Source organism: Mercenaria mercenaria, chromosome 2, assembly GCF_021730395.1.
Source record: "Mercenaria mercenaria strain notata chromosome 2, MADL_Memer_1, whole genome shotgun sequence".
Lineage (NCBI taxonomy): Eukaryota > Metazoa > Mollusca > Bivalvia > Venerida > Veneridae > Mercenaria > Mercenaria mercenaria.
The window spans coordinates 115,201,060-115,345,238 of record NC_069362.1 but is presented as its reverse complement, the minus strand read 5'-3'; the positions used below and the strand labels follow the sequence as shown (position 1 = coordinate 115,345,238).

General features: G+C 35.1%; 5 protein-coding genes across 8 annotated transcripts; 2 read left to right on the top strand and 3 right to left on the bottom strand.

Annotated features, from left to right (window-relative positions):
• Nucleotides 1-21,537: 21,537 nt before the first annotated feature.
• Nucleotides 21,538-23,187, top strand: LOC123564983 (uncharacterized). The gene has a single exon (XM_045358951.2). The coding sequence runs from the start codon at nucleotides 21,565-21,567 to the stop codon at nucleotides 23,185-23,187; it is 1,623 nt and encodes a 540-aa protein (XP_045214886.2). The 5' UTR covers nucleotides 21,538-21,564.
• A 396-nt stretch (nucleotides 23,188-23,583) lies between these two features.
• On the bottom strand, nucleotides 23,584-32,036 carry LOC123564984 (uncharacterized). Of its 4 annotated transcripts, none has more exons than XM_053537614.1 (3): nucleotides 31,468-31,722; nucleotides 29,956-30,149; nucleotides 23,584-27,894 (listed from the first exon to the last, which is right to left on the bottom strand). In XM_053537614.1, exons 2-3 carry the CDS (start codon nucleotides 30,060-30,062, stop codon nucleotides 27,444-27,446), a joined length of 558 nt encoding a protein of 185 aa, XP_053393589.1. In that variant the 5' UTR covers nucleotides 30,063-30,149; nucleotides 31,468-31,722; the 3' UTR covers nucleotides 23,584-27,443. The 4 variants fall into 4 exon arrangements, 3 of the variants coding, with proteins under 3 accessions (XP_053393589.1, XP_053393590.1, XP_045214890.2); XM_053537615.1 differs by having other exon boundaries at nucleotides 29,973-30,149; nucleotides 31,468-31,720; XR_006689069.2 differs by lacking the exon at nucleotides 29,956-30,149 and having other exon boundaries at nucleotides 31,468-32,036.
• Nucleotides 32,037-70,054: 38,018 nt separating this feature from the next.
• Nucleotides 70,055-99,885, top strand: LOC123562478 (eukaryotic elongation factor 2 kinase-like). The gene is made up of 10 exons (XM_053537613.1): nucleotides 70,055-70,252; nucleotides 71,800-71,946; nucleotides 72,984-73,244; nucleotides 77,383-77,658; nucleotides 80,923-80,952; nucleotides 85,790-85,915; nucleotides 86,710-86,904; nucleotides 87,142-87,266; nucleotides 87,736-87,917; nucleotides 92,933-99,885. Exons 1-10 carry the CDS (start codon nucleotides 70,070-70,072, stop codon nucleotides 93,046-93,048), a joined length of 1,641 nt encoding a protein of 546 aa, XP_053393588.1. The 5' UTR covers nucleotides 70,055-70,069; the 3' UTR covers nucleotides 93,049-99,885.
• Nucleotides 99,886-103,305: 3,420 nt separating this feature from the next.
• LOC123564985 (uncharacterized) lies at nucleotides 103,306-110,385 on the bottom strand. The gene is made up of 8 exons (XM_045358956.2): nucleotides 109,152-110,385; nucleotides 108,280-108,393; nucleotides 107,792-107,944; nucleotides 107,120-107,347; nucleotides 106,300-106,412; nucleotides 105,940-106,082; nucleotides 105,643-105,746; nucleotides 103,306-105,190 (listed from the first exon to the last, which is right to left on the bottom strand). The coding sequence occupies exons 1-8, from the start codon at nucleotides 109,666-109,668 to the stop codon at nucleotides 104,682-104,684; spliced, it is 1,881 nt and encodes a 626-aa protein (XP_045214891.2). The 5' UTR covers nucleotides 109,669-110,385; the 3' UTR covers nucleotides 103,306-104,681.
• A 3,079-nt stretch (nucleotides 110,386-113,464) lies between these two features.
• Nucleotides 113,465-138,113, bottom strand: LOC123564986 (actin-related protein 2/3 complex subunit 1A-like). Its single transcript, XM_045358957.2, has 13 exons — nucleotides 137,951-138,113; nucleotides 126,750-126,835; nucleotides 126,027-126,178; nucleotides 124,232-124,337; nucleotides 121,718-121,835; nucleotides 120,605-120,664; nucleotides 120,075-120,181; nucleotides 118,904-119,006; nucleotides 117,183-117,258; nucleotides 116,493-116,596; nucleotides 116,142-116,234; nucleotides 115,425-115,515; nucleotides 113,465-114,303 (listed from the first exon to the last, which is right to left on the bottom strand). Exons 2-13 carry the CDS (start codon nucleotides 126,814-126,816, stop codon nucleotides 114,265-114,267), a joined length of 1,116 nt encoding a protein of 371 aa, XP_045214892.1. The 5' UTR covers nucleotides 126,817-126,835; nucleotides 137,951-138,113; the 3' UTR covers nucleotides 113,465-114,264.
• Nucleotides 138,114-144,179: the final 6,066 nt, after the last annotated feature.

Below are 144,179 nucleotides of genomic sequence, written 5' to 3'. Positions count from 1 at the left end.
AAATATCCCATTGTGTTTTTGTTTTGACTCGGCAGTGATCTCATTGTGCCTTTGCCTTTGCAGTGATCTCATTGTGTTTTTGTCGTGGCTGTGATCCCACTGTGCTTTTGTCGCGGGTGTGATCTCATTGTGCATTTGTCGCAACAGTGATCCCATTGTGCATTTGTCGCGGCAGTGATCCCACTGTGCCTTTGTCGCGACAGTGATCCCATTGTGCATTTGTCGCGACAGTGACCCCATTGTGCTTTTGTCTTGTCGATAATCTCATTGTGCTTCTGTCTTGGCAGTGACCTTATTGTGCCCATGCCTTTGCAGTGATCCCATTATGCCTTTGTCTTGACAGTGATCGCGTTGTGTCTTCGCCTTGGCAGTAGTCCCATAGTGATTATTGTCTTGGCAGTGATCTCTTTGTGCCTTTATCTTAACAGTCATCTCTTTATGTTTTTGTCTTGGCAGTGATCTCATTTTGCCCTTGCATTGGCAGTGACCCCATTGTGCCTAGAGCTTAGCAGTGATCTCACTGTGCTGTTGTCTTGACAGTGATCTCATTGTACTTTTGCCATTGCAATAATGTCATTGTGCCTTTATCTTAACAGTCATCTCTTTATGTTTTTGTCTTGGCAGTGACCCCACTGTGCCTAGATCGTAGCAGTGATCTCACTGTGCTGTTATCTTTACAGTGATCTCATTGTACTTTTGCCATTGCAATAATGTCATTGTGCCTTTGCCATGGCAGTGATCCCATTGTGCCTTTATCTAAGCAGTCATCTCATTATGTTTTTGTCTTGGCAGTGATCTCATTTTGCCGTTGCATTGGCAGTGACCCCATTGAGTCTTGATCTTAGCAGTGATCTCACTGTGCTGTTTTCTTGCCAGTGATCACATTGTGCTTTGATCTAAGTAGTGATCTCACTGTGCTGTTGTCTTGCAAGTGATCACATTGTGCTTTGATTTAAGTAGTGATCTCACTGTGCTGTTGTCTTGTCAGTTATCTCATTTTGCTTTTACCTTGGCAATGGCCTCATTATGTCTTTGTCTTGACAGTGATTTCATTGCAGTGATCTCACTATGACGTTGTCTTGCCAGTTATCTCATTTTGCTTTTACCTTGGCAATGATCTCACTATGTCTTTGTCTTGACAGTGATCTCATTCTGCTTTTGCCTTGTTGTGATACAGTTACAGTTTCCTTGCTTCATACTGGTAATTGTGTACAGCGCACTCCTGTTCTGTAACTCTAGGGTATTATTTACAGCCATTTATTGTCATATTTTATCATTGTATAAAGTGACCATGACGACGTAATACCATTTGTTTCTGAGATATAATGAAATATTTTATGCGCAATTTTCCAAAAGTGGATTGTAATAAAAAAAGGAATTGTCGCAATTTGCTAATAAATCGAAGAAATAAAGTTATTGAAAAGCTGTATATTCCATTTTTGGATTTATGACAATTTAATAAGATGATTGTCTTTGAGATATCGACAAAATGTCTTAAGGCTTGGTAGTATGATAGGGTGAATACCTGTTATTAGTTGGTAGCTATTTTTTTCCCCAATGTTCATTGCGGATCAGCTATCAATACAGAACGATGCACTTCAATATTTGTCTGTCAGTGTACCTTGAATTTTGCTACTTAGTATATTGCTAACTTATAAAATTGAACACTGCATGTGTTCAGTGTTACCGAGCTCGAAAAACCAGTGTGTGGTAGGATAATATGAGGTTATTTAACAGTTGTGAATACAATAATGAATTCTGTTGGACGAGTACATAGCATTAATAACCCATATTTGGTCAAGGCGAATGTCGAGTCCAAATATGGGTTTATATTTCTGCTGTGCAGGGGCGTCGGAAGTGGGGCCGCAGGGGCCAAGGTCGCGGCCCAAATAATTTGCCCAAAAACGATTGTTTGTAAACAATACACGCTGTCCATAGCAATGTGTTACCGTGGTGACGGTGACACGATCGGGGGGTGTTAATTGGAGTCATACACACGTGTCCATAATTGGACTTAATTACGCATGAACAAATCAGCATGTTTTTAATTGGCATGTCTTTAGTTAATGGTACGTTTAAGCTATACCCGCCGCAAAGATCTAAGGTGTTAACTTATAAAATTCAGAAAAATAATTGTCATGTTTTTATTTAATGAAAGAGGTAAATGTTAAGATTTATCACAACGCTAAGATGTAAGGTATTAATTTCATAAATTGTTTTTACTCGAAAAATTATTGTTCAGTACATTAAATACAAAAAGAAAAAACATACATGCATTCTTTGTATTGGATTACACATTATTAATTCTGATAAGAGTTTATTAAACTTTATTTTGCTTATACTCATGTAAATAGTAAGAAAATACTAGAGACTTGAGATGCGATTCAATACCCCTAAAATGCACCAGATCTCGCCATTTATGATCCTGTTTTTTTTTTTAATTTCTGGAGGATATCCCCCATACCCCCCTTGTCCGCCTCCCGTACCTACCCCCTCGCGGCCCCAATATCAATCACCTTCCGACGCCCCTGCTGTGTACGAGTCCAACTGAATTCAGTATTGGGACATAACGCTGTTAAATAACCTTTTATTTCATACTATAATAAAAAGAATTGACAGAACAACAAATATTCAAACATTTTTAAAGACGAATGGAAATATTCCAAAGAGTTTACAACGAACATTAGTTTTTAATATTCTTCTCTCATAATATGTATGTTAATGTAAGATGTGAGTGTTATCATGCTTTAACTAACAACGCCAAAAACATTGAAAACATTCTTTTCATCAAATTTTCAAGCAAAACCATGATCATCGCATAAGAAATGTTCTAACTAAGAAATTGACTTATACAAGGGAAGTAATCCCGAACAACTCTTTGCATAAGAAATCGGAAGAGTTGTCCCGTCCAATGCTTTTCTGGACTGTAGGTTTCGGATACTGTTGTTTATTATATATAAATGAATATTCTTTAACAATACGTGTTTCTGTGTTTCAGTGACAAGAATCAAAATCCGTATTGAACTACCCAACAAATCCAATATGCAATTCCACCTTTATCCGTATATTGAAATCTATAAATTTCAGTGTCACTAAAAAATGGGGAACACAGAGCAAGGTAAAACAGGTCAACAGACAGGACTTGAACACCGGAAATGAAGATTGGCATATTCACGTGACTATGCACGTATATTCTGGACGCCCGGATCCTACATGGATTATCCCATACTCCCATCCATCATACAAAGTAATCATGTGGAATTTTGGGGTTATTCCCACTAAACCACTGCCTAGCAGTAAGAACTGTTTAATCATTTTATTGGTTTATTTTTGAAATAATTTGATAGCGTTTTTTTCTGATTCAGCCCATGAGGCATATTACGTGTTATACTGATTTCTTAAAACATTAATTTTATATAATAAAAATGAAAGAAAGTGTAAGGATTGTGGAATCGAGTATATTTTAGTGTTCAGATAGGGTGACAGTGTTGCACGTGTTCAGATATCTAAGGTGGTGCGAAATATATCATACAAGCACATTTTTTTAAATTCCGTGGAGTAACAAAAAGTTCCATTTAAAACGATCAAAATGATAAATAACTGACTTTTTTTCTCAAATCACAGAGCTAGGTTATAAAGGGTTTTCGTTGGTCCACATACCGTTTGGAGGACGTCTTGCCACTGGAGGACATTTTAACAAAACTGTGACGTCATATCCGGATTGGGAAATGTATCTTCTGCAAACAGCAGATGGTAGTATAGCAGATGAGCTCAGGCTGCACGCGAAACATACCATACTCGAAACTAAGGTAATACAAAGTAGAATAGAAGCTTGTATATATCACGGTAAATTTTGGAAGCATTCATTTGGCATCTTCAGGTCAGAGTCTTTTAATTTCATTTTGCATCATCTGGTCCGGCAGAAGTTTATTTTAAAAAATCAACTAGTCAGGTACAGCTAAATCTATTTAAGAAGTTAGATCTACCATCTGGACAGGTACTTTTGAAATCGTATGGTCACCATGTGGTCAGATATTGAAAAGATAGTTGCTGATGACTGCTTTTAGATAAATGGTCTTTATGCAAGAACTGTACACGATGACAACAAGGAATACTGTCGTCTGTTTCCGTTCAATATGAAAGGAACCTTACACCAAGAAGCTGCTTCATTAAAAAGTATTGCTCTGAACGTCCTGGTCAAATGAATAGATTTCAGTATCTTCCAAACATCCAAATGTTTTCATAACCTCTTTAAGAAGATCTTTTAGAAGCACAGAATGCGATCAAGGCAAAATTATAACAGGCTCGGCTGAAATGAGTGGTAACAATCCTCGCGGACCAGAGAACCAGACAATATAACAACACAGGGGTCACAAGTTATTCTGTGCATTTTGTTGCAAGTTATAGCATGACAAGTTATTTCGTTTGTTGTATGCATTAAGTATATATAGTTTGAAATACAGTCTATAAGTTGTTATCTTGTTTTATCATGCTGTTCTTTGCATTCTACATGTTGTCCAGTGATTTACAGTTGACATACGAGTTGCAAACTACAACCTTTTATGTTACTATTTTCTTTCTAATATGCTGCTCTTTGCATTTTATATGTTGTTCTATGAGATTAAAAGTTGTACTAAGTTGTAAAATACAGTCTCATATGTGGTTATTTTCCTTTTGCCTGTTTTTTTTTCTTTTGCGTTTTATATGTTGTTCCATGTTATTTGTTTTAGTCTGATTTTCTTTGCGTTTTACATGTTGTCCCATGATTTACAGTTTTTTTTTTTGTCATACAAGTTGTAACCTACAGTCTTATATGTTTTTTTCTTTTATATGCTGTTCTGTGCATTTCATATGGGTTTCAGTGATTTTAAGTTGTTCTATGTTATTTTCTTTCAAATGCTGTTCTTTGCAATTGGCATGTTGTCTGTTGATTACTATAGTTGTTCTTTGCCATACAATCTGTAAACTATAATCTGATATATTGTGGGTTTTTTCTTTTATATATTCTTCTTTGCATTTAAGATGTGGTTCTATGATCTACAGTTGTTCTAAGCCATACAAGTTGTCAACTATCGTCTGATACGTTTTACCCATTTTATATGCTGTTCATTGCATTTGATGATGTTCAGTGATTTACATTTTCTTTTATATGCTGTTCATTGCATTTGATGATGTTCAGTGATTTACATTTTCTTTTATATGCTGTTCATTGCATTTGATGATGTTCAGGGATTTACATTTTCTTTTATATGCTGTTCTTTGCATTTTACATCTTGTTCAGTGATTATAGTTGTTCTATGCCATACAAATTGTACACTTTAGTTTGCTATGTTGCTTTTTAGCAAGCTGTTCTTTGCATTTTATATGCTGTTCTCTGATTTACAAATGCTCTATGCCATACAAATGGTAAACTATGGTCTTTATTTTTATATGATGTTCATTGCATTTTATATGTTCTTCTATATTTTGTAGTTGTCCTATGCCATACAAGTTGTAAACGACAGTCTTACATATTGTTCTATTATATTATATGATGTTCTTTGCATTTTGCACGTTGTTCTGTGCATGTTGCTCTGTACATTCAAGAAGTTGTTATGTGCACGTGTTAAGTTGATACGTATATTTTTGCACGTTGTTGTCGAATCGCCTTTTCAAAATGGAAATATTATGGTAACCCCGTATATGTATACGCGTCACTGGGCGATGGGGATCATGACGTATATACAATTTACAGATTCGAAATCAATTTGCCCTGTTACAACCACATTTGTAATAAAAACCAGATTTGTAATAATTATAACAATTCTCGTTTTTATTACAAAAGTGGTTGCAAAGGTTCAACCACATTTGTAATAACCAGATTTGTAATAAAAGTCGCAAACTTTTCTTTTCGGGAGATGTGTTTTCCCACGTGATATTCAAGCTTATGCATGCGTTATTAAGCACGTGCAGGTCGAATTGAACTGTCCTGGGTCATTTAAGACTCCAAATAATTTACCTGAAATACTTGTTCATAGACATATTTTACTTTAGAAAATTATTACATATCTCGTTTTTATTACAAAAGTGGTTGCAAAGGTTCAACCATATTTGTAATAACCAGATTTGTAATAAAAATCGCAAACACTTTTTTTCGGGAGATGTGTTTTCCCACGTGATATTCAAGCTTAGGCATGCGTTATTAAGCACGTGCAGGTCGAATTAAACTGTCCTGGGTCATTTAAGGCTCCAAATGTTTTACCAGAAATCCTTGTTCAGGGACATATTTTACTTTAGAAAATTATTACATTTCTCGTTTTTATTACAAAAGTGGTTGCAAAGGTTCAACCACATTTGTAGTAACCAGAATTGTAATAAAAAACGCAAACTTTTTTTTTCGGAAGATGTGCTTTCCCAAGTGATATTCAAGCTTAGGCATGCGTTATTAGGCACGTGCAGGTCGAATTAAACTGTCCTGGGTCATTTAAGACTCCAGTTGTTTTACCCGAAATCCTTGTTCATGGATATATTTTACTTTAAAAAGTTATTACATTTCTCGTTTTTATTACAAAAGTGGTTGCAAAGGTTCAACCACATTTGTAATAACCAGATTTGTAATAAAAATCGCCAACACTTTTTCCGGGAGATGTGTTTTCCCACGTGATATTCAAGCTGATGCATGCGTTATTAAGCACGTGCAGGTCGAATTAGACTGTCCCGGGTCATTTAAGACTCCAATTGTTTTACCCGATATCCTTGTTCATGGACATATTTTACTTTAAAAAATTATTACATTTCTCGTTTTTATTACAAAAGTGGTTGCAAAGGTTCAACCACATTTGTAATAACCAGATTTGTAATAAAAATCGCAAACACTTTTCTTCGGGATATGTGTTTTCCCACGTGATATTCAAGCTTAGGCATGCTTTATTAAGCACGTGCAGGTCGAATTAAACTGTCATGGGTCATTTAAGACTCCAATTGTTTTACCCGAAATCCTTGTTCATGGACATATTTTACTTTAGAAAATTATTACATTTCTCGTTTTTATTACAAAAGTGGTTGCAAAGGTTCAACCACATTTGTAATAACCAGATTTGTAATAAAAATCGCAAATTGTTTTTTCTAGAGATGTGTTTCCCCACGTGATTTTCAAGCTAATGCATGCGTTATTAAGCACGTGCAGGTGGAATTAAACTGTCCTGGGTCATTTAAGACTCCAAATGTTTTACCTGAAATCCTTGTTCATGGACATATTGTACTTTAAAAAAGTATTACATTTCTCGTCGGTTACTAGCATAAAGATACTGTTGTACTGATTTTAATATCATTGACATTTTTATCATCATTATAAACATTATCATAATAATAATAGTAATAATAATAATCCTCATCATCTTGGGCTGGTCCGTTCTAGGATCAATGGTAAGATTAATTGCCTTAAACTGTATTACCTAAATACTGTTGAAAGCAGGTTCTCTGAATCCAACAAACAAATATAATATTCATCAAAACCATTATACAGATTGCCAAAATTCGAGACGTTTGCAGTAGTAGGTGTAATATGACCACTACAGATTGTCAATAAATGGTGGTTATTTGTACCAAAGTATTTGGAAATCTGACTAAAGCGAGTTATGATTCGGGCACAAACATTATATATTACACAAAATAACAAAACAAATCAAAGTTCAAAGCTGTGACCTTGATCTTGGAAATAGCAACAAGGATCATGATCGCAACACACCTTCTATCATGCTGGTTATTTGTACCAAATAATTTGAAATTTCTGACTATGCATGAGCAAGTTATACCAAGGACAAAAACTTATACATGTATATATAACTGCACGAACACACAAACTCCGCTGTTTCACGGCGGGATTATAATAAAAGAAGGCCTGTTAACTCATAGGCGGGCTCGATGAGGTGAGGGTAATTAGAAAATAAGGTGTATTTTCTTAGAATCTCATAGACATTATTTCGCAGCACAAGATCGGGCCCTTGGGAAAACACATCTCCCGAAAAAAAGTGTTGGCGATTTTTATTACAAATCTGGTTATTACAAATGTGGTTGAACCTTTGCAACCTCTTTTGTAATAAAAACGAGAAATGTGATAACTTTTTAAAGTAAAATATATCCATGATCAAGGATTTCGGGTAAAACAATTGGAGTCTTAAATGACCAAGGACAGTTTAATTCGACCTGCACGTGCCTAATAACGCATGCCTAAGCTTGAATGTCACGTGGGAAAGCACATCTCCCGAAAAAAACTGTTTGCGTTTTTTATTACAATTCTGGTTATTACAAATGTGGTTGAACCTTTGCAACCACTTTTGTAATAAAAACGAGAAATGTAATAATTTTCTAAAGTAAAATATGTCCATGAACAAGGATTTCTGGTAAAACATTTGGAGTCTTAAATGACCCGGGACAGTTTAATTCGACCTGCACGTGCTTAATAAAGCATGCCTAAGCTTGAATATCACGTGGGAAAACAGATCTCCCGAAAACAAGTGTTTGCGATTTTTATTACAAATCTGGTTATTACAAATGTGGTTGAACCTTTGCAACCACTTTTGTAATAAAAACGAGAAATGTAATAACTTTTTAAAGTAAAATGTATCCATGAACAAGGATTTCGGGTAAAACAATTGGAGTCTTAAATGACCCAGGACAGTTTAATTCGACCTGCACGTGCCTAATAACGCATGCCTAAGCTTGAATATCACTTGGGAAAACACACCTCCCGAAAAAAAGTGTTTGCGATTTTTATTACAAATCTGGTTATTACAAATGTGGTTGAACCTTTGCAACCACTTTTGTAATAAAATCGAGAAATGTAATAACTTTTTAAAGTAAAATATATCCATGAACAAGGATTTCAGGTAAAACAATTGGAGTCTTAAATGACCCAGGACAGTTTAATTCGACCTGCACGTGCTAAATAACGCAAACATAAGCTTGAATATCACGTTGGAAAACAGATCTCCCGAAAAAAAGTGTTTGCGATATTTATTACAAATCTGGTTATTACAAATGCGGTTGAACCTTTGCAACCACTTTTGTAATAAAAACGAGAAATGTAATAATTTTTTAAAGTAAAATATGTCAATGAACAAGGATTTCAGGTAAAACATTTGGAGTCTTAAATGACCCGGGACAGTCTAATTCGACCTGCACGTGCTTAATAACGCATGCCTAAGCTTGAATATCACGTGGGAAAACACATCTCCCGGAAAAAAGTGTTTGCGATTTTTATTACAAATCTGGTTATTACAAATGTGGTTGAACCTTTGCAACCACTTTTGTAATAAAAACGAGAAATGTAATATCTTTTTAAAGTAAAATATATCCATGAACAAGGATTTCGGGTAAAACAATTGGAGTCTTAAATGACCCGAGACAGTCTAATTCGACCTGCACGTGCCTAATAACGCATTCCTAAGCTTGAATATCACGTGGGAAAACACATCTCCCGGAAAAAAGTGTTGGCGATTTTTATTACAAATCTGGTTATTACAAATGTGGTTGAACCTTTGCAACCACTTTTGTAATAAAAACGAGAAATGTAATAACTTTTTAAAGTAAAATATATCCATGAACAAGGATTTCGGGTAAAACAATTGGAGTCTTAAATGACCCAGGACAGTTCAATTCGACCTGCACGTGCTTAATAACGCATGCATAAGCTTGAATATCACGTGGGAAAACACATCTCTCAAAAAAAAGTTTGCGATTTTTATTACAAATCTGGTTATTACAAATGTGGTTGAACCTTTGCAACCACTTTTGTAATAAAATCGAGAATTGTTATAATTATTACAAATCTGGTTTTTATTACAATTGTGGTTGTAACATTGCCCTTTTTACTCACTTGAGCATAATGTGCTTAAGGTGAAATATTGTTATCTACCCTGTGTCCACCGTCATCGTACGTCTTCTGCAATTAGTCGTTAACAATTTTGCTGTTACGCTCTAGAAGTAACAGGGTTTGCCAAATCTTAATGAAATTTAGTTAATTGAAAACAGGTCACCTGCCCTAATTTCTGTATCTGGCAGTTTATAACTACTCGTAGATACTTGTATTTCTCAATTTCTTGGGCGAATCGTCTATAATTACTGTCATGGAAACAAATCAGTTATTCTGTGTTGGGTCTTTAAACCGTTTTATCTTCCTCTTAGGCTAGGCGGAAGCGAAGAACTCAGTTTTACCTCGACTGTCACTACGGCCCACTGTTCTATGACCCGTCCACCGCTGACACAATTAATGACCTCAGCAACAATGATATGTACAAACAGACCAGCCAGAGACAGGATGAGCGATTCAAAGATATAGCTTCTTCACCACCTCTGCTTGGGCCAACTAGGTTTGAACCCGAGAAATGGAATAAATATTTTGTAAAGAAGCATAATAATTGTTATAATTACGCGAACAACCGGATAACGGACACGTTTGCGCAGCCAGGTCGTGCCGGGAACTGTGCTCTGAGTCTACTCAATGTTAGTATGTTAAATGGGGCAGAAGTTGAAAAACGTGCAAAATGTGACGGTCTAGAAGCCGTATTCGCTTCGGAAGGGAACAAGCTTCCGAAGCACAGTTGGAATCTTGTTGCACTGGTGTTTTGGCCACCGAAACCCGGAAGTGACAAATCTGATTTTCACTGGTACAGGTATGGAACGCGCTTTCGCAACATGTTTTTCTCTTGATTAATTTACTTCTGTCATGTCATCTTGTTATATGCGATTAACTTCACTTATAACGAATATAGCTGTATTGATAATTAATTAATTGATACTAGTTTTACATTCATAAGGCATTGTGTTTATATCAAAGTTTTTAAATCTTGCCGTGACCGAAGTAATTTGCAAAAATGAGTTGCATCCCTTCCATAATTACAGATTAGATGGTGACGGTCGCTGGTCCCACAAGCCTGGTAAATCTTCGGCCACAAATGTTGACCAGAGTGAGAAACCCATCTTTGATCCCCGCCATGCTGATAGAGGACCTTACACAGAATTTGTGGGCTTTCTACAGACACGACCAGATAAAGTCACTCTCCTCTAAAGACGGATACATAAAATTAACTTTCCGGTACAACATCAAACTGAAATTGACGCAATGCGATGAAATCCTTGTGTGCGTGTTCAAACTTATATCTAACCCTTTTTAAGGTGGCCAATGACATTTTACGAAATTTAATTCGCTAAAATCTTCAAGGGTTTACATCTAAAATGTATATTATTAACCGAAGTATATTTTAAATCTCTAAATAGAAAAACAACGTAATCGATCTACAAAAAGATACAGGTCGCTGACGGTACCATTTATCAATTTTTGAACAAAACTAAAAAAAAATATTGCATTTTATATGTAGCATTCCCTGCTTGAGGGAACCGTGTCACTGAATTTCGATATCGGTATTTAAATGAAATGCACGCCCTAATGTGTGCATTGATAGAGGAATATATCTTTTAATCCTACTGACAGGTCTTAAAACTGAAAAAAAAAAAATTCAAAAATTGTGACAAGATTCCTTCTCATTCCTTCTAACAGGGAAAGGTGTATTAAGGCGGTAACACTCAGTTCAGATACATGTACTTCAAGCCTTTGTCCTTGTTAAAAAAAATTAATGACTTTATATTATCTAATTACCTTGAATTACCTATATCTTTTCATAGTCATACGCCCTATGGCCAGGTTTTACTTTATCTGTTTAAAGGTTTAAAAAGCATTTCCGAAAAAAATATATTTACAGTCAAACCTGCGCTAAAGACCTCCTACGAATAAAGACAACCTCCGAATAAAGACAACCTCCAAATAAAGACGACTACTATAAAATCCGCTTATAAGGCCACTACTGCATCTTCCTAAAAGTAGTCACCTTACCTGGGCTGAGCGACCACCTGTCAGTAAAGATCACTATTTTTTCATCTCTGAAGGGTGGTCTTCACAGACAGGTTTGGCTGTATCTATATTCATTCTATATATAATGAAAACGGATACAAACATTTGAAGATTTTAGCAAATAGAATTTCATAAATAAGTCAATTTAAATCTAGTTACTTTTTGCGTAAATGTCTGTTTTTCTCAATCAAAAACTGCACCTTTCTCATAGCCTCATAATTTTACATTTTGTCCGTCAAAATTATTACATTATTCTAGATGAGTTATTGGTCTAAGGACATACTAAATAGTGTTCTTTTATTTTTTCGTTTGTATTTTAAAAGATCTGTACATGTCCATGTAACGACATTGTGCATGTTATATTAATAATTAACCCTTATCATGCTGGACAGGACTGATTCTGCCTTTGCAGCCAGTGTAGATCATGATCTGCACTGTTCGCCATTCGGTCAGTATCTTTTTTGGTAGCACCCCTTTTAACAGTTAATGGTACTGTCTAAGTTGAAAGATTGACAAGTGTATTATAGAAATTTAGCATGGTTAGGGTTTAGTCTCTATGATAAGTTTACTGGCCTATCTGACATTCATCCTTCCCTATTGGAAGTTCATTGTCCAGTAAGTGAAATGGGAATATACCACTGGTTTGTCATCTGGTAAATTAATCAATTTTGTACACATTTATTTTTTTAATCTAATTTTACACATTGAATTATTATGATAAGGTCTGACGTGTCATGTTAATACGTTTTAAGAAAGACGAAACTTTAAATGCTTAAGTAGTTTGATTTTTAATGCGGGAAGTCCTTTTTTATTTCCGGTAGATAAAGTTGGAATACTTTATATAGGTGAGCCGTGTCATGAGAAAACCAACATAGTGGCTTTGCGACCAGCATGGATCCAGACCAGCCTGCGCATCCGCGCAGTCTGGTCAGGATCCATGCTGTTCGCTTTCAAAGCCTATTGCAATTTGAGATACATGTACTGTTAGCGAACAGCTTGGATCCTGACCAGACTGCGCGGATGCGCAGGCTGGTCTGGATCCATGCTGGTCGCAAAGCCACTATGTTGGTTTTCTTATGGCGCGGCTCAGATGGTTTTGATATTCATTGCTCCTAAAGGTTGCCAATCAAATTAAAGGCCCATAATGCCTTTGTTCATAATGTGACTGCCACACCTTTTATTATGAACATAAAATATATTCATTTATTGTGAAATCCTATTTTCAGTAATTGTTTTCTCTAATATTTGTCAAAGGTTTGAGTATTAATTAACATATTACAAAGTTTTATTGAATACATTGTTTTTGATTACCCCCCTTTACAGCTCTTAATATATAAGATCGTGTGCAGTTTTTCAAGCCTTTTTAACCATGTAATTATGCATAACATCTATTTGGACAGCTTAATCATCTGTTTTCAATGTAAGATTTAAAGCCTTGTAGGACCACATTCGTAACAGATCGCATTTGTAACAGATTTCGTACGTATGCGATCGCATTCGTAACAGGTAAAATGTGTTACGAATGTGTTTGTTCAACATGGGGGATGACATGAGAAGCACATATGTATCATGTTGAGTTTTATACTGCAAATGTTCAATCAGTCGGTTGCCATCGCAACATCATTAAATGACTGCCATAAGCACCATCACAAGTTCGTAGTCATCGACGTCATAAATTATTTGAGCCGCATCATGAGAAAATGGGCCTTCGGGAATCTTCGAGGCTTTGCAACCATTGTGGGCCCCAGATCAGCCTGCACATCCACGCAGTCTGATCACGGGAACACACCTTTCGCTGTTATTTCAAAGAAGGCTTATTCTACCTGAATATGGAATTTTCTGACCTTAATTCAGATGCATAAATGCACAGGTCAGCCTGAATATAGACTTTCCGGAAATTCACGAAAATGTCCGAATGCCAATTTTCCCGTGACGTGGCTCAATTCTTATTATCATTTCTGCATCCACTGCCACTACCACTATAATATGATTACAACTTCAGCTACTTCTACTGTTACCTCGACTACCTGAAATGTAGACCTACAGGCTCAGGTCATGGGTTCGAACCCGGTGGCGTCAACATGTGTAGCTATCTTTCGTTATCCAGAGCTGTTTCAAGTTGGGTGACAAACAGGAAGTTGCTATGTCGTAGAACAAATTATATATAACTTGTCATGGACGGAGTCGTTAGCCTTAAGTCTAGGGGCCGATCTTGTGCTGCGGACTAATGTCTATGATATTTTAAGAAATTACACTTTATTTTTTATAACCCTCACCCCATTGAGCCCGCCTCAGAGGTAATAGGCCTTCTTTTATTATAATCCCGCCGTGAAATAGCGGAGTTTGTGCGTTCGTGCAGTTATATATAGGTTCTTGTCCTTGGTATAACTTGCCAATGCAAAATTAGATTTCAAATTATTTGGTACAAATGACCAGCATGGATAGAAGGTTTGTTGCGATCATGATCCATGTTGCTATATCCAAGATCAAGGTCACAGCTTTGAACTAAGATTTGTTTTGTTATTTTGTTATAATATATACGTTTGTGTCCAGATCATAACTCGCTTTAGTCAGATTTCCAAATACTTTGGTACAAATAACCACCGTTTAGTGACAATCTGTAGTGATCATATTACACTTATTACTGCAAACACCTCAAAGTTTGGCACCCTGTAGAACGGTTTTGATGAATATTATGTTTGTTTGTTGGATTCAGAGCGCCTGTTTTCAACAGTATTTAGGTAATACAGTTTAGGGCAGTTATAATCCTACAATGGACCAGTCCAAGATGATGATGATGATGATGATGATGATGATAATAATAAAAATGTCAATAATATTAAAATCAGTACAACAGTATCTTTGTTAGTAACAGACAACTTCCCAGCTTGAAACAGCACCGATAGGCGAAAATCGCAACAGATACGAGTAGCTTTCATCCGGTCTCGAACGTTCGTCCCTTGACACTCAAGCCGATGGTTAGTTCTTCCCATTAATTTCAATTGAAATTATACCCTGGCTCATATACGAGTTTATACTCGTACGTTCGTTTACGGGTCTGCTAAAGCGCACTGTAGGACCACATTCGTAACAGATCGCATTTGTAACAGATTTCGTACGTATGCGATCGCATTCGTAACAGGTAAAATGTGTTACGAATGTGTTTGTCGAAATTGGGGGTTGACATGAGAAGCACATATGTATCATGTTGAGTTTTATACTGCAAATGTTCAATCAGTCTTTTGCCATCGCAACATCATTAAATGACTGCCATAAGCACCATCACAAGTTCGTAGTCATCGACGTCATAAATTATTTGAGCCGCATCATGAGAAAATGGGCCTTCGGGAATCTTCGAGGCTTTGCAACCATTGTGGGCCCAAATCAGGCCCAGATCAGCCTGCACATCCGCGCAGTCTGATCACGGGAACACACCGTTCGCTGTTATTTCAAAGAAGGCTTATTCTACCTGAATATGGAATTTTCTGACCCTAATTCAGATGCATAAATGCACAGGTCAGCCTGAATATAGACTTTCCGGAAATTCACGAAAATGTCCGAATGCCAATTCTCCCGTGACGTGGCTCAATTCTTATTATCATTTCTGCATCCACTGCCACTACCACTATAATATGATTACAACTTCAGCTACTTCTACTGTTACCTCGACTAGCTGAAATGTAGACCTACAGGCTCAGGTCACTGGTTCGAACCCGGTGGCGTCAACATGTGTAGCTATCTTTCGTTATCCAGAGCTGTTTCAAGTTGGTTGACAAACAGGAAGTTGCTATGTCGTGGAACAAATTATATATAACTTGTCATGGACGGAGTCGTTAGCCTTAAGTCTAGGAGCCGATCTTGTGCTGCGGACTAATGTCTATGAGATTTTAAGAAATTACACTTTATTTTTTATTACCCTCACCCCACTGAGCCCGCCTCAGAGTTAATAGGCCTTCTTTTATTATAATCCCGCCGTGAAATAGCGGAGTTTGTGCGTTCGTGCAGTTATATATAGGTTCTTGTCCTTGGTATAACTTGCCCATGCATAATTAGATTTCAAATTATTTGGTACAAATGATCAGCATGGATAGAAGGTTTGTTGCGATCATGATCCAAGTTGCTATATCCAAGATCAAGGTCACAGCTTTTAACTAAGATTTGTTTTGTTATTTTGTTGTAATATATACGTTTGTGTCCAGATCATAACTCGCTTTAGTCAGATTTCCAAATACTTTGGTACAAATAACCACCAGTTAGTGACAATCTGTAGTGATCATATTACACTTATTACTGCAAACGTCTCAAAGTTTGGCACCCTGTAGAATGGTTTTGATGAATATTATGTTTGTTTGTTGGATTCAGAGCGCCTGTTTTCAACAGTATTTAGGTAATACAGTTTAGGGCAATTATAATCTTACCATTGATCCTACAACGGACCAGTCCAAGATGATGATGATGATTATGAAGATGATGATGATGATAATGATAATAAAAATGTCAATAATATTAAAATCAGTACAACAGTATCTTTGTTAGTAACAGACAACTTCCCAGCTTGAAACAGCACCGATAGGCGAAAATCGCAACAGATACGAGTAGCTTTCACCCGGTCTCGAACGTTCGTCTCTTGACACTCTAGCCGATGGTTAGTTCTTCCCATTAATTTCAACTGAAATTATACCCTGGCTCATATACGAATTTACACTCGTACGTTCGTTTACGGGTCTGGTAAAACGCACCGATACACGTAAAGTCTTAACTGGGTGGATGAGAGACACAATATCTCTGGAAATTCCGGCCCGAATGCAGACACCAGGCCTGGCAAGAAAACTCTCTTATTAAATATAATCCAATATAGTTCACGTCAGGGTTTTAAATGGGACATATTTCATTTGATGTATCATTGTCGTCAGTTTAAGTTTTTTTTATATTTTTGATGTTTAAAGCAATGCGAATTGACAAAGATAAACAAAACGAAAACGAAAAACCTATCTTGCAGCGAACCCGCGGACGCCGACGACATCAGGATCAGAACAATAGCCATGAGCAGTCTAAGAATAGTCAAGCTAGTCACTATTTTAAAGTATACATAAATGTATATATTCCCGATGTTCTACGGAAACAAGCTTTTACAAGACTTCTGTGTTAGCTGAGAATGCCTTGATCTTGATTTTAGTGCATTTTATTTGTTGTTGAAGCGATATAACCAGCGATTTACCGATTATAAAAGTTGAACAGGGATTGCATGTGGTGTGCATCTTCCCCTTTAATCATACATATTCATATGCATTTAGTAATAATGAAATCTTACAAACCAAAACCGATATGGGAAATTTATAAGTGATATGTACATGTAGTACCATGGTACTATGACCAGACTAGTCATGACAACTGTATTCTTGCCAAGTTTAATTGCCAGATAACAAACCTGTACCAAGATATTAACCTGACCGGAAATATCCCTCTAATCAACAAGAGGGTCGTCATGACCCACTATCGCTCACATGAGTAATACTACATTATACATGTTATTAAATCTGCGATATTTGCCATTTCAGGGGCCCTAACTCTAAGACAAATAGTGTGATGTGGCTACTCTTCGAGGAAAAAAAAGCAAGATTTTAATGATATATTTCAATGCAAGTTTGGTCAAAATCAAATAACAAATGTGATCTCTGTCATGTTTACAATGCTAAAGTCAGCAAATTTTGTCATTTTAAGGGCCATAACTCCAGGACAAATGGTGCTATATAGCTGGTTTTCGCAAGGAACCGAGATGTTATAGATATATAACTTCTATACAAGTTTGGTCAAAATGAAATAATAAATATGGTCTCTCTCTATTGTCTTCACAAGACTAAAATAAGCAAATTTTGCCATTTCAGCCATAACTCCGAGACGAATGGCGCGATATGGCCGTTATTAAAGGAAGTGAGATCGTTCATAAGTTTAATAAAAATTAAATAACAAATGTAGTCTCCATTGTGTTGACAAGGATAAAAACAGTATTGTTTTGCCAATTCAGGGGCCGTATTTCCAAGTCAAATGATGCAATGCGGTTGTTTTGAAAGGAACCGAGATCTTATAGATATATAAGTTGTGTGCATGTTTAGTCAAAATAAACAAAAAATATGGTCTCTATCGCGTTCACAAGGCTAAAATCAGTAATTATTGCCATCTCTGGGACTATAACTCTAAGACGAATAAGGTGATATGGTTGGTTTTTGAAAGGAACCGAGATATCATAGGTATATATAAGTTTGTGCAAGTTTTGTCAAAATCAAATAATAAATGTTGTCTCTATCGTATTCACAAGAAAAATGTGAACGGACGGACGGTCGGACGACGGACGACGTACAAAAGATGATCACAACAGCTTACTTTGTCACTTTGTACAAGTGAGCTAAAACATGTTACAAATGTGTTTCAGATGTAAAAATGCACTTTTTTGTTCATTTTTCCGATTGAAAATGACATGTGACAAATGTGATCAGATGTCACATCAAAAATCGGCATCGATCACATTTCTCTCAAAAATTGTTACAAATGTGCTTGATTTCTGTTACATATGCGATCTCATTCGTAACACCTGTTACAAATGCGATCTGTTACGAATGTGGTCCTACAAAGCCTTATGGGACTTTAAAGCAATACTTTTAAATTAATAATATGACATTATTCACTTTCGTGTATTCTATCAGAAATGTATTTAAGCCCATTACATAGAGTTAGGTCTCTGTTATAAATGTATATTCTATCGTTTTTTTTAATAAAATTTTGTGATTATCCCCCATCCCCTTTTATATGTATTGAAGTATTTAATAGTAATATAGTATTCAGAAGCTGACTTATTCTTTTCATTTCGGTATAATTTCTTGTTTCACATTTGCATTTGATAGGTAATGGGATATTTCAACAATCTGAACCAAAAGACAAGTTTTAAAACTGCGTGTAGCTTCGGAATTCATTTGAGCCGTGTCATGGGAAGACCAACATAGTGGCTTTGCGACCAGCATGGATCCAGACCAGCCTGCGAATCCGCGCAGCCTGATCAGGATCCATGCTGTTCGCTAACAGTTTCTCTAATTGCAATAGGCTTTGAAAGCGAACAGCATGGATCCTGACCAGACTGCAGCGAATGCGCAGGCTGGTCTGGATCCATGCTGGTCGCAAAGCCACTATGTTGGTTTTCTCATGGCGCGGCTCATTTGTTGTTGCGCAACCAAAAAAAAAACCAAAGGGAGGTAATAATAATTTTATAAACTTGCATTTTTCATGCATTTCGGCTAAATATATTATTACAATAAATAGTTCTTAGATTCATATAATTCATTAGACTAAGTTTATTTATAAAATTGATACTTATGAAATACTTAAAAAATAATCTTGGTTGGGCCAGCAGGATCGGTAATTCAAATTATAACAAAATCCCCGTGTGTTACATGACACTAATTAATTTTCACAGCTCTATTTTTTAAATGTTTGACATATTGTCTAGTTAAAAATGTGCTGAATAAAGACTGGTCATATAGCACGAACTTGCGTAAGTAGTCATTTAATAATATTCATTATTTTTGGTCATGACACGTTCTGTCGACCTATTATATATTATGTTTTTGTTGATAAAAACAAACATACAGTTAATTTAGTATAATCTGATTGTACGTGTAGTGCAGTATATACACGTGCAATAGTGTGCCGTAAAGCCTCACTTTAAATTTAGATGGCTTAACAATATCATTTAAAATATTTCATTTTAAATGTGTGTGTGTGTTTTTTTTTATCATGGCGGAAGTACCACTGCATAGATATAATTCAAAAATGTGTTCCAATAAACGAGTGCAGGAGTGTGTTTTCTTTGTTGGCTTCACAGTTACAACATGTGGGCTTCTGTCAAATATACTCTACAAAGTTGACATGCCTTTAAATGGCTTTTGATACACACACAACCTATGCTGGCCACTAGATTTTAGCGGTCGACTGGCCCTCACTTAATTAATGGTGTTAAGGGTGGGCGTTTTTAACTGTTTTTAACTGTTTGGAAGCAGAGGGGGAGAGGGTGGTAATTGACCTTAATGATCGACCGTTCAACAGAAGTCTTCAAATTGACTGTCACTTATTTAGATCTGGGTTTATCAACTTTCCGGGCAGTCACTTGGTAGTCCGTCAAAACTTTTTCGTCAGTATGTGTGCTATATATAAATATCGTCAGTTGCCAGAAGGGATCCACAGCATATTGTCAACGAACGCTGATGAGCCCTTCTGGCTTACAGCTGACGATTATGTGATTATGTGGATCACTTTGCTTGAGTGTGCAGCCAAGTACAGTTTATTGTTTGGATGGTTAAGAATTGTGTGACACCCGATCCGAACCTCACAACCGGGTCTGTTACAATCATGTTACTTGACATTATATTAATACTTATATGATAACAGTAAATTTTGCAAAGTTATGAAAATATATTTCACAGCACTTGCATTGGATTCCAGTTATATTCTTTATATATTGCACAGATTCAAAGCTTGTTTTTAAAAGCTGCAAGTCATACCTATGTAGATGGAAAATTCTTTTTTGCAATTACCCTCGAATTCTCTAGGTCATTTTCTCCATGCGTTGCCTTGCGCATGTGCGCTTATCGTGATAGCAACATTAGAGCGTTAATTTTCTATCATTGCAGCTTCATACTTCTATTCTTATAATTATATGTCTATGCCACGACGTTTTAATAATAATCCATATTAATGTTTTAGTAATTAAGTCATGACCTTATCCCATTTAATCAGAATTTGTTTATGGGCAATTCTTTTTTACATGTAGAAGAAAACAACGCATTTTACTTTACATCGCACTGGTACGTACTTTACACCGCACAGGCATGATCATATAGTTCTACAAAAGGGGTCTCTGTGGCCGAGTGGGTAATGTCGCTGACTTCGAATCACTTGGCCTCACCGTGGTAGGTTTGAAACCGCGCTTGAGGTGTTTTGTGACAGGGAGCATTCCAGCTGGCTAACCGCGGCTCTACACATGTGTCCATCCGTGTTGAAATAATGTCCGGAGGGGCGCCAGGAGTCCTCATTCACTATGTCGCTATAGTTGTGTCGGTGTAACGTAAACACCACCCCAAACTCACAGCTTTAAAAGAGGACACCCGTAGTATCATATCCTGCGAGTCGATGAGATACACACACAAAACAATAATGAACATGTCGATCTGCGTATCACATGTTTATGCTATCAGCGTGAAAACCTATTTCAATAAATGTATCCTTGTGACAAATAAACCTGTAAAAAAATTTACGGTTAGCCAACAAAATGACATAGAACCTGGCAAAGGTTTTCATTGGATATAAACTGCCAATATTTCTATATTGCACTGACTATTTTCAATATCCAAGAAGCAGGCCAAAAATAGCTTTATGAAACTATTTCAGAAAATTTGTCAAGTCAAATTTCTGTGTTACCTTTCTTCCTTATCAACCTGATATTTTGTAAGTACGACACTTGACGGCATTTCGGTGTTCCGAACTAAAGCGGCACTTAACTCATTGCATACATTGCAAACAGAATTTCGCTTTGTTTTGTCGCTATTTAAAGGTTTACACGACATGAAGAATTAATAAACGTGTAATCTACTCGTAATGACGTCATATACAAAAACGTTTAACTTTTCAAAATGGCGGTAACTGGAAACTCACCCCGTAAGTCCAAGGCAAAGCATATAGATAAAGAAACGAACGATGAAGCAGCAAACGACACAGATAATGATAACGAAGATGACCAGGAACAACACCATGAATTTATAAAGAACAAATCACATGCAACAAGAAAAGAAAACGGAGACACTTCCTTGGACCTGTTAGAAGATGACATCGTTTCTGCTGAAGAGAGTGTCCAAAATTTCCTCATATCTACCGTAGGTAAATCAAATTCAAAAGTTTATGATATTTTATCAAAACACGGTCAAAAATTGACCTTTCGTTCACATGATTCGATACTAAAAAGGGACGAATCGGAGAATGGTCTTTTTATTTTGTTGGCCGGAAAGGTTAACGTTTTAACGTCTGATGGTTCTGAAGTGATGAACACGCTCGACGCTGGAAACGTTTTTGGAGAAATTTCGACGTTATTTGATATTCCAGTAACCGCAGCTATAACAGCAGCTTCAGATGTAACTCTTGTTAAATTGTCAAAGCAGATTACTGTGGAATTGTTCGAAGATTTTGTTCAAGATTTAGATATAATTGATTGGTTTATTCAACGGAAGTACTTACCAACAGGAAGTGATGTTGACAGTAGTAGAGTGTACCGACGTTTAGCTCTAAAGACTTTCAAGTGTATAAACCTCTTTCAAACTTGGACAGAAGAAATGATTAAGAAATTGATTCTTTCATTTGAACACAACATTGTGATCCTATATCCCAAAGGTTCTATCATAGTTTTAGAAAAGGACCCATTAACATCATTATATATTGTCATTAGTGGTGAAATTGAAATTAAACAGGATTCTAGAATAATCAGACAAATTTATGTCACTGCTGAGAAAGATCCTTTTGTTTACACTGAACTCGCCTTAATGGTAGATGGAAAGACATCGCCTGTTACCGTTAAAGCTTCGACCAACTGTCAGGTTATACAGCTCAATAAAGAATTGGTAATAAAGATTCTAGAATGTTTCCCAGAACATATGGAGACTTTTTCTGAACAGGCACGATTATTTCGCATTTCATTCCAGCGTCAAGGACATATCTACCTTATGAACGAAGCCTATCTTCAAATTGAGATGTTGTCTAGTTACCTCAGACAATCTCCCTTCTACGCTTCATCAACCGTGCAACAACTGTGGAGGATAATTCTCAACGGTGATCTTCAAGAATTTGAAGAGGGGTCTGGTGTGGTTCTCGAAGTAGAGTGTGAGAAATATGAATCGATTCTTGTAGTACATGGTGAAGTTTTACAAATACATAAGTGTGATTCTACTGAACCTGATTCTGATGATGATGATGAAGCTGGGCAGAGTAATATTACACACGATTCTGATAAAGTCGTTGTAGTGTTGGAGGCTGGAGAGAAAGATTCGGAGCAAGACGTGAGTAATGATAAGCAAACATTCTCGGCAGGTACAGTTATTGATATGGAAACGATCACAAAAATGTCAGAACCTCTAAAAGCAAACACTGCGTGTCTTCTTTTAAAAATTAGAAAATGTGAAAATGTTAACAAAACGGATGCACACACTGAAAACAAAGTGAACACTGCGGAAAAGGCTATGTCCGATGATGCCTTAAACATGGTTTAAGCAAGGTATGCATGTGATTTTCTTGTACTTCTTAATGCAGTCTACCCATACGCTAAATACGGGCATGTTGCACGCGTTCGGTACATTTTTGTAGCAGCGTGATCAGCAGAATGACGAGTTAATATTTCAATACACTCTTCCTATCTTAATGAAAATCTTGAAATGTATAGGAGAAGTAACATATGTGCTCGAAACGCTATTTTGCTGTGGCTTTGTTCATATTTTATCTATGAAAGAGATATCGTCGAATCTGTGTTTATTCTTCAACAGACTGGTTTTAAGTAGTCGCCATATTTCATACACAATTATCAAAACTATCTTAGTGTAACAGCTGTGATTAAATACTTGGAATCTCACAGATTCATCTACATTTCACAAAGAAAAACAACCTAAATATTACAAAATCAATTTTATCCAATTATAATCAACACAACGAATTTAATGTACATACAAATCAAGAATTCTGCATTCCAAAACGGCAAATCACAAAAGAATAACATATGCCGTATATAGTACAAAATGACTGGTCTTCGGTGAATTACGGTAATAGATATATCGTCATAAAAGGTAATGTTAAAATGCCCATACTGTTGTCCGTAAGAAACAGTTACCATGATGCAATTTATCTTTTAAAAGGAAAATGTTTATAAAAAGTACAAGCTCAGGGCATAAGACAAAAAGGAGGTAAACGAAAAATGAAACAAAGCATAGAATTCAAAAACGGGTATTTTCTTACTTAGTTTATACGTTTTAGCTCGACCGTGACGAAAGCTTCAAGCTCATTTGAACAACTCTGAGTAGCTTCCTGGATAAACCAGTTCTGGTGTCTTTTGAGAGGGTGTGGTCGTGGACCCAGTGCGACTCGAACCCATGACCCCAGGTTGAGCAACCGACACCTTAATCTCAAGACCACGGATCTCCTCAGCTTTATTTGGTTAAAAACGACACAATAATTCGACCCTCAGTGCCTAATGTTGGTATGTTCCATTACAACGTAAAAATACATCTACTAAACATTTAGGGGAGTGTCAGTTGTGCAGTTCGATATAAAGACGTTTTTATTTAATACGAGTGATCTATTTTATGTACAACATGTTCATTTCAACAAAGTATGGCATCAAATGTATTTATGACACTAAAACAGATGAGTGAAAAAAGAGATATCTATGCGTGAAACGCATGAAAAATGTCCTTTGTTTTAAAAACACATTGCAACAGTTTACCCCTTTATGCACAACATTTTGATAATTTGTTAGGATTCCTGTCAAATTCATATGTCATATGTCAATAAGATTGTACTACTGGTCACTTTCAATGATTGTCAATAACAACCCCATTTTTTTCTAGATAACACTTATGATTTACTTAATCTCATAAAACAGAAAAGGAGTTCCCAATCTAAAGACTTAAAACACTTCACTCTGGTTTGATAAAAATGTTTAAAAAAGAATAATAAAACAATCTTAAAAAATAAAAAGCTACTTATTTTTTTAAAGCGAAAAAAAACCCAAACAACTTTACATTAACTGCATGAAGAATAAAACGGTCAGACTATGTACTGTAAAACAAATCGAAGTCCATTTTCTCTGGCACAATATCTTTTAAAAGTGTATAGATAAATTAGACAGCACTTAGAAATACATCCTTGGCACTTACGTTTCATGGATTCTTCATTTGTACCATCGAATATACGTGACAAAGATGAGCAAATTTAATACAAAGTAAACAATGTGCACATATTCTTTAAGTGTCGGGTTATTTGGAGATGAAAAAACAATTACTGAAATCAATTACACTGCCTGGTCTAATTACATTAATCAACGTAATGCTCAAAGTAAATTCGATGAACTACTCTAAATTTCATTAAATCAACATATCCAGCACCCCCTCCCCCACCCCCCTGTAAACAAATTGCACCTGACTAAGTTGTTTATTTTTTCCCTCTTTGACTGTTCAAAATAATCCCCATTCCCAAGTTAATGAAGTTAAAAAAGTCATTATCAAGTAAATTAATTAACTGTAGCATTTCAAAAGATATATATTTGTTTAATCATGTAATGTTTTCATGTAAAAACTTTGCCTTGGTCAAAATGAACAGTAGGATTTTAACAACGTGAGGGCAGTATCACGCATTCTTAAAAATCACGACGTTTGACTAATACACTCGTAAATTCGACAGGTAGCTAGTATACTAATATTTATGACAGGTCTGTGACCACTCAAGTAGCTGGAATTTACAACAGTCACGAATGTTTCAAGTAAGGTTTTATTCCCGCGCAAGGCTATTCCCATCTTTTACTAAAATACTATATTTACTACATATTTAACGGTTACTGTAGACAATTCTCATTAAATGTTTTTAAATTAGCTTGATATAATATAATGAACAACAGCTGTCAGAGGAAACTGTGCAATCGACTATTTCTATATGCCTGATAGTGAAATACCTTAGGAAACTAGAGCTATCACTGGAGTGATTAATACCCCTAATGTGAATGAACTTTGGGTCAAATCCATTTAGTGATAACAGAGACTGAGTGAAAGTGAATCCACATTCTAAGAATAAAAGGGAAATAATTCATGGGATATTTCTGCCAGAGTAATGCAACTTGAAACGAATATTTTAAGTCTGAATCAAATCTATTTAGCAGAAATAAAGTGGAGTACATAAAAAACTTTAACCTGAAATTCTATGTAAAATGGTTGCATAATTAATGAACTATCGATGCCAGAGTTATGGGTATTACCTCAAATGACATGAGTGATGATGTGGAACAATGTGAACATAGTCGTTAAAATAAAGAAAGAGGTAAAGTACATCAAAACTTAGTAAAGAGGGGACATAATTCTTAAAATATTGATGTGAGCGTAATGATCCATGGACAATCATGAGAAACAACTATTTTAAGTTTGCAGTAGTGTCACTTTAAGTAATAAGCTAAATAAAGTAAAAGAGCATCAAAACTGTAACCAAGATGTTTGAAAAAAAACTTTAAAGTAATAGCACCATTTGTCGCAGGAGAGTTTTCCAGCATCTTTTCGATATATAAATCTGGAATAATATTTTGTGATGGTAAAAAAGTATACACAAGTAAGAATAAAGTTAATGTAAATCATAACTTGTAACATATGTTGCAAAGATGAAACAAATTAGGCTAATAAAACAAACGTATGCATTATTCATCACGGCTTTCTATTGATGACATATAACTGTACATCTTATTGGTCTTCGGAAAAGTATCTTACTACTGGAAAAATCACAAAGAAAAGGAGTGCCTTTAGACATTAGCAGTGTAATTATGTAAACGTCAGTCACAGATATGTTCCGTATAATATTATTGCCGAATGACCAACTCTTAAAATCAATATGGGAAAATTGTACTTTAAGAATCAGACTGTCAGCGCATCATGTTTCATAGAGATGGAGCCTGTAGGCTAATTCCAAATGAGAAGAAAGCGTTAAGTGCATAAATGTTATTTGATTTTGTCTTGGTTTGTTTTAGCACATTTTATCATTATTAAACATTGTACGTTTAAAGGGTAAAATTGTATAAAACAAATTAAAATACAATTTGAAATAAAATCAATTTTAAAATGGAATTAAAACAAATTAAGGACATATAAACAGTAAAAGAAAAATACACAGTTTATTATTTAAACAAGCGGAACGAGGAACACTGTTATTTTCGGGGAAACGAATTGCGCCGACAGCCTTGACCCCTATAACTTACGTGCACATATATTTACATTAACTTATTTACAGCATATTAACAAAAATATTGCACATGCATGCTTGATCATTTTGGCAAATATATTGTATTTCCATGACAATAATGGGAGATGAAGAAAAATCAATTCCAACACGCAGAGAATATTAACAATCGCTGTTCGTTCAAACTTTCTGTCTATCTAGCATTTATCTACAAAAATGCTCCCAAGATTTAGACCAGCTAGGTCTATATGAAACGTTCGTTGCTCTCCAAGAAGACAAAGTAACAAAAAGTTCGTTAATTTCACTAGTTAGTAAACATGCATAATTAATTTACACGCGACACTTTGTCAGACAGAAAGCAATCTCTTTTCCGTACTTGGCAGCAATTTCTCGTTTAAGGAGCACCATAAAAAGCACTGTCTTTGTAATATATCACTTTAAACCGAGTAATATTAACAAATTCCAAGTCAATATCTCGACTGGAACTTTTGATAAAAGGCTCCTTTAATCACAGACGACATTTCGAATCACGTGTAAAATTTCTTCAGACTGTCGTCACCAGTTCATGCACCTCTAAAACTTCCTCTGCTAGACTAGTTCTACTGCTGTTCAAACTCTTCTCTTCTTTCAGTAAAGTTTTGCTTAATACCGGGACACTGCCTGACAAATCTGATTTACTGTTTCTTTTTTCGTTAAGTTTCGCCAGACTGGCACTCTGCCTAAGTCCGTTAGCGGAGAGTCTTTCATATCCAGTACTAGAACCAGTCTTGATATTACCAACACTTCCTGATTTGTTTCTGACAATAGGCGCTTTAATGTCTGACCAGATAGGTTTCTGTGGCTCTGACGTCACTGGTTCCTGCGCATCAAGAGCTTCAGTGTCGTCCTTGTTGACAGAATCATACGCCTTGTCGTCATGTGACCACGACGTCCACAGTACCTTGCATCCCATACCACATAGGTTTGAAAGTCTTTCCCAGCCGTGCATTATTGTCCTGAAATTAATAAGACAATTTTATAAATACAAATGACTAAATAGTAAACAGCAAACATTCCTGTAAAGGAAAGAAACTGTCATGAAGAGATGACTGCAGAGGCACCTGGGATCAGCTCCCCGGCCACAATGCACCCACTACCAAATATCAAAAACATATACAGTATTTTACACTTATAGGCTTTGAAAGTGCAAAAGTGTGGTAAGGTGGGGAGGGGTTAACAGGAAAGCAAAATCATTACTTGTATTGTAGTGTCCTGTTTTAAATTAAGGCCAACTTAATGCCGTAATGTTGATAATTTTTTTCCTGCCGCAAACTAAAAAAAATAGCCGCATGGACCGCGGCGGGTTATAAACTAAGTTTGGTTCTCTCGACTGAAATAGTGTGCTAAATCTTGGAAAGATGAATTCCAGCTACCCCATGTACCCTCTAAATTTAGCTTTTTCACTTTGTACACAGGCCCTCCCAAGAAAAAAATATAGCCATCATCCATAAAACCGTGCCACGAAAACAACGTGCTTAAATTTCAAATATGACGAGAAAATAACGTGGGAACTCTAGACGTTTTTTTTTTCAAACCATCCCACAATTCGATGGTATTAAATGTAAAATCCAGACGGATAATTATCATCACACACTGTAAACATAGTATAATAATTGAAGAAATATGATAACACGCTGGTTCCTAATATTTTATTTCATGTGTTTGTCTGTAGGATGTAGCTACTAGTGTATTATCGCATATATTATATAAAGCTCATCCTTGACATATCATCCGTTTTCTCTCTACTTTATTGTATATAAATGGTATTTTTACAATGTATATGTTTTATGTATTGTAAATCTGTCCCGCGGTATTATTATCACCTTTATGACACATCGTCATATACATGTTTTCCACTAGCATTGTGTTCATATATATGTTGTTATTCATGTAATATTGTTTTTGCACTAACTGTAATTTATTCAAAATGATGGTTTTAGATAACAAACTGTGTATTAAAGTAAGATCGGCTACAGCAGTATAACTATTGTTCCGTAACCTCTGATATTACTATATTTTATTCATCAAAATTAATCCCTGTAAAAATAAAACGTTTAAATATACCTGTCAAGTTTGCGTATCCGAGATCTATCCAAAAAGAAAGTCAACAGTTCAAGCACACAGTAGATAATAAAGACCTTTAGACTAAAATGTTGACAATCTCAAAACCTTTTAACACTTTTCACACCTTCGAGAGGTGTTGAGATGACGGCCAATGCTGGTCAATCCCCAGGGGTGGAAAAGCACCAATAACTTATAATACAAACGTTTACTCAATAATCAATAGATTGTATACGGCATTTATTGTTCATCTACATGATCTAATTACTGATACGGACAAACTGGGAATAATTTTGACACGGCCTAATTGGTTGCAAGTAATTAGCATGTACTTGTTAATTACGACAGGAAATATGATCAGAGATGTCGGCCATTGAGTGGTAATAATGTAGACATGACAGAAAGAAACTTTAAGGAGAACTACTCAAATTAATTTCGATACAAAATGATGTTTCAAACTAATGACTAAATCTCGTAAACAATATGAAAACTATGTAAAAAAAAATTCAATGACCTAGATTTACGTCATGTTTCCATTCCCTCTTTTTTTCAGAATAAGTAATTCGCGTAACTAAATAGCTAATTTTATGCAAATCACGTCGTTTGTATGTCATTTAGAAACAGATCTGTCTTGTTGTATATAATGAATAACAAATAGACGGAAATGTATTAATCAACAACCTTTCAGTTCGTTTATTTTTTTCTCTCTTGAAAATATTTGTTTTTGTTTCAATTAGGTTATTTACAACTATTACAATTTGTCAACAAAACTAAGCAAAAAATGAACGATTCAACAGTGTCCCCATGGCTAAAATTATATACATCCTTTATGCGAAGTCATAAGCATGAAGTGCAGTTAGGCAGATTTCAAGGAGATACAGGCTATAGAATGACATTGAAATTAAAATGTCTTAAAAGATTATTTAACATTACCACTTAACTTATAAGAAACCCACATAATACTGTACGAAACTCTTTGTCGAAATCGTTTCCTGTATACATTCATAAACATTTTTGTTGTCTCATTGTTTAAACACGAGGCTGACATGTATGTGGGACACATTGAAAGTGATATCACAGGTGCTCGTCCAGTCCTGGTCCCCGCTCCTTCACCATTAAAAAAAGGTAAAAAAAAACACTGTTTTTAATCCTAAAACGAAAAAAAAAAAATACATTCAATATATAAGGGAAAACATTTTTTTTTCAAAAATATCTCTTTTTTTTTTCATTTTAGGATTAAAAACAGTAGTTTTTAACTTCTTCTTTTTTTTTTAATATGGGGGACCCATTGCACCGGTGGGTGACATGTACCGGTACAGAATCGAGTATACCATGACAGAATGAATATTCACGTGAAAAACGCGTTACCACAGAACATATATAGCCAGTAATGAAGGAGTGTAGCACGAAAATGGTGCGAAACAAGTGGACACGGTTTGTAAAAAGTATTTTCCTGTGTAAAATAAACTTAATACCACAAGGTAAATACAGCTGTCGAAGTTTTCAATTATACTTATATACCTACGATCAGATATATATGCACGTAGGCTGGTACAATCCTATACACTTATCAACATTCAAACAATATCTTATCAGCTGTTGTAACTAACTATCACGTGGGTGTCCAATCAGTATTTCTCAAAATGGAGACATAGTCGTAGAAAACATGACCCTTCTAACACAAGTACCGTTTATAAGATCCTACCCGGCCCACGGGGTGTGGGAGTGTGGTATCAAACTGTTTTAGGAGAGAATGGTCTATAGATGCTATATTGTTATATACTATATATAACATATAGCATATATATGTTATGCTATATATAATATATAATTATATAAACCATACTGCGATACATAATTATATAGGCCATTTTTTCAAAAAAAAAAAAGAAGAGAGATTGATACCGGCCATGTTGACTGCCCAGCACTGAGAGTGTCTATTTGTTATACAACACTTCACGCTTTAAAAATATTCAAAATGTCTGACATTTGTCAAAATCCACATTATTAAGACCTCCATCCCCAAAAGGCGAAGACAATGACGATAATGATAGAGGTGATGATGATGATGATGATGACGGCGACGACGACGACGACGACGACGACGATGATGATGATGATAATACTGCTGATGAGGAGGTTGCGAAGTAAGACGTTGGTGATTGTTATAATGAAGGGTGAGAAAAAGACATTCTACAACCAAATGATAAAAAACTGCCAATAAAAATGAATTATCTCACAAGAAAGCCTTCGTTTTTATCTTACTTTCACTATTATATTAATCTAACTGATAAATTACTTAATTACAATTCAATATAATAACACTAATTGATAAATTACTTAATTACAATATTTACTAAGTTAAGCCAAATTCACCGCAATAAAATCAACCTTTATTACATTGTCCTTAACGTGACCGTGGTGGTAATTTATACGAAATACAGTATTTATGTTTAAAGCTAACTTACCTTAAGTAATCTCTCTTTGTCCTTTCTTTATTTTTTCCTCTTTAACTCACGTTTAATTTCTTCGTTTTTCCTTTCACTCTATCCTAATATCTGATGTAACATATATTTAAAAATACACGTTTGATTAAGACATAAAATTATTACGAAATTTCCCGAATAGTTGTCTTAAGTTTATTTTTAACGTCTTCTAAACCTCTGTTTAAAGTGTGTCAAGCTTGTTTACAACTTGTTAAGTTGACTGTACTTTGTCCTTTTGTGAGATATACGATACCAAGGGGAGTAATTCAGTTGGTCTTTGTTCTCAGTTTACGTCATTCAGCGTGACTCATTATTATATCTCTTGAATAATATCTTCCTTATTTTTTAGTCAGAACGCGGATCTTAGTAGGGTAGTGAACCCGGGCTTGTCATCGTGACACCCTTGAAATGTGAGTAAATTAAACACCAACGATGATTTGGGCAGCCATAATAATTGTGGCAAACCTGTACCCGCGCTAGTTAATAGCACAGACACTTTGGGTCAGGATTGTAGGACCACATTCGTAACAAATCGCATTTGTAACAGATTTCGTACGTATGCGATCGCATTCGTAACAGGTAAAATGTTTACGAATGTGTTGTCCAACATGGGGGTTGACATGAGAAACCATATGTACATGTTGGGTATTATACTGCAAATGTTCAATCAGTGTGTCACGCAACATAATTAATGACTGCCATAAGCACCATCACAAGTTTAGTGCCGTCGTCGTCGACGTCAGTGACGTCATAAAATTTTTGAAGCCCACATGAGAAAATGTGGCCTTCGAAATCTTCGGCTTTGCGACCACAGTGGGTCAAGATCAGCAGCTACATCCGCGCTGTCTGATCAGGGCCCAATCCGTTCGCTATTATTTCAAAGAAGGCTTATTCTACCTGAATAGAAATTTCTGACCCTAAATTCATGGTGGCATAATGCACAGGTACAGAACCTAAATAATGACACTTTCCTGAAATTCACAAAAATGTCCGATTGCCATTTTCCGGACGTGGCTCAATTTTACTATCACACTGCAACTACCACTATAATATGATCACAAATTCAGCTACTTCTACTTTTAACTAGACTAGCTGAATGTAGACCCACATCCAGTCACTGGTTCGAACCCGGGGGACATACATTTGGTACTATCTTTCGTCATCCAGAGCTGTTTCAAGTTGGGTGATAAACAGGAGGTTGCCATGGCCTGAGACAAAACATTGTATACAATTTGTCATGGACGGAGTTGTTAGCCTAATCTAGGAAGGTCCGACCTTAGTGCGAACTAATGTCTATGAGATTTTAAGAAAATACATCTATTTTTAATTACCCTCACCCACTGAGCCCGCATGTGAGGTAACAGGCATTCTTTATTATAACCCGCGTGAAATACGGAGTTGTGCATTCGTGCATTATAGTAGGTTCTTGTCTTTGGTATAACTTGCCATAAAGTTCACGTCATGTTTTAAAGGGGACATATTTCATTTGATGTATCTAGTCCAGTATATGTTGTTTTTGAATGTTTAAAGCATGCGAACAGACAAGATAAAAAAAAAACGAAAACGAAAAACCATCTTGCAGAGAACCCGCGGACGCCGACGACATCAGGACAGAACAATAGCCTAGAGAATCTTCGACATAGTCAAGCTAGTCACCATTTTAAGTATACATAAATTTATATAACCCGGTGATTCTACCGGAAACAAGCTTTACAGACTTTCTGTGTAGTTGAGACTCGCCTTGATCTTGATTTAGTACATTTTATTTGTTTTGACGATACAACCGGAGAATGCGATATAAAAGTTTAACAGGATCGCATGTGTGTGCATCTCCCCTTCCATCGCACATATTCATATATTCATACATTTAGTGAAAATGCAATGTTACAGACAAAACCGATAGATGACATATACATGTAGTACCATGATACTATAGAATAGACCAGTCATGATAACGTATTCTTGCCAAGTTTAATTCCCAGATAACAAACCAGTACAAGATATTAACCTGACCGGATATATTCCTCTATTTAACAAGAGGGCTGTCATAGCCCAATATCGCTTACATGAGTAATATTACACAATACTTGTTATTAAAACTGCGATTTTGCCATTTTAGGGCCATAACTCTAAGACAAATATTAACCTGACCGATATATTCCTCTAATTAACAAAGGCTGTCATAGCCCAATATCGCTTACATATAATATTACACTAATACATGTATTAATCTGCGATTTTTGCCATTTTGGGCCTATAACTCTAATACAAATAGCGTGATGGCTACGAGTCGAAGAAAAAAGCTAGATCTTAATGATATATAAGTTCATTGCAATTTGGTCAAAAACAAAGGATAAATGGATTCTGTCATGTTTCACAATGCTAGTATCACAAATTTTGTCATTTATAGCCATAACTCCAGGACAATTGCTGCTATATACAGTTTTCGCAAGGTATCGAGATGTTATAGACATATAACTTCTATACAAGTTTGGTCAAAATGAAATAATAAATATGGTCTCTATTGTGTTCACTAGGCTAAAATAAGCAAATTTTGCCATTTCAGCCATAACTCCAAGACAAATGGCGCGATATGGCTGTTTTAAAAGGAAGTGAGACCCTATGTAAGTTTAATAAAAAATCAAATAATAAATGTAGTCTCTATTGTATTGACAATGATAAAATCAGCATTTTTTGCCAATTCAGGGGCCGTAACTCCAAGTCAAATGGTGCAATACGGTTGTTTTTGAAAGCAACCGAGATCTTATAGATATATAGTTGTGTGCAAGTTTAGTCAAAATAAATAAAAAATATGGTCTCTATCGCGTTCACAAGGCTAAAATCAGTAATTATTGCCATATCAGGTGTCATCACTCCAAGACGAATAAAGTGATATGGCTGGTTTTCGAAAGGAACCGAGATATCATAGATATAGGCTATATAAGTTCTGTGCAAGTTCTGTCAAAATCAATTTATAAATGTTGCCTCTATTGTATTCACAAGAAAAATGTGAACAGATGGACGGTCGGAAGACGAACGACGTACAAAGGGTGACCACAATAGTGTACTTTGTCACCTCGCACAAGTGAGCTAAAACATGTTACAAATGTGTTTCAGATGTAAAAATGCACTTTTTTATTATTTTTTCCGATCGAAAATCACATGTGACAAATGTGATCAGATGTCACATCAAAAATCGGCATCGATCACATTTGTCACTAAAATGGTCACATATGTCCTTGATTTCTGTTACATATGCGATCTGTTACGAATGTGGTCCTACACAGGATCCCCCTACTCCTACGCCTATTGTCAAATGTAAGTCAATATATTTTAGCATTTTAACACGAGTTGAACATACGTGGCGATGAAAAAACATTTTTTGCCACAATTTCAGCATGCTTTGAAAGTGCAATTATTACTATCGGCAATAAATAGAACACTGACAGTAAAAAGCACATTTTTTGAAAACATGTGGAATTGTTATAAAACATGTTTTATGACCGCCAAACATGGTAAGTCTGTGAATATATTGACTTACACTTGACAAGGGCGGAGAAGGGGGACCCTGATCCCAAGTGCCTGTGGTCAGCATAATAGCTATATATAAGTTAAAGTAGCAAATCTCTCGCTATAAAATAACACCAGCCTTGGCCCTCCGGTCGTTTGGTCCGAATCTACAGATTTTCGTGTCAGCCTAAGAACAGTCTGGGTTACTTCTAACATTACTATAATTCATACGGTAAACTACACGGCCAAAAGCAGGGCGAAAATTGACGAGAAAAATATAGAAGTATAATCACCATAATGTAAACATACAAGGGAGTTTATGAATACAGCAGCTTATGTATTACTTAGAAATGAATACCTTCCCTTACATCAATAGTCTAAGAATAAGAAAGTACATAAAATGAGTAAATCGCGTTTAAAGAGTTTTATTTAAGATTTTACAATATTTTTTTTACAAATCTGTACTGTGATGCTTATCTGAACGGTGAGGTCTGCTGCGAGAGATATGATTTGTTTTGGACGAATAATTTACAGCACAGACATTTTTGATCGTGCTTATATCTCAAATTAATAGTAATCAGAATGTCTGATTTTCTGACAGCAAATGATTATATGCAAACAGTGTGAATTTACTGCATTAATTTACAAAATCACAAAAGGTTTTCGAATAGTCACATTTTGAAAATGAACTTTGAGCATAGCATTTGTGTGATCATATACTGGAATTAGTGAAGTTGCTGTCTATTTTGGACATTTCAAACACATTAAGATAAGTATGTGATTTCAACTGATCCCTCTCTGTGGCAGGAACATTTTCTAACAGCGTCTGGTGAAGCTGCCTAACTGCGACAGAAGCAATTTCTGGAAGCGTCTGGTGAAGTTGCCTCACGGCGATAGGAACAATTTCTAACAGCGTCTGGTGAAGCCGCCTAACTGCGACAGGAACATTTTCTAACAGCGTCTGCTGAAGCTGCCTAACTGCGACAGGAACATTTTCTAACAGCGTCTGCTGAAGCTGCCTAACTGCGACAGGAGCAAGTTTTAAAAGCGTCTGGTGAAGTTGCCTCACTGCGATAGAAACAATTTCTAACAGCGTCTTGTGAAGCTGCCTTACTGCGACAGGAACATTTTCTAACAGCGTCTGATGAGACAGGAACAATTTCTATCAGCGTCTGGTGAAGCTGCCTAACTGCGACAGGAACAATTTCTATCAGCATCTGGTGAAGCTACCTAACTGCGACAGGAACAATTTCTTACAGCGTGTGGTGAAGCTGCCTAACCGCGACAGGAACAATTTCTAACAGCGTGTGGTGAAGCTGCCTAACCGCGACAGGATCAATTTCTAACACCGTCTGGTGAAGCTGCCTAACCGCGACAGGATCAATTTCTAACAGCGTCTGGTGAAGCTGCCTAACTGCGACAGGAACAATTTCTAACAGCGTCTGGCGAAGCTGCCTTACTGCGACAGGAACAATTTCTAACAACGTCTGGCTAAGCTGCCTCACTGCCACAGGAACAATTTCTATCAGCGTCTGGCGAAGCTGCCTCACTGCGACAGGATCAATTTCTAACAGCGTCTGGCGAAACTGTCTCACTGCGACAGGGACAATTTCTATCAGCGTCTGGCGAAGCTGCCTTACTGCGACAGGATCAATTTCTAACAGCGTCTGGCGAAGCTTCCTAACTGCGACAGGAACAATTTCTATCAGCGTCTGGCGAAGCTGCCTCACTACGACAGGAACAATTTCTAACAGCGTCTGGCGAAGCTGCCTAACAGCCACTGGAACAATTTCAAACAGCGTGTGGTGAAGCTGCCACACTACGACAGGAACAAATCCTATTAGAGTCTGGGGAAGCGGGCGGAGTTGGCACAGCTGCCTTACTGCAACAGTAACAATTTCGAACAGCGTCTGACGAAGCAGACGGAGTCTAACAGCGTGTGGTGAAGCTTCCTCTTTACTTGCTACCTCGGAATATATTCAGTGTTGGTTGCTGGCCAGTACCTCAATATTTTCCCGAACGTTTAACTTGTTTTGTATTTTCTTTCATAGTTTTTACATCTTGAACTATTGATTCTGCTGTACGGGTTCCACAAAACATTTTATCCTCCCTTCAACATTTAAATCAAAGTCTCTATTCATGGTCAGCTTTTAACGAGAATTTGCAAGAATTCTCTCCCTTACTTGTTGACTGTGTGAAAGCAATTCTCTTCAAACTGGATTGCCTCCCTTACATTAACTGAAGTCGTGTCATTCATGACCTAAGTCAATAATTCTTTGTTATGGATTTTGCATTGATCTAATATTTTGCTTTAAGTAACCGTAATACACGGAAATTAAGGTCGCATGTTACTCCATAGAAAGCAACAAAACATGTAGCCAGTTTTTGATATAGATCATGTTGTTTTATAGATTCATATAGAAGTATTATACATGTAAAGATATGAAACGTTTCTATAAAAAAACATCATTATGTTAGCTTCTGATATTGCGAAATTCGTGTTGTCATGTAAAAGCAAATGAAAACATGTAAATAATTTTCTTTTCTTTTGAAATTTTGAATCCCACCAAACATTGAAATCTGAAAATTATTTCATAAACGAGCTTTCCCACAAACACATGTATACATAATAGTTTTCCTCGAGAAAAACGAAACTTTTGTGATGATACATGTATTCCCATTTTGACTGATTTTTCTTGTCCATATAACGGTACTTTTGTTTAACATGCCTAGAAGTTTACTCTTTAAAACATGATAACATAAAGTAATAAACTAAGCAATACTGTATTTGACAGGCAATGGCAAAAAAAACCCGAGCAATTTGACAAACTTAAAAACATACATGTTACTGAAACACGCAAACACATGTTTTATTAACTGGTCTTGATCCAAGGGTTTCCATAGAAATCAAAGACAGAAAGAATGTATTGTATTATGAATCAAGTTTCAAACTGCTTTTAGTCGGAACTTATGTAATTTATATTGATTCGTATTGTTCTCATAAACAGTTTTGTGAAAAATCAAAGCTCTGTTCTATTCTGTTCTTTTTTTTCGACTAATTAGACAATTATGAACGTTATTATTTCAAAAGACCATATTGAATCGTACGTCACTTGTTGGTATATGCAGTTCCGTAAATTAACACGGTTTAAGTTACATCAGAACTTTAAGAAATCCATATACTTTGAAGTGAAATGGAAGCAAGAAGCCTTTACCCTATTACAATTATTTAAGTTAATAAGTTATTTTATTGTATTGTTTATAAAGTCAAGAATACCTACATATGTGATAATAAATTGTCATGCTTTGGAAAATATGATTAATTTGCCTCTAAAGTAAGAGAAATTAAAAAATTTACTGTTTTTCACTATATGTTCAATATAAGCGACGGTGATACTTTTTAAACAAAGTTGGAAGCAAGAAGATGTTTACTTAGAATAAATATTTTCACATCAAATTAAAGAGAAGAAATTGAAGTTTACTGTCATATCTGATAAAATATTCACAAGCCAAGAGACATATTTGAAATTAATCATTAAAAATAAATTTCCTATATTATCTATTGCTCAAAGTAATATCAATAGGGAAACCAATATTGATTCTCGGATAATTTTCAAGGGGGACAACCTACTATGATAAGCCAGTCAAATATAATAAAAGCTGGGGATGGCAAGAACTTGATTCCTGATAATGCCACCGCTCACGCTATTTAAGTCAAGAATATGAATCGGATTAACCATAAAACTAATAGAGATTCAGGTCAATATTCCCGTTGTTTATCTTGCAAATAAGTTAAAAAGGCTTAAATGAAAGTAATTTTGCCATTTTGCTTAACTGTTTAAGTATGCCGCACTGATTTGTTCTCTTACTTAATAGCACATGATAATTGTTTCCCTTATGGGCATCCGTAGCCGAGTGGTTAAGGTCGCTGACTTCAAACCACTTGCCCCCCTTCGATGTTGGCTCGAGCCTCACTCGGGGCGTTGAATTCTCTATGTGAGGAAGCCATCCAGCTGGCTTACGGAAGGTCGGTGCACTGCGAAAAATATGTGCATAAAAGGGGGTATATGGTCCCGTATATGTCTAATTTTAAGAAAAATCATTTTAAAGGGGTTATTTCCTAAATTGGGGTTTGTTAAAAACCCCTAACCCTTTAAAACAACTTTTGGCCTTGTCAACCCCTAATTTTAAATTTCTAAAATTTAAAACTGTTGAAAAGTATTTATGTTTAAGTATGAAAAAACGGATCCTGTAAAGGAAAAACTTGAATGCCCTTTTAAAAAATTTCGGGTTTCCCATTATTGAATTTTCCTTTTTCCGGGAAAAAATTTTGTTTTACGCCCATATTAGGGTAAAAGGGAATGGGGACACTCCCCGTAACGGACCATTTTCCGCAGGGGTTTGGTTTTCCGGTTTCCCCCGGGGTCTGTAATATGCCGGAAGGGGGCTTTCTGGGTTTTTCCTCCCCCAAAAAAAGCTGGAAAGTCGCCAAAATGACCTAAAAAATTTATCCCGGGTGGGGACGTTAAAACCCAAAAAAAAAAATTTTAAAAAATTTTTGTACCAAATTTTAATGATAAGGGCTTTGTTGTTTGCGGACTTATTGTTTTCTTTTTTCCTTTTATTTTTTCCCCAAATAAAAAATTTTGTGGGGCCTTCATGATTTTAAAATTTTTAAACCCCTGCTCCAGAAACCAATTTGGGAAAGAATAAAATCTAGAGGGCCCTTGTTTATCACCAAATAATAAATTAAGATCACGGATTTATAGTTTTAAGCTAAAAAAATATTGTTTACGCCACCGGGAATAAATGAAAAAACCATTAAAATTGGGGGGGGGGAATTGAGTGTTTAAAAAACAGATGCCCCCTTTTTTTTAAAGGTAAAAGTTTTCCGGTAAATTTTTTAAAATTGAAAAACGGTTTCCCCTCGAAATTTAAAAGAACCACTTGAACAAAAACCCTTAAAACCTTAATACCCTGTTTTTACCTATAAGGTAGATGCCCCCTATGGTTTTTGGGGGAAAAAAAGGGGTAAAAGGGAAAAAAAGGGCCTGAAGGGTTTTTGTTTATTTTTTTTTAGGCGAGGGGCCTTGATAATTCCCAAAACCTGAAAAGCATGTTTGGGGCCGAGGAAGTAGAGGTTCCCCATTGCTTTTGGGGCGTTAATCAATGGTAAAATTTTCAAAAGGGGCCTGAACCGTTGAAAAATTGTTTCCGTAAAATAACTCGAGAATAATTTAACTTTAAAAGAATAAACGGGGATGTTGTGGGCCCTTATTGTTTTGGGGGGTTTTTGAAAAGTCCAGCGGCTAAAAGGAAACCCAAATTAACTTATAAAACCCTTTCCCAAAACTTTTAGCATGATTGGGCTTATAAAAGGAGTTTGCCCCAATCTTTGGTTGTTGTCAGTCCCATGGTCGGGAAAGGGAAAAGGTTAGGTCACGGGGGCCCTGAACATTGAAAACTTTTTCTTGAAATTTCGGGTTTAATTGGGAACCACTTTCCCCAGCCCATTAAAACTTAATAAAACTGATTGGGCTTAGGAAGCGATGACCCCTTTTGGGTTTTGGGCCCCCAGAAAAGGCCAAGGTTAAGGTCACGGGGCCAAAAACCGGATAACCGCTTCCGAAAATTTATACTTGGAAAATTTTTGACACGTATTTCAATCTTGAAAAGAAACGTTTTGGAATTTAAATAAGTGGAGATTTTTAATTTTTTTTGGGGTTGGGTGGGGTTTAAGGTCAAGTGATGAGGGGTAAATAGGGGAAAAACCCCACAAAAAAAAAGGGGCATAGGGTTTTTTTAAAAAAAAAATCTTTTGGTGTCCTTTGTTTTGTAAAGGGCCGCAAAAATTCGGGGGAATATTCGGTGAAAAACTTCATCAATTTGTCAACGCCCTTTTTTATGGTTTGATTCTTGTTGGCTCGGTGCTTTATTTTGTGTTGGAAATTATTTCCACGAATTTCATTCCCCAATGTTCAAAAGAAAAAACCATTAAAACTACATTTTACATGTTTTTTTACTTTTTTTACAATATTTGTCTTTAGTAAAAAAAAAAATTAAATAAATAAAAAATGGCAGCAGGGGCCACGTTTGGAATTTGTTTTAAGATAAAAATTGTTTTTTCCCCAAAGAAAAAATTTGGTCCATGGGGGAATTTTTTTTTAAAATAGTTATTTTCTAATCGGGAAAAATTTTTTAACCTTTTTAAAGGGAGGGGTTTAAGGCATTTTTACTTTTTAAAGTCTTCGGCCAAATTTACTGAATCGCGCTAGAAGTTCGTGGGGTTTAAACGAAAACCAAGAAAGAAATTCAGCCCTTTTTTTCCCATTTTAAAGTAGGGCAAAGAATTTTTCCTAATAGAAGAAAAGCCATTAAAAAAATTTCCCGGACTCCCGATCCTCAAAAAAAAAAATTGATGGGAAACAGCCAAAAAAAAACCCAAATTTAAAAGGCCAATTCGCCTTCCGTTAAAAAACCTTTTCCCCCGTTTTTTAATTTCCCAAAAAAGTTGCCCATTTTTAAAAAAAAACCGCATACCCTTTTGTCGTTTAAAAATTTTGGGAATTCTACTGTAGAAAAAAAATTGGATTTTTTGCTTTCATAGAATTTTCCTTTGAAATTTTGATTTTCAGGGTTTTTTTTTGGGAAAGTCATATTGTTTGTGTTCGTCAGACTCGGGGAAAAAAAAAAATTTCCAAACGGGGGTTTTTTATTGTCCCAAATTTTTTCCCAGTGCTTTACCCAATGGAAAATTTGCTTTTAAATAAATTAAAAATTTTTTTCCCCCTCGCTTTTCTTTTGGGTTTTTTCCTTTATTTCTATGGGGGGACCAGCTTAAACCCCAATATTCTGGAGGGTAAAAAAATACCCCCCATTTTTTATTTTTTAAAACCCGGGGTTTTGGGTGGTTGTGGGGGTTGTTTTTGAGAAATTGAGGGCAAATTTTTTTTAAAACCCAAAACCAAACCCAGCAACGGATTTTGTTTAATTATGAAATTTTTTCACATTCAAAAATTAATCGAAATCCCTCGCTTAGGGTTGGGGTTTAGGGTTGAAATTGGCCCAAAATTTCGGGGGCCCAAAACTTGGGTTTTTTAGATTTGGTTTAGGGGAAAACCCCTCTAAAATGTTTTTGCAAAGAGCTGGATTTTTGGCAGAACATTGTCTAGGGGGACCTTACCAAAATTTTTTAATCTTTGCCGGTCTAGGCAAAACCGAAATATTGATTTTGGGGGGTGTTTCAGTTGAAATTTAAACTCAGTAAGCATGGCTATCAGCCCTTTTTTAATTCAGGGTTTTAAATTTTTTTAACAAAAACTCAAAGGACGACCCGAAGTTTTCCGTAATTTTGGGGAATGAAGGGTTAATCTGGGTTGTTTTTGAAACAAAATCCTTTTTTTGGGCTTTAACTTTTTTTAACGTCTTTGGTTTTAAAAACGCTACAGCGGCGCGCGGGGAAAAGGAAAAAACCCAAAAAAAAACGGGTTTAATGTTTCTGTTTTTAAATTGATGAAATTTTTTAATAAAAAAATTTTCGACTTGAAATCGAAAAAATCTTATCTCAACTTTTTTTATAAAATTTGGGGGCGCCCCCCGTTTTCAAATCCACAAAAATGGAAAACCCTTCCTAAAAGAGAAAACAGTATTTTATTTTTAAACTTCACGCAAAAAACAGCTTGGAAAATTGAAAATTAAGGTTTTAACATCTTCCTTGCACCCGCCCCAAAGGGGGTTTGAGGCCCAAAATTTTTAAACCCTTTCACCCCAAAATTTCTTTTCCAAAAACCCTCGAAAAACCCCAATATACAAAAAAGCAAACTGGGTTGGTTTTAACAGTAAATTGATAAGAACATCGGAAATTTTTTAAAGGGAAAACATTTTCCCACCTTTTTTAAAATTGGAAGTTTCTAGGGAAGAATTTCTCATTAATTTAAAAACCCAACCTATCGAAAAAATCTATTATCAAAAAAAATTTTTCCCTTAAAAAGGACCTTCCTGGGAAAATTTAAAAATTCAAAAGAGGGTTTTTCAGACGGTGTGGATAGGGGTTTTCCCAAAATTTGGGAAAAATCAAACAAACCCTTTTATGACCCGTAAATATTTTTTGGACCTCAAACATAAGTCAAAAAGAAAAAAAAGAGACTTATCAAAAAAACCTAAAAAAATCTAAATGAAAAAAGTATGTGGTTCCCCTTCACCCAAAACCAAAAAAAAAAAAACTTTTAAACCCCCTTTTTCCCAAATTTTTTTCTTAAGAAGATTCGGGTATCCCTCCCCCCCTTTAAAAAAATACCAAAAAAACTTCATTCTGTTTTAAATTTCCCAAAAAGCAACTGCTCACATAACCGATTCCGTCGGGTATTTACCCCAAAATTTCCCCTTTTTAAATTTCCAGCACCCTACGGGAAAGATAAAAATCGAAGACATATTTGATAAAAAAACAAAAATATCCCCTTGGGAAATTTGCCCAAAACTCCAAGAAACCCCAAATTTACCCCGGGGAAATCCCAATTGCCGCGTGAAAAAAAATTTCTTAAGGTGAGCGGGGGGGGTTTTTGGGGGTTAAAGGTGGGGCCCGCTCAATCCAGGGCGTGGGGTTTTCAAAGCCCCCTCGTATGACCCAGTACGGGGTTTTTCCCGGGAAAAGCGGTTCGAGAGGGGGTTTTACAAAAGTTTTGAAAGCTTTCATCACAATCAAGTTTAAAACAAATTAGTATAAACTAAAAAAAACCTTTTTTCAATTTTTAAACCCTCTTAGAAAGATGGGGCCCAGAAAAGATTAAACCCCTTTTATTTCAAAACCCCGCCTCAAAGTCACCAATTTTTAAAATTTATTTTCCAAAAATTTAATTAAGGGGGAATTAAAAAGTCCCGGGGAAAAAAAAAAAGCAAATGTAACCCCCTTTTACAAAAAAGGGAAGCGACAGGTCGGGCCCCACCCAAAACTATTGCAGGGTTTATTTGGGAAAAAACCCCTGGGCATTTAGTAGCCTAAATCAATTAAAAAGCACTTTAGGGGTATTTCCAATCCCCAAACTTGGTTCCGAAAAAAAAGTTTTCCTGTGTGACCCAAAAAAATTATGGGGAAAATGAACTTGTCTGATTGATTCGTTAGTTTTTATAGAAAAGTTTTTGGGAAAGAGAGTCAGGAAAAGCCCTGACAGGGTTTGGGCCCTTTTAAGCTTTTCGTGGCGAACCTCTAAAAAGGGATTAAGATTGGTTTTTTTTGAAATTTCCTAAAGGGGACAAGCGGTCAAAATTTTTTTTGATATTTAATTTTTTGTTAAACTTTAACACAAAAGCCAGATAGTGTTTGACCCCCTTTTCAGGTTACTTTGCTATAATTTTTGTTAAATTTTGTGTTATAAAAAAAAATTTGGGGTCATTTTGGTTAATTTGGGTTCAATTTTTGGTAGCTGGGTCCCAGTTTGCACTTTAGTTAAAAAAAAAACAAAATTAAAGGGCCCGATATTTGTTTTGAGCAAGTACTCTTTAAAAAAACCGTTATGTTTAAATTTGGAAAATCAGAAACAAGTTTAAAAATAGCCTTTATGCTGGGGAAAATGGGTTTAGAGGGAAAGACAGGAGCTAAATTGGTTTTCCAGGGGTTTTGAAGAAGAAAATTTTTCGGGGAAATTCAACTAAAAATTTTTACCCCATTTCCCTTTGGGAAAAGGGGAGACTATTGCATTTTCCCGGCCCGGGGCGGATAAATTATTAAAAAAAAAGATTTTGGGAAGTTCTTTAGACTAAAGAAGAGTAGCAAAATTTCGATAAAAAGTTTCGAGCTATGGGGCCACCCCATGGGGATTTTTATTTTTAAAGGGTTTAATTGGGAAATGTTTTAGACGATAGCAAAATAGGTGACCCATCGGAAAGCAAAGACGAGCCCCGATTTTGGTAATTTTTTAAAAGTTTGTGGGAGGTTCCAAAGCTTATAGAGGGTTTCGGGCTTTATTGGCGAAGTCGCCAAAGGCATCGGGGTTTAATACTAATTTGGAGTTAAAATCCCTACATATGATGAATATAGGCGTGAGACCCGGGAGTAGGGCAATCTTTTTTGAGTTTGAGAGGACAGGGGCCCCGACATCTATGCGATGGATGTATGTTTTTGGGATTAAAAAGAAATTGTCTAAAGGGGGAACTTTAAAAACCAAAAAAAAGACCCAAGGTTCCAATTTTTATAAGGGCCTCCAGCCCTTTATTTAGGATTGACGAAGGGGGGGAAATTTTTTTTTGGGTTTTTCTTTTTGTTTTTTTTTTTTTTTTGCCCGGGAAATCCCTTGAAATTTTGACTAGTCAATAATTAAAATTTTCTTTTAAAAGATCTTTTGGTTACCCGAAATTTTTAGGCAAGGTGGGGAAAAAAGAGGAAAAATTCTATATCGGGGAATTTGGGTTCACCCGTTTTATTTTTTTTTAACGAAATTTAAAATCGTTTGTTCAGGTGTCTAAGACATTTTCCCCTTAGCGTTTGGACCAAAAATTTTTGTTCAAGTTAAAAAAGGGCTTTTAGGCACTTCCCTGGGTCATAAAACCCAAAAGTATCCTGACAACTGGGGAGCCTGGGGGGGGGGGGTTCCCGGGATTCCTAATTTTACCCCCCCAAGGGGGGGTTAAAACAAAATAGGGGGGGGGGGTTTTAAAAACGTTTTTTTTTGTAAATGTACCAAAAGGGCCCGCTGTGACTTAAGGTAGTTGAGTCATTTATTTTAAATTTTTAGGTTAGTTCCGCCTAAAGCAAAAAGATGAACTACGTTTAAATGGGTTTTCGGGGGGGAAAAAGAACGTAGGGGCTTTTCGGGGTTAAAGGTTTAATTTGAGTTTGGGAAGGAAAGAAAAGGGAATACACTAAAACGTGGGGAAACGTATTTTTTGGGGACGTAAAAGAAGGGAGCCAGCAGTTAGAAAAGGGCCAGGGGGAGGGGTTTGAGGCAAAAAGGGTGGAAGAAATTTCCTTTTGGCTGGAAGGCCGAGAAGTTACGGTTATGAGAAAAAAAAGGCGAGAAAAAAAGGATTTTTCGAGTTTGAACTTTTGAGGGAAAGAAGATTTTAAAGGGGAAAAGGAGTTGGAGTTGCTTAAAATAAAGGTGTTTGCCGGGTTTTTGGGAGCGGAAAAAGGTGTGGGGCTTTGGCATTTAAAACATTGGGGGCCAAGGCTCCCCAAAAGTTCGGGAAATTTAAAGATGATAGGATGAAATACCCTGAACGATTTTTGGGGTTTTGGGAAAAAAAGGCAGGGTTTGGAAAAAAGGGAAAAACAGGGCTGTGACCCCTCAGTTCATTATTACGGGAAAAAAGACCTGGACGTATTTTTCAAGCGCCCCCCCCCAAGTTTTGATTAAAGGGCATTAAAAAAAAGAAGTTGGGGAAAACGTTATCAGTTAACAGAAAAAGGGTTTTTTAGAATGAAAGTTCGGGAAAATTGCAACCCAGAAAGGGTGAAATGTTTTTCAGTTTTTGGCAAAAACTGGACAGGTTTTTGTCGATGGACAAAAAAATGGCAGAAGTTGTTTAATACTTTTTTAAAATTGCTAAAAAGCCCTTATGATCAGGGAACATTTACCCAAAAACTTTTTCCCAAAGGACTTGCTTTTTTTTTTAAAGGGAAAGATTTGGGAAAAAAGTCGAGAGTTGGTTTTAAACATTGGCCCGAACAATATTTTTAAAAAGCTCATGGTGGCTCTATCACATCAAAACCGGTTGAACAAAAAATAATTTGTCTTGTAGCAAGGGCCACACCCTTCGGCCGGGGGTTCACCCCGTGTCTCAGCCCATAAAAAGAGAAAACCCAAGAAAATTTTTAAAAAAGTCCATATGTTTAAATTATGTAAAAAAGGAAAGGGTCATTATGCAGGGGAAGCAGAGACTTACCCAAAAAGGGAAAATTTAAGGCTGCAGCTTTCCCTTGTGGGGACCCTATGAGGAAAGGGCCCCGGAAAAATAGGCTGGAAGCAAAGCTTCTGAAACCCAAAAAACGGAGAAAGGGAAAAGGTAAAAGCGCAAAAAAGGACAAAAACATTGGAGGGACAGAAAAATTTTCGCTTTGAAAATAGCTGTACTATTAGATGCCCAAACCTGTAAAAGAAAACATAGAAGGGGACGGCTTTTGTTAGCAAAGGAAAAAACCCTTTGGGTTTTTATAGCAAAACATGTAAAATTGGGATTAAACCAAACGGTAAAAGGGAAAGATTATTGAAAAAAGGGTTTTAATAGACGTTTAAAAAAAGGTCCAGGGTTTTTGGAGACACAGGGCTGTGGGTTGGGGGGCTGTCGGGAAAGATACTTATCAGAGAAAAAAATGTTGGTTTAAGGGAAACGTATCTTAGGTTTGGTTTTGATGGCGTTCAAGGACATTTTCCTGCAGAAAAGGGAAAAAGGTTGATACCCCATTTTTTACAGGTAAAATTTGAGGAAATGGTTGTTAAAACATGATATGCGTTTTGTTTTAATTGGTAATGAAAAAGGGCCAGTTTAAAAATTGGAAAACCCCCGAGAAAAAAGGGCAGTTTTCTTTCCGGCGAAGATATTGCTGAAATTGGGATGGGGGGAAAACCCGCTTGAAATTTAAATGTAGATTTTTACAGAACCCTCTGGGGTTTTTTGCGAATTTCAAAGAGAAAAAGTTTGATGTTGAGCAAATGAAAATTCCCTCAGAAAGAGGGTTGAAACTTTGGAAAAAAAATTTGGACTTATGAAAAAATAAGGCAAAACTAAAAACCCAAAAAGGGGTTTTTCAGGTTTTTTTTTGAAGAAAGAAAAAAACTTTTTTTATATAGAACTTCGAGGAGAAAAAGGGGGAATTTTTTTTTTAAAACGGGATAGTAGCCCCAAAACCCTAGTTCGGGAAAGCAGTGTTATGCTTAGCTCATAAGTCAATAGCCAGGGGCCTTTTTCGCAAAAGAGACCTTGAAAAATACGAACAAAAGTTTTCAGGGGCCCGGTTTCACAAATAAAAGTTACAAGGTTTTGCCGGTCAGGGGTATGCCAGAAAAGTAAAGTTGACCGGGAAAAAAAAGAGAAGTTAGGGTGGACTGGTTTGCAAAATTTAAGGCATCAGTTTAGAACAGAAAAAAAACTGGAGAAAAATCTGATGACGCCCGAGTCTCACAATTTCGTTTGATAGGGATTAAACCGAAAATCATGAGAGTTCATCTATTAAGTTTAAACAGGGCTCCTTTGGGCCCATAACAAAAAGGGAAATAGTTTAAGTTTATTAAAAAGACGAGATGATGGGGGTTTTAAAAAAGCCCAGGGCCCATAAAAACTTGGCATATAAAGTATGGGGGACAAAATGAATGGAGAGGACCCGGAAAAGGGGTTTTACGTAGGTCTGAGGGAGTTACATGAAAAAGGTTTGGATATTAAGTTGTATGATATTTTGGATTTTTTTAAAACTTTTTTTTGAGTTTTTTAGAGATGTTTGTTTCCTTTGATACTGTTTTAAAATTCATTTAATTAGTGAATTTTAGGGTTAATTTTTTGGAAGGGGAATACATGATTTGTTAAAAATCTGAATAGTAAAAAAAAAAAGGGGATTTTTGTTTTTACAAAAATTTATTCCTTAAGTTTTTTTAAAAACTAAAATTTTTTTCTTGAGAAGGGGTTTGTCAAAAATAATTTGCAATTTAATTTTTGATAAGTAAACAAAAGACAGATAGGCTTGACCCCCTTTTCATTTTTGCCATTGCTAAAATTTTTGTTGAATTGCTTTTAAATTAAATAAAAAATTGGGTAAATTTACGGTTAATTTGGGTTCATTATATGGATAGTGGGCCCGGGCTTTCGCAAAAATTATGTCATAAAAAAGTTAAAGGGAACCAGGTTATTTTGATTTAAAAGAAAGAATCGTTGTAAAAACGTTATTTTTTAAATTTTGGGAAAACCCGAAACAAGTTCTAAAAAGCACGTCTGTGGGGTAAAAAGGGTAAGATGGAGCCAGGAGTCATTGGGGTACCCAAGCGGTTAAAAGGAAGACAAAATGGGGATTAACAATAAATTTACCCCGTAACTGGGAAGGAAAACTATTCGTTCCCCGGGTCAGGGGGGTTTTTTTTAAAAAATTTTAAAAAAAGAGACTTTGGAGTTCTTGGGACAAAAGGGAAAGGTAGCAAAAATTTTCGATAGGGTTTCGAGCTATAGGGCCGCGCATAGGAATTTTTTTACTTTAAGGTAATTGAGCTATGACGTTTAGCAAATTTAGGCTGGCATCGGAAGTGAGACAGAGACCCAGAGTTTGGAAATCTAGAGATAGTAGGAGAGTTCCAGTTATTTGAAAGGGTTTAAGGGATTTTTGGCGGGAAATTCAAAACCCAAAGGATCGGGGATAATACTTATATGGTTGTTGATGCTAAAATTTGTAGAATAGGCGTGAGCATCAGGGGTCAGGGCAATCTTAAGGGGTTTTTAGAGGGAAAAGAGGCCCCATCATTAATGCGATTTGGATCGTATGTTGGGTTTTTTTCAAAAAACATTGTTGACGGGAACTTCACAAAAAGAACCCGTCAAGTATGAGCCCCCAGCCTTTAAGGGGGTTTGAGCTAAGTGGAAATTGTTTGTTTGAAAATTTTTTATTGATTGCCTGTTTCCCGAAAATTTACTAGCTCAAATTAAAAAATTATTTTGAAAAAACATTGCTACACGAAAATTTTTGGGAAAGGGAGCCGAGGAAAATTTTTTTCTGAGATATTTTGGGTTTGGCCCGCTTTACGTTTTAAAAAAGGACATTCTACATCGTTTGTAAACTAGTTAAGACATAGTCACCCTTTGCAATTGGAACCCCCAACCATTGTTTAAAATACTAAAGGCGTAGGGCATTCCCCGGGTCATAAAACCCGTATCCTGACACAAAACTCAGTTTTCTTCTGGAGTTCCCAGGGGTTCGTGTTTGGGGCCCCTTCTCGTCCTTTCAAAACTTTTAAATTTCCCTCCCGCAAATATCCCCCAAACTAAAATGTGTCCCATTTGCAGATGACACGGCAAATAATGTCACTTTTCTCTGTTTTAGGCAATCAAATATCTCCGAATGACCCAAAGGGTTTGAGACCTCAAAAATGTTTTCCCCCTAGTTACAATTTTAAAAATTATAGCGTTTTACGGCCTTCCCTACTTTGAAAAAAGTATTTTCTAATTACATGTTTTTTAAAAAACTATCTTAGTTCTAGCAAAATTTTAGGGCGAAAAAAAATTTGAATGTTTTAATTTTTTTAAGTAATTTTCGTGTGAGGGGTTTACCCCCCCGTTTTCATCGGTTGGGTGGCGGGAGAAAATTTGTTTTTATAAAAAATTTTTTTAATTAAAAATAAAATGTACAAATTTTTTAAAAAAGTTTAATTAAAAATACTGTAAAAACAAATGAAAAAAAAAATCAATTTTTAAAAAAAAAAATCATTCCCGGGGTTTTTTTTACCTGGTAACGTTACGGAAGCATAAAGGGAAGTAATTGAAATTAAAATGCAAATTTGTTTAAACCCGTCAATTGGGCATTTGGGGTAAAATGACAGTATATATGGGACATTAAATCACCTTTTGGGGATGGGGCTAGCTTTTCACCGAAGGGGGGTTTGTTGGCATGAAACGTTACAAATGGTGGCAAGGGGGGGATGGGAAATCGCTGCCCGGGTGGGTTGCCTTTCCAAGTATTTTTAGGCCAAATTTTTTTTTTTGGGGGAGATTCTCGGAGGGGGGGAAAAATTAAATTTAACGATTTTCTGAATGCATAAAGGGAAGTTTAATTTTTGGGATTAATAGGGAAATTTTTTAAACCTTTTCAAATTGTCATTGGGGGTTTAAAAAAACAGTTATATGACAAATTTCACCTTTTTTTTTGGGGATGAGCTAGGGTTTTTAAACCCCGGGATTTGTGTGGGAATGAAAAAAGAACATGTTGACTAATCGAACGCTCAGACGGACCTTTTTCCCAGGTATAAACTTTCCTCATTCCGTTTAATTTTTTAAATTCCTGTACTTTTTGAAATTTGGGGGCCTGACCCTTTTGAAAAAGCAATAGAAAAGTGTTTTGTGGGTGGCCCTAATAGAAACCAAAAAGAGGGGGGAAGGACGCATATCAAAGAGGACAAAAGGGGTTGGGGGATGTTCCGTGTCACCCCTAGCTAAAAAAGGCCCCAGGTTTTTACATCCGGGAATTTAAAAATTTGACCCCCCGGGCATCTCATAAATGAAAAATTTCCATTCCCAAAAAATTTGGAAAAAGTCAGTTCAATGCACTCACTTTAACCTTACTCTCCAAATCGGGTTTTAAACTTTAAGAAATTTCTAATACTTTTCCTTTTCCTTTTTTTTTGGTTGAATTTTTTTTTTTTTTCTTTTGAATTTTAACAATCTTTTTTGGCTTTGAAGTTTGATAGAGACCCAAACCGCAGTCGTCAATTTTTCCACCTGGGAAAACTTAACTTTGACCTTGACAATAAAAATGGGGCCAAAGCGCAAAGCTTTTTAAAAACTAACCCAAAAAAACAAATTTGGGGTGTAAAAAAAATCGGTGAGAAATGAAAATTAATTTTAAAGTGGATAATTTTTTCCCAAAATTTAGTCCCTTTTTTGTTTTTTTGGGGGAAAGAGGTAAAAAATGTATTTGTTATTTGGGTTTTTTTGACATTTTTGTTGTCATTTAAAAAGAAAAATTTTAATTCGAAAATTTTTTTAGCTGTTTAACCAGGGTTTTCGGTTTTTACGTATAAATTGATATGCCGATCATTAATTTTAAAAAGTTTTTCAGGGTTTAGTTTGGGCCCCCTGGTTACTGCCCCGGGGTTGTTTTTTAAAGTTCAGGTTAAAAAAAGTAATTTATTTCATATTTATGAAGTGTTTTTTTTTTTTTAAACCCATTTAAAATACAGGTTAAACCCCAAAAAATCAACAAAGTTTTACTGGGAGGTAAAAAATAAAAAGGGTATGGCAAGACATATCTTTTTGGGAATTTTTTACTGTGTCGTCCTACTAGTATAAAAAAAATTTGGGTTTAACCCCAGGGAGGGGCCCAAAAACCCCTTTTTTGGGAAATTTTTTGTAAACTCTTCGCATAAAGAAAAATTTAAGAAGCTGTTTGTGGGCAAAAAACCAAAGCAGAAATTAGGGGGGTCAAATTTTCTGTAAAAACCCGATTTGGGGGCCAAATGGGCCCGTAAGTTTTTTTATTGTGCGGTCAAATGTTCGTGGCGAAATGTTAGAAAATTTAAAAAGCAGCCCAACGGGGGAAAAAAGCTTTCAAAGGCCCCGGGGGGGATAAATTGATCAAAAAAAATGTTTTCAAAAATTTCGCTGAAATGTCAGAAATTAAAAGCAGGCCCCCTCCCGGGCCCCGGGGTGACGGGGGCCCAAAAAGGGGGCCCAAAACCAAAGACGGGGGCCCACACCAAAAAAGGGCCCCCCAAAAACCAAGGGCGGCCCCCACCATGAGGACCAGTTTTTTAAAAAAAACAAAAATTTTTAAAAAATTTTTTTTTTTATTTATGTTTTTTTATTTACTTGCCAAAAAAGACAAAAATTTTTTTTATAATTTTAAATTGGGGAAAAAAAGGGAAAGGCCCGAAAAAAAAAATCTAAAAAAATGAACATTTATTAAATTTTTTAAAACAAGTAAAGCAATTAAAGGCCCATTTAAAAAATAAATAAATATGGATTGGGAAATAAAATAAGCCATATCTTTTTTTTTAACTTTTATGGGCTTTTTAAATTTTTTTTATTGGTTTTAAAGATCGATAAAAGACACTTAAAAAGCAAAAAAAAAATTTTTTTTTTTAGCAAAATTAAAAAAGTGCTAGCGTTTTTTTTAAAACCCGAAAAAAAAAAAAAATTTTCCCTTAATTTTAATTTTTTTTTAAAACAAAATATGTTTTTTCAAAATAGCATCTTTTTTTTGGTCGAACGGGATTTTCGGTATATTTATATATCGGGCCTTTATGGGATTTGGGGCCGGGCTTGGTTTGGGCCGTTTTGGTTTTTGGGGCCCTTTCTGACCCGGGATTCGGGGACAGTAAGCTTGTTTTTAAGAGCCCAGGGGTGGGGGATATTTATCTTTAAAAAAATGTTTTTAAAGGGGTTTTGCCAGAGATATGGTTTAATTTAAAATTTTTTATGTATGTTTTAAAAAAATTTTAATTTTTTTAGTTTTATAAAATTGGGGGTATTTTTCAACCAATTTAAAAAAAATTAATGTTTTTTTTCCCTTTTCAAGACTTGGTTTTCAAAGGGGAAGGGGAAAAATAATTAGGCAAAATTCCAAATGGTCATATTAAGCCCAATTAAAGGGTTTTTAAAAGTTCAGAAATTTTCCAGTTTTGGGGGCAAGGTTAAAATGTTTAAAATTTTAAACACATCGGGAAAATTTTGCCACACAGGAAGTACACAAAGGAATTAAAAATATTGTTTGAATTGTACTCAGTTTACAGCCGCATTGTTACTTTTCTCCAAATTTTAGTTCTGAAATATTGATGAAAAAATTTTTGACGTTCAGAAAAAGATGCAAAGGCCCGATTGTTGAAAACAAAATTCCCGCAATTTAATGAAAGGGGGCAGTATACATGAACACCTTTTTTTAAAATAGTCTGCCCCCAAGGTTTTCTTTTTGATGGGAAGTGGGGCATTTAGTCGAAGGGAGTTGTGCATTATCAGGTGGGAGAAGAAAACATGTTTTAAGTTTGAAGAACATAGATTTTTTGGAGGCCAAAAAAAGGTTTGCAAAAAGTGCCTTTTTTGGATTTTATTTTAAAATTTAAATTTAAAAAGGGGTATTTTTTAAAAAGTCTCTTTTAGTACAACACAAAAACATTTTCTTTTAATGAAAAAATAAAATATAAACGCCTCAACAAAGTCGTCCTTGGGGCCGTAATGAGGTTTTGATGGGGGATCGATTGTTTTTACATGAAGATTTTTGGGGTCCTTTTTGTTTTGAATTTACCTCACGCAGCGGACGAATCTGCAAAGTTTAGGTTCTGCGAAAGGATTTTTTATGAAGATATGCCCAAAAGACAGGCCGAAAAGGCAGACATTCATGATCTAGACAAAAGGCGTTGTCGGGCATTTTCTTCATTCGAAATTTTTTAAAGGGTTTAAAGTAAAAAGGCCCCGAGAAACTGGTAAAAGCCCATAAGGAAGGGGTAGACAAATGGGTGAAACCCTGGGGCAGGTTTTTTTAGATGATTTTTCCGGGAGACTTTCTTCAGACATCTTTTTAAGTCTCAGAAAGGCCTGGCCGGGTGATTTAAGGGCCGGGGGTTTAAAAGGGGGAAAAAGAAGGTAAAAAACTACATAATGAAATTTAAAATATAAGTATGACAAAGTTTAGTTTTTTTTGCTACACCAAAATGTTCATTACACTGTGGTTTTGTCAGGGTGGGATGGCGCTTTGTCCTTAGTAATGACCAAAATTTATCGTATGGGATTTTTTTATTAAAAAATTTTAAATAAGGGATGTTCAAATATAAAAATGTTTTTTGTTTGATGTACATTAAAATTTTAAAAAAAGGCTTTCCCCTTTTGATATAAAAAAAATCCCTTGGAAAAATAGGAGGGGGGTTTAAAAATTTAAAAGAATCTTCAAATTTTTGTAATATTTTGATGAATTTGAAATTTTCCATTCCCTTTAATTTTAATCATCAATTTTTTGACACCAAAAATTTTTAAAAAAAAAATTTTGGGCTTTTTTTGGGCAGTTTATTTTTTAAAATTTAAAAATTTTTAGGTGTTTTAAGGTTTTTTTTGTTTTTTTAAATTTTAGATTTTTAGTAAAAAAAAATTTTTTAGTCATAATATTGACATTAAAAAAACCTTTAGCCCCCTTTTATGGAACGTTTAAAAAAGATTTTTGTTTATATCGGGGATCTTGGGAGAAAAAAAAGTTACAGAAGACTTTGTTTCCGTTTGGCATGAAAACTTTTTAAAATTTGTAAAAAGGGTTCTATCAGTTGTTTTAACAAAAAAAATAGAAAAAGTGAGTAAAGCAGTGATTTTTCTGGAAAAAAAAGCCATGTTTTTTTTTCTTTTTTGCCTTTTTAAAAAAGGTTTCAAAGCGAGAATTTTTTCGAATGTAAGTATTTTCTTTGTAATGTTTTCCCGTTGCTGAGTCATAGTGATTTTCCCTTTAATCTATTTATAGCAAATTCACTGTCTTTTTTAATAAAATTGTTTTTGGGAAAAAGGGGGGTCATTTTTCAGTAACCTTTTCAAGTTTATAAAGTCCTTGGCAGAAAATTTGTAACCCCTGTTCCACTTCTTTTCTTTGGGGGAACCTGTTTTACTTTTTGCTGAGTCCTGTTGCAAAGGTCCTTTCCACATTTATTTTTGTAATTTCAAGGAGTTTGAAAAAAATGACCCTTTTGTACTTTAAAAAAATTTTTAAGTGTTACAAAAAAATTTTTTAAAAGAACCCCTTGATAAATTTGGGGGTTTATTGATTACCCTTGCAGCTTTTACTGCGGCGTCTAAAGTTTTGTTTGTGATTTATTAAACTTGGTTCCCTCTGTCAAATTTTAAAAGATGTGTTTTTTTTCCCCCCGGAAAAAAGGTATAAACAAGGCTTTTTAAATATAGCAACTTTAAAAAACCAAAATCTGAAATTGTGCCCCGTAATAATAAATGATGGTAAGAGGGCTCTTCCTGGTTATAGGATTGTTTTATTTTTTAGTAGATGCAGGGAAAATAGTTTATTTTATTTTAAAAATATTGGGTTAAACTGCATTTTCGGAAACGAAGTGTTTGGGTTGTTAGGATGGAAATGCTTTTTAAAAGTGAAACGAAATGAAAAGTGAAAATTTCAAAAAGGGATGGGCCCAAAGACCCTTTTTTGTGTGCACTCTTCCCTCATACTAAATGCCCTTGTACAGAAAATAAAAAAATTTTAAGGGTTTTTACGTTATCTGCACAAAAATTTTTAAAAATTTTGCTCCTGAGTCTTTGACAAAAATGCAGTTGGAGTATACTGGTAAAAGTGCAAAAAGAAAAATTTTGTAGGGACTTTGCACGAAGGGGATGGGTTTTTGCTCAGCCCTTTTATTATAAAAAAAAAAAATTAAAAATTTCAAAAAAGAAAATTTTAAAAAAAAAATCAGCCTAATGGGGAAATTTTTAAAATGATTTAACATTGGGATTTTTTAAGGGTTTTAAATTGTGTAGGGTAAAAACAGTTCGAAAGGAAAGGGTTTTCCTTTTTAAAAAAACTCCTTTTAAAATCAGGGCAGGGGTTTACGGGCAGTTAAAAAACTATTGTTTCAGTTACAGCAATAGAACAAGTAGGTCTTTAAAGTTGTTTAAGTTCATTCAATTGAAATTTTTTAAAAAGGAAAAATATGTCGTCGGAAAATTCAGTACTTTTAGTATAACGTGTTTAAAAGGGGTGAAAAAAATTTCTTAACCCTTTTTGATTAACCTTACCCCCGATAAAAATTTTTATAATGAAAAATTGCCCCCTTTAGTTTGGATGTACCATTAGCTATTAAAAAGGTTTTCTTTTCCCAAAAAATTTTCTGACTGATTTGGGGAACAGTGCAGTCTGTTTAGCCCCCGGTTTGGAAATAAAAGTACCCAGGATACAGTATGGGTCCCTGAGCCCCATTTCACTTAAATTTATTACAATTTTAAATTTTTTTTTACGAAAAAAAAAGAAAAAAGCCATTTTGAAAAAAAAAATTTTCTCCGGGAAAAGAGCCATCTACAAGGGAGTTGAAAAAATTTTACACGTGCATTGTTCCAGGTCCGTATTTTTTTTTCCCAAAAAAAATTTTCCCTTTTCAAGGTTGGCCCCCCTTTGGCCCAAAAATTAATCTTTAAAAAAAAACCTACTTCAAAACCCCGTTCCAAAACCCTTTAAACATTTACGAAACCCAGCCCAAAGGCGTACCCAAAAAAATAGTAGAGGGGTTATTTTCACAGGAGCAAATTTTTTTCCAAAAAGGCTTTTTTTAAATTTTTTTCCTAAGAAAAAAATTTTTTTGATACAAAGTAATAAATTTAAGGGGCATATGGCTAGGACCCCTTTCTGTATTCCCAGGTACGTTAAGCCCCCTGTGGCCCCAGCCGGGACATCCAGATCTACCTGCTCGCCAAAAAGGGAGAAAATAGTCCCGTCCCGCATTTATAAGGGTTTTTTTAACTTTAAAAAAAATTATTTTTTTGTAAATTGGTAGGGTGTGTAATCGAATTTAAAAAGGTTTTTATTGTTCTGAACGCTACATTTTTTTTGATGTTAGTACAATAAAATTGTGTTTTTAAAAGGGAAAATTGTTTTTGTTAAAAAAATTTCTGAGGTTTTAAAAAGGTTTTACCTGGGTGAGTTGAGGGAGGGGTGTGAAAAAAGTTTTAAATTTTTGGGTTTTATCCAATGTCAGATGGGGGGGGACCTTTAAAAATAAAAACAATTTGTTAAAAGGAAAGGGAAGAATAATTTATTTTTGTCCCAAAGGGGTTTGAGCTGTTAAAAATTTAAATTTTTTTTTAAATTTCAATTTACAAAATTTTTTAAATTTTATTTTGATTTTTAAGCAGTTTTTTTTAACCCTAAGTACTAAAAAATTTTAAATCAACTAAGAAACTTTGTTTCTTTTTTTGGGGTTAAAAAGTCCCGCCCCAAATTTACACAATTATGCTGGACATTGAACGGGTTTCGATTCAAAGGGGGTAGGTTTTCCAATACTCGCGGGGGAAGTTTTTTTGCCTTTGAAACCGTGCAGCGGGCGATAAAATGAATCTGTGCGTTGATCATGGTGGGCGTTGACTTGGGGTTTCCCCTGTTCGCTATTTAGTCAGTAAAAATTTTCCAGAAACCCCTTAAATTAAAAAATGGTTTAATTGCCAAATTGGGAAAGATGGACCATTTTTTTGGAAATTTTGGAAGGGGAAGGGTTTTAAAATTAAAGTAGTCAGTCCCTTGGTTTGTTTTTTCTAAGTTTTTTGTTTAAAACAAATACGGTTTTTGGGGACAGCATTCCCTGACAAAGGCCAGTATTTTTTCCCCGGAAAACCCGTTCTTAAATTTAAAACAAAAAAATTTGGGAAATCTGGTGACCCCCATATAAAACAAAGTTTTAGTTTTCTTTGGGGGTTTTTTGCTTTTTGAGGGTTTTTAAAAAGGAAAAAAAACATATCTCTCAGCTGTTTTTTTAACCTTTTTTTTTTCCCGTTTTTTAAATTCATTTTTTGGTAGTTTAAATTTTAAAAAAACATGTATAAACAGCTGATATAAAAATTTTACCCCAATATTTAAAGTCTGGGGGAAAAATTTTTTTTTTTAATTCCTTGTATAGTATTAAAAAAAAACGCGATTAAAAATTTTGGGGGATTTTTTTATTACACGGGGTTAAGCCATAACAAGGGAAAAAGGGAAACAGGTGGAAAAATTTTTATGCAAAAATCTTTTATCGCAAAACCATGCAAGCTGCGGCCCCTGGGGCTAGTGGTTTTTAGTATGATTTTTACCTTAAAGATGCTGGTTTGGGAAAACGGGACGAGCACTTTTTGTAATTTTTTTCCCGAAAGTTTTTACCTGGAGAATTCAGTAAAACTATTTATATCGATTTTCTCGTGGAAATTATACTGGGTATTATTTGGGAAAATTTTTAGGGATTCTTATTAGAAAGACATTGAATTATATATATTGCAATAAAATTTAAACAAATTTTCATAAATAAAAAAATGAAAGGGAAAAAATAAAAAGACGATTTAAAAAAAAAGCTGCAAAATAGAATAGTAAAAATCATTTTAAAAAAAAGAAGGGCCAGAAAATACACCATCAACATAAAAAGAATAGATGTCCCACACTATCCCCTAGATACAAGTTGTTTTTAATAAAGGATTTGTATTTAAATTAAGAAATACAAATATAAAAAATTAAAAACCAAATTATCGGAAACAAAACCCCGCTTTACCTTTTTTTGGATTTTTCTGGGGTACCGTTTTTTAAAAAGAATTTTTTCGCGATCCATTTAAAAAATTGAATTTTTTGGTCATTCAATGTTTTTTTCATAAAAACCGAAATTTAAATCCCCAAACAAGTTTTGATTTTACTAATTCATGTTTGTTATAAAAAGTGAAAGTCCCTAAATGAAAGTAATTCTATTTTTGGTTGATATGTTAAAAAATGTTAGACGGTCTAATTTTTCTGTCGGGCATTTTTTATTTGGGCCGTTTATGGTTTTTTCTAGGAGTAAAAATTAAATTTTTACTTCGGGATTTATTGTGTTTTTGATCTTCCCGAAAGTTACGTAAATGTCCTTTTAAAAATTACCCTGTAAATTTTTTTGTTTAATTTTGCCCCTTTTTCAATTTTTGGGCGTACCATTAAATGTTTTTAAAAAGGGGGGTTACCAAAAAAAAATAATGACTGATGGCCCAAAAGTGCAGATCATGATCAGATGCCAAAGGATTTGTAGGTGATCCGATTTTTCCATGGGCAAATTGTCCCCGAAGAAAAAGGGTTTAAACAGGGAAAAATGGGAAAATTTCCCGTTTGGGGGAAAATAAAAAGTATGATTGTTAAAAATATTTGTGCTGTCACTGAAAAAAAATTTTTCCCGCTGTGGATTATTTCAACTTTATAAATTTATAATTTTTTATTTTATGTTTTTCGGTTTGGGTTTTTCGAAAAATAACGGTGATTAACCTGTAAAATCAATGGCCAAACCCGTGAAAATTTTCAAAAATTTATACCCGGATTAACGTTTAAAAAATTTAACGAGGTTTTGAAAGCCGGAAAAAAATTTTGACGAGCGGGCGTTAAAATACTTTTCCCTTTGCGATGGGTTCCTGATAAAAATTCCCCCAAATTTCGAATTTTATTGAAATAAAAAAAACCCAAAAATAGAGTTTTAGACAAAAAAATAAAAGAAAAATTGTTTGGTTTGGAAAGTTAAAATCAAGGTAATTTCACCCGGAAAACCAAAAATTGTTATTTTTCCCAGTGGGGGCCACTCGTGAAAATATCACTTTTTGGGGCCCACTGGTTTAAAAATTTTTAAAGGGGTTTTTACACCGAAAACCCAAAATTTTCCTCATATCATACTTGTTTTATATTATAGGGGAAAAAATGGACAGAGGGATGGAAGTTTTTATTTACTTTTTCTTCCTGTTTTTTTACACTGAAAGTGAGTTGGGTTTGGGTAATTAATAGCAATTCATGGCCCGTTTTCCTTTCAAATATTGTTTATGGTTTTTTTCATTTTCTTCCTGTAAAAATCCTTCTTGCACAATTGGGAAAATTTTGAAAAAAGAAAAAAAGGACAAGGGGCATGGGTAGCCAAAAAGAAAAGTCTTTTTTATTTTACTTTAAAGAATATTTTTTATATTTTCTTTATTTTTGATATGTTTTGGGGGCCCACATATTCCCCTTTTTCTGTGGCAATTTGAGCAGAAAACAAAATGGGGTGGTGAACTGGGATTTGCCCCGGCGAGGCAACTTTGACCAAAAAAAAATATTAAAACCAAATTTAAAACAGAGTCAGCAGAAACCTGAAAAGCTGTAAAATTTTGTTACAACTTGTTTTTTTCCTGTTTTGTTTTTATGCATTATGTTAAATTAATTTAATTAAAAAAGCCGATTTTCAGAAGTCCCAAAACAAGATTCAGTAATAACCCTTTTTCCCAAAAGGGCTTTGCATAGAGTCTATAAAAAAAGTTTTTTGAGGAAAAGTACCAATTTTTCAGAGGGACAAGGGGATCTTTTGGCAATACTTTTGTAGGCAACGTGCTTTTAAAGGGAAAATATCGAGCAAGTACTGTTGATTTTTCTGCTTTTAAAATTTTCATTTATATGTGTTGCTGGTTTTTAAAATTGGATTTAGCATGTGCCAGTCCTACCAAAAAGGTTTGGGGATTTGGGAAGGGATAAATTTTAAAGTTAAAAAATGCCGGGTTGATGCAAAAAAAATTTTGGGCAATCAAAAAAAGAACTTAAAGTCACGAAACTAGGGAATTTAAACAAAATATTTTGGAAAACAGGGGTTTTTTTCATTTTTAAAATGCTTCTTTTTTAAAAATGAAAAGATAATTATTATGTTTTCCATGATTTTAAATTACACAAAATTTTTTTGAATTTTATTTGCATTTATTTCAATCAGCAGGTATTTATGGAAAAAGAGGATTTGGGAAAAAAAATTGAAAAAAAAAAAAATGTATATTTTTTTTTTTTATATTTTTTACTGAAAATTTTCCTTTTTTGAGGGTATTTGAAGATTTGTAGCTAAAAGGTTAAAATTTTAATACTGACATTTTTTTTAAGAAAATTGGGACATGTTGGGCCCATAAATAAAAAATTCCCCGTCTACTGCTTATGAACCCATTAAATTTTTTAATTTTGGTTGTAAAATGGTAGATTTACCTTTTATTTTTGTCATTTTAAAAATGTCAAAAAAGGGGGCATAAGTTAGGGGAAAAAAAAGTCATTTTTCGGGTTGCAATAAAAAAAGACCGGGAACAATAATATTGATCCCCGGCTTCAGTGCAAAATTTTGTCCTTTGGGAAAAAATTTTCCTGATATACATTTTTGGGCCCTGCCCTGAGAAAAAACCCAAAATTTGTGGGGTTTTCGACCCGCAGGACCAGACCAGCCTGCAAATCCGTGCAGTCTGTTTGGATCCATTTTCGGGTTTGCTATCAGTTTCTTTTAAATTTCCAAAAGGTTTGAAAACGAACAGCATGGGGTTTCCCGACCCGATTGCGGGATGCGCAGGTTTGGGCTGGATTTCCCTTGGTCGCCCAAACCCCCTATGGGTTTCAGGGCCTCCGCTGTTTGTGCCCAAGGGCGCCCTTTTCGATAATTTTAAGGAAATTTTGGCGCTAAATTTTTCGAACTGGGCGAAAAAAGTGGGGCATAGATTTTTTTTCCCCCGGGATTTGTTTTTTCCATAGTGTTAAAAGGGGCCCCCAAATTTGGGTTTCCCCCTACAAGTGTTTCCTTGACGCTAGTAGGGATAAAATCGATAACCCGGGCTAGGCGGTTTTTGACAATTGAATATTGAAGTTGGGTTTCACTTTGAGAAGATTAAATTTCGAATAATGTGTGGGAAATTTTTGATTTAAAAGTAATAAAAACCCTTTTGCCAGCTTGGGAAAATTTAACCCCTTTCCGAGAGTTCACCAAAATTTAAACCGATTACGGTGTACTTTATGTGTTGCGATTTTTTACAAAAAAAAAAACAAAAAAAAAAAACATCGACATGTTTGTGGCATGCAGTTGTATGACTGACGAATTTTAAATAAGTACGAAAGATACATTTAATTTGTTAGTTTTTGCAAGATAATTTTGTAATTCCTCAGTTTTTATAAAAGATTTTAACGATGGATCCGAAAACAAAAACACATCGACCTCAATTTGTATCCTGGACCTGGTTAATTTCTTTGAAATGTTCAGAAGCTGGAAGATATCACTTGCTACCATGGCTTCTTAAAAATCATTAGACAAGTGTTCAACTCGACCTTTTAGAATAGAAAAAAATCCGAATTTTCCTTTCCGAAAATAAATGAGTCCTGAAAAATTGGTAATTCTGACCAAAGAGCTATAAAAATAAAAATTATATCTACAATAAACTAATGCACCTTCAAAACTTGTTATTATTCCTAATGAAATTATTTACAATATTTTATTTCTCTATGGACACTATGACAGCCAACTAAGAGAAATAAAAGTGGCTCAGAACTTTGGCTCAAAAATGGCTCTAAAGTGGCTCCAACTTTTTCAAATTGGCGAAAAGGTTGGCGACAAGTATGAAAAACCCAGAGGAGGCCCTGTGTTGGTTTTCCCATGGCATGGCTCATTTACTCATTTACACAGTGCATCTTGATTTGTAAATCAAAGTTTATATTGTTATGTCAGTACATTTTGTTTGGTCAATAATTATGCTGTAATATGTGATAAAAAACATCCATAGCTAATGTCCTGTCCAGCATTCATTTTCTATAATATTATATCATTTAAATATTACTTGGTTACTGGATATGTTTTTGGGTCCAGTTATAGGATGGAAGACAACAATGCAAGGACTCAGTTAAAGAATGATAGTTTAATCACATATCAGAAACGTATTTCCTGAGAAACTAAAGCATGTCCTAACAAAATTTAGTCCAGGAGAATTTCTTTTAAGTTCGATCACATTTGAGTGGAGTGTATGTTGATCTGCAAAACCCAGTTATATTATAGTCTCTAATCAACTTACTTGCAGTTTTAGTTTTGGCCACAAACAAAAGGATGATAAAGTATAGTAATACTGTTATCAACCCTTCAGCTATTCCCTTTTGGACCTGTATGACCATAACCAAACCTTTGCTTTAGTTACCGGTACTTTTGTTGTAATTAAGCTGAAGCACAAGGTCTTTTGGCAAAGCAGGCATCGTGTCTGTTGGCAAAGGAGTTGTTTAGATACAAAAAAGTTGTAGGTGTAAAGTCGGTGAAAATGTGTGTCAGTGTGAATAATAACTGTTTTGCTCTGTCAGCTTTTACCTAGGTAGTTCATATGTTTGTAAACATTACCTGTGTATTCAGAACGCATCTGTTAGGTATATCGGTTAAATAAATATTAAAAGTACGGTACCTTTATTTCATGGCAACGACAGCTTTGTTTTTTTCTCTGTGGGTAATGTCTTTAAGGCATAGATGTATATATGGCCATTCAGTGCTTTTAAGTCATTTTAGGGCCACTTTTTTACTTATTTTTTTTATTTTTTGGATGGAGGGGGCACTTGCATTTGCTCTTGTCTGTATGGCCGTCCATTCATCTATCCGTCCTAATTTGTTGTTTGTATTTCAAAAAGTATTTGACTGGGAGTCATCTAACTTCACAAGATTGTCATTCAGTGTTTGAAGAATGCACCTGAAGTTTTAATTTGGGATTTTACACAACCAAACCAGAGTTCTGGCACTTGGCGTAGTCTAAAATAGGCATAAAAAGGGCCTGAAAGTTCGTGTTGCATGCATCTCAAAAATTATTAAAACAATAGGATTATGAAACATTATAGGAATATTATTCAGCATGTAAAGTTGTGCACCTGGTGTTTTGTTTGTGATTTCACTTAGCAAGACCAGAGTTATGACCCCTAACTTAGTCAATATTATGCATTAAAAGACACAACGTTTGTGCCACACTTATCTTAAAATGTATTTTACCTAGTAGGGTCATGCATGAAACGTAATAGGATCATTATACAGCATGTGAAGTTGTGCACCTTGGGTTTTGTTTTGGATTTCAGTCATTCTGACCAGAGTTATGGCCCTTGACTTAGTGAAAAATAAACATTATTTTAGTGCTTAAAAGTTTGTGTTGCATATATCTTAAAAAAAATAGTTCACCTTAACTCAGAGAATCATGTACATTGACAGGAAGTGGGTGTCACCAGTGTCCTATGAACACATCAGTTGCATGATCATCAGTGTAGTTGCAGTTACAAATGAAAATGAATTATGTAATCTGAGGGTCTCATGTTTGCTATTGATTTGATAAGATTAGATTAGTTTCAGCTTTATCTCATCAATCTTGTGTATTTGTATAACATGTAAACAGACAGATAAGTCAGCTGAAAAAGTCTTAATGTCTTACTTTTGCAAAAAACATCATAGGCATACCAGAAATAAATAACATCTGCAGAGAACTGTGTCTTGAAGCCAAAATATATTTTGTCTGCTGTTATAGCTTGCAGGAAGAAAGAAAATTTGGATATGTGGCTTCAGTCACGTAAGCTACCCCGCTTTCATACACTATAAATCTTAGTATATATATACATGGGTCAGTGACCTTGTGATTACAATGTCAAAATACAACCAGTAAACAAGACTGTTTTTGTGTAGGTTTATTGCAATAAAACATCAATAAAACATCATGTATTGTAGATGATTTATGTTGAGAAACTCATTGTTCTGCATGATACAGTGGGAACAGCTGATGCATGTTGTTATTCTATATTATAGTTAGTCACCTTGTTTTCTTGAAGTTGACATTATTTTTAGTCTGATCACATTGTGTTTAGAGGCTTATAATGACTTTGTTTATAAAGTGGCTACCTTGTTGTTTTTTTTGTTACGAACATAAATACAATAATTTTTTGTTAAATCTTATTTTTGATAATCGTTTCTCACAAATCTGTAAAAAGGTTTGAATATTTGATCCATTCAGTAGGAAGAATTATTGAATTTATTGTTTTTTAGCTCATCTGATTTTTTGAAAAAAAATGATGAGTTATTGTCATCACTTGAGCGGTTGTCGGCGTCGGCGTTGCCTGGTTAAGTTTTATGTTTAGGTCAGCTTTTCTCCTAAACTATCAAAGCTATTGCTTTGAAACTTGGAATACTTGTTCACCATCATAAGCTGACCCTGTATAGCAAGAAACATAACTCCATCTTGCTTTTTGCAAGATTTATGGCCCCTTTTGTACTTAGAAAATATCAGATTTCTTGGTTAAGTTTTATGTTTAGGTCAACTTTTCTCCTAAACTATCAAAGCTATTGCTTTGAAACTTGGACTACTTGTTCACCATCATAAGCAGACCCTGTACATCAAGAAACATAACTCCATCTTGCTTTTTGCAAGAATATTGCCCCTTTTGGACTTAGAAAATCAGTTTTCTTGGTTAAGTTTTATGTTTAGGTCAGCTTTTATCCTAAACTATCAAAGCTATTCCTTTAAAACTTGCAACACTTGTTCACCATCATAAGCTGACCCTGTACAGCAAGAAACATAACTCCATCCTGCTTTTTGCTAGATTTATGGCCCCTTTTGGACTTAGAAAATATCAGATTTCTTGGTTAAGTTTTATGTTTAGGTCAACTTTTTCTCTTAAACTATCAAAGCTATTGCTTTAAAACTTGCAACTCTTGTTCACCATCATAAGCTGACCCTGTACAGCAAGCAACGTAACTCCATCCTGCTTTTTGCAATAATTATTGCCCCTTTTGGACTTAGAAAAATCATTTTCATGGTTGAATATTATGTTTAAGTCAACTTTTCTCATAAACTATCAAAGCTATTGCTTTAAAACTTGCAACAGTTTTTCACCATCATAAGTGGACACTGTACATCAAGAAACATAACTCTATCCTGCTTTTTGCAAGAGTGATGGCCCTTTTTAGACTTAGAAAATCATGGGTAGGACAATATTTCTATTACACAAAAAAAATCAGATGAGCGTCAGCACCCGCAAGGCGGTGCTCTTGTTTTATTACCTCCCTTTATGGCACTGATGTATAAGAAAGTTGAATATTGAAAATAGTGCTGTGTTTACCAGGTACTTCAACAGCTGCTTTAATATCTGTTTTTAACATAAAATTAAGCATTATGGGACTTTAATGTGAATGTTGGGAAATGTAGTGATGTGGCATCCTGCACAAGCAAGCTTGTGATTGGAAATAAAGACCCTGATGGGGTTTTTTTTGCCATTACTCTTTTCTATTGTAATACTGATGACAGTGATTCTTTTGATATAATACTTGATGTCAGGTCAGGTCATATTAGCTTTTACTGTAGGTTTAACCCAGTTAGATATTATCTGTGTTTGTTAACATGTAAATATTATGTACAAACTGAGGTTTATAGGTACAGTATTTCAAAATACCCAGCACAGGTATATTTAGAACCATACTTCATAATGTTAAATAATTATGTTGATTTAAGTAAACACAGGTATTAAGTACTGTTTACTTAAATCAAAAACAAGGTACTTAAAATTGATTTAAATGAAACACGATTAACTGTATTTCATATCTTAATCATTAATACTGATTATCATTTAATACTGATTTTTGATCTACACAATGTATTAGTATTTTCAGAAAATTGGTATTTTGGCATGTCCCTTTGATATTTTTTGTCATACTGCTATTAACAAAGTCAGGAATCATGGATTTATAAAAGATATGCATGAGTACCAGTACATTATGCTGAGGTAGACAATAATAAGTTTAAGAAAGATTACTCATGGAAAATTTCTGTGTTGAATAATAAAAGAGAAAATGATAGGCTTGTCTGTACATATTCATCCAATTGATTGTGTTAACAGCTGACTGTTTTTAAAAGTGCAACTGTGGTAAATTTAGACAACTGCATTTTTCCTAGCTATTTTATAAAGTTACAGAATCTGTTACTAAGTTTTGATTTTTGCCGGTATTTCGTCTCAAAAAGAGGCTTGAACACTCTTTTACTTTTTCTATTTAATTAACATGTCATCTGGCAAAATGTGTATAATGGATGTCTGGTCATGATTGATTCTTTGTTCTCTCATAGTATAATAAATGAACAGATTACAGTGTGCCTATTGAAAGAATTGGCCGGCATGGTAATTTTTTCATAAACACTACTGTGCAAAAAAAACCTTCGTTGCCAATTTGAAGTAAAGTAGTATTTGTTAAAACATTGAAAAACTGGAATACCAGTTGATGTATTTATGTCTCCCCCAGGAGACATATTGTTTTTGCCCTGTCCGTCCGTCCGTACGTACGTCACACTTCATTTCCGAGCAATAACTGGAGAACCATTTGACCTAGAACCTTCAAACTTCATAGGGTTGTAGGGCTGCTGGAGTAGACGACCCTAATGTTTTTGGGGTCACTCCGTCAGAGGTCAAGGTCACAGGGGCCTGAACATTGAAAACCATTTCCAATCAATAACTAGAGAACCACTTGACCCAGAATGTTGAAACTTCATAGGATGATTGGTCATGCAGAGTAGATGACCCCTATTGATTTTGGGGTCACTCCATCAAAGGTCAAGGTCACAGGGGCCTGAACATGGAAAACCATTTCCGATCAATAACTAGAGAACCACTTGACCCAGAATGTTGAAACTTCATAGGATGATTGTACATGCAAAGTAGATGACCCCTATCGATTTTGGGGTCACTCCATTAAAGGTCAAGGTCACAGGGGCCTGAACATTGAAAACCATTTCCGGTCAATAACTAGAGAACCACTTGACCCAGAATGTTGAAACTTAATAGGATGATTGGTCATGCAGAGTAGATGACCCCTAACGATTATGGGGTCACTCTGTTAAAGGTCAAGGCCATGGTTTTCAATGTTCAGGCCCCTGTGACCTTGACCTTTAATGGAGTGACCCCAAAATCGATAGGGGTCATCTACTTTGCATGAACATGGAAAACCATTTCCAATCAATAACTTGAGAACCTCTCGACCCAGAATGTTGAAACTTAATAGGATGATTGTTCATGCAGAGTAAATGACCCTTATTGTTTTTGGGGCCACTCCGTTAAAGGTCAAGGTCACAGGGGCCTGAACATTGATAACCAGTTCTGATCAATAACTTGAGAACCACTTGACCCAGAATGTTGAAACTTCATAGGATGATTGAACATGCAGAGTAGATGACCCCTATTGATTTTGGGGTCAGTCTGTTAAAGGTCAAGGTCACAGTGGCCTGTTCATGTAAAATCATTTTTTGGAAATAACTTGAGAACCACTTGACCTACAATGTTGAACCTTAAGGATTAGAGTCAGGCCTTGAGAAACAAAACTCAACAACACCAAATCATAGAAAGAAAGATTTGTTTGACATGAAAATTGAACAGCATGTAAAACATGTATATTACTTTATGAAACTAGTGTCAGAAACCTGATAAAAACATTGAATTCCGGAAAAGGACAGCCTAAAGGGGCTCCACTTCCGGACAGTTAAACGCCTTTAAAAACTCACCATTTTTAAAGAATAGTTACACATGTTCGTTTTGATGCATTTGCAATAGCGTGCGAGTGGTGAAATTTCGCATAACAATGTGGAACACAGTTTTCAGCAATTGTTTATCTTTATTTCTTTACAAATGGTATTCATTTTCAAAGGGAGACAACTTTTTCCGATTATTTTAAGTAATCGTCGAGAAAAGGTTGTTTCCCTTTGAAAATGAATGCCATTTGTAAAAAAATAAAGATAAACAATTGCTGAAAACTGTGTTCCACCTTGTTATGTGACATTTCACCACTCGCACGCTATTGCAAATGCATAAAAACGAACATGTGTAACAGTTCTTTGAAAATGGTGAGTTTTTAAAGGCGTTTAACTGTCCGGAAGTGGGGCCCCTATAGGCAGTCATATTCTGGAATTCAATGTTTATATCAGTATACTGACACTTGTTTCGTAAAGTAATATACATGTTTTACAGGCTGTTCAATTTTCATGTCAAACAAATCTTTCTTTCTATGATTTGGTGTTGTTTGATTTTTGTTTCTCGAGGCCTTCTTCGTAACCTTAATAGGATGATTGGACATGCAGATTAGATGACCCCAATTTATTTTGAGGTCACTTGATCAAAGGTCAAGGTCACAGGAGCCTGAACAGTGACTGGAGAACCACTAGGCCAAGAGTGTTGAAATTTAGCGGGATGACTGGACATGCCAAGTAGATGATCCCTATTGCAGCCAACCATCAGTGTCTCTTTGATTTTTGCTCCTGACCCCTATTGACTTCTTGCCTATAGGACTTTGCATTGGGGGAGACATGCGCTTTTTTGCAAAAGCATTTTCCAGTTTGAAAATTGTGTTCAAGAAATTTAAAATAATGTTGAAGAGTGTAAGCCTGTGTGGACTGATCAGTTACCGCATCAGTATATATACAGTCAAACCTGTATTGAGCAGCCAGTCAAGGGAGCAAAACAACCTGGCTGCTTAAGACAGGTGGCTGCTAAAGAAAAGTTGGTATTACATATATAATAAAGTCAGTCCTGAAAGTTAGCTGACTGACTGCTTAAGACAATTGGCTGCATAATACACATGGCTGCTACGACTACAATAATTATATTGCAGGATCACTGGATCAGTGATTGAGATATTGAATTTATTTCATAGCTGCCCTACATTATAGATTTGCTGTAGTCAATCAATATTTTCAATATAATGTTTTATTCTTTAGCCTGCTGGCACCAAGTGATTATGCCTTTGCGACCAGTGCAGACCAAGACCAGCCTGCACATCTGTGCAGGCTGATCATGGTCTGCACTGTTCGCTATTCAGTCAGTGAATTTTCAATGAACACCTCTTACAAATAAATGGTATAGCCCAAATTGAATGATGGACCAGTCAAGCCTAAGGGCTATAGATTTGCTGCAATTCAATCAATATTTTCAATATGTGTTATGTTCTGCAGGAAGAAGTTGTCCAACTATGTTGGAGCAGATAACTGGAACCATACTCACAACTTTGTTGCCAAGAGCTATATGGAAGTTGTTGACAGAGAGGTGTATTTCCAGGATGTGAAGTTACAGATGGATGCCAAGTTGTGGGGTGAGGAGTACAGTCGCCATAATCCGCCAAAGAAGGTAAATTAGTGTTAAAGTGACAAAGCAGGCGTGCAGTCATGCAAATTTCTCGTCTTAGTTGGAAATCACATTCACCTCTTTGGCTTTTTCCACAGTCATTTACCTAATTAAATGTTATGAAATTAAAATTTGTACTGAAAACAGTGTATTAAGCATTTTAGCAATGTAGAAATATAGCTGGTGCACATATGCATGCAACAAGGTGTAAATTGCAATATCTGCCAGATAAAAAAAAAAGCCACAGTTATTTAGATGCACAGAAACTCTCATGCTGTTGATGAGAATATTGCAATACTGTGTTTGGCACTTATGCAAAATCTTTGCTTTTTGTTTGACTTTGTCCCATTGCGACAAGCTGTTGGTTTTTTTGCCATTAAAAGATCTAGTAGAAAGTGTTATGCATGCAGGTGAACTTGATCATTTAAAGAAGCCAGAGATTTAAGATTTGAAACATGTGCCAGAGGTGTAAATACTGACAGTTCTGATATAATGTGCAGCTAAAATAAATATTTGGCTAGAGTGTTGTACACTGTGGCCTGTAGAGCATTATAACAATGGGACATCTGTCTCTATTCAGGACGGGTGAGGGAATGCGTGGGGAGCTGAGTGGTGAGACAGGGGTTTTTTTCGGCCGTTTTTGTAGCCGTTATTCGGCTATATTCCCAATGCCAAAAAGTATGTATTTTTCCCAAAATGAGTGCAAAAATTCCCAATCTACAGTCAGAAAAAAATTTCATCAAAATTGCACAAACATTGACCAAATTATAGACAATTTTGTAATGGCAGTATGTTAAAGAGGTTGTACAATGTGAAACAAGTGTAGGAGAAAGTGCTTAAACACATCCTTACTATATCCTATGGGACTAAATATTTCCCAAATTGGAACATTTACGCGTCAAAATTCCCAATTCTGGGGGTTTAGGCTATGTTCCCAAAACAGCAAGAAAAAACCCTGTGAGAGGACTCCTTAGATGTAGAAAATTGGTTTTTGATGGTTAAAGCTAGGTGAAAATCACATCATAATGAAAATAGATTTCGTCATTTTGTCTTGTATTTTAAATGATATTGTTTGAATAATTATGTAATTAGAGAATTTTTCGTCAAAAATGGGGAGGAAAACATACCTTTGGATTTTATGCCCAAAAATGGTTCAAAATGCGCAGGATTGAAATGTGTTTCACTTGGTTGTAATGAGGTTGTTACTCTGAACAGGACTTTGTCTAATCATTAGGAAAAAGAAAATATTTGAAGAGAAATATTTGAATTTTGTCAGAGTTGGCATTAACAAAGGCTATGTTGAGCATAACTTGGATAACCATTCAGTAATTTACTTCAAATTTTACATTAGCTAGGAGTAGGTGGCAATCAAGACGATGTGCATAGTGCATGAACTAGGTTATTTGGTAAGGGGTCAAGGTCATAGTGAGATCAATTCTATCAGTCATATTTTGTGTCCAAACAATAATATATTTTTGTGGATTGTGCCTGCAAAAGAGACATGCTGAACATGTTTGCTACTCGGTACTTACCCGGTCTATGTATTGCAGGTGGACATTTTCCAGATGTATATTCTAGAGTTCAAGGACAGACCAGGTGCCCCATTGTATCACTGTGAACACTTCATTGAGGGTGACTACATAAAGTACAACTCAAACTCGGGCTTTGTCGACCAAAACCTCCGATATACCCCACAGGTCAGTGTGATTTGGATCAGTATGAAGTTCTGGTTTTTGCAAATGTTGAGAATTATCCTTTTAATTATATATATAATAATATAATGCATGATTTTATTGCTTAATCATTGTAATTGAAAGAAAAGCAGTCAAGTTTTATGTGCTTGAAAAACTATATTAAAGAAGAAAAATGACGTTTGTCAGTGGTTGTATTTCAGTTATGTTATAATGTATTATTGACATAATACCTTACTGTTTTATACTCGGTAATATCTGTCATTATTTCCAAGACAAGATTTCTGACAATTATTGAGATAAAATTCTTCTATCAATTACAAGAGCCAGAAGCAATATTGGGCATCTTAAAAGCTGCCATTCTCTAGATGAATTGATCGGAAAAGAAGTTCTCAATCCATTTAAGAATCAGCTGTTTCCAGATTTTCTCACTCTCAAGGATATTTTTAGAAAAAAGAATGAATTAAGAGATGTCTGATGTGCCTTTTAAGGATTCCATTATTCAAACCCAGACATTAATTCTTAGGTTAGGCCTCTGTTATTGGATATCTTGTTTGCCCTAAGTTCAAGGAGACACTGGATTGTTTACATTTCGGAACTACGTCAGGCCTGGAGGGATCATGAAAGTTTTATTGTCTTTGATCATCACAGTTTGTGTCATTTATAATGAGAAATGTTATCTGAAAGATGTTGATATATATTCTTACAACATTAACAATCCCTGTTGTTTAAAGCTTTAGCAGTGTTTGGTATTTCCTTACAACTTTAACAGCCTTGTTACTTGTAAAATGTTTTATTTCAAACATTAAGATCAAGCCTTTAGTGTTAGATTTCTGATGTCATGAAATAAAATAATTGATATCTTTGTGTCCTTTTCGGATTTTTTTGTTTGTTTCTCTAAAATGTAGTGGCGACCTTGAAGTCCTTACAGTGTCAGTCTAAAGTGTATCTATGCACTCTACCTGTTTTGCTTCTGAACCATTTAATACAAAATCTTATTTTACTTTTGAACCATTTTGAGAAATAATACTTTACTTTTTCAGGCATTCAGTCACTTTACCTTTGAAAGATCTGGTCACCAGTTGATCGTTGTTGATATCCAAGGTGTTGGTGATCTGTACACAGACCCACAGCTGCACACACTCGATGGTAAAGAGTATGGGGATGGTAACCTTGGGCCTAAGGGCATGGCACTTTTCTTTTATTCACATAAATGCAATGATATATGCAGAAGTCTTGGCCTCACAGAATTTGATCTGTCTCAGAAAGAAGCAGAGCTCCAACAAGACACAGAAAAAATGAAGGTAAGTGTTGAGACAAGTGATTTTAAAGTAAATGATTCATGTCTAATAAAATTCAATATCATTTGTGCTCAGTCTGAGCTAAGGTCAAGAGTCCAAGTCATGAAAGCATTTGTAACCATTGTCATCAGTCCTTTGTTATTTCATTGATCACTGTTCAAAAATTGAATTATTTAAGCCCCAGAAAAAATACTTCAAAGTCTGTTGGGCCTTGGGCATGTGATAGATGAGATTTCACCAAAGAAGCAGGTTAGGGTGACTGAAGCAAGAAGGTGCTATGAAATCAGGAATATATGTGGGGAATTAATTTTGGTTGAGTCATTCTGCAAAATTTAATCCTATGGAGCATGTAAGTTAAAAACCCACAAATTCTTTATGAAATGATTTCCCAGTATTCTTACAAGCTGTTCTATAAAATCGAATCTACCAAGCATTTGACCTTGATAGCATATAGAGATACACAGAGTGTAGGTTTCTAAGTTCTTCATTGACACTGAAGAGACAGCTGTTGCTGTTATGACCTGATTTGACACGTCAGCAAGTCTGATTCACACTGAACTGAACTGTAATGATATGATCACTTAGGGAGATGTTTCAATGGCATTGATTTTGTAACATTTACGAGCATCATTAGAGGTATGAAATTGGGTATTTCCTTTGTTCTTCCAAAACAACTTTTCGAAGAAAAAGTAGAGCTATTGCACTCGCCCCGATGTCGGTGTCGAGTTGGTTAAAGTTTTTGATAAAGTCAAATATCTCTGTTACTATCAAAGCTATTGACTTGAAACTTAAAATACTTATTTACCATCAAAGTCTACACCAGGAGAAACAATCTCCATAACTCTGATTTTAATTTTGACAGAATTATGCCCTTTTTTAACTTACAGTTTTTTAGCTCACCTGAGCAATGCTCAGGTGAGTTTTTCTGATCGCTCGATGTCCGGCGTCCGTCGTCTGTCGTCTGACGTCTGTCGTCTGTCAACATTTAGCTTGTGTATGCGATAGAGGCTGTATTTTTCAATTAATCTTCATGAATATTGGTCAGAATGATAACCTTGATGAAATCTAGGCCGAGTTCGAAAATGGGTCATCTCGGGTCAAAAACTAGGTCAAATCAAAGAAAAACCTTGTGTATGCGATAGAGGCTGTATTTTTCAATTAGTCTTCATGAATATTGGTCAGAATGATAACCTTGATGAAATCTAGGCCGAGTTCGAAAATGGGTCATCTCGGATCAAAAACTAGGTCACTAGGTCAAATCAAGGAAACACCTTGTGTATGCGATAGAGGCTGTATTAATGAATTGATCTTCATGAATTTTGGTCAGAATGATTGCCTTGATGAAATCTAGGCCGAGTTCGAAAATGGGTCATCTCGGGTCAAAAACTAGGTCACTAGGTCAAATCAAAGAAAAACCTTGTGTAAGCGATAGAGGCGGTATTTTTCAATTATTCTTCATGAGTATTGGTCAGAATGATAACCTTGATGAAATCTAGGCCGTGTTCGAAAATGGGTCATCTCGGGTCAAAAACTAGGTCACTAGATCAAATCAAAGAAAAACCTTGTGTATGCGATAGAGGCTGTATTTTTCAATTATTCTTCATGAGTATTGGTCAGAATGATAACCTTGATGAAATCTAGGCCGATTTCGAAAATGGGTCATCTCGGGTCAAAAACTAGGTCACTAGGTCAAATCAAAGAAAAACTTTGTGTATGCAATAGAAGCTGTATTTTTCAATAAATCTTCATGAAATTATGTCTGAATAATAGCCTTGATGAAATCTAGGTCAAGTTTGAATATGGGTCATCTTGGATCAAAAAGTAGGTCACTAGGTCAAATCAAAGAAAAAACTTGTGTACGCTATAGAGGCTGTATTTTTCAACTGATCTTCATGAAATTTGGTCAAAATGATTGCCTTGATAAAATCTACGTTGAGTTTGATTATGGGTCATCTGGATTCAGAAAGTAGGTCACTAGGTCAAATCAAAGAAACACCTTGTGTATGTGATAGAGGCTGTATTTTTCAACTGATCTTCATGAAATTTTGTCAGAATGATAGCCTTGATGAAATTTGGGTCAAGTTTGAATATGGATAAGCTGGGTTTAAAAACTAGGTCACTAGGTTAAATAATGGAAAAACCTTGTGTATGCAATAGGGGCTGCATTTTACACTGGATTTCATAATATTTGTTCACAATGGTTGCCTTGATGAAATCTAGGTCAAGTTCGAATATGGGTAGTCTGGGGTCAAAAACTAGGTCACTAGGTCAAATCAAAGAAAAACCTTCTGTATGTGATAGAGGCTGTATTTTTCAATTGATCTTCTTGAAATTTGGTCAGAATGATAGCCTTGATGAACTCTAGGTTAAATTTGAATATGGGTCATCTGGGGTCAAAAACTAGGTCACTAGGTCAGATCGAAGAAAATACTTGTTTATACCCAAGACTTTTTGCTCCAATTTTAATGATAATTGGTCAGAATATTTTTTCCATGAAATCATTAGCTCAAACATGTTTACACTGTTATGGTGTGTTATGGTGTGTTATTCAGGTGAGCGACCTAGGGCCATCTTGGCCCTCTTGTTGTTAAAATGTTTGATAAAGTCAAATATCTCTGTTACTATTAAAGCTTTTGGCTTGAAACTCAAAATAGTTATTTACTATCAAAGTCTACACCAGGAGACACAATTCTCATAACTCTGGTTTGAATTTTGACAGAATTATGCCCCTTTTTAACTTAGAATTTTTGGTTGAAGTTTTTGATAAAGTCAAATATCTCTGTTACTACCAAAGCTTTTGACTTGAAACTTATTTACCGTCAAAGTCTACACCAGGAGAAACAATCCCCATAACTCTGATTGAATTTTGACAGAATTATGCCCCTTTTAACTTAGAATTTTCTGTTAAAATTTTTGATAAAGTCAAATATCTCTGTTACTATTAAAGCTTTTGACTTGAAACTCAAAATAGTTATTTACTATCAAAGTCTACACCAGGAGACACAATTCCTATAGCTCTGATTTGAATTTTGACAGAGTTGTGTTCCTTTTTAACTTGGATTTTTTTTTACTGGCAAAGCACTAATTCAGAGTCAAGCACTGAGAAAAGTCGAGCGCGCTGTCTTACGGACAGCTCTTGTTGATTATCAAATAACTATATACACATAATGTTCACCTTGATAGTTTGTAAATATGCATGACCAAGGTCACTTGCTTTAGGGTCAGGGTGTATCTTAAGAGGTCAAATGTCAAATAGTTGAACTTCAGTCTCTGCAGTTTGTTATAAAACACTGAAAATATTTTCATGAAACAAGAATCAGCTGTTAAACCTTATCAAGATGATGTGAAGGTCAAATGACTCAATTCATGAGGTCATAGGTCAAGGTCGCATTTGGTGGTTAAAGGTTAAATGGCTTTACTTGTGTCTGCTTCATATATATAATTATATCACTGGAAACTGGCTTTAATTTTTTACTTCATCAGATGGTGTGGAGTCCGTCACCCAGAATGGTGTCTTGCAATAACTTTAAAAGACATTTTTCATGAAATTTGGTACAAAAATGTATATGGACAGGTGTGCATATCCTTTTATGTTGTTGCTGTGGCAACAAATATGGCAACAAATAGTCCAAAAAGTAGGTGAGATTTTTTTTCTGAAATTTGGTAAATAGATAGAAGACAATGTGGAAAAATATTATTATTTGTTATCTCTGTGGCCATCTGCTCTGCCATGTGTCTGTCCTTCAGTCAGTCACAGATGGAATTCTTTCATAACTTTAAAAGTAAATGAGATTTTTTATGAAAACTTGGATGTAGGTAGAAGGCAGTATATAATAGATTATACAGAGCATTATATCTTGTCTCTTTGTCCGTCTTTTTGTTTGTCCATTTGTCTGTACAAAAGATAGATCCTGTGTTAACTTTGATAGTACAAGAAATGTTTTAATGAAATCTTACATATAGGTACTAGTAGTAGTTTGTTTGGAGCATATGCAGGTTTGTTAAATGCCTCCTTTTTGATTGGAATTAAAGTAGTCTGTAGGGCCTTCCATTGCTTGGCAACAGTCTTGTATTTGAATATTGTTAGAGTTTAGAGCACTTGACATAAAATGGTCACCTGTAACTTGTGTATTTTTTTCAGACTGTGGTTGCCCACACAATGGCGAAAGGAAACACCGAACTGTGTGTGAGTCCGACCCCAGGGGAGGCAGTTGATGTCACAGTTTTGCTAAAACGACAGAGGTCAACGTCATCAAATTGTAGTGATTCTGGATTTGAAGGAGGAATTCTGTCCCCTCTGGAGGAGGAGCCAATGTCGATTGGATCCCCAATAGTCGGAAGTCCGATGGTGAATTTCATGCATAGGCAGAGAGTACGATACATTAGTGAGTCGGAAAGCTCCGTAACGTCTCAACAGGTAAGAGAATTAGTACTTACTCGCCATTAAGTAGTTTCAGTTGAACTTGCACTTATCTTTCAAAGTGATACAGATCATACAGGGTAATATCTGCATGGTTTCTCGCAGTCGGGTGATTGCTGATACCAGGACAAACGGCAGTGATCGCAGATATCAAATATCTGAAAAATGAATGCTTTACTGATTTGAGTATAGAAATTAACTTTGCATGTATCATTGCTCTACACTGTTAAAGAAGCAGACTACCTATTCAGATAGAACTAGGCTAAGTTAGCCCGACATGATAGTACCTAAACCTTTTTGTAACCCCACCCCCATGAGTGGTGGGGGCATATAGATTTGCTCTTGTCCGTCCGTCCGTCCGAGAATGTGTCGTGCCTAGCTCCAAAAGTATTTGACATAGAGTCACAAAACTTTACAGAAATGTTGGTCAGCATGTGTAGTTGTGCACCTGGGGTTTCGCGTCCGGATTCATTCAGTTGTGTAGGAGTTATGGCCCCTGACTTTGTAAAAATTGGTCATTTTAGTGTTTTAATGTTGTGTCGCATGTAGCTCCAAAAGTGTTTGACCTAGAGTCACCAAAGCTTACAGGAATGTTGGTCAGCATGTGAAGTTGTGCACCTGGGATTTCGCGTCCGGATTCATTCAGTCGTGTAGGAGTTATGGCCACTGACTTAGTTAAAAATTGGTCAGTTTAATGGTGTGTCACGCGTAGCTCCAAAAGTATTTGACCTAGAGTCACCAAAGTTTACAGAAATGTTGGTCAGCATGTGCAGTTGTGCACTTGGGTTTCGCGTCCGGATTCATTCAGTATTGTAGTAGTTGTGGCCCCTTACCTAGGAAAAAATTGTCATTTTAATGTTTTGTCACGCATTGCTCCGAAAATATTTTACCTACAGTCATTATTTCACTACACAAGACCAGACTTCTTGTCCAGACTTACTCAAAAAAAAAAAGTTTGTGAAACATATAAGTTAAAATGTACTTGACTTAGAATCATAAAACATTAGAGGATTGTTTTATAGCCTATGAAGTGTTCTCTTTAGGATTTTACTCAGCTAGGCCAGAGTTATGGCCAATAAAGTGAAAAATACACATAAGGTTCTTAAAAGTTTGTGTTGCAAACATCTTAAGAATTATTTAACTGGAGTCATTAAACCATGTTACAGTGGCAGGAGTGGGGGCACCTGTGTCCTATGGACACACATCTAGTTCTCCCTGTACTGGGAACTTTCTCTCATTCTGTCCTGGTCAGATTGCTCTGTATCTGCACTTGTAGAGGATGAATTTCACACCTTTGTATGGCTGCCATATGTATATAAAGAACTTGAATGTGTTTATTTTGAAATATTTTCATTCAATGCATGTTTTGTATAGAAGAAAAAAGTGTTTATTTTCGTATAAACAACATTATTATTATACATTAAGGATTGCCCTTTCCATGGGATTAAAATGCTTAACTAAGGTCATTTGAAAAAATGTTTCAAAATTGAACAGCAAAATTTCAAAAAGAGCATTAAACTACAACTAAAACTTTTTTTTTAGACAGTAAAGATCAAAATCTAATCTAAAGGACAATATGATTTTTATGCCCCCGAAGGGAAGCGTATTAGTTTTCAACTGTCCATCCGTTTGTTTGTTCGTTCGTTTGTCACAACGTTAACTTTTTGCATGAAGGCACTTTACTCGCGAACCACTGCACCCAGGATCTTCAGACTTCACATGCTGATAGTACTTATTGAGTATATCACCCCTACTGACTTAGGGGTCACCAGGTCAAAGGTCAAGGTCACAGGAGCCAGCGTTAACTTTTTGCATGAAGGCACTTTACTCGCGAACCACTGCACCCAGGACCTTCAAACTTCACATGCTGATAGTACTTATTGAGTACACTACCCCTACTGACTATGGGGTCACCAGGTCAAAGGTCAAGGTCAGAGGGGCCAGCGTTAACTTTCAGCATGAAGGCACTTTACTTGCGAACCACTGCACCCAGGACCTTCAAACTTCACTTGCTGATAGTACTTACTGAGTACACCACCTCTACTGACCTTGGGGTCACCAGGTCAAAGGTCAAGGTCATGGGCTTTTTGCATGAAGGCACTTTACTTGCGAACCACTGCACCCAGGACCTTCAAACTTCATATGCTGATAGTACTTATTGAGTACACCACTCCTACTGACTTTGGGATCACCAGGTCAAAGGTCAAGGTCACAGGGGCCAACGTTATCTTTTTGCATGAAGGCACTTTACATGCGAACCACTGCACCCAGGACCTTCAAACTTCACATGCTGATAGTACTTATTGAGTACACCACTCCTACTGACTTTGGGATCACCAGGTCAAAGGTCAATGTCACAGGGGCCAAGGTTATCCTTTTGTATGAAGGCACTTGCCATGCGAACCACTTCACCCAGGACCTTCAAACTTCACATGCTGATAGTACTTATTGAGTACACCACCCCTACTGACTTTGGGGTCACCAGGTCAAAGGTCAAGGTGCTGCGGGGGCATTTATCACCATTAGTGACAGTTCTTGTTTAAAATCATTCTTAAGGTAGAACAGTACGGCTGTTAGCCAGCTACTAATGCTGGCGGCATAAGTCTTTAGATGTACTTTATGAGGACGTTTTCCTAGATAATTGATCTAACACTGTAGGAATCCTGGATTGATCGTCCTGCATTTCCTCTTAGAGGATAACTCTCTATTGAAATTGTTACCTTGAATCTGATTAATTTACAAGATTTGATTTTTGCACATGCTGAATACTGTCCTGCCCTTCTGTGGTAGTAACACCTCCTGTATAGTACAAAGTTTATGTATTTTTAACAACATACTGTAGATTTGGTATTGTTCGCAGGTGTTTTGTTAATTTTCGTATTCAGAGTGATGTGCAACTTCAGATTTATAGTTTATAGTGAAAAGGATGATCTCTAATAGTACAGTCAAACTATGTTTTCTCGAACTTTGATAATTGGAACACTACCCTTTGCTCCAACGCATCATCAGGCCCTTACAGAGTCAAGTATAATATAAATTGTTTGGGGGCTCGAACTACTGATAACACCGGTCCCATCTAGGTTGAACCGGTCCATTCTAGTTTGAGTGAATGAAGTTTGACTGTATTAAGTGAATTCTAGGTAATGTGAATAAATCTGTTTTGTATCAAGTCATGAAATAAAGGTGATGTGGGAAAAAACCAGATCTACAGTAGCAGAAAATAAATAGTAACGTCTTTCATGAGATAAAGCTTTATTTCAGGGAAGACGAAGTTCCTATGTCCCACAAACGGTATGGGCAGAGTTACCCTAACCAATAGTTTTGATACTATAAATAGTTTGTAAAGGATTTTATGACTCACAAAACTAGATTACATCAGTTCTCATTTTATTACGCAGTTTGTAAACAGATGGAAAATGCTGCTTTGAAGTTTTTGTTCTACATGCATAATAAAACGGGCTGGTAACATCTGCTTGTTACAGAATGACTTTTGTAATAAAAGATCTCGGGCAAGAGTTTTATAGCTGAATGATATTAGTGTGGGAACAAAAAAACAAAACAAAAACAAACAAACAAATAAAAAAAATTCATGAAATCATATTTTACATTGCTTTCTTACCAGACGTACATGGTTGGTAAAATTTTATGAAGATGTTTCTGGTTGGGAAATGCATGTTTTGTGTATGTCAGAAAGATTCTTTACAAACGTAACTAACAGTCACAGTGTTAATATAATCAGTTAAATTGCAGTTAAATTTGACCTGTTTACAGCGTGTGAAGTGGCAGAAGCCATTTGTGCTGTTGTTAATAATTTATTGATCTAATATGTTTATTCTGAAATAAAACAATTATTTATCTGCAGCCACTGCAAGAGGTATTTTTGAATGTCTATTAAAAGTAGGTGAATTGTGGATACAATATATGTTTTTTCAGTGAAAAACTCTTTGTCTTAAAGCCACACTTCATAGTTGCTCTGATATTTTGTATGTAAGAATATGAAAAGTTAGTCAAGTTATATATTATCTGCTGCCATATGTCAGAAATTTTGGCAAAAAATTCTTAAATTGCAAAATGATAAGAAAAAATACCCCGTTATCACAGATTGGTCCTATACAGATACAGTTACTAATAGTTTCCAGACCTCCTAGTGAAACCTTTAAAACCTTTAATTTCAGAGCAAACCTTTAAAACCTTTAAATCTTCTGAAAAAACCTTTAAAACGGCCAAATAGCCTGTAATTTTCACTCAAAACCTTTATTTTCGTTCAGACTGCTTGCCGTGCCAGTTTAAAGCAAGTAATGGTTATACTACTGTATTTCTTTCCCCCTTTTAATATCAAACATGCCTATTTCTGATATCTGTGGTTTTAGAGTGTGGGTTTCCATATATATAATTAACTTTTTTTTAGTAAATACCTATATATATTATGTGTTTTCAATGAGAATTCCGACAAAAATAGCCTTTATTTACTCTTTATTTTTTAATATTTTACACTAAAAGGCCTTTATTTCCATAGATTGGAGCCTTTATAAAAACCTTTATTTTTGTTCAGGCCTGCTCAATACACTAACATATAATAATTGATATTTTATATGTTTATGTAAACTGAGTATTTCCACATTTGGTTTGGATGTGTTAATACTTTTATAATAGCACAGAAATCGTGTCAAAATTTCGTCAGTATTAACACATTTTCAATAAGGTAAAGTGCTTGAACATATTTTCAGCAAGTGCTTGTATTGCTTCTTTATTATAGTGCTGGACACGATTGATTCTGCCTTTGTGACCAGTGTAGATCTTGATTAGCCTGCACATACTTGCAGTTTGATCATGATCTGCACTGTTTGCCTTTCAGTCAGTATCTTTTTGGTATGCACCCCTTTTAACAGTTAAATTAACTTAATGGTACTGTCCAAATTGAAAGATGGACAAGTTCATTACAGAAATTTAGCAGAGTAAGGGTTAAAGTATGAAGTGTTGCTTTAAAATACAAAAGTAATGTTTGATCTGATTGACTTTTAACACTTACTGTCAGTGACCAAAGTTTCATGTTTTATTTACTACTGTTACGATAGATTTGTAAATTTAATGCGATCATTTAATCAACTGCCTGATCAGCTTAGCATATTCAGTAGATCACATTAGTTCAGTCATTAGTTCACCATTCACTTGACAATTTACTATATTGACTACTTCATTTACCACCTCTTGAAGAAATCATTCACCACAGTCACTTCATAAACAGTTTACTACAATCATTTGATCACCTTTACTTCAATTACTACCACAATCACTTGATGTCCCTCAACAGTCACTTGTTGACCAGTTTACCACAGCAACGTGATCTATGACTGCAGTCTCTTTGATGTCTAGTTTACAACAATTGGGTGATCTCTCACCACAATGAATTGATCATTGTACCTCTCTATATTTGATAATGAATGGGAAAGGCAGTGAACATATTGATAGTAGTTTTTAGCTTGGTGATGGGTTATAAGTCCTCTGGTGTTACACTTGAGAGGACTTATTGTTTGCCACTTGTCTGTCCGCCCCGCGTCCGCCCTGCAGTCTATCAGACAAATAAAGTGGAATCCTGCCGTAATTTAAAAGCACAAGAATTTTTTTCATTAACCTTATACATAGATGGCAATGTGGACAATATGCGTGTTCTTTTATTTTGTTGCTATAGCAACAGTGTTTTTTATCGCAACAAATTATCCAAAAGTATGATCCTGCAGTAAGTTAAAAGTAAACATGTTTTTCAGTTTGGTAAATATATAGGTGGAATACAGTGTGTAGAACATGCACATTATCTTATTTTCTCCATACGTCCACAAGGTTGGTCATCTGCCACATTAAAAACTTTATCAGGATTGAATGCAAAATGATTAAGTCTAAACATTTTTTTTCATTTTCAGCATACCACAATACAGTATTGCTTATGTACAAATTTTCAAATTAAAAACTTTCTTCCAGCCGAGAAATCATAAATTCATAGCTCCACTATCTGAGGTATTTAAAGTCAATTCTACCCTTGGTTATAGAATGCTTTCCCTTTTACATAACTGGCAATTTGGTGCTTAACTATGGCTCCTTGCATTTCCCTTCATAAGTTCCTAACACAACTTATAACTCTCTTCTACACATGATGTCAGATTAATATGTTTGTAGACCAAATGCGTTTTCCTTTGGCGAAGCTGTGTACAGCTCTTGCATTCCAAATCCTTTGAAATCTTTTGATGCTTAAAGGGGTATATTGTAGAGGTTGGCTACGATTGTTTACATTTGTCATTATATCCAGTGAGATACCTTTATTTAACCAGACATTGCCAATGGAATATGTGCGTTGTGACCCTACATTGAATCTTTTGCTATTCCAACAGTCGTGGCTTGTTGATGATTTTGTAGTTTCAGAAATTTAGTTGTAATTTTACAAATATACGTATTGTTCCAATTAATACAATATGAAACTGTAAATATGAAATATAAATTGCAGTTATGAAAATGTATGCCATTGTATGGTAGGATAATTTGATTGCTGAGTGGCTTCAGCATTGTTTAAATCTAAGGAGATGTAATCTATAGTAAATTATTGAAACAGAGCTTGAGTCTGTTGTATGAAATCTTTAAGAAAACAACAGTTTAATAATAATGGTAGTGGTTCAAGGGGTAATAATTCAGTAAGAAGTTGGTGCATTTCTTAACAATCATAAGCACTTTTACATTGATTGGGTTAAAACAACTCATCACATCTGCTTTTTGCTAACAGTGATTACAAGGAAACTGCATAGTTTTTGGTTGTGATCACCATTCATAGTTTCCAATCCATAACTTAACTGCCATATTTGCACAGTCATACCAGTTACTGTTTTCAGACTCCACCTTTGTGTAGCAGATTGACAGCTGTAATGTAATACCCTGTTTGAACCAAAAGCATTTAATATTATGATTAACATCAATACAGTACTTTAATAAAAACTTGGAAATAGGTCTTCATATCATTTTAGAAAATAGCAAATTCATATAGAAACTACCTTACTAGAGAAATTTCTGGAAGTAATAAGATTTCAAAGTGATATATAACAGTAGTATCATGTATTGTATATAAGCATCTAGTAATTGCAGCTTTTGTAACAAGAGTTCATATTTAAATTGCTTCATTTATATTAGTTCTTTGATCTGTATTACCTGTATAAAAATTGGTAGTTGTTCTTTGATCTATTTTCTCACAATAAATCTGGCATTTCTGAAAATAGATTATCAGAAAGTAGTGACAGTAGAAAATACTTGTGCAAAATTTTATTGTATATTAAATTATTCACTTGGTAAATTTTGTGTGCAGTTTTTGCCTCACAACTTCTAAAGTGCATGAAATTTGGCATCTGTTGTATTTTAAAATGCAGTTTTCCATAACCCATTTATAATTCAACAAACTTAACTTTATTTTTAAACTTTTTTTATGGAATAATTTTTTTCCTTTCTCAGAAAACATGAATATTCAAGTTGTTATAAATCATTTACTGCACGTATATCAGTTGTGGTTTCCTGTTATCTAGAGCACCTGTCTACAACTATCAACATGTTAATTGCCAATTTACCAAGAACTGCATATGCATGTAATTCACTATCTCTGACAGTGTTAAAGTTACTGCGAAGTCATTAAATATTCATTGGGGACACAATTGATTCTGCTTTTGCGACCAGTGTAGATCATGATTAGCCTGCACATCCGTGCAGACTGATAAAGATCTACACTGTTCGCCATTCAGTCAGTATCTTTCTGGTAAGCACCCCTTTTAACAGCTAATGGTACTTTCCAAATTGAAAGATGGACAAGTTCATTATAGAAACTTAGCAGGATAAGGGTTAAATATTCATGTGAGACTAATTTTCATGGATTTCTTGGCTGCATCAATACTGAATTAAGTCCCAATGAACAAGTATTATTCCAATTCATTTTAATGTTCGAAAGCTGAAATCCACAAATTAAAATCTCCACTAAGTAACTGGACAGAACCACAAAATTATGATTTATTATGTGGAAGAAATTTAATGATTTCACAGAACGTGTTACAGTTTCGTTTATCTAAATATTACAGACATTTGCAGGTGTAATGTTGTATTTCAGGAAGACGATATCCGCAATTTCCAGTTACAGATGCAGCAGATGCACAGACCCTCGTGTGTCGCTCTTGAAAAAGATCTCAGAAAAATGAATTTTAATTCCGGATTCAATGATTCCGCTCTTGGAAAGGTATATTAATAATCTCTGTTTTATAAAGTAGACACATGTAATTCAGATCTAAATGAGTTTTGCTTTTATATTGGTAGGAGACCAAACAAGTAAGACTTGAAGCCGTGTATAATTGAAGCCATGTATAAACTTTTTTCTGGAAGTAATAGTTATTATCCTGGTCCAGGCACTGGAAATTTCTGAGATGCTCTTGAGTGTCTCCCACCTAATTAAGAGGCCTGTACTGGTTCTTCCCGCGTGTATCTAGCTATACACTGGGCACGTTAAAAAGAACCAGACTGTCTATTCGCAAAAAGCTAGGCTAAGTTAGCCAGATAGGCCTGTATCTAAAAAGGATTTCTCTCTATGTGTTCTGGGGGCTTTATCTCACTCTGTCCCTTTGGTCAGATCGATCTCTGTCTATACTAGTAGAGGATGAATTTCGCACCCTGTGTGGTTGTGTTTGCTATATGTAAAGCGCCTTTGAACCTGTTTATCATGAAAATGGCGCTATATATAAATCTGGTATAATAATAATTTTTGAATTCCAGAACATGTATTTAGTTCACTTTGCCTAAAAGTGCTGTGTTGAAGGGAATGACCTTCATGTTAATATTGTTTCCTTTTAGAATGAAGTTTAATTGTGTTTAATTCACACCTTGTTGAAGAGTTGGTTTGTAGTACATGACGGTATCTTTTTACAGTCAGTTTCATTGAAGTAGAGGGCCTCAGATGAACCTTACAGTATTATGGCAGCAAGCTACCGGTACTGGTTTCAGATTTCTTTGAAACAAAATATATGTATACATATTTAGGTACATCATGAGTTGGCCAAGTATCATGAAGTAGGACGATTCTGTGATAAGAAGGATGAGGACATTGACTGGGAGTCGGCGCTGTTTCATGAGGTACACGCAGCTGAGCTTGGCGAGCTGGAGGCCATACTGACACTAGCAAAATTGTACCTTGGACAGGAAAGAGATGTCCTTATCAATTGTACAGTGGGTGGGGTAAGTTTTGTGAATGATTACTTTCACTCGAGGTCAGATAGATTTTAAAACGAGGCACAAGGTAAAAAGTTGAGAACAACTGGCAGGTACTTGTATGTGCTATAAATCTTCTGATTTCTAGTGATCAGTACTATTGATGTTGCTGAAGGCAATTATGGCAAAAATGAAACCACCACTATGATAGATAATATATAGTTGTTTGAAAAAAAAAAAATCCTATTCCCTCTGATATTACAGGATGAGGAGGAGAATATGAACGTGGGTATGGACTACATGGTTCAGGCAGCTGATGCTGGAGACAGGGGTGCCATGATCTATGTAGCTAAAGCCAATGAGACTGGAGAGGGGCTCGGCAGTAAGAGGTAATCTTTCATATATAACGCAGTTTATAAATTTTCTTTCACCTGATATGATTACTCAGTTCCTGACTAAAACATCAATTGTTAACCTTTAGCCTGCTAAATTTCTAAAATGGACTGGTCCATTATTCAATGTGGGCAATACCATTTATTATTCAAAGGGGTGTTTGCTGAAAATTTACTGACTGAATAGTGAACAGTGCAGACCATGATCCGTGCAGGCTGATCTTGGTCTGCACTGGTCACAAAGACAGAATCAGTTGCAGCCAGCAGGCTAAAGGTTTGATATTCAGTTTTGAAATCCCTTTTTCAACAGCAAAAACAGTTTTATCAAAGGCATTTTATACAAGGTCATCTACATCTTCCCATAAAGTTGGTTGTTTCTTACGACTTATGAAGAGACCAGTTAAAAACACAGGATATGGAGCACAGTGTGGTTGGACATATCTGTAGTTTTGAAAATATTTTACAGAGGGCAGTCATGGGAGGATGCTGTATACTGGTACGACGAGGCCTTGAACTCTGTAAACGAAAATGACGAGGGTGGCGAATACGACAGCACAATGTATGATCCTCCGTATACCCTGATGGCAAGAATGGCGGAGATGTATCACAAGGGAGGACATGGTCTCGACAAAATGCCTGAAAGAGCAGGTAAATGCAGTTGCAGTTTTGAACACAGTAATTATGTCTCTCCCCTTCTGGGGGAGACATATTGTTTTTGCCCTGTCCGTCCGTACATCATACTTCATTTCTGAGCAATAACTGGAGAACCATTTGACCTATAACCTTCAAACTTCATAGGATTGTAGGGCTGCTGGAGTAGATGACCCCTATTGTTTTTGGGGTCACTCCGTCAAAGGTCAAGGTCAAGGTCACAGGGGCCTGAACATTGAAAACCATTTCCGATCAATAACTAGAGAACCACTTGACCCAGAATGTTGAAACTTCATAGGATGATTGGTCATGAAGAGTAGATGACCCCTATTGATTTTGGGGTCACTCCGTCAAAGGTCAAGGTCACAGGGGCCTGAACATTGAAAACCATTTCGGATCAATAACTAGAGAACCACTTGACCCAGAATGTTGAAACTTCATAGGGTGATTGGTCATGAAGAGTAGATGACCCCTATTGATTTTGGGGTCACTCCGTCAAAGGTCAAGGTCACAGGGGCCTGAACATTGAAAACCATTTCCGATCAATAACTAGAGAACCACTTGACCCAGAATGTTGAAATTTCATAGGATGATTGTACATGCAAAGTAGATGAACCCTATCGATTTTGGGGTCACTCCATCAAAGGTCACAGGGGCCTGAACATTGAAAACCATTTCCAATCAGTAACTTGAGTACCACATAACCCAGAATGTTGAAACATCATAGGATGATTGTACATGCACAGTAGATGACCCCTACCGATTTTGGGTTCAGTCCGTTAAAGGTCAAGATCACAGGGGCCTGAACATTGAAAACCATTTCCGGTCAGTAACTTGAGAACCACTTGACCCAGAATGTTGAAACTTAATAGGATGATTGGTCATGCAGAGTAGATGATCCCTAACGATTTTGGGGTCACTCTGTTAAAGGTCAAAGTCACAGGGGCCCGAACAATGAAAACCATTTCCAGTCAGTAACTTGAGAACCACTTGACCCAGAATGATGAAACTTCATAGGATGATTGGTCATGCAGAGTAGATGACCCCTAACGATTTTGGGGTCACTCTGTTAAAGGTCAAGGTCACAGGGGCCTGAACATGGAAAACCATTTCCAATCAATAACTTGAGAACCTCTCGACCAAGAATGTTGAAACTTCATAGGATGATTGTTCATGCAGAGTAAATGACCCCTATTGTTTTTGGGGTCACTCCGTTAAAGTTCAAGGTCACAGGGGTCTGAACATTGATAACCAGTTCCGATCAATAACTCGAGAATCACTTGACCCAGAATGTTGAAACTTAATAGGATGATTGAACATGCAGAGTAGATGACCCCTATTGATTTTGGGGTCAGTCTATTAAAGGTCAAGGTCACAGGGGCCTGGTCATGTAAAATCATTTTTTGGAAATAACCTGAGAACCACTTGACCTAGAGTGTTGAAACTTAATAGGATGATTGGACATGCAGAGTAGATGACCCCTATTTATTTTGAGGTCACTTGATCAAAAGTCAGGGTCACAGGAGCCTGAACAGTGACTTGAGAACCACTAGGCCAAGAGTGTTGAAATTTAGCGGGATGACTGGACATGCCAAGTAGATGATCCCTATTGCAGCCAATCATCAGTGTCTCTTTGACCCTCGCTCCTGACCCCTTTTGACTTCTTGCCTATAGGACTTTGCATTGGGGGAGACATGCACTTTTTTACAAAAGCAATTTCTAGTCTAAGACTGTCTAAGATGAGTTTCTACTTACACTGTAAGTAGAGGATATTACTCAAGTGTTTTCATGTTCAATTTATGAGTGAGTTATGGCCCTTTGTTTATTTCTATATTTTACATAGATTTATATAGGGAAAAACTTAGAAAACCTTCTTATCCAAAACCACAGAGCCTAGGGCTTTGATATTTGGTTTGAAGCATCATCTAGTGGTCCTCTACCAAGATGATTCAAATTATTTCTCTGGGGTCAAATATGGCCCCGCCCTGGGGGTCACATAGTTTATAATGACTTATATAGGGAAAAACTTTGAATAACCTCTTGTCCAAAACCACAGGGCCTAGAGCGTTGATATTTTGTATGTGACATCATCTAGTGGTCTTCAACTAAGATTGTTCATATTATACCCCTAGGGTCAAATATGGCCCCGCCCTGGGGGTCATGGTTTACATAGACTTACATAAGGAAAAACTTTGAAAATCTTCTTGTCCAAACCACAAAGCCTAAGGCTTTGATACTTGTAATGTAGCATCATCTAGTGGTTCTCTACCAAGTTTGTTCAAATTATCGCCCTAGGGTCAAAAATGGCCCCGCCCCAGGGGTCACATGGTTCATATAGACTTATATAGGGAAAAGCTTTTAAAATGTTCTTGTCAATAACTACAACATTCAAATTTGGACCACATGTATATTTTTGAGTGGCAAGATGAACCTTGACATGAGTTGACCTTGATTTTGACCTAGTGACCTACTTTCACATTTCTGTAGCTACAGCCTTCAAATTTGGACAACATGTATATTTTTGAGTGGCAAGATGAATTTTGACATGAGTTGACCTTGATTTTGACCTAGTGACCTACTTTCACATTAATGTAGCTACAGCCTTCAGATTTGGACCAGATGCATAGTTTTGTGCACTGGAAAAATCTTTGACCTTGATTTTGACCTAGTGACCTACTTTCGCATTTTTGAAGGTACAGGTGTCAAATTTGGACCATATGCATGGTTTCAGAATGAAATTTGACATTGATTTTGACCTAGTGACCTACTTCCATATTTCTCAAGCTACAGCCTTCAAATTTGGACCACTTGCATAGTTTTGTATACCGAAAAAAACTTTGACCTTCACATTGACCTAGTGACCTACTTTCACATTTTTAAGGTACAGGCTTCAAATTTGGACCACATGCATAGTTTTGTATTCCGAAATAAAATTTGACCATGATTTTGACCTAGTGACCTACTTTTACATTTCTCAAGCTACAGCCTTCAAATTTGGACCACATGCATAGTTTTGTGTACCGAAATGAACTTTGACCTTTACATTGACCTAGTGACCTACTTTCACATTTTTAAGGTACAGGCTTCAAATTTGGACCACATGCATAGTTTTGTATTCCGAAATAAAATTTGACCTTGATTTTGACCTAGTGACCTGCTTTTACATTTCTCAAGCTATAGCCTTCAAATTTGGACCACATGCATAGTTTTGTGTACCGAAATGAACTTAGACCTTTACATTGACCTAGTGACCTACTTTCACATTTTTGAAGGTACAGGCTTCAAATTTGTACCACATGCATAGTTTTGTATTCCGAAATAGAATTTGACCTTGATTTTGACCTAGTGACCTACTTTTACATTTCTCAAGCTACAGCCTTCAAATTTGGATCACTTGCATAGTTTTTGTACCGAAATGAACTTTGACCTTAAGATTGACCTAGTGACCTACTTTCACATTTCTCAAGCTACAGCTTTTGAATTTGGACCACATGCACAGTGTTGTGTACAGAAATGAAATTTGACCTTGAGGTAGTCAATAAGTCTTGAAATTTGGAACACTCAAAAATGGCACATTGGTGGGCGCCAAGATCACTCTGTGATCTCTTGTTAAATGAGTTTTAAAATAAAACAATAAAAAGCGAGGGGCTGCCAAGCATCTTATCTTGTTTTATTCAGCGAGTTTAATAAATTGGGTGTAATAATCTTTTAATCACTTGTTAACTTTTTCTGCTGTAACATCGGAATTTCTTCTTTACCTATTATAGACCAGGTTGATCTGACCAATGTCCTCTATACTTGAAACAACGTCCGCATCAAAAATGTTAATAGTGTAGTACCAAAAATATATGGTGGCTTTATTGAGTCGGCTAAAGGCTGAAAGCCTTTTAACGAGTCCTTGCTGTTCAGTGATTCTCTAAATGGACCGAATAACACGTGAAGGGATGTAGTTCCATTAGATTTCTCAAACTTCAAACAGTTCACTGCATGAATGAAGTTAAGTTGTGTCAATTCCCTTTGCTATGACCAATATAATCTGTCATATTTATGACTTGTAATTGTGCAATACTGGAATGTAACTCATTAAGCATAAATGTGCATTTTAAGAATTGCGCAGGCTTACAAAGCTTGGGTAATATCCAGCGAACGACAAAAAAATAGTTCCACAGGGCTCCAGATAAGATGCGTATTAGCGTAAATTACATATAGAAATAATGCAAATACGCATGTCTAATAATTTCTAAGCGTATAAAAACGTATATAAAATTACAGAAACGCACACAATGCTTTTTTAAAAACAAAATCTGAATCGTCTGGATGAGTTAGGTAACATAGCCGATCAGCCTTAATTCTCCCACATTGAACGTAAACACGCATCGTATGATTTCTATAAACTTTGCGTGGGTTGAATTTTGCAGTCAGTAAAGGGATAAATTATCGGAAGAAGAAGCTCTTACTGGTTTGTTTAGTTACTACTGATATTAAAAATTATTTTAATTCTTATTTTTCGAGAAATAAACGAATCGGCGAAACATTAAATTGTATTTTCTTGTAGTTTTTGAAATCGAAAGTAGATCGTCTATGTTTGGCTGCTTTCACGAAACGAAACAACTTTTTTATGAAAAGATTTAAATAAGAGGTAATTTAACCGTAAACTTCAATGTCAGATACTGCCAATTGCTGCTAAATGTCTTCGTATCATCACAATTTGTAAAATATATTGTTGAAACTGGAGAAAAGTGTAATCGTATCCGGATATAATATTTTGGGTAAATATCGAGCTGTGTTATGAAATTTTAAGAAAAAACAACTAAAAACAAACTGAAACTGGTAGACTATACTGTCAGTACATCAATCATTAGCCGACTCAGGCCCTTCAGGCCTTTGATTTTTCTCCTTGACATCGAATGTGATAAAACCATTTAATATAATACTAAACCATGACTTAAGACATGATAAAACCATGACTTCAAACATGATAATACCAGTTAAAATAATATTAAATGTTGCAGCGGAGCTGTATAATCAGGCGGCTGAAGCTGCAATGGCAGCAATGAAAGGAAGACTTGCTAACAAGTATTACGCTCTTGCTGAAGAGGCTGGCGCTGAGATAGACGAGGAGGAGTAATTTGATGGTAACTCTGACCGAGACGCTGCAGCTGTGTTAGACAAGAATGGACAACTGTAATGATAAAGGCTGCAGACAATGTAGTTGATGACGAGAATGTGCTAAATGACATTTTGTGATGGCTTGTTGCAGTTAACATAAATTAGGAGTAGGATATGTGATCTAACTTTTCTGGTGATTCCTTGATAAACTAAAAAGTAGGAACTCTCCTCTGTAAAACTTCTAGTATGTTCTTTTGGAATGATGAACAGACACTGTGATTTGTGTATTTGAAGCACTGTGTTTTAACAGTGATTAGAAAAGATTGTTTCTTGCCCTATAAAAAGATTATTCCATTTTTAAAAACACGGGCCTGGAAATGGAGTTCTAGATAATGTGGAATTCTTTCTTGTAGTAGGATTTAATATCAGTAGAACAGTAATTGTGTTTTGTAAGAATTTCCTGGCAGTGAGTTGTAAAAAGTTCACAATAGATAGACCAAAATGTTGTGTATCTCTAGAAAAGTGTTTGTACCACTAACTCTTCCTTTGAAAGATGGAATATTATTTTGCTGCTACATCAGGTTCTGTATTTTAATGCCCAATCAATTACACTGAAGAAGAAAACAGACACTCTGTACCTTGGCAGAAAAGAAAATGAAATGTCAGGTTTCTTGACATTTTTCTTGATTTTCTTTTGTTGCCATGGTATTGAATTTCCATTAATTATACAACACTCTCAGGTGGGTGGTGGCAAAATATTAAAAAGTCAGGTTTTCATAATGTAAATTGTAGAGGTTAGTTTCACAGTTTCACATTGGTCAAAGAAAGGTCTCTTATTAATATAAGTAAAGAAATATGTGAGATCTAATTTTGTGATTGTATTTAAAGTTATAGGGCATTTACAGTATTTTTGTACTTCTGTAGATTAGAGAATACTCGCAAGGGTCTTTCTATATGCATTCTTGTTCAAGAATGATTGGTAAAATTGTTCATTTTGTTTGAAGATTTTATGCATTTTTTCGCCTCATTTTCTGGTAGTGATCATGTTTTAATTATTTCCCATTTTGTTGTTGAAGAGAAAAGTTCAACAGGTCAGTTATAACCATCTGTTTTATGCTTTATTAGGACGGAATATATTCTGTTACGACTTATCCTCGTCATGTTAGGTTCAAATGCCATTGAGTTCAAAAAGGGCAAAATTTTCTAGTCAATTAAAACAAGGAACCAAAGGAAAAGAATATAGATGGTCTAATAGATGAGGTTTAACAATTGCACATTTTCATTGCAGATGAAACTGTTTGTACCTTAACACTTCCTTAAGGACATGCTGCAGTTTTTGGGTAAAAAAATTCCCAATTATAGAATTTGTTCAAACTTTCTATATGAACACACTGTCATGTTAGAAACAGAATTATGAAAAAAAAAAAAAAATCGAAAATCACCATGCTTGTTTGGGAGTTATCTGCCCTTGAATATACAAATTTGAAGAAAAATCCAGTTATAAAGGCAGATAACTCCTAAACAAGCATGGTGACCTATGATTGTTTTTGCATTTTTCTGTTTCTAACATGAAACTGTGTTTATAAATGAAGTTTGAACAAATTCTGTTATTGGGAATTTTTGCCCCGTCTCTTGTACAAGAAACTGCAGCAAGTGTCTTTAAACCTGTGTTGCTGGGTTTTTAAAACAGTTTATAATAATGATAATAATGTAACGATTCATTGACCTTATCTAAAAGTGAAAAGCCATTTTTTTAGCAAGAAAACATGAAATGTTTTTAAATACCACGTATTTGTTCATAATTTTCTTCAGTTTTATTTTTCATGAAAAACTTCTTTATTTCAACCATCATTGTTATGTTTAACGTTGTTTATTTCTTTTTGATTACACAGAATATTTTGCGTAGACATGTGATGCATTCAGGGAAATTGTGATATTTTTTATATAGAAATAAATGAATTCAGGTTTGTTTGTTGTATAAATGTTGTGAACTTGCACGTCTGTCATCCAGTGCTATCGTAGGTATTTAGGTCTTAAATTAAGATGAGCTGCACCATGAGAAAACTAACTTAGTGCATGTGCGACCAGCATGGATCCAGATGCACAGTCTGATCAGGATCCATGCTGTTCGCTTTCAAAGCCTATTGCAATTAGAGAAACCGTTAGCGAACAGCATGGATCCTGACCAGACTGCGCGGATGCGCAGGCTGGTCTGGATCCATGCTGGTCGCAAATGCACTATGTTGGTTTTCTCATGGTGCGGCTCAGATACCACAGAGTAGGCTCCTAAGAGCAAAATATGCATTTCATTTTTGACTGTTGATTTTTATGCCCCCAAAGGGAGGCATATAGTTTTTGAACCGTCTGTCGGTCTGTCCGCAATTTTCCTGTCCGGTCCATATCTTTGTCATCCATGGATGGATTTTCAAATAACTTGGCATGAATATGTACCACAGTAAGACGACGTGCCGCGCGCAAGACCCAGGTCTGTAGCTCAAAGGTCAAGGTCACACTTAGACGTTAAAGGTCATTTTTCATGATAGTGCATTGATGGGCGTGTCCGGTCCATATCTTTGTCATCCATAGATGGATTTTCAAATAATTTGGCATGAATGTGTACCACAGTAAGACGACGTGTCGCGCACAAGACCCAGGTCCGTAGCTCAAAGGTAAAGGTCACACTTAGACGTTAAAGGTCATATTTCATGATAGTGCATTGATGGGCGTGTCCGGTCCATATCTTTGTCATTCATGCATGGATTTTAAAATTATTGGGCATGAATGTGTACCACAGTAAGACAACGTGTTGTGCGTAAGACCCAGGTCCGTAGCTCAAAAGTCAAGGTCACACTTGGACTTTAACGGTCTTATTTCATGATAGTGCAATGATGGGCATGTCCGGTCCATATCTTTGTCATTCATGCATGGATTTTAAAATAACGACGCATGAATGTGTGGCACAGTAAGATGACGTGTCGCACGCAAGACCCAGGTCTGTAGGTCAAAGGTCAAGGAGGCACTTTGACTTTAAAGGTCATATTTCATGAAAGTGCATTGATGGGCGTGATCTGTCCTTATGTTTGTCCTTCATTCACAATCACTCTAACTTCGATCATAACTATTCATTCAAATTGCCATCGGGGGCATGTGTCATCCTATGGATACAGCTCTTGTTTTTATTGATCTCGAAAGTTCACAGTTTTGTGCTTATTGTAGAAATGTTTTTCATGAAGTTTGAACATGTTCTCAGCTAACATGACATTTCTTATACTTTGTATACATGTAACCAATTAAATTTGAAAATAAGTATTTAGAAATGGTGTCACATGTGATAGAATTTTTAAATCCAGAGTTATCAGTATTTGGCATGTCAGTGTTGTTTCTATAGTTACATTTCAAAGTGAATGGATTCTTTGTGGTCTTTCATGTTTTTTATGTCCTTGTTTTTTAAACTTACAAAAATAGACTTACTGAATTTTTTTAAAATTTCCCTTGCTGTTATTTTTTGTGAACAATATATTTCTTTTTTAAGCAGAATTCTTTCATGAGTGTGTTTTAAATGAATATACTTGCATCTAATTCCACAAAATTGACATTTTTTATGTTCTTTAGAGCTGAGGCGCAAAGGATGTCGGTGTTTTTAGTAACTGAATGTGATTGTTTTTACAGTGAACTGTGTATTTACTTCTGAGAATAATGACAGAAAGTAGTATGGCAGTGAGTATTTCGGCAGTGCGTATTGTTGTACAGTGAACTGTATATTCACTGCTGAAACACATGACAGAAAGTAGGGCAGCTGTGAGTAACTCATCCAGAGACTGTATAGTTGCTCAGATAGTTTTCTGTCTTTATTCCTATTAGTGCCTATGACAGAATTTTATTTATTTGTGGTATACTCTGTATATCTGTAGAGAATATAATGGAAAGATCCTTGCATGTCAATATGTAGAGACATAACATTTGAAAATAATGATATGATTGCTATGTAGTTGTAAATTTCCATTACACTATTTAAGCATTCATTGTTTTCATCCTTCAGAAATGTACAGCATTTGGGTTTTAATGCAGGTATCATAAACATTTTGTCATGTATATAGTTTTTTTCTTGACAATTTAGTGTGGCCCTGACATTTCTGTTGTATAAAGAAAATTTCAAAATAAAACCTGTTGTACCCAAAACATTGTCCAGCTTTTAAAATGACACCAATATTTGTGGTATTAAAAAAAACTAAATACAAGTGATTTTGGGACTCTTCTGAGATTTATCTTCTGTGGAAATTCAGTCAGAGCTGGATTGTCTTTTAAGTATTAATGGCTTTTTATTGACTGATATACTGATATTGTTGCCAATCACATTGTGATAACTTTTTTTTTTGGTGCAAATTTTGTAGGTAAGGTTCACACACTTGTAAAGTGAAAATATTGAAATGTAGCTATGATGATGTTTAACTATCTTATATATATATACTATAACATTTTTGTCATGCCTTTACTTGTATACCTTTGTTAGAGTTTAGTGTTGTATATTTTTTGTCCCTATTTTTGACAAGGTACAAATTTAAAATGCCATTTTTGGGAGTTTACCAGTTAATTTCATATTTGTATATTATCGTAGATTATTGAATTTAGGGAAGATAAAAAGAAGGGTGGGTGGTAAATTGGTAGATTAATACATACTTTTTGAATTTCCAATACAGTTAGTATAAAGGTGTTTTATATGTAAATGTTCTGGGTCTTGTAGCAAATTTAAATTCTTGAAATTCTCTCAATTTGAAATTTAGTGACATAGGTTTTCCAAGATACAAACTCCAGGAATAAATGTCCCTAGTATGTCTTTATCAGATAATACTCATAATGCAATCCCATTGAATTGTTTTTGACTGCTTCTCTGTCTTTTATTTGCTTTTGTGTATGCAATGATATTTACTGTATATACTGAGAACCATTCATTAATACTGTCCGTGCCGTAAACAGGACCATTGAAAATGGATTTTGTTTTTAGCATGATAACATAATTCAGACAAGACCTGATACTTATTAGGTCAGAATTTAGTGGGGGTAGGGGAGTCATGTTCTGGTAGGATAAGTAATTTATAGGTATGTATGAAGGAAAAAAATCTTGAAAGTAACCAGTCGTCATGTTACAGGTATGAATTGATGAAAATAACTTAAAACATAGATTGTTTGCTAACCTATTTTTACCATCTGATACTAATGAAATAGGCAGAATATTATTCTTGCCTTTTATGTTTTTGGCATTTTTATTACTAGTATATACAGTCACAATTATTTTGAACTTCTTGTGGTTTTTATTGATGACAGAGGTATGCTAGAAGGAAGAAGTTATTTGTCCCAAGTCATATTAAATGCAGAAGTTTCCCTGCTGTTCAGATTTCTTCCAGTATATTTTCATATTTTACACAACTTAAACTTAAATTTATGATATCTCATATGTGTTATGCAAGTTTCAGGCGTCGTCTGTAAAGTAACCTATTCCTTTTAATATATATATTCATACAATTTTACAACATTCATTTATGCAATTACTCTATTTATTTTTTTTTCATTGCTGCTGAAATTTCACCTTATAGCAAAAACCATTGATTTTATGTTGCATGTAAAAAAAACATGGATTTTGTGTGACATTTACATTGCACACATTGGGATAGCTTCAGTATCATTCCATATTTGGCTAATTTTGCTCAGCTTAAACAGTATATGGTGTTATAAATTTTAGTTATTTGTATTAATTGTATTCAGTCATTGATAATTGCATTTTTGTTATAAAATATCTCTAGTGGATGCTACTCCTGAACATGATGGGGAATCAAGGTTATTTATTCTTTTCCGAGGAATACCAGTTCCATCTGTTGAACCAGCATATTGGTAATGCTGATCTATGTTGAAGTCAGAACCAAGATCATGCAAAGAAAATTCTCAAGTTCTGTCTGTAATAAGAACTGTTATAATGCCTAAAATCATTTTCACAAAGTTTGGCTTCATTGTTGAGTGATATTTTAGTCCATAAGATATATATTATGATCTAAGTTTTATTGCTTTTAATATAAACTAAACTTGGGACAATTTTCAGGAAAGCTTGAATGTTTTCACTTTAATTAAAATTTAATGGAATATAGGTTGAAGTTCTGTATGAAGTCTGATCTTTCTATGAAATTTGTTTTACTATTGTGCTTTAAGCTGCTTTTCATTGAAGCTTATTGGATAGACATTGAAATTATGACGGAAAAAACATATAAAAATAATGCTAAAAAAGGTGATAGATTAGCATGGCTTTGTAAATAAGCATTTGTACTTTTTATTACCGATTGTGGGTTATTTTCAAACTTTTATACATGTGATGGTGATTTTTGTTCTTATATTTGTTTATTCATTATGCAGTTTTTTTTAATTGTCCATTTCATTGTACCCCACGACAACAAAGTTGTAAGGGGCGGGGTGGGGGTATACTGGTTTCAGGTTGTCTGTCTGGCCGTTTGTCCGTAGACGCAATCTTGTGCGCACCATCTCTCCTTATCCCCTTGACAGAATTTAATGAAACTTCACACAAGTGATCAGTACCAACAGTAGATGTGCATGGGGCATGTTAGGTTCTTTTAGAAAAAAAATTTGCAGAGTTATGGGACTTTGTTTTTTTGTTACTATACTATATACATAGACACAATCTTGTGTGCACCATCTCTCCTCATCCCCTTGACACAATTTAATGAAACTTCACACAAGTGATCAGTACCAACAGTAGTTGTGCATGGGGCATGTTAGGTTCTTTTAGAAAAAAAAAAATTGCAGAGTTATGGGACTTTGTTTTTTTGTTACTATACTATATACATAGACACAATCTTGTGTGCACCATCTCTCCTCATCCCCTTGACACAATTTAATGAAACTTCACACAAGTGATCAGTAATAACAGTAGTTGTGCATGGGGCATGTTAGGTTCTTTCAGAAAAAATATTTGCAAAGTTATGGGACTTTTTTTTTTTTGTTACTCTACTATATACATAGACACAATCTTGTGCGCACCATCTCTCCTCATCCCCTTGACGCAGTTAAATGAAACTTCACACAAGTGATCAGTAACAACAGTAGTTGTGCATGGGGCATGTTAGGTTCTTTCAGAAAATAACTATGCAGAGTTATGGGACTTTGTTTTTTTGTTACTATACTACATGTATATACATAGACACAATCTTGTGCGCACCATCTCTCCTCATCCCCTTGACACAATTTAATGAAACTTCACACAAGTAATCAGTAACAACAGTAGTTGTGCATGGGGCATGTTAGGTTCTTTCAGCGACAAAAATTGCAGTGTTATGGGACTTTGTTTCTTGTTAACATACTATGTACATACAGTCTGCATATGCAATCTTGTGCGTGCCTAATCTACCAAACCCTTGCACACAATTTAATGAAACTTCACACAAGTGATCAGTACAAACCCAAGTTGTGCATGGTGCATGTTACATTCTTTTAGATAAATATTCTGCATAGTTATGGAACTTTGTTTTTTGTTATTATACTGTATACATACAGTCTATATACATACAGTCCACATAATTATGCAGTTTTGTGTGCGTCAAATTGCAATGTACTGTGTCAGTGCATGCGGGGGGGTACATTCATCACCTTTAGTGATAGCTCTAGTTTTTTAGTGTTTCAGTAAAATTAATTTGCTGTTCAGAATATGCTTTTAGTCTATTATTTTAGCGATATATGTGTAGTCATCATGTTTTACATATAATTTCAATACTTGAATGTATTTGTAAACATATGTATTACTTGAAATTTGTATATTGACTATCTGACTACAAGTGTATTTCTTTAATTCTCATTGAAGATGTCTGTTTTAGGTGATTTATAACTGTATACCATATTCTTGCAGCTGTCTGTCAGTATAATTATAGGTATGTTACCTGTTTTTAACAAGCAGTAATTTACTGTCAGACAGACATGCAGAATATAGGGGACAGTTGTGAAACTGATGTTTAGAATATCTGATTCAACAGCAAGTTTATCCTCCTCGGGGGGTATAAATGAAGATGGGAGTAATTGCCTGTCTGGCAGCTAAAGGGAGATGACTGTTGAACTACTGTTTGACTAATGTTTTGGTTGGGTATTGGTTTAAGGATGTGGATGCATGTGGTTAGCCTACTGGCTTTAAGGGTTAAGGTAGCTGTAGAAGTTACATGTTTTAAGAGTGAAGGTAGCTTTACAAGTTAACCTGTTTTGAAGGCAAAAGTAGCTGTAGAAGTTGACAAGTTTTAAAAGTGATGGTAGTTGTAGACGTTTACCATTTTTAAGAGTCAAGGTAGCTGTAGAATTTGACAGGTTCTAAGCATGAAGGTAGCTGTAGAACTTGATCGGTTTTAAGCATGAAGGTAGCTGTAGAACTTGACAAGTTTTAAGCATGAAGGTAGCTGTAGAACTTGACAAGTTTTAAGCATGAAGGTAGCTGTAGAACTTGATCGGTTTTAAGCATGAAGGTAGCTGTAGAACTTGATCGGTTTTAAGAGTGAAGGTAGCTGTAGAACTTGACAAGTTTTAAGCATGAAGGTAGCTGTAGAACTTGATCGGTTTTAAGCATGAAGGTAGCTGTAGAACTTGACAAGTTTTAAGCATGAAGGTAGCTGTAGAACTTGATCGGTTTTAAGCATGAAGGTAGCTGTAGAACTTGATCGGTTTTAAGCATGAAGGTAAATGTAGAACTTGATCGGTTTTTAAGCATGAAGGTAGCTGTAGAACTTGATCGGTTTTTAAGCATGAAGGTAGCTGTAGAACTGATCGGTTTTAAGAGTCAAGGTAGCTGTAGAACTTGACAAGTTTTAAGCATGAAGGTAGCTGTAGAACTTGATCGGTTTTAAGAGTCAAGGTAGCTGTAGAACTTGACAAGTTTTAAGCATGAAGGTAGCTGTAGAACTTGATCGGTTTTAAGCATGAAGGTAGCTGTAGAACTTGATCGGTTTTAAGCATGAAGGTAGCTGTAGAACTTGATCGGTTTTAAGCATGAAGGTAGCTGTAGAACTTGATCGGTTTTAAGCATGAAGGTAGCTGTAGAACTTGATCGGTTTTAAGCATGAAGGTAGCTGTAGAACTTGATCGGTTTTAAGCATGAAGGTAGCTGTAGAACTTGATCGGTTTTAAGCATGAAGGTAGCTGTAGAACTTGATCGGTTTTAAGAGTCAAGGTAGCTGTAGAACTTGACAAGTTTTAAGCATGAAGGTAGCTGTAGAACTTGATCGGTTTTAAGCATGAAGGTAGCTGTAGAACTTGATCGGTTTTAAGCATGAAGGTAGCTGTAGAACTTGATCGGTTTTAAGAGTCAAGGTAGCTGTAGAACTTGACAAGTTTTAAGCATGAAGGTAGCTGTAGAACTTGACAAGTTTTAAGCATGAAGGTAGCTGTAGAACTTGATCGGTTTTAAGAGTGAAGGTGCCTGTAGAAATTGGGTGAGAAATGTATTGGTTTTAAAGGGAAAAGACATGTGGTGTGAAACATACTGATTTTAATGGTGGAATCTACAGGTTTTAAATGGAGTGGGCAAATGGTTGGGCACCTAGTGGTTTTAAAGGGAGAAGGTATAAGGTGCTGGGAAACCTACTGGTTTTAAAGGGAGAAGTTAGATGTTGGTGGGAAACCTTGTTTTAATGGTTAAGGTAGATGTGGGAAATCTAATGATTTGAGTATTGAAAATGTGGGCTGTCTAGTTAGAAATGTGGATAATCTGCTGATGTTTAGGTGAGGAGTTGGTGTAGGTAGCCTACTATTGTTGAACATCTGCTGTGAGCAGTTTTTCAAGATGGCACAACAGTCTAGTTGCTGATTGTTGTTTATCAGCCATTGACACCTAGAAGCTGACATCTTCTATTTGATTATTAGCGGAATGACATTTTGTAGTCTAGATTTGGAATCTACTTTACCCTTAGTTGGCTGGTAGAATATTTGAATCTGCATAATTTTGTTATTGTCATTTTGGACTTCTTGAATAAAGATTTGTCTGAATAAAGAAAATGTGTTACTTCTATTTGTTGTTGACCAAGTTGATTAAAAAATTACTTGAGCCACACTTGGTCAGCGTGAGAGGATGACTTAAGCTGGGTTATACAAGGTCAACATTTCTACCAGGGTAGTCACTAGTGTCTGAAAAAAATGTCCAGAGGGGCATTTGGAGTTCTTCAGGACATTCAAACTTGGAATGTCGCCAAAGACTAGAACTGTGTTTAACACAGTGTGTTAGTATGAATTAAAACCCAACAAATTTTTTAAAAGAAAGCTTAATACCCTTTATTGAATACATCATAGGTTTGTTCATTGTTCAAGTTGAAATAATAAAGTAGATTTCTAATTTAGAAGAGAAAATCCTACTGCCACTTTACAGACTAAATCACCTTATAGTATGAAAAAGAAGTAACAATTGCTTTGTGAAGCAGTATCCACAAACCAATGCAAATTCTATTAAAAGTTTCTAAGGAAAATTATCATATTTTAACAGCACTGTGAACCTTGGGCAAAGAAATCTGGACATTATTAGTTACCGTTACACTGCTTGTTGGTGACAGGATATGGGTTATACGATGTCAAGGAAATCCGTATCAGGTGAGAGCGAAGCTTATATCTGGATCATACTAACCAGTGATATGGTAATAAGGAAACAATTTCTTTGTACATGTCTCAACCTCTGTTAGAATCTATTTATATTTATCTATGTTCCATGATATCCACCTTATCCCTGCCCCTACGTATGAATGCTCGGCATGTATAATTTTCACTGTGTCATGTTCTGAATTTAGTAACAAAGTTGATATACTGTAGTTAGTGATACTGCTACAAAGATACAATAGAGATTAATATCAAAGCCGTTCCCCATTATCAAACTGCCTAGTACAGGAAGACAGTAACTTGGGACAGCAAAAACAATTGAGCCTGACTATGAGAAAACCAACATTGTGCATTTGCAACCAGTCTGGTCAGGATCCATGCTGTTCGCTAACGGTCTCTCTAATTGCAATAGTCTTTGAAATCGAACAGCATGGATCCTGACCAGATGCGGATGCGCAGCTGGTCTGGATCCATGCTGGTCGCAAATGCACTATGTTGGTTTTCTCGTGACGCGGCTCATATAATGCCTACGGAGGGAAGTCTTGACAGAACAACAATGATGATCATTCCTTGTCTATACCATCGCTGTATTTAGACTTTTTGAAACTTTTAAAACTGTCTCTTGCATTATTGTGTCCATCAGTCAAGCAGTTACTGGTGACTTGCATTTAAACAGAAGCTCACTTTCCTTATTATATGTAATCAAGCTGTCTAAACATTACCAAATCCTTCACCTGGACTTTCTGTACAGTGAAGTTTACACGTTTTGCACCTTCAGACGCTGAAACTGCACTCGTAAATCACAAAGTGTATCCTTTACTTTGTCCAGTTTTTGTTGATTATTCAGCTCTGTCCAAACATTTCCAAGCCTTACGCACTCGTTCTCTATCATATACAACGTTTCTTTGTACTGGTCATGCTTACCAGTCTGTTCGTAAATACGGGACATACATTGCAAGCATTCTGTAACGATAAAGTTATGTGGAAGTGATTTTATTACTTCATCTTTTAGTCCCAGTGCTTCTTTTGCAAGTTTTAAAGATGCAGCATTCCTTCCAGCACTTCGGCAAGATTCACCAATCTCTTCATAAATATATAACTTTTCTGTTCAACCTGTCTCGTGATCTCCACTGTTTTACCATATGCCTCGGCTGCCTGTTTTAGTCTGCCTTCCCTGGAATAGATTTTTCCTCTTGTATTATACATCAGAGAAAAGCCATCCAGCATGTCCATCTTCTGGTCCTGCAGTATAGCGAAGGCTTCATCAACTAATTCATGCGCCTCTTTGTACATACCCATATTGTTGTACCCATTGGCAACATTGCTTAACGAGTATACAATAGAAATAGGGGCGGCTTTTGACTTTTTCTTTATTTCAAGCCCTTGCTTAAAGAATTCCAGAGCTGTTTTTGGGTCGCCCCTCTGGTCATGGAGTAACCCTATTCTGTTCCGGGCGTTTCCTACATTTGGATGAATTTTACCCTGTAGAGCCTCACTACGTCTCAGGCAAGATGAATGGTATTTCTCACCAAGGTCAAAATTACCTATTTAATAAAAAGGTTAATCAAAAAGAATAAACTGAAAGAAGGTGAATCAAGTGCAAACAATTAAGTATTAACAATAAAGGCGCAAAAACCGTAGTTTGTATATACTAGTATATGGAACTAGAAACAGCAACTTGTGTATGAAATGGAATTCCTTCTCTTAATATTGCAGTTACTTGAATTCAGTTTAACACAATTACTAACCATTATCATGCTGGACACGACTGATTCTGCGACCAGCGTAGATCATGATCAGCATGTACATCCTTGCAGTCTGATCTTGATCTACACTATTCGCCATCCAGTCAGTATCTTTTGGTAAGCACCCCTTTTAACAGCTAATGTACTATCCAGATTGAAAGATATCGACAAGTTCATTATAGAAATTTAGCAGGACAAGGGCTAAAACAATTCGTTTATTGCTCTACCAAAAACAAAAATTATGTTTTTACCAAGAACTACATGTGCAACACCTAGGTTACTAAGAGACTGCAGTGTAAGTGATTCAAAGTCCTTTCCAGCAGTGGAAGATATGCCCAATGACTTTTTGTACATCCTGAAACGAGTGATATAGGAATACTTGTCTGTTTTCAATCAGGTTTTATTACTATTTAAACACTTGACTGCGAGAAAGTGTGACAAACATGCTTAAATAGCCGTTTATATAATGCAAAATGGAAACTGAAACAGTTTTCAAGGAATAATCATCCATGTATTATAATCTTATGGAACTTTTGGATCTATAATACCTAATAGCCTCTGTACAATCTCCCTGTTTGAATATATTCCATCCAATTTTATGGTACAAGGTGGCTAGTTGCATAGTGTCCCCCTTCTTCTCAATGATATTTAACGCCGACAAGTACTTCTCTTGTCCTGTGTGAAGGTCACCCTGTTTGAGAAAAAACAATAATGGTAAAAGTTGCCCATAATTTTAATCTCTGGCATAACATAGGTGTAGTCTGATCACGTTCTGTACTGTTCGCCATTCAGTCAGTATTTTTTGGTAAGCACCCCTTTTAACAGTTATATAATGGTACTGTCCAAATGAAAGATGGACAAGTTCATTATAAAAAATTAGCAGGGTAAGTGTTAAACAGTTGTTTTACCTTTGTATACGTTTCCATGCTACCAACAGCTAAGTATACTGAAGCCTTATCTATGTCCTTTCCATATTTGTCAGCCAGTCGCAAGCAACCTTTATAAAACTGTTCACTTTCATCTGAAAACAAATGTGTCGCACCATGGGAAAACCAACATAGTGCGTTTGCGACCAGCATGGACCCAGACCAGCCTGCGCATCCGCGCAATCTGGTCAGGATCCATGTTGTTCTACTCAAGTATCGAAGGAGATATACCATATACGTAGACGCATTTAGTTTGGTGTAATACTATACAAATTTATTTTAGCTCGATTGTGATGAAAGCTATCATATGAAGTCCGTTTCCTTGAAAAGCCAGTACTGGTGTCATATGAGAAGGAATGATCGTGGCCTCAGTGGGCTCGAACCAACGACCCCCGGGTTGAGCTGCCGATACTTTAATTACTGGACCACCGCTCCCCTTTAGACGCATTTAAGTTCACGTATTTCCATATCATTCTCTTACACTACATCAATATTTTGCTTTCTTTAGATATTCCAATAACCATTTGCCTTAAACAATAAGTTTCGTGGCGATGATGATTTTTTTTAAATTTAAATATTTCTTACAATTTCAAGGTTAACGATAGAACGTATATGATATATATCTAAGAAACGGACTTACAAAACACTAAAGTAGACTGATTTCAGAGAGCATTATGATCACTTGTCTATTTCTTTGGTTCTGACTACGTTTGTTCATGAAATAAAACAGAAATAGTAGAAACTCAGCACACTCGTTGAGTATAGCAAATAATGGACTGCCAAAAACACGATATATACTTACTAGGCATGAAAATTTCAATTAACTCAGTACAGGACGACGCCATTTCAATAAAGAAAGGGTATGTGGAACTTTCTTGTGTATTGTTGTTAACTTCACCCAGAAGTTTACGCAAGTTTGGTTGCTCTTGAACAAATGTTGACATAGCTCTAGTGTACTCATCCGTGCTCATCTTCTTGGCGATTTCTTTCATCACTTTTGTAAACACTTTACAATAGTTTGCCCTTACTCCTTAAAATAAAGGACCACTTAAACTGAATTTAGTCAAAATTAAATGAAAAGTAACATGTTATGATAATATATAAATACACCTCACGTAGGTCCTACTGAAAATATATTCCCTTTTCATCTATTTTGGTTTAACGTCACACCGACACAATTATAGGTCATATGGCGACTTGCCAGCTTTGATGGTGAAGGAAGACCCCAAGTGCCCCCTCCGTGCATTATTTCATCACGAGCGAGCACCTCGGTAGAACCACCGACCTTCCGTAAGCTAGCTGGATGGCTTCCTCAGATGAAGATCACTTCTCAAACTTGATTATCAAATTTAATTTGTAATACGGGCATATATAGTTCATACAGATCTATTTGAAATCTTGGTTTAAGCATGTATACGTACAGAAAGATCTTGAATGTTTGAAATGTAGAGAAGAAATGGAGACGTATATATACCTGGCAGGTCCTTGATAGTGAAATTTGCCTGGATCACCTCGCGTAGAATTCCTTGGATGTTAAAACGTAGTGATGAAGAATCATAACTGATCACATGACGTATCAGGATCGGCCTTAGAACCTGTTGCTTTGCCATTGCTACGCTTTCAAAATCTTAATAAAAGAAATAGGATGCCCTTAATGACATGAACGAATAAAAAGATATACGTAATACGTGTGTTTTAAAAACGTTATTTCCGTTCAAATTTCGCCTATATTCCATGACAAGCGGCACACGAAAAAAGGCACACAACAAATTTCACCTCATAAGAGTTGTTTTCCTTTATTCATTTTAAGGAAAATTAAGTCAGTCGTTATGATTTTGCCCGAACCTCATTCCATACTTCTGTTCAAATGCACCCATGCATAATATTAAAAAAAAAAGGTGTTAACAGTAGAATTCATGAATACGGTGACAGAAAACGTAGTTTAAGAAGTATTATACCTACCTAACAGTTCTCCAGCTTCTTCTGCATTAAACGAGCCTGGGATAAAGTCAAGTTTCGACAAATACTCTTGGTACACAACGGACAGGCGTTTGATGAAGTTTTTGTAGACATCGGCTATAAAAAATTATGAAATCATGTAATATCTTAAACAAATACGAAAAATTACTGCATATCATATAAATAAATGAAAAAAAACCCTGTATAACCACATAACAACTGGGAGTTTTTTTTTAAAACAATCAACTTGTTATTGCTTGGCATTGAATGATGAATATAGCTCTACAGACACGCCAAAATTAAATATTAGAGCCGCGCCATGGGAAAACCAACTAGTTGCTTTGCGACCAGCATTGCGCATCCGCGCAGTCTGGTCAGGATTCATGCTGTTCGCTTTCAAAGCCCAATGGAATTAGAGAAACTGTTAGCGAACAGTATGGATCCTGACCAGACTGCGCGGATGCGCAATGCTGGTCGCAAACCCACTATGTTGGTTTTCTCATGGCGCGGCTCATTTATTAAAATTATATACATTTTATGAGGATTCTCTACATTTGACGTAAATAACTCAACATGAAATATTTTAATGAAAAATGAAGAATGGATATCTTTAAGTTTAACAATCTTAAACTCTGTTGAGATGAATACCACTACACATTTAGTTACCTTGGAATTTCCAAAGGTTTGTTGAAGTCCGTATGACGGTTTTTTTTTTTTTTTTTTTTTTTTTTTTAATTTCATAGTAATCTTGCTGTGCTCGTCGACAAATTGGTAGAACTTAAGTACTTAATTATTTCATTATTGTTGCGCGCGAATCATGGACTGTTATACAGATGTGTATATATCAGTCATCTTACGTGCGTGCTCAGCCTTACCTACACGATCTTCTACTGGGTAGCAGTCTTTGCTGAGAGTCTCCAGTCTACTCAGTAACAACAGGTTCACCATCTGCTCCGGTGTAATCAAATTAATCTTCATTTCTGCACCAATCATTAAAATCAACAGCGGTAGTCCTTCACTAAGCTCGACTATAACATCTCCGTATGCCCCAAGGTCTACATCTGGTGCTATACTTCGCAGCATTAGTTTAGATTCCGTATATCGCATAGGCTTCATTTCATGTAAACAGTAAATTTTCCTTAACTGGCTGAACTGAATTTTAGTAGTTGACGTAATCAGGACTTTCACCCATGGACACTGTCTTGCAACCGCTACAATTAACGACAGTAAACTGTCCTTGAAAGTGCTTTCAATGGTATCCTCTGCATTGTCAAAGAGAACAGCTAATTGTTTCTCGTTAGAAACTTTTTTAAGTTCTTCCGTTAAATGTTTTATCCATTTAACCGAGGCTGTAGCTTGATAATCGGGTTCTACATGCAGCGATGCGCACATGGCCGAGTATAACGAGAACACATCGTTCAGTGTATCTAGATGGAGATGTATCGTACGGATATCTTTCTTTTTTTACAAATTCTCTCATAAATCTTGATTTGCTAACTGCACGTATACCGAATATTCCAAATATTCTACATGATGACCACTTCTGATCTAATGCTTCGAAGTCATAATGGCGACCGATGAACTCGTACTCATGGTCCACATCCATTCCTAGGAGTGTTTCTATTGCCACTATATATGCGGTTAAACAAATATCTATACGTTTTGCCCTCCAAAATTAGACTTAAGGTCACTCCAAAATCTCACTCCAGACTCCTATTGAAGACTCCACTACAAGACTCCACTCGAGCTCCATATTTTGTAGTATATGCCTACTCTATGGTTCACACAACAACGTATTACATCAGTTAATAAACACAACATACTGATGAAGAAAAACAATATCCTGCAAGTCGTAACAACACAATTTATCGCTGGTTTTAAAATCACTTCCGCGTGCGGTTGTTAAGATAAACTCCGCGTTGTACATTTTGAAATACGGTTAAATTACATACGTAACGAGGGTCTAATGTGTGCTATTTATCCGCCTGGGCAGTAGTAAACTAATAATGTTTTAACGCATACAGTTCTGCATGCCTCTAAAAGTATTTTCAGTATCTCTTTACTACAGAAAAACTATCATATCACATATCCTTTCATACATTACACGCCATATACTACGTCATCGTGGGTTAAAAGTAAATACGCATAAAAATCAATGTAATAAAGGACAATAATGTTGAAAAGTAAAGCTTATCAAGTACATGCTTATATAGTTGAGGTCATTTGTTAAAAAAAGATATTGATTTGCTACCTTAATTATTGTATCTTGTCAATCTAATTGTTTTGCTTTTGACAATATCAATGAACGATATGATATAATGTAACAATTCATTTTAGATATTTATCTACTCGTGCATTTACTGAAGGTACAGCATTCCGGTTGCTATCCATTTCGGTATGACGGGCAAACTAAATGGCATTATCACCAAATACATTGATTACTCCCTGACGTGGATATCACAATAGATGTCTTTGTATAAGGAAGGTACAGAAATGGCTACTGAAGGAAGCCGGCAACGTGGTAGAACCAGAACAGAACATTTATTCATATCTTTTCATCGCTCTCAAAGCCATGCAGAAGAAAACGAAACATATACATGAGAGTCTAATCATCTTATTAGCTGAAATGGCTTAAGAATAAAATCAATCGACCTCTAATCCACGTCTTTGATGTACGACAAGAGAAGAAGAGAGATATTGTAAAGACATACATTCCTACCAAATGTCATGTAGATATTGTGTGTGTGCGTGTGTGTGTGTGTTCGGGTTCAACGTCTTTTTCAACATTTTTTCAGCCATATTAACGACGGTGTCTACTTGTAGCAGTGAGCACAATGCCCAACTTTATAGTGCTGCCTTACTGGAATATCACGCCGTAGACACGTGGCATGATACCCCACCCAGTCACATTATACTGACACCGGGCTGACCAGTCCTAGCACTATCCTCTTAATGCTGAGCGCCAAGCGAGGAAGCTACTAGTACCATTTTTACGTCTTTGGTATGACGCGGCCGTGGATCGAACCCACGACCTCACGCACTCGAAGCGGACGCTCTACCACTAGGCTACCGAGGCGGTTAGATAGATCAGGTTGAATCGGTGTCATCAAGGTTTTTCTTTGATTTCACCATGTGGTCTTTTATTTTGCCCAAGATGACCAACTTTCGTAAGGGAAAACAGACAGAAAATGGCGTCTTTGTTTGTTTGTTTTAGGTTCTCCGCAGGTAACTGCCATCTTCCCCACATGAATTTTCAGAAGTGGAGAACGAATGATTTCAAACACATTGTCTTTTATCAAAAAAAAAAAAAAAAAGGATCGAACTCGCGACCCCACGATCCGTAGAACAACGCTCTCCCTACTGAACTAAGCGGGCGGGCTATGGCGTCTTTAATGTTAATAATGTCTTTTTATAATAGCCCTCCTGATTCCTCGAAAAGTCAAGCTAAAATGGGGGGGGGATATATGTAGGCAGCAGTAAAGCAATTGCTTTGTAAGCGAGGGCTTCAGGATTCGAGCTCCTGACCAAAGAGCTATAAAAATAATTTTATAGTTCTTTGTCCTGACTCACTGAACATTTTTCTTTTTTTTCATAACCTAGTCCTTACTGCGACTTATCTCCTCACCATTATGGAATGATATAAACAAGACTGCCATGATGGCCCTAGATCCCCCCCCCCCCTCCCCACCAGTTTCAGAGCTTAAACGGAGGAATTTGCAACTTTGGAAGAGGACCATAGTATACTCCAGGTGTCGAAAGTTCCAGGGGCATTCTAAGTTGATAACATAAATTAGTGTGACAGATGACAAATAGTTCAAACACTATATGCTTCTAAGGTCTTAAAAATTTGGCGGAAAAAATACACACAGACAACTCGAGCAGGCCAAGGGTAAGTATTTTTGCTGAAAGGTATTTCTATATTCAGCTTGAGTAGCCTCTAAATGGGGACGGATGCCTCCATTTGAACACTTTAAAAGAGGACCTTAAAAATGCTGCTAGAACCCAGGCTTCGTGATGATCCATAAAGCTGTTCAGACGTTGTTTAATGGCATCTCTATTTTTAAAAGTGCCCCCATTTGAACAAAGTTGGGAGAGGACCTTATAATGATTCTACAAAGTTTGTTGAAGATAGGAAGGTATTTCTGTTCTAAGCTCTAGTGGCCCCAAAAAAGAGCTAAGCGTCCCCCACCCCTTTGAAAAAATTGGATGAAGACCTTTATAATGATGCTAAAGACCAAGTCTAATGAAAATCTAACAAACAGTTCATGAGAAAATGAGTCATTTAAACGTTTTTTCTTCAATTTTTAGCTCTAGAAGTCACGAAAAGGGCCAAAACTGTAACATTTGAACGAATTAGAGTACCATGCCAGGATGCTACTAAGCAAGTTTGGTGCAATTCTGACCAGCAGTTTCAGAAGAGATGTCATCTGAAGAAAACTGTGGACAGATCACAATAGCTCACCCAGTGTACTTGGGTTAGCTAGAAAACACATACAATGTTGAGTTCACAAAACCACATGTCCAGGTATGAGTCCATGTACCAAGATTGGTATTTGTATGCAATGTAATATTTGCCTTAAAGCCCATCAAGTTACATAGCAGTTGTTGCAAAATCATTTAGCCTCCAGTACTTTGAACTAGACATTTATAGCATATTAAAGCTTATGCATTCAAAATATTATTATTTGTAAGAGCAAGTTTGGCTAATTCAAGGGCATGCAAGTTCTATCAAACCGACTGTACAACCTGACCAAGGTCCTACAATAACTCTCCATGGCCATTTACCGGTACCCTAAACCAGAAGGAATTCGTATTCAATCTATAAATTTGTCAGTTAAAAACTTAAAATGCATCAAACAAAATAGTAACAACACAGACTGAAGGTACAATGGGTGGGTTCTCTGGCTGAAATATTGTAGAAAATCCTGTATAACACAGGTGTTGCTCGGGTGCTATTCACATTCATATTGTCCGATTAACTTCTCTTATACATATTATTGTTTATCTGGCTGACTAAGTAGATTCTTGATGATTGTAAATAACTGTTTTGTTTCTCTCATATTGTTTTGCTTCTGGGCAAAAAAAAAATACATGTAACTTTTGTTCTACTACAGATCAGTACTGGGGTTATTACAGTAAATATCTTCTTCTTTTTTTAGATAACTATGAAAATAAAAGAAGTCAAACATGTCATTCAGCTGCAGTATATTTAAACATGATGAAGCCATAGAAAATACAAAACAATATCAGCACTTGTACATGAAATAGACACAATTACAGATAAGATATTATTCATATATTAACAAATACTGTAAATCCAATTTTTAGGGGACATTCTATCCAAGGACTTTATGGCTTACTAGAAAAAAACAATGAAATGTTTGAACTAAAAATGAAGGGATTGCAAAAATGAATTATCATATTGGATTAAAACTACTTTGCCATGACTCCTGTTATAATTATATGATGTTACATACACAATCATAGGCTATCAGACTGATATTAGGAAATATGCACAGTTTCTCCAGCAGAAATATTCAACAATTTTATAAGTGCGATTTTAATTCAGGAAAGAACAAGTCTAGATACACAGCTCATAAATCTCTTATAATCATTATAAATGATATACATTTACTCTTTTTTCTTTAAAATGTTGATGTTAATGAGCTTACTACAGCAAAATGACTTCAATATTGCATCCGATATGAAATTTTACCTGTTAGCAAGAAAAGAATATTGAGGTTTAATGTTCAATTTACTTGATGGGTTTAATTGCGAAAATGCAATAAATGTCTTTAAAACATTTGATACAATTCATACTATCAATATTTGTACATAACTGTACATTGGAATGATTAAAATAGAGATAATTTCTTCTTGAAAACAGTCAGTGTCAATATAATATAACTTGTTTTAAAAAGTCTGACGATAAACATGGAAGCTGATTAAGATAATGTTTGCTGAAAGACTTCTGGTAGATTCTCACACTTAGGCAATCTTAAGTCCAGCCATTGATCGTTCCAGACTCTGAAATGAAATAAAAATCATATTTCAAAATTTAGGGTAACTTTGCTATATTCTTTATTTTTTTATCATTCAACACATTTAGATACCAATGATATAGTATCCTGTTAAAAGGACAGTTATAACACTGTACAAAACTAAAGATAGCTTTCCTCACATTTCAGAATATCATATTTGATCCAATACTGACAAGTAATTTGTGATAAAAAGCCATAATGGCTCAAGGATTAAACCGAAATCTCATACTGACTTACAGCAGTGACATCATAATGTTGTGACATCAAAAATGTGACGTTGTAGACAATTTAAGATGATAGCACAATCAAAAATACTAATAGCTGCAAATGTTTGCAGCGCTTTTCACAAGTAACCTTTCAACTGTTGGATTTAGTAATGGAACAAGTGTTGTCTTGAAAGGTTTGGTCAATATTAGAATCTACCAACAAGGGAGAAGTGATACAGTTTTTTCCAGGTCGATAAATTCACATATCAACCTCACAAGAAGACAGTAATTGTTCATTAGAACTTGTGCCTTATAAAATTCTCATACAACCACATCAAATTCATATACTATGTTTTTTTTGTTTTTTTTTGATAAATCTTAACAACCATTTAATCACCAATGGCACTAATTTCATGACAAGTTTTCTAATTTTTTTGAATACTACAACTTTAAAACTGTAATATTAGAATCAAAAACCAATAACCAAATGCCAAACACACTGATGTACCTCTGCTGCAATACTTGCAGTCTTTCTATGGGATATTTCTAAAATGTAGCCTTAAGCAGAACCATATTTGATATTAAAGTAGTAGATGTGATTTTTGAGTCAAGGTTAAACTATAGTCTTAAGACAATTTTAATATGAAATACTGTATAGATAGAAAAGTTTGCAATGTGGAAATGTTCGCAAAATTTGTGAATTCAAGATTTCTTCAAAATATCAGCCAGCATAAATTTCAACATTCACAAAGACATGTCGTTATAATTACGTAAAGATAAATTTACACTTAGTACTTCAGTTCAGTTCTGCGAATATTTCCGCTCACAAAAAGTCTGGCATTGGCAATTCCTGGCCATTATGACCAACGAATAGATCCACTTAATACACAGTATAATGTACCTTAAGATCCCAGAGGATAAGTTGTCCATCAACACCTGATGTCGCAATCTTACTGGCATCACCTTTCGATCCGGCATGAATGGATACTTGCCTGAAACAGCACCAAGAAAATAACTGCTTTGAAAAAACTTATTAGGTATTTAAGAAAACATAACTGATATGAGCCGCGCCATTAAAAAAAACAACATAGTGGGTTTGCGACCAGCATGGATCCAGACCAGCCTGCGCATCCGCGCAGTCTGGTCAGGATCCATGCTGTTCGCTAACAGTTTCTACAATTCCAATAGGCTTTAAAAGTGAACAGCATGGATCCTGACCAGACTGCGCGGATGCGCAGGCTGGTCTGGATCCATGCTGGTCGCAAACCCACTATGTTGGTTTTCTCATGGCACGGCTCAATTCTAGAAATATATTCATCCAGAATCCTTCTTGTGTACATACTGTGAATCAATGTAAGAAGAAATGTTGCAAAACTGAAACTGAATAATTTGATTAAACACCTATTTTTATACAATGACATATTCAATGGCGATGTACGAAATAATAATAATAATAATAACAATTTTAATGACAATAATAATAATTATAACAATAATAACAGCCTTATTTGTTGCAAAGTATTGAGAAAAATATAAAACCTGCTGCTACAGAAATCTTCCTATCTTCTAGCATTGTAATATCAACTGAAGCTAATAAGCTTGTATTGAAAGTGCTTACGTGATAGTGTTTTGGTGAAGAGTTTTCACGGCTGTGGCCGTCTCCTCACCTGACGCTCCCTTCTTGTCCAAACTTTTGAAACGGCTCATGGCACTACAACAAAGTTACTTGTTTTTTAATACAGCAAAATGCATCTTTAACACGAGTCATCAGACTTTAAAAGATAAATTTCTAAATCTGCCTTCACAGCTTTTAAATTATAAATTGAACTATATTAGCAGCTTAAACGAAGTTAATAAAAAAAACTTTAAAAAAATCCTTTTGATCTAGCACTGCCTGAAATCATCAAATTTTAATAATATCAATTCATCATCTATAAAAAAGCAAGTTTAAACAGTATTAAGGACTCACGTGACTTTAGTTTCGCCCCCTTCACTAGGGACGTCCAAGTCATGAACGAACACTATGTCACCATTGGGTTTCTGGGTAAATAGTTTTGGACAGCAGCCATAGCCCTGTATAGAACAACAACATATTTCAACACAAAATGTATATTATACATACTGTACATCAGTTTTAAAATCGCATTTGTACTTGTGTTCTTTTGTTTCATAATGAGGCTTGTGAACAAAACATTCTTATTTTTGACTCAACTAAGTGAAATTTATTACGGTAGATTTGTTTTAGTTAACACAAATACTAATTTAGCAGTCTGCACTAAAAACGTCCACAGCCTTACACCAGCATTTCCTTTAAGACCTGTGTCTGTACATGTACCAAGCTTACTTCACCCAACATATTAACAAGTGTCTCAATTAAAGCTTGTCTAAGAAATCACACAAGAAAGATATGACTTCAGCTTTTGAGGTTACCTTCTTCAAATAGTCACAACTGAATCTTAACAACCTTGTCGATGTGGAGCATATAATCTTTAATTTGATATAAGAATTAGCCCAGAGTAATCATATACAGTATGTCACAAACTGTTGGTAGAGCACAAGAAAATATGATGGGAGCCTTGGTAGGCTGCCAGACTCAACACCACATGAGGCAAATGATCATCAGGAGTATCTGATATATGACAAATTTTATAAGACTTACCACTACAACAACACTACTCTCAGTAATCCATGTTATACCGCTGAATGGCAGAAAAGTGCCCTTGATCACGGACAAACTGAAAATAACAAAATAAAATATACATGTAACAATCAATGAAATAAACTATTATAAGCGAAAACACAAGCAACCAAAGAAACTGATTTGTTTCTTAACAAGTAATATTAAAATCCCTTGATGAATGACAGAGTTATGGAGTGGACACGAAACTGCAGACGGACGGAATGCAAACAGAAAAGCGCAATCCTATAGTCCCATAAACTGGTTATCAACCAGTAGGGGAGTAATATCTAAACAGCACAAATTTCTATTGATTCTGTGGTTACATCAATTAATAAACAAGAGGGCCAAGAAGGCCCTAGGTCGCTCACCTGAGAAACACACCATGACAGTGTAAACATGTTTGACCTAGTGATTTCATGGAAACAAATATTCTGACCAATTTTCAAGAAGACTGGACCAAAAATGTGGTCTCTTAAGTGTAAACAAGTATTTTCTTCAATCTGACCTAGTGACCTAGTTTTTGAACCAAGATGACCTACATTCCATCTTAACCTAGATTTGATCAAGGCAATCATTCTGACAAAATTTCATGAACCTCAATTGAAAAATACAGCCTCTATCGCATACGAAATGTTTTTCTTTGAAGTCCTCACGACCTAGTTTTGGACCCAAGATGACCCATATTCAAACTTGACTTTAATTTCATCAAGGCTATCATTCTGATCAAATTTCATGAAGATCAATTGAAAAATACAGCCTCTATTGCATACACAAGGTTTTTCTTTGATTTGACCTAGTGATCTAGTTTTTGACCACAGATGACCCATATTCTAAACTGACCTAGATTTCATCAAGGCAATCATTCTGACTAAATTTTATAAATATCCAGTGTAAAATGCAGCCCCTATTGTGTACACAAGGTTTTTCTTTAATTTGACCAGGTGACCTAGTTTTTTACCCTAGATTACCCATATTCATATTCGACCTAGACATTATCCAGATCAAATTTCATGAAGATCCGGTGTAAAATGCAGCCCCTATTGCATACACAAGGTTTTTCTTTGATTTGACCTAGTGACCTAGTTTTTGATCCCAAATGACCCATATTCAAACTTGACCTAGATTTCATCAAGGCAATCATTTTGACCACAATTCATGAAGATCAGTTGAAAAATACAGCCTCTACAACCTAGTGACCTAGTTTTTGATCCCATATGACCCATTTTTAAAATTGGCCTAGATTTTATCAAGGTAATCATTCTGACCGAAATTCATGAAGATCAATTGAAAAATACAACCTTTATTGCATACACAAGGTTTTTCTTTGATTTGACCTAGTGACCTAGTGTTTGACCCCAGATGACCCATTTTCGAACTTGGCCTAGAATTCATCCAGGTAATCATTCTGACAAAATTCATGAAGATCAGTTGAAAAATACAGCCTCTATCGCATACACAAGCTATATGTTGAAGGACGACACAGACAGACAGACAGACAGACGACGGACACTGAGCGATCACAATAACTCAACTGAGCAACTAAAAACAAAATGGTTTAAATTCCAACTTATTTTATCTTTAAAAGTTCCTCACCACAAATTTATGTCCTAACAAAATTACTTAACATTTAATGCCAATAAAATTATAAGATTTCATAGTATTTATATTGTATTATTCCAGTAACATGCAAGAAAACTTACGCCTGTCCATTGGCAGCATCCACGATACCAATGCAGGAATCATGACCGACCCATGCAAGCTTTTCTCCCGAGGCAGAGAATGATACAGAGTGTACCCAACCACCTGAAAAGAAGCAACATTATTTTGATTACAAATGGTGTTCAAGTTGTGCTCTAAGGTTATATAGAGAATGCAGTTTGAAGAAACCATGATTGTACTTTAATATGAAAGATTGTACTTTAATATGAAAATGTACAAAATTGTTAATAATGTTTGTTGTAAAATTAGAAACTTTTCTTTATTTCATTTATCATAAACTCTTTTTATGGGGAAATCAGGTTAATAACAACAGCTGTCCGTAAGACAGCGCGCTCCACTATTCGGCGATTTAAAAGTAAAATGAATATATGTCTCAATAAGAGACCTCTACTTTAAAAGGTAGATACACCAAGGGACATAATTCTGTCAAGAACACAAATTAGAGTTATTGGGATCTTATATAGTACCAAAGTTATGTCCAGAAAACGAAGTTTGTCAAAAAATTTAAGTACGAAAGGGGCATAATTTGGTCAAATATACAAATCAGAGTTATGGGGATTGTTATGTTACCACACATGCAGATGATGATGTTAAAGATACATGTTAAATTTCAAGTCTTTATCTATATTGTACTAAAGTTATATCCAGAAAGCAAAGATTGCCAAAACACTTTAAGTATGAAAGGGGCATAATTCTGTCAAAAATACAATAAGAGTTATGGGGATTGTAACCACACATGCAGATGATAATTATAAAGAAATATTTTTAATTTCAACTAATTATCTTTTAAAGTACCAAAGATATGTCTATATACAAAGCTTTCAAAAAAATTTAACATAAAAATAATTCCAAGTATAACAACTTTGTGACCTTGACCTTGGGTATAATTGGCCCAGCCCCTGCACATACTTTCTTTGTATGCTGGACAATGTTTATGTGAAGTTACAGCAATAGTAACAAAGATATGACAGAAAAACAAAGGTTGCCGGAAAACTTTTACCAAGAAAGCTCACGCCGACGCCGGGGCGAGTAGAATAGCCCCCCTATTCTCCAAATAGTGGAGCTAAAAATCAAACTTGTTAACCATGCCATTTTATTTAAGTAACAATTAAAAACTGTTCTGCTTGTAAGTACATTGTATAGTGTATTTACCTCCCCCAGAGGAGAATTCAGCCATGAGGTTACCAAAGGTCATCTTGTTACCCCAGTTGGTAGAGGAGGGTTTACCTTCCACATCCTTCACATAGGCAGAGAATACCCTGTATGTATATTAGTATGTTTTGTTAGAATTTAAGTCACAATAACACACTTAAGGTCTCAAGTTGACTTTTAAGCTTTCGTTATTGAAGGAAAACACAATTGGACCCTCTGGGTATTGTCTCTCGTATAAGCAGGCACCTAGGTAGAACCTCCTACCTGGCTTTCTCGACAACCAAAGTATGGCCTTGAATCCATAGCAGTGAGGGGTGACTTTAAGTCAGTGGCCATTTCCACTTGGGCCACAGGCATCTGGGGTCTGAACTTAACTGTGACTTTGTATATGTAGTTTAAATTATAACATAAAATATAGAGTTATGTTACTATGCAAAATTTAATTTTTAGTAACTTTAATTTTAACAGAAATTGATTTAAACATAAGTCCACAGTTTCTATGAAAGTATATGCAAAATAAAATCTGATACCTGGCTTTGAAATCAGTGGAACCAGCAGCCAGAAGGACATTATTGGGATGCCAATCAACACTGAAATACACAGAAACAAATCTTATAATACTCTTATATTGTACTTAACACTTGTTTATATAATTGTTAAATAGTCAAATAAAAAAAATATATGTTTGTTAGACTTTTCTCATTAATTTGAATACTTAATATTGAAAATATTTCAATATAACCTAAAATTAAGAACTGATACAAGGGAGATAATTAAGTGTAATCAAGTTTATAGCAATCATTTATACACTCAGATTAAGTTCATGTAAGCACTTACTACAGTTACAAGTATTTGCAAGAACTTCAACATATAATGCAATTCGGGACTTACAAACTGGCAATTTCAATTACATTTAATTGTGCATATTTATTAAACACTTGTCCTGAAAGAAAAACTAATTTTGAAGTCCATCACCAAGAATATTTATAGAAAGTCAGTAATTTGTTTGTCATCATTGTATTTTCAGCAGACTCTTATTGCAAGACTTCCTACGCAAACTGGATGATAAAATATTGAAGGCTAAAAAAAAACCAGAGCTTGGCAGCAGGAAAAGTTGACATGCCTATTAAGCAATGAACTATTTTACAATATAACCTTTGCTTGCTAGTCACATTACAAGATACGGTGAAATCATTAATAATCATGGGTATTATTTTTGTGTGGATTTCATAGTCATTCTACAAAATTAATCTGAACAAACAAGTAAAATTACCATTCAAATCCATGAACTCATATCCCTACCAAATATCCCTTTCGGTCAAAACCACATACCTGCTAAATTTCTAAAATGGACTGGTCTATCATTCAATTTGGGCAGTACCATTTATTATTCGAAGGGGTGTTCACTGAAATTTACTGACTGAATAGCGAACAGTGCAGACCATGATCCGTGCAGGCTGATCTTGGTCTGCACAGGTCGCAAAGGCAGAATCACTTGCCGCCAGCAGGCTAAAGGTTAAATGATTTCACATTATTCTTAGTAAATGAACCTCTCCACAGCTTCAACCTTTATATAACAAGCATATTTTAGTGTCCTTGCTGGTGTTCAGAAGTTGTACTGTACTACTGAAGTACTGACAAACCTTGTAATTGTTGACCGGATTGGCTTCTTGATGTGCTTGCTCACCCACCAGTTGTTCTCTTGCTCAAAGTAACAGACAGAAATAACTCGGGCACCACTACCAACGGCAAACTTATTCTCTGGTAAAAAAATCAAAACAAACCTATCATTGTCAGAGTGAAATCCTCCTGCAGCTGCTATATGCATTAAAGGTAAAAAGTGAATATAAGCTTTATTTAACGTCACATATGATCAAGAGATGACATGAGCTACTTTACTCTTGTGCAACTAACATGATAGCCAGCAGCAGATATTTTTCTGGGCTTATTTTACATCCTGTTACAACCCTTCAAATACTGGATACCACAGTGCTTGCGCTGCCAATCGACATTATCGCCAAATGGCGATTATTTTAATAAAAAGTTGATTAAAATGCAATTTTTGGCGATAGAAAATGACGATTAATCAATAAAAATGCTACAAAAAAATATTGCAGCTGGAACATATATAGTTTAATTGATAAAAACGTGTGAAGTCGGTAGCAGGAAGTGTATTTGCCCAGAGGCATAATTACCCCCTCTAAATGGTGACTTTGACAGGCTTAACTGAACGAATGTAGGACGTTTTGGCCAGCGGACGTTTTGGCCCGGACGTTTCGGCCTAGGATCTTTCGGCCTAGGATGTTTTGGCCAGGCATTTTTTGGGGGTAGGACGTTTTGGCCAAAAATAAATTGTGGTTCCATATCGTGCAAAATATGGTCTGGAGATTATTCTAAAGAATGTTACAGTATAAGTGAACAAATTAAACTGATAATAAAACATACTCATGGTATTTTAATTTTATTTTTTATAGTCTTTTTATATGTATACATAAACATATACACATACACATTGTATATATGTGTGTGTGTGTGTGTGTGTGTATATGAAAATATTTGCCATTTACAACCAAAAGAGTTATGAAAATAAATTTTATTCACAATTATTTTTTTAAAAAGAATGATCAATTATACTGTAACATATGATAACATATTAATGATCATAATTTGCATATTATGGAAATAATGTTTTTTTTTGGCCAAAACATCCTATCTCAAAAATTTTCTTGGCCAAAACATCCTAGGCCGAAAGATCCTAGGCCAAAACGTCCGTCCTCTTAATTGAACACAGTCTGCTGTTTATTAAATGGCCAGTAATTATCGGCAATTAGCGTGACACCTTGTGTCAGTTTTGTTGTTCACAGTTTGATCTCGGTTGAAGACAACACTCAATCTTTAATTAGTATCATAATATCTATGATTTTTTATATTTCTTTCATCAAAATAATATTAAATATATATGGAATTAAAATTGTTTAAGAAAAAAACCCAAAAAACATTCGCTCTTTTACGGTATGTAACGGCAATCTTAGATTTTAGCGTAGACAGTTACCAAGTAAGGAACCTACTAGTACATGTACTATATTCCATGTCTTTGTTATGATGCAGTGGGGAATTATACTCCAACCTCAAGCACCCGAGCATACACTCGAATACCATTGAACTATTGCATCTTCTAACATGTTATATGCAAAGAATAGCTAAATATTTATATACTGGACTGTTATATTGAAAAATTGTTGCTTTCTCAAATATAATTTTTTAAAGAAGTAAACTGATTTACAACAAGTTATTTCAAAATCCCTTTACTGGTACTGATGATAAACCCGGACAGATGATAAAGTCGACCACATTGGAAATATTCAATTGCAATTTGTTATTTATAAAGTTGAACACACCATCTAATAGTTTCCACTTGTAACACCAACTGGTGTAAACAAAAACAAAATTGGTAAATATTCTGTATAAATAAATGACTTACATAAATTTGTATAAAAATATTTATCCAAAATTACTGGGGAAGAGGGTGTTTTTTGCGCATGCTCACTGTCGAAACATGAAGGCCTGACATTTGGTAACTTTTCATTACTTGATCAGGAATGACTGTTGCAGCTTTTTGGGGAAAGTTTCAATATAATAATACCAAGAAAATTTTGTAAATGACAAAATGTTCGAATTTATCATCAGTCAACTTCATATAGTCCCCTTTTTACATACCCCTTTCAGGTCCTCACTTCGTGTCAGTTTGTTTAACTAAATGTAAATTTGAATTATGTAAAGTTTTCAGCAAAGGTTAAGCTTTATTTTGATACCAACCGTTGATTACAATTTGCAAAAATAAAAAAGTTACAGGTAAAAAACCTCATTTTCTGTTCGGGTTTATCATCAGTACCAGTATGGATGGAAGAGCCTGACCAAGGATTTACACGGAAGCACGCACAGTGCAAATTTAATTTGCCCACCTTTGGGGGCATAAAAACAAGTTTATTCAAAATTCGACGAAAAAGTGTAAGAGGTCCCCTAGAAAGTTACTACAGGTATTTGAAACTTATATGCAAGATAACATAGTCGTATCACAAAACTAGGGATTATCATGAAACTGCTGTACATGTACATAGATTTATGCATTGTTTTACTTTAAATTTTCCATGTCATACCTTCAGGTGACCAACGAACACATGTAGCTGCCCTGTTGATTCTCAGAATTACAAGATGAGGTTTCCATTCATCCCCTTCCTGTGTCCATACATAGGCATTCCTGTCCTTTAATAGTACATAAATAAATGTTACGGTCCAATTGTTTGTTTGTATATTTGTTTGACTTGGATCACATAGGATTACATCAATATCAACAATATATCAGTCATGTATTTGATGCTAGATAGCCTATCCTGTGTTCCCGGATTCTGTACTTGTAGTAACTTTCTCTCTAAGAGTTACTAACAGCTTCTCCAAATAACTAAGAGCTGGAGGACAAATGACTTCCGACACACTGTCTTCCATTGCCATGGAGATACGACTTAACAAACTCTCCATTCACAGTCTAGTTATTTATCTGCCAAACTCACCCGACCATCTGCCACAGACATTTTAATCAACCATTTCTTTAGTTTTATACAAATTTTAAATCAAAATCTTGGAAATCTTTAAATGTTTTATTGCCTAACCTTTAAACAGAACCTATAAACAGCTTGTCATTGATCATATTTTGAATCAGTTTCAACTTTGCTCTCTAAACTTACAACAGTAACATAATAATTCATACTGTGCACAAGCTGAGTATGCGTATTTGCTTACATTTTTTTTTATTCATCATTATGTAATAGGAGAAACTGTTTACTGAACGAAACAAAATAAATCAATATTTGAACAAATCCAACAAAAAAAAAAATGTACTTAAACTTATCAGATGTATGACAAGAGCTGTCGGAGGACAGCAACGCTCGACTATTTAACAGCCTTGTCGCTTGAATGAATAAGAAAGTCGAAAAAGGGGCATAATTTAGTAAAAAAGTAAAATAGGGTTATGGAACCTGCAAAGTGCTTATCAGCTCATGACAGTGGACAAGTGTATGAAGTTTCAATCCATTCCCATTAGTGGGTACTGAGATACCAGCTTACATATAAGAATTGAACCCAAAAACTCCTAAGTTGAAAAAGGGGCATAATTTTGTAAAATGCAAAGTTGAGTTATTGATCCTTTGCACTGCATGTCAATCATGACAGCGAACTAGTGTGTGAAGTTTCAATCCTTTCCCATTAGTGGATACTGAGATACCAGCTTACATACAAAAACTTAACCAAAAATTTCTATGTTGAAAAAGGGGCATAATTTTGTAAAAAAGCAAAATAAAGTTATGGGACCTGCTTTGTGCATGTCAGATCATGACAGTGAATAAGTGTGTGAAGTTTCAATCCATTCCAATTAGAGAGTACTGAGATACCAGCTTACATACAAAACCTTAACCAAAAATTTCTAAGTCGAAAAAGGGGCATAATTTTGTAAAAAAGCAAAATAGAGTTATGGAACCTGTGCAATGTAAGTCAGTTTATCACAGTAAATAAGTGTGTGAAGTTTCAATCCATTCCCACAAGTGGTTACTGAGATACCAGCTTACATACAAAACCTTAACCAAAAATTTCTAAGTCGAAAAAGCGGCATAATTTTGTAAAAAAGCAAAATAGAGTTATGGAACCTGTGCAATGTAGGTCAGTTTATCACAGTGAATAAGTGTGTGAAGTTTCAATTCATTCCAACAAGTGGATGCGGACGTGGACGCAGACGCGGACGCCGACGCATGGGCGAGTCCAATAGCTCTACTATTCTATGAATAGTCGAGCTAAAAAAAATGTACTTAAACTTATCAGATGTATGAAAATGAAGTATATCTTTTGTACTAAGTATGTGTAGATATACAATGGGAGCAACTGTATGAAAGCAACCATACGTACAGCACCACATGTGACCAGTCTGTTAGATTTGGCAGCCCAGTCAATACCAGTCACTCTCTGCCCATGCTCAGTAAGCTCACTCTTCTGTACCCATTTGTTGGCCTGTTTCTTATACACCATCACATTGTTGTTGTTGTGAGACATTGCCAACCCTAAAAAAAAAAAACAACAACATTATTTTGTGTTTAATACTTGACTGAATAGCTTAGATACTGTTGCTGGATTGAATCATACGATATTGCATTTCTTATCTGTGCTGTAAATGATTTTTTTTTGTATCTTAAAGTCTATCTAAATAACATCATTCTGTAAATTTACAATAAATCGTTTTACTAGTTCTTGTTTTTGTTGGGTTTAGTCATGCCAACAGTATGTAGGTCACATGGCGAATTTTCCAGTTTTTGATTGTGGAGGAAGACACCAGACACCCCTCTAGGTATTGTATCTGGCATGGGTAGTAGAACCACCGACCTTCCGTATGTCAGCTGAAAGACCTGCTCGCATGAAAAATTCTTCACCTCAAATGAGTTTTTGAACCAACAATGGTGAAAGTAACTGATTAATTGAAGTCGGCAATATTAATGCCCCCAATTTTACTAGTTAAATTTTAGGTTAAAGCCTTTTAGAAGTTCAATCAAACATACTGTATGTACACAGGTTTTACATCCATTTTAAACTGAAATGGAGGAATTGTAAATTAATTCTATAAATACATTTGTCTACCATTTCTATCACCGCTGAATGCATGACATGTGATGGGATCAACACCAAAACTTTGCTTGTCTGTCATTTTCTTTCAATCTTCTTTGCTGCAATGAAATAAAAATGTTTAAGTGACCTTAAAGCAGGTAACACACACCTTATTGCTTATAAAATCAGCCATTTGATTGCTCTTTGCATATTGTGAATGATCAGTAGAGAAATAATTTTAACGATGCAATCTGTCAAGGCTCATCATCAGGGATGCTAGTAATAAACTGAATTGGGTCAAATTTTCAAACGACAATTGTTGAATTCTCAGACTTCCAATCATAAATTCATTCCTTCCCATGTGTAGAAAATACTAATTGAGTTAAAAAACACCATTATCATTATAAACACACAATCTGATAGAAAGTTTTTCATGACACAAATTTTTATCCTTCTGCTGTCTGTTTCACACACCGGTTAAACAAGATCTCATTCAGTTCCCACATGACGTTAGCAAGATTTGCTCTAGTCTATATGCCTTTCAAGTTGCCAATCTATTTAACAGGCAAGTACCATGCCAGGTCCTTTGAGCGTCTTTTGAAAATCTCCTGGGTCTGGACCGGTGTCAAATGGAACTCCTGGTTGTTACACCTAATCACTTTATATTTATCAATACACAATATAATACCTAATCAGTCAGGGGTGTAACTGTTTCAAGTTATCACAGTTTATAACCCATTTGAGTTATTGCTTATACTTTCATAACTTGTTTCAGTTATCATAAAATATAACAAAGCCCTCCTGTGCCAATTCCTCATTTTGAATAAGACTAATGCAATTATTTCCTGAATCCTTGAACTTTTATCTTTCCAGCTATGCAGTAAATATTTTTATGCAAGGCTGATAAAGGTTTACCTTGCTGAGGTTTACGAAAAAGTTTTAAAGCTATAAAACTCTTAACATCCCATTATGCTTATCAGGTCATGATCAGACTAAAAGAGAATTTGATTAACCACAGTTTGCTACTAATTTCACTTAAAAGGTCACTTTGTGAGAACAGCAGAAAGACTTTTTTTGAATAACTTACCCAAGTTAGCTATATTTTATAACTAATACCGGTTTAATGAAATGCTTGAAAAAGTAACTGAAATAGGTTACATAACTTAAAACAGTTACACCCCTGACTGACAATTATGCCATTAAATCAATATATCTGTAGGATGATTCTGGGCTCTGTATTTAAGACTAGGTCTTTTTTAAGCAGACTTTATTTATGACAGTATTAATGCAAGTTCTCAAAACAAATCTCGTAGTTGTGCTGGTAACAGATACAGAGTACTTAATTACAAACGTTGTCCCATGACATCAATGCTGGTCTCAAAACTGGTACAGTATGTCTCCCTGCCAGTGATGGTCAAGCCTGATCTTGAAACTATGGACATCCTTTGCATCAACTACTTCTTGAGGATTCCACATGTCGACCACTCCACGTGAAAAAAGATTTTGACAAAATGTGGTTCTACAACGGGGCTTTTCAAGTTTTAAGTTGTGTCCTCTTGTAGATGATGAATAACAGAAAAATTTCTCAAAAGAGCAGTCATCTATACCTTTAACAAGTTTGAAAGTCTGGATAGCATCACCACAAATTTTACCATGAGCAAGCGTTGGTAAATTCAATTCTCTAAGGCGTTCTTCATATATATTAAGATTTTTAACAGAAGGCACTAATTTGGTAGCTCTTTTCTGGAGTCTTTTTAAACTATCTATGTCTTTTCTCAGATATGGATACCAAACAACATATGGTAGCACGAGCTAGTTTTAGAATCACTTGATGATGCTAAATACAAAATATCAAAACAAATTGTAGAGGACTCAATACTGCTGAAGTGATACAGAAAAGACTTCTTTAAGAATAGCAACATGAAGTTTTATTTTTTTTATATCTTAATTTCTTCACACATACAGAATAAAGCCAAAATTGAGACTAAAGTTCTTTTATTTCCTACATCACGTACTAGTGGAACAGGCGTTATGAACTGCATTATTAAAATGTTTCCAGGTATGGAAAATTTTACACTTCCGATGAAATTATGTCAGCAGAACTGGCAAGGACCTGGGATTGAAACTGTCATAAGTTTTGGAAATGAAAATTTGGATATTTTACAAATATTTGCATTGCACTTGGTTTCTTTATAAACAGGTTCACATTTTCCTATAAAAGGCATTTATTAAATGTGGATTAGGGCTTGCATTAGGATTCAATTTCATTGAGTCAGGACTGCCTACATGTAACATTCAGATTTTGGAGTCCCTCTTAAATTTTCTTGGAGTCCTATACATAGTATCACTTTGTACAATGACCTTCAATATCATCATCATCATCATAATAATCATTACTATCATCATCAAATCTAACTGGTTCAGAACAATGTGTAAAGTAATCGAATTTAGAGAAAAGGATCACTAGAATGATTAGAAAGAGAAATATTTACCAAAAAGATATTTTTTGTTAAATTTGTCTTATCATAAGTATAGCAACAGTCAGCATTTTATTACAAGAGATCACAGAGTGATCTTGGCACCCACCATTGAGCCATTTTTGAATATTCCAAATTTCAAGACTAGCTCAAGGTCAAAATCAAGGTCAAATTTCATTTCGGTACAGATCACTGTGCAAATGGTCCATGCATGTGGTCCAAATTTGAAAGCTGTAGCTTGAGAAATGTGAAAGTAGGTCACTAGATCAATTTCAAGGTCAAAGTTCATTTCGGTACAAAAAACTATTCATGCGCTTCGAATTTGGAGGCTGTAGCTTGTGGAAGTAGGTGCTAGGTAAAAATCAATGTCAAATTTCAATTCTGAACACAAAAATATGCATGTGGTCCAAGTTTGAAGCCTGTAGCTTCAGGAATGTGAAAGAAGGTTACTAGGTCAATCTCAAGATCAAAGTTCATTTCGATACACAAAACTATGCATGTGGTTCAAATTTGAAGGCTGTAGCTTGAAAAATGTGAAAGTAGGTCACTAGGTCAAAATCAAGGTCAAATTCCATTTCGAGGGCTATGTAAATTATAAAAATAAACAAATAGGGCCATAACTCACTCAAAAATTGTGGAAAGTCTGATTTTCTGAGGGACACAACTGGGGTACCAATACATCATTCTGACAAAGTTTGGTCAAAATCCCTCATTAGTTTATGAAGAGATGCGGTAACGAGAAATTGTTAACGGACGGAAGTTCCCACATATGGATACTTATGTGGCTACTCTATTGTTCTTTTAGCCATGTAAGAGAAAAATAGCCACATAAAAGCCTTACGGAATGAATGACATCAAAGAAAAAGTACAGTTACCTATTGTTCCTACAGCCACCTAAGTATGCAAATGTGAGCTCGGACGGACTGACGGATGGACTGACCACGGATGCAGAGTGATTTGAATAGCCCACCATCTGATGATGGTGGACTAAAAATCAACAGACTTACTGTTGTTCAGCTACATAACAAAAAACCATTTTAAAATATCTGAAGTACATTTTACTTGAAGTAGAATTATGTCAAATTATCTCATTCGCCTGGCAATAACCAACCAGTTAACTTTCATCCCACATCAAAAAAAATCAATAAAGGAAACATTCCTTTTGAAGTTTAGCTGCCATGTGATGGTGTTTATTTCAGGCTATTCATCAAAATGTGTCAGAGATATCAGTTCTTAATAGGAGACAAACTGAACATTTTTTTTTTCCTGAAAAATACTGTAAAAGTAGGATTTATCATTAACAAAAACCCAAAATAAGTAGCAAATTTATTACCGATCGGTAAAAAATGTTTTTAATTTAAACTGGATGTGAAATGTCATTTGCTAGAAGAATATCTATAGTTACTTGCTGAGTTGTTTTTTTTTGTGTGCTGGAAATATCTCTATATTTTCCACAATTAGTGACTTTGTCTTCAGACTTTGGAGCTTTTTTCACCAACTTAATTCGAGCCAAATGCATGTAATATTTTATTGTAGGCAATTAGCGCCTTTTAAACATGTCAACTGATCTGGATAACGGTTTACATTTACAGACGGTCTCTGTCAGACACAATGCTTTCAAACTAGTCTCACACTTCAAACATTGCCAGCACTTCAAACATTGCTGGCAGTTTTTATGAGGCTGTCAATCATCAAAAGTTAAACCGCTTTGATTAGTTACAGGGCGGAGATAATCACGTCATTCGATTTCGAGTGAAGTTATGTCACGGTATATTGATGTTGTCCTTTGATAATATTGGAAGTCCTTTATATGCCTCTGGCTTTGTGTATAGGCGTACAGATCATAATTTTTGGCGTATTTTGCACCACTTAATGGAAGCCCTGGTGGATTAAAGGCAAACATGATTTTTATGCAATTTGTCGTCTATGTTTATAAAATACCATTATATATTAAATATGTTTACACAATTTGGTGATGTCAGAACTCTCACATGAACTAGCAGCCCATGTAAATGACACTTAGGGCACGAAGATACAGGAATTGGGGGTAACTGTTTTTAATCTTAGGAAGTGGCTATTCTTACGGTCCCATAAGAATAGCCTCGCAGGCTATTCTTACGGCTCTCCCATAAGAACAGTGAAAAGCCCGCAGGTGGTTATTCCTATGGCAGGGCGTTCGGTAGGTTCTGAAACTCGAGAGTCATTGACTTTTCAGCCTAAATTTTCAAGGGTCAAAATCAGATTTTCAAGAGTCAAGATCAGCTTTTCAGGGGTCAAGATATATTGTTATTAATGAAACTCACACATACTTTATCTAAAACAAGTACATTAGTCATTACAGATTTTCTTAAGCAATTCATATTTTAGTTTTTTTTTTTTTATTTTATAATTTATTTTTCAATCTTCATACATTTACAAAATATGATGACTTGGACAAATGTTTTTAACAATAGATACAAAACATGTATTTTATGGTCATCTGATTAAACAAACATTTGTAGTAATGGATGTCAGAAGAAGACTTTTTCTATATATATATTTTTAGATGAAAAAAATTAGAGAACAAAACATCTAAGAGAGAAAAAAGTTAAAAAGAGTAGATATTTATTGGATGTTTAGATCGTCTCCAAACTCATATAATTGTCTAAAAATTGTAATGGTTATTTATGCTACAATCATGTAAAAATCAATTTGTAGGCACACTGTCTAGAAAGTATCATTTTATTATATAGATGAAGAATAAAATATGTAAGATATTTTCTTTTTTTTTTTTATTATTATTATAGCCAACAGCATCTACATTCATACCTCAAAACCAGACCATTTGATATTATGTTGGTTTATTTTGTCATTTGATAATGCAATTTCTTTTTCAAGTTTTATCCTGATTTTAAGATATGATATGAAACTGTCAAAACTGAGTGTTTGTTTTCTATTTTTGATTTGAAAAATGTAAGATTTCATTAGAAATATATAAAGTTTATCACATTTTTCGTTTTACGTTCCTTTCAGCGATACCAAAACTGACTACCTCTAAGCTAAATTGTGTTTTGAGATTTTTCTTGTCAAGGTACATATGTAATTTGTTCCATAGTTGTTGTACACAGTTACATTCCCAAAACATATGTTCTAATGTTTCAACATGCATATTGCAGAAATAACATAAATTTGATTCTGTTAATTTGTATTTAAATAATGATTTGTTTGTTGGGAGAATTCTCATCAGATGTTTGTATTGAAAACTTCGTATTTTTGTATCTATTGTTGCTTTCTGTGTTTGCATGTATATGTTTGACCAACAAGAGGGGTTCTCTGATATAATCGCTGACCATTTCATTTCCGACTTAATTATTGGTTTTGGTCTGTTTCTTCTTTGCGTGTCGTAAAGTAGTTTATTTGGTTCTTTTGTCTTTCTTAATTTATCTATAAGTAATTCATTTCGTGCATAAGATATATTCTCTTGCTTAAGCACCTGTTTAACAGTTTGTGGAATGCTTGCTATAAGATTGTAGTACTTCAAGAATTGATTGTTTTCTATATTATATAAAAATTTAAATTCGTCAAAAGTATAGAAAGCTTTTGTTCTGTAATCAAATAAATGTTCCAAATGCTTTATTCCCTTTTCGTACCAGTCTTTATAGAAAAATGTTTTATTTTCAAGTTTTATGCTTGTGTTATTCCATATTACCTGTTTACTTATGCTCTTATTGTTGTCCTGTGTATTAATATTTACCCAAGCTATCAATAAATCTTTCATAAAAATGTTGGATTTACATATAGTTTCAATTTCTTTCTGAGAATAATTACATTCAAATAAAAGTTCTCCTCCAACATTAGATAATAATGTACTATAAAAGATCTTCCATTGTCCTTGGTTACTTTTATCTATTATCCTTCTGATCCAACAAGCTTTTATAGCATTTATGAAGTGATCTAGATTTATCATTTTTATACCACCCATTTTGTAGTCCAGTATAATAATCTCCCTATTAATTTTATCTGGTTTATTATCCCACAAGAATTTAAACAATTGTGTTTTAATCTCTTTCATTACTTCATTTGATGGGTTTGGTAACACTGTAAGAGGGTAAATTAGTTTTGGTAAAGCTAATGATTTTATAACAGTTACTTTTCCAAGTAGTGTTAGTTTTCTATGTTCCCATTGTTTTAAACAGTTAGTAAAATTTTGAATCTTGGGTATCAGGTTTAACGTTATGCTGTCTTTTTTATCATTTGTAAATATCATTCCTAATGTTTGAGCTGACTCGGATGTCCAATTAAACATTTTATCTTTACAGTACTGGAGGTTTGTATCTTTTAATGATCCTATCCTTAGTATGTTAGTTTTGTTGATATTAAGTTTCAATCCAGATATACACTCGAAGTTCGATATAACATCTATTAGTTGTTCAAATGAATGTTTTGCACCATTATTGATAAAGGTTGCATCATCTGCAAACAGGGATTGTTTTATTTCAACATTATTAACTGTTATGCCTTTTATGATCTCATCAGTCTCGATATAATTTGAGAGGATTTCAATGCAAATAATAAATAAGGAAGAGGAAAGAGGACAGCCTTGTCTCACTCCACGTAGTATTGAAAAGGGTTTTGATAGATAGCCATTATTTATTACCATACTGGTTATATCATTATAAAATAATTTTACCCACTGTATAAGAGAATCACCAAAATTGAAGTGTTTTAAACACCTTATCATAAAGTTATGATCTAGTGTATCGAAAGCTTTTTCGAAATCTGCGAACAGTAAAAGTCCTGGTATTTTATTTTGTTGTGCGAAATCTATTATTTCATATATTAACCTAACATTTTCCCCTATATATCTGCCTTTTATGAATCCTGTCTGTGCACTGCTTATGATAGAATTGATAATCTTTTTTATCCTGTTTGCTATGGTTTTGGCGGCAATTTTGTAATCTACATTTAATAGACTTATAGGGCGCCAGTTACTCAAAATTTGTGTGTCTTTATTTGGTTTCGGCATAAGCGAAATAATACCTTGTTTCTGCAAACTAGTCAGATGTCCGGTGTTGTAAGAGTAGTTAATAGATTGAATAAAGTACGTTTTAATCTCTGTCCAAAATATCTTATAAAATTCAACAGACATGCCATCTGAACCTGGACTTTTTTGATTCTTCATCTCCTTAAGAGCTTCGAAACATTCATTTTCGTTTAATATCCCTTCACATTTTTGTTTTTCGTTTTCATTTAAAGTTCGCGAATTGGGTCTAAAGAAATCATAATCGCAAGTTTTGGATTCTTTTTTGTTATATAGCTGTTTATAGAATTCTGCTTCTGCCTTTAAAATTTCATTTTGAGAAGTTATTTCTTTATCGTTGATTTTCAATTTGTATATTGTTTTTTTTTCTGCGTTTCTTTTTTCTAAGGCTGCAAAATATTTTGTATTTTTTTCATTTCCTTCAATACTTATTGCTTTTGCTCTGATCAACATTCCATTAATTCTGTTATCAATGATTTGATTTAATTCCTGCTGTTTTTTGTCAAGTTCTTCCTTTAAAGTTTTTATATTAATGCTATTATTATTTTCGCTTAAAATCTTTTCTTCCAATACTTCTATATTTTTGTTTATTTCTTTTTCAATTTTATTTTCTTCTCGTTTTCTATGGGTGGAATATTTTATTGTTTGATTTCTTATAGTGCCTTTAATGACTTCCCATAGAATGTTTGGGTTTGCATCCTTATTAATTGTTACGGTTTCTCGAATGGCATTTCTTATTATTGATTGATATTCTTTTTCAAGTAAAATGCTGTTGTTTAATTTAAAATAACCAGGGCCTTTTTTTGTGTTAATAAAATCCAATTCTAGTTCAACCAATGAATGGTCTGTTTGGTAGCCTGGTTGTATAGTGCAATTTTTGACATAGTGCGTTAAACACTCAGATAATAAAAAATAGTCAAGTCTACTGGAGATGATTGGAATTGTATTTGAATGCCATGTATATTGTAATTTTGATGGATTACATAATCTCCAAATATCTATTAAGTTTCCGATGTTAATGATATCATTTATTTTCTGTCTGCAGTTTTTATGGCTATCAATCTTTCCATTTCTTTTGTCAGTATTTTAGTTGTCTTATTTTGCACACTGCCTAAAGTGGGTGGGGTTTGGTGCCTTTGCATGACTTTATTCTCGGCAAATTCTTCAAAATAAGAGCTGCTTTTCAAACAGTGATCATATTTTTCTTAAATACAGACTTTTTATTGGCTTTTTATTTAGATTGTACTAGAAAAATCGTGTAAGAACTGATAAAAATGTCCGAAAATGGGGGTCTCGAAAACGAGTGACAAATATGGAAAACGAAAGTACAAATTTAAAATTCTTGATAAAACACCCGTTTTAAATTTCTTTTTTTCATCATACCGCTTATAATTTCTGCTTTTAAGTAAATATTTAATTTGTTTTGGCCCAAACAAAGCCTCGGCAATGATAATAATTTTGCTATAGACCGTATTAACGGCCAACCAGCTCATGTAATCTTATCAAGCACACAAAATAATTAACAAGTGGTACAAACACGATAATCTAAGGCTGCATTGTTTATCAATTAACTTTTACACATTGATCACAGCAAACACCTTTGATAATGACATGGCATTATTGTACATGGCGTGATTGACATCTGTCTGTAGCTAATGAACATACGACGCTCCGCCTACTGCCATACTTCCACTTGTGCTGGCGAACAATTTTGGAATTCACTGGGATTTTGATTGACAAGGGGCAGAACTTTCAAACTCGAGACGCATCAAGGTAAATTTCCACGAGTCAAGCTGGCGCACTGGGCATATTCTGTGCGGGTCAAATATGAGTTCTGCTTGATTTTCACGGGTCAAAACCCGGGACCTCGGGTCAACCGAACGACCTGCTATGGCTCTCCGTAATTTATTTTTATCGTAAATGTAAAATACTTATTTAACTGAAGTCATTCAAGTGATATATTTTCAACCAATTTAGGAAATGACATGTAATCACACTTAATCATTGTGTTACAAATAAAATGTCTGGTCTGAGTTGATGCAAACATGTCAAACTGACGAGTGACAAACGTCAAGAATAAAACTAAATCAAAGGGCAATAAATATGTTATGAGTGGCAAGAGATTTGTACTTTTGTAAAAAATGTAAATGTATAAGTGCATGTATATACAAGAAACATAGATCAATAATTTTCTAATTGGTTTAGTTGAAAACACTTGGTAAATATTTTTTAGTGTTTTAATATTAAATACTTTCATATTTACATCTACATCTGTACAACCAACAATCGTTTTCTGACAAATTTCAGTTAAATAAATATTTTACACTTACGATATAAATTATGGAGCCTTAGGAATAGCCACCGGCAGGCTTTACACTATTCTTACGGAAGAGCCATACGGAAGAGCCGTAAGAATAGCCTGAGAGGCTACGGAACCGTAAGAATAGCCACTTCCTTAATCTTATAAACAAGGGACACGAAAATGACTATTTTGAATTTGGTTTTGACATATTTTGCATTGTTGTGATTGGTTTTACTGCTAAATGTAGCTATATATAGCTAATATAATATACCTAGACTTAGCGATTTACAGTCAACTCGTCCCTTAGTCAACTCGTCCCCCAGTCAACTCGTCCCCGATTTGGTCATTTCGTCCCCCTCAGCGATTTCAAATTGGTCATTTCGTCCTCCCTTTTTCGGCCCCCCTTTTTGAAACGTATTTTTGAAAAAATCAAAGTATGATAAACTAAGTCGTTTTTTCTTTCAAATAAGTATATTTTATGGTAAAGAATTTTGCCAACATTTCTGTCGATATCTTATTAAAATTGTTATAGAATTTAAACTGTATTAGTTCTCAAGCGGTGTTGAAAATCTGAAGCGATTATATTAGAAAATGAATGCACTACGCGCGTTTTTTGTGTCAAAAGTAACTGCGATGTAAATTAAGTATTACGATAGGGCACATGTGCTTGTGGAATGGAAAATTACCAGCATGACGTTTTGATATTTTTACGATTCGCGGGTAAATTCCAGTCAATCCAGGTAATTTTGCCTGATGTAATTACTCAATTTGGTAAAAACCACTCGCCTATCCTGACTTTAACCCGCCAATGCTTATAACTGTAGAATGCCGTACTAAGGCAAAATCAACTTTCGTTTTGTGAATTCGCCGATATGGGTACGATTTCCCCCCCTATTTTTCACTTTTAAGGGTTTTATTTTATTTGTAGTCCTGAAATGACCAAATCGGGGACGAGTTGACTGGGGGATGAGTTGACTAGGGGACGAGCTGACTTGATACCGACTTAGCTAGAGTATAATAGTCAAGTTTTGATATTTTCGACCCCATTTTCTTGGAGTGGGAGCTGATCCGTCAAGCAGGTCAAGGGACTATACCTTGATTCTTCTGAGTCTTCTTAAGTCGACGACTTGTATACTCCCCCTATACGCCTATACGAGTGATATCACTAACTATGCCCAGTTCATATGTCAGTTCTAAATCTTTTATATGCCCATTCCTTGTCCAGTTTTGATTTAAAACTTACAACTGTTTCGCTGCATACTGTCTCTTCCTTCAAATTGTTCCATGAGTCTATACTTCTAGCAGGAAATGAGTTTAGTTTCATGGATTTGTTACATCTAAACTTTTCAATTTTGAAGATATGCCCCCGTGACTAGAAAAAAAACTTTCCCTATGGATTTACAAGGAAGCACGCAAAAAAAGATAAAATTCTTACCAAACAAAAATATTCAGATATAATTCGCGGACTCTGGTCAGTCAACACGAATTTAGGAACTAATAATCAGGAAATATAATGTGCAGAAAACCCGGAAGTGAAAGTCCGCCCAAGTGTAATGCACAGTACATTTGTTTTACAGAACTCAAACTATAATTTTTTTCCAAATTATTCTGTATAAATAATAAATTCTATAACTGATGATAATGAAAATTAAAACATATACTCTTGTGATGCTAGTATAAAAATTATGTATTTGATACTTTTGTGCATCAATAATTTGTCATAGTGGTGCGCAATGGAGATAAAGTGCGCAATGGTGCGCAATGGAGGTAAAGTGCGTAATGGACAAGATACAAGATACAAATTTTATTTAAAGTCGGTGTTAAATATACAGACAACATTAGCTATGTATAGCTATTGACCGACATAAATAACAAATAGTATATTTAATAACATAATAAAAATGTACCTATTAAAAGAGTCAAAACATTAGCAAGTCAAGTTTATAAATAGTACATGAGTTATACATACAAATTGGTTAAACCTGAAATACATCTGTTAATCTTGGCCTAGGCCTAAAAGCTAGTTAAAAGCAAATAGATTGTAAAACACTGAACTGAAAAAGAACACTAATGCGTTTTTAGAAAATGGTTTAAGACATCTACCACATCAAATCAGATTTGTTCTGGACTGATTAACAGCTGTATTTCAGAAGTCAATAAAAGAAACTTTCTATTTAAGAGCAGACAAAAAATGCTACAGACTAAAAAATAAAGCAAAGCACTGAGCAACTAAAACATGCATAATTAAATACAAGCAATCAGCACATGAATAATACTGTGTAAACTAAACCCAACATGTTTGACAGAGGGCGGAAAAAGCAGGAGTGAACATAACAGAAATAATATGAGAGCAACAAGAACAAAGCAAACAGCACATGCATAATACTAAGCACACTAGAAAAAAAAACAACAACAAAAAAAAACATATTGGTTGACAGAGGGCAAGAAAAACAAAACTGAAAAATAACAAAAATAATTTAATTTAAGCAACAAGAGCATCTACAACTCTGCCCGTCCCACGAGCTAATCAGACTCCGGAACTGATTTAGTCCCGTAACATCTCTGAAAAGTTGGGGTAATGAGTTCCAGAGTCTGGGTGCCGCGGAACGGAAAGATCTGAGACCATACCTTGTGCTTCTTACCTGTGGGATTTCAGCAGTGTTGGTGTATCTAAAAGAATAAGAGTTACTTTTTATTTTAACTAAATCATGAAGATAAGATGGTGACTGCTTGTTAATTATTTTGAAAGTTTCTATAGCCATATATCTTAGCCGTCTAATTTTTAAAGTTGGGAGTTGGGATTTACTTAATAGCTCTTCATAATCTGAATGATAATCGTTGTAAATGAATCTTAAGGCCCTTTTCTGAATGTTTTCTATCTTTTTGGTATTTACTTCCCCACTGAAATGCCATGTTAAAGGACAAAAATTGAAATTTGATAGAATGAAAGAATAATATATATTTAGTTTTCCTAATTTACATAGATGCCTACCAATACGTTTTAAAACATTTAATTGTCTGGAAGCTTTCTTACAAATATTTGAAATATGAGTCTCAAAGTTTAACCTAAAATCAATAGTAACACCTAACAGATTTATTTCATCATCACAGTTTATTTTATTTCCAGCCAAATCGAAAGTAATATTACATTTCTTAGTTTTAGGTCCTATAGCTACTGCCTGAAATTTGTCTTGATTGGCTTGCATTTTATTATCTGAAAACCATTTTATCAAAGATGTGCTGTCACGCTCTAAGGTGGATTTAATTGTGTCTAGGTCGTGATTTGCAAATAACACTACTTAGCTGTTTAGGAAAGCTATTTACTGCTATTTTAAATGTACGTTTGCAAACATTTACAGAGAATCACGATATAATCAATGAATACCAAGCAGGTTTTAGAAAAGGGTACTCAACAATTGACCCAGATAGCAGACATGCGTTGGCCCAACGTTGGGCCAACGGCAGACTCTTCGTTGGCCCAACGAAGATTTCCAACGTTGGCCCAACGCCATTTTGCTAATTGGCGCAACGTTGGCCCAACGGTTGGTACACCGTTGGCCCAACGACTGAAATCCTACACTTATCGTTGGCCCTCCATTGGGCCAACAACTGGTATCCTGCACTTATCGTTGGCCCTCCATTGGGCCAACAACATTTTTTCGTCTATGATGGTTGGTCCAGCGTTGGGCCAACGCTATCCCAACGATAACGAAACTGAAAAAAGACTAAAACTAGCATTATTTAGTACGTATTTTATTTTCAAATAGTTGTGATTTTGTTAAAGTTTAACAAAAAGAAATCTAACATTTATTTAAAGTTTGTATGCAATTTTCCTGGAGAATATTTCATCACTACAACATGTCAAATATTGATTCCAGCCTTTTACAAATCTAAATATTTTTCTTTTTTCAGTCACTGATTAAATCCTACTAAAGTGAATTACTGTCTGTATATTAACTCATTATATATCCAAGTTCTGTTTGATTGTTTTCTTTTCTCACTGAAGTTACTGCTTTCTTTTTTTCTTCTTGTTTTTTCTTGTGCACCACAGTGCTAGACACTCCATTATTACTATCTTGAACAGCACCCTGTAAAAAAACAAAAATCATAATGTTGATTAAACCATCTACGTCAAATTGATAACAATAACTAAAGAAATGCACATAAACCTCTGGACATAAACCTGCGTAAAATGTATGAAATTTATTTTTGTCTGTATTTAACCGAGAAAAATATGTTATAATTAACGAGAATACGAGTTATTTTATTTAAAGAATTTAATACTCAACACCAGTGCCATCCGTCAACTTTAGATAAAAGTATTTAACATATGTTCAAGTCACATGGATATTACTTGCATACAGGATAAAATTAAGAAATTCTCTGTAAGATTCCACAACTTTTTCAAAAAATATTCAAAAACTTCCACTTACAGTTTATAGCTGGTAGACCGGGTTTTTTGTTAACTCTAGATCTATCACATGTATAACAGTTTCCTTTACTTCGCATATATGCAGCTAGAAATCTGGCCTAGAGAGTAAAATTAACCACATTTTCTGGGATTTCTTGCATAACCCGGGTTAACGAGAGTTCATGTTCTGGAATACTCAACAGATTTATTGTAAACATTTTATAACTGTATAAAATTAGATATTTGTTATAGAGTTAGTAGTGGTTTTTTTTTTCAATATTTTTTTCTCACAATTTGTTTTTCAAGGTAGTAGATTTGAAATAGTTCAAAATGCCATTACGGCTGCAGATCAGTTTTAAGTTTAATTAGCCCAAATTTAACTGATTATGAATTGGTGCAGAAAAGTATTTAATTTTTAATTAAATATTGCACGTTACACATACACAACCTGTATACCTGTAGTGGCTTGTGATAAAACAGTCACCTGTAAAATACATAATTATGATATTATTACTTCTAATGGGCCAACGTTGGGCCAACGATGTTTTCTCTGTATAAGTCTTTCTCTGAAAATCAATATTGGGCCAATGCAGAGATATCTGTGACTGAAATTCAAAGTTGGTTCAACGTTGGCCCAACAGCTGTATTTACAATACTTATTAATCATTGTTGGGCCAATAGTGGCCCAACAACGATTATCCTTTGACGGTTTTCCGTCGTTGGCCCAATGACTTCATGTTTACAGGGGATAACATGTTTGTATTAAATACACTTATCGACTTACTTAGAAATAGTAGAAAAAAATTGTTCTGTGCTTTTGTTGACTTAAAAAGTGCCTTTGACAAAGTTTGGAGGCCGGGTCTATGGTCAAAATTGTTGTCATACAATATTAATGGCAAATTCATAAATATTGTTAGAAATATATATGAAAATGCAAAATCATGTGTATGTACAAATGGAACTAAATCAGATTTTTTTGTATGTGATATTGGAGTACGTTAAGGTGAAAATCTATCACCTTTATTATTCTCACTGTACTTAAATGATTTATATGACTACTTCAACAATAGCAATGTTTCCGGTACCACATGCAACATGCATGAATCAGATGATGCTACTTTAGATTTTGTAAAACTTTTTTTCTTACTGTATGCAGACGATACTGTAATTGTTGCTGAAACAGCCACTGACTTACAAGAAGCGTTAAATATTTACAAAGAATATTGTGATACATGGAAATTGATACTTAATACGACAAAAACTAAAGTTCTTGTTTTTTCAAATGGTCGACACATGCCATATAATTTTACCTATGGGAATGAATCGTTAGAAATTGTAGATGAATATAGATATTTAGGGGTTATTTTTAGCAGAAGTGAAATAAGTAAAATGTTAGAATTACCTATTGACATGCAGATAGATCTATTTAACAAACTTGTAAAGCCTGTACTACTATATGGCTGTGAGATATGGGAATATGGAAACATTGAATGCATAGAAAGAGTTCAGCTTAAGTTTTTAAAATACATATTAGGTTTAAAGTCAAGCACACCTAACTGTATGGTGTATGGTGAAACCGGTGTTAAACATTTGTCAATAGATATCAAATGCAGAGTGATCTCGTATTGGTCTAATTTAGTTATACCAAGATATCATAAATTACCATGTTTATTGTATCGTTTTCTGTTAAACAATTTCAAGAATTGTCAAACAGTGTCAAGATTACGATTTCAGTGGTTAAAATGTGTTCAGAATATCCTATTTCAATGTGGAATGTGCAATATTTGGAATAGTCATGAATTCCCTAACCATAAATGGTTGACATTATCAGTAAAACAGAAACTGTCAGACTTATTTTTAAATGACTGGTATTCTACTGTAGAACAATCAAGTAAATGTATGAACTATAGACTTTTCAAGCACCAGTTTTGTTTTGAAAAATATCTTGTGAAAACTCCATCTAAATTTTTGAAATATATTATCAAATTTAGAACTAGAAACAACAAGTTGCCAGTAGAAACTGGAAGCTGGAATAATATTTCACTGAACAACCGTATTTGTACAACTTGTCAAAAATCTATTGGCGATGAATTTCATTACATATTTGAATGTCCCTCTTTTGCTATTAGCCGGAAACGCTATTTACACCCTAAGTATGTAAAGAAACATAATATACATAGCCTAGATTTTTTAATGAATACGGACCTGCAAACATTTCAGAATATAAGAAACTTTGTTTATTTGTTAAAGAAATTATCATAAAGTTCAAATGAAGTCACTTACTTTTTTACTTGAAGTAATTTGTAACCTCTCTCCTTACCTTTCTCTGTAGAAATATGTTGTATTGCGTGCTCTCCCGCATTATTTATATTTATATATATGCACTGTAATGATTGTTTTCTTCAGCCTCGAAGATCATTTATAATTGTGTTATTACCTCATGTTGTCATGTTTATTTGCACGATCTGAGTGAAATAAAGAAATTGAATTGAATTGAATTGCAAAGGATAACGTATTATCATCAGCATAATTATGAAGTTGACTATCTTGAACAAAATGAAATATGTCGTTAAGGAAGATATTAAAAAGCACAGGACCTAATATTGAGCCTTGAGGAACCCCTTTATATATTTCCTGAAAATCACTTTTGACCTGACCTAATTTGATACACTGTTTTCGTTCACTTAGATAACTAACAATCAAGTTCAAAGAATTATCAGATACACCATAGCTTTTTTATTTAAGAATAAGTAAGTCGCGTGGTAAACAGTCAAATGCTTTGGAAAGGTCCATTAAAACTGATGCTATATATTTATTATCATCAAGCGCTTGTTTCCAGTCCTCAATTAGCCTGAGTAGGGTTGTCTGACAGCCATAACCTGATCTAAATGCTGAGAGATAAGTATTGAAATGTTGGTCAAAAAACTGGGATAACTGTGTATTTATTGCTCTTTCAAAGATTTTTGATATAGCAGGTAGTATACTGACTGGACGGTAATTTCCTTTGTCTAAAGTACTCTTTTTCTTATGTAAAGGTGTCACTTGTGCTACTTTTAAATTATTTGGGAAAATTGATGTTTCAAAGGACTTATTTACCATAGAGGTAATATGGCTTGAGACAGTTTGCTTTGATAATTTAAGCAACTTTGGGGAGATACCATCAATGCCAGTGGCTTTTTTTATACTTAATTTATCTATTTGTTTATCTACAAAAGAAGGTTCAACTGAGTGGAAGCAAAGTTCTGACTGAACA

Bases quoted from the DNA above. Each gene is read 5' to 3' on its own strand.
- LOC123564983 (XM_045358951.2), top strand. From the start codon at position 21,565: ATGGCGGTAACTGGAAACTCACCCCGTAAGTCCAAGGCAAAGCATATA.
- LOC123564984 (XM_053537614.1), bottom strand. From the start codon at position 30,062: ATGTGTCCCACATACATGTCAGCCTCGTGTTTAAACAATGAGACAACA. The intron at 27,895-29,955 runs GTGGGTTTCTTA...TATTAATTTCAG, and splicing joins AGAGTTTCGTACAGTATTAT to GACAATAATGCACGGCTGGG.
- LOC123562478 (XM_053537613.1), top strand. From the start codon at position 70,070: ATGTTCTGCAGGAAGAAGTTGTCCAACTATGTTGGAGCAGATAACTGG. The intron at 80,953-85,789 runs GTATGGGCAGAG...GTTGTATTTCAG, and splicing joins GTTCCTATGTCCCACAAACG to GAAGACGATATCCGCAATTT. The intron at 86,905-87,141 runs GTAAGTTTTGTG...CTGATATTACAG, and splicing joins TCAATTGTACAGTGGGTGGG to GATGAGGAGGAGAATATGAA.
- LOC123564985 (XM_045358956.2), bottom strand. From the start codon at position 109,668: ATGTGCGCATCGCTGCATGTAGAACCCGATTATCAAGCTACAGCCTCG. The intron at 107,348-107,791 runs GTATATATACGT...CTTTATTTTAAG, and splicing joins CACTATCAAGGACCTGCCAG to GAGTAAGGGCAAACTATTGT. The intron at 105,747-105,939 runs GTATTATAGATC...CACTCGTTTCAG, and splicing joins GATTGTACAGAGGCTATTAG to GATGTACAAAAAGTCATTGG.
- LOC123564986 (XM_045358957.2), bottom strand. From the start codon at position 126,816: ATGACAGACAAGCAAAGTTTTGGTGTTGATCCCATCACATGTCATGCA. The intron at 116,235-116,492 runs GTGAGTCCTTAA...ACTTTGTTGTAG, and splicing joins GGGGGCGAAACTAAAGTCAC to TGCCATGAGCCGTTTCAAAA. The intron at 115,516-116,141 runs GTAAGCACTTTC...GTGCTGTTTCAG, and splicing joins CTTCACCAAAACACTATCAC to GCAAGTATCCATTCATGCCG.